This window comes from Podarcis gaigeae (genome assembly GCF_964106915.1).
Source record: "Podarcis gaigeae genome assembly, chromosome: 4".
In the NCBI taxonomy this organism is placed as follows: Eukaryota; Metazoa; Chordata; class Lepidosauria; order Squamata; family Lacertidae; genus Podarcis; species Podarcis gaigeae.
Window position 1 is genome coordinate 95,488,717 of NC_139677.1, and position 129,251 is coordinate 95,617,967.

The 129,251-nt window shown below is 45.2% G+C and overlaps 3 protein-coding genes and 1 long non-coding RNA gene across 5 annotated transcripts; 2 read left to right on the forward strand and 2 right to left on the reverse strand.

Annotated features, from left to right (window-relative positions):
• The first annotated feature begins 43,945 nt into the window (after nt 1-43,945).
• On the forward strand, nt 43,946-57,189 carry CCDC90B (coiled-coil domain containing 90B). The gene is made up of 9 exons (XM_083737408.1): nt 43,946-44,081; nt 46,178-46,297; nt 46,745-46,848; nt 49,454-49,555; nt 52,728-52,769; nt 52,892-52,963; nt 53,074-53,127; nt 54,377-54,491; nt 55,691-57,189. Exons 1-9 carry the CDS (start codon nt 44,009-44,011, stop codon nt 55,744-55,746), a joined length of 738 nt encoding a protein of 245 aa, XP_083593534.1. The 5' UTR covers nt 43,946-44,008; the 3' UTR covers nt 55,747-57,189.
• A 1,339-nt stretch (nt 57,190-58,528) lies between these two features.
• ANKRD42 (ankyrin repeat domain 42) lies at nt 58,529-77,633 on the reverse strand. Its single transcript, XM_083736857.1, has 12 exons — nt 77,488-77,633; nt 75,773-75,939; nt 75,020-75,127; nt 72,961-73,080; nt 71,623-71,758; nt 70,001-70,201; nt 66,696-66,821; nt 65,906-66,011; nt 65,102-65,271; nt 63,438-63,564; nt 60,592-60,739; nt 58,529-59,147 (listed from the first exon to the last, which is right to left on the reverse strand). The coding sequence occupies exons 1-12, from the start codon at nt 77,510-77,512 to the stop codon at nt 58,998-59,000; spliced, it is 1,584 nt and encodes a 527-aa protein (XP_083592983.1). The 5' UTR covers nt 77,513-77,633; the 3' UTR covers nt 58,529-58,997.
• Nucleotides 77,634-81,095: 3,462 nt separating this feature from the next.
• On the reverse strand, nt 81,096-103,016 carry PCF11 (PCF11 cleavage and polyadenylation factor subunit). 2 transcript variants are annotated; one of them, XM_083734892.1, is made up of 16 exons: nt 102,335-103,016; nt 97,704-97,829; nt 95,847-96,035; nt 95,340-95,549; nt 92,812-93,869; nt 92,080-92,272; nt 91,544-91,994; nt 89,590-91,307; nt 87,859-87,967; nt 86,615-86,734; nt 85,589-85,703; nt 84,689-84,872; nt 83,526-83,681; nt 82,889-82,981; nt 82,165-82,200; nt 81,096-81,745 (listed from the first exon to the last, which is right to left on the reverse strand). In XM_083734892.1, exons 1-16 carry the CDS (start codon nt 102,575-102,577, stop codon nt 81,527-81,529), a joined length of 5,220 nt encoding a protein of 1,739 aa, XP_083591018.1. In that variant the 5' UTR covers nt 102,578-103,016; the 3' UTR covers nt 81,096-81,526. The 2 variants fall into 2 exon arrangements, with proteins under 2 accessions (XP_083591018.1, XP_083591017.1); XM_083734891.1 differs by having other exon boundaries at nt 87,844-87,967; nt 102,335-102,997.
• Nucleotides 103,017-103,181: 165 nt separating this feature from the next.
• On the forward strand, nt 103,182-106,405 carry LOC310843921. Its single transcript, XR_014563783.1, has 3 exons — nt 103,182-103,426; nt 105,530-105,611; nt 106,144-106,405. It is a non-coding gene; the product is annotated as an uncharacterized lncRNA (long non-coding RNA).
• Nucleotides 106,406-129,251: the final 22,846 nt, after the last annotated feature.

A 129,251-nucleotide genomic window follows, 5' to 3' on the forward strand; every position in this document is an offset into this window, starting at 1 on the left:
ACACAACTTCTAGAAGACATCTGGAGGCAGCCCTGTATAGAGAAGTTTTTAATGTTTGACATTTTATTATTTTTTATAATTTGCTGGAAGCCGCCCAGAGTGGCTAGGAAAACCCAGCCAGATGGGCGGGGTATTAATTATTATTATTATTATTATTATTATTATTATTATTATTCCTTTTTGGAATTCTTTTTACTGAAATTTTCACAATACAATTAAAATAGCAATCTAATCTACATGAAATAAAGAAAAGAAACTAAAGAAACGTAAACTGGCAAATCTGAGGTCTGCCCACACTTGGCCTAACGGACCTCAGAGTGCTGCTTTGAGGAACAAATTGGTTGAGATCTTTTTCCTGCCCTGAGCTCCTTGAATAAACCTGCTTTAACATCCATTGAATTCTTGAATTCTGACATCTAAACGTCCCATCTAGTTTTTAATATGAAACAAGGAATCTATCAATTTCCACACACATTTCTACTCCTAACTCCATGCTTAAAGGGCATGGTTAACTTCTTCCAGCTCAGCTACAGAGAACCAAGTTTCCAAATAATAATAGTAGAAGCATGATAAAACACGATGGAACGGTCAGTTCTTCTTGGTGTTTTAATGCCAAGTAAGGTCAGTGTGACATTACTGAAATCTAATTAATTCTCCCACTTTTTAAAACAAAACAAAACCAATAACAACTTCCAGTGGCACTCAGAAAGCTCTGAAAAAAATAAACCAAAATAACTCCATTTACACATAGAAAGTCAGAGCTCCTCCTGTCTCGGACAAGTGCCTCTGCTTAGGGTGGAAGCAGGGAATCTGAAAGCAGATGAACATTCACATTCAGCATCCATCCAGACTCTCCTCAGCAAGGCAGAAGTGAAGGTGGAATGGTGGTCCTTTCTTCTTCTGGGTTTTGGGGTAGCTTTCCTCCACACAAACACATGCATTCCATTGAGAACAACGAAAGGGAAATTTGCTATGCCAACTCCAGAGCTTGCAATGATTCGTCCCGAATTTTGGGAGGGTTGTCAGGGGCCTAGAAAGGCTCCCTAATGTTAGGGCTGGCCTGTTTTACACAGCATACCATTGATTTTGTGGAATGTGCTCCAAAGGGCCACTCACTTAGATGGCTTTAAAGGGGTACCTATCTCCCTGGATAAAAGGGACACGGGTGGCACTGTGGGTAAAACCTCAGCGCCTAGGACTTGCCGATCGCATGGTCGGCGGTTCAAATCCTCGCGGCGGGGTGAGCTCCCGTCGTTTGGTCCCAGCTCCTGCCCACCTAGAAGTTCGAAAGCACAAAGTGCCAGTAGATAAATAGGTACCACTTTCTAGCGGGAAAGTAAACGGCGTTCCGTGTGCTGCTCTGGTGCCGGTTCGCCGGAGCAGCTTCGTCACACTGGCCACGTGACCCGGAAGTATCTGCAGACAGCGCTGGCTCCCGGCCTCTAGAGTGAGATGAGCACACAACCCTAGAGTCTGTCAAGACTGGCCCGTACGGGCAGGGGTACCTTTACCTTTACCTATCTCCCTGGATGGTGGTAGCTATATAAAACCTTCAGATTCAGAGACATATTGCCTCTGGGTTCTGGCTACTGAAGAGCAAAAGCACGATGGAATTCTTGCTTTCATGTCCTGTGGTCTTCATAGAATCATAGAGTTGGAAGAGACCACAAGGGCCATCGAGTCCAACCCCCTGCCAAGCAGGAAACACCATCAGCACTCCTGACATATGGTTGTCAAGCCTCTGCTTAAAGACCTCCAAAGAAGGAGACTCCACCACACTCCTTGGCAGCAAATTCCACTGTCGAACAGCTCTTACTGTCAGGAAGTTCTTCCTAATGTTTAGGTGGAATCTTCTTTCTTGTAGTTTGGATCCATTGCTCCGTGTCCGCTTCTCTGGAGCAGCAGAAAACAACCTTTCTCCCTCCTCTATGTGACATCCTTTTATATATTTGAACATGGCTATCATATCACCCCTTAACCTCCTCTTCTCCAGGCTAAACATGCCCAGCTCCCTTAGCCGTTCCTCATAAGGCATCGTTTCCAGGCCTTTGACCATTTTGGTTGCCCTCCTCTGGAGGTATCCAACTGGCCACTGTGAGAAACAGGATGCTGGACTAAGCTAAGCCTATGGATTAATTCGGCAAGAATCCTTTTATACTCTCAACAGTGGAAAAGCGAGATTTGTCATCACACATAATAAGATGCATAGAATTATAGAAGAGTTGGAAGGAACCCCAAGGGTCAAAAACTCCAACACTCCACAATGCAGGACCCACAGCTGATAGACAACCATCCAACCTCTGTTTAAAAACCTTCAGTGAAGGAGAATCCATAGCTCTTGCTGTCAGAAGTTCTTCTTAACATTTATTCAGAACCTTCTTTCTTGCAATTTGAATTCATTGGTTTGGGTCCTACCCTCTGGAGCAGGAGAAAGCAGGCTTGCTCCATCTTCCATGTGACAGCCCTTTAGATATTGTATCTCCTCTCAGTCTTCTCCAGGCTAAACATACCCAACTCCTTCAACCATTCCTCATACGGCTTGGTTTTCAGACTCTTGATCACCTTGGTTGCCCTCCTTTACACACATTCCATCTTTCTTAAATTGTGGAGCTCAGAACTGGACACAGTTCTCCAGGTGTGGTCTGACCAAGGCAGTATAGAATGGAACTGTTATTTCCCTTGATCTGGTCGCTGGACTTCTTTTGATGCACCCTAGAATTGCTTAGCTTTTTTTCCTTTGTTGACTCAAGTTGACTTTGTTGACTGTTGACTCATGTTAAGCTTGTAGTCTACTAAGACCCCCAGATCCTTTTTACATACACTTCTGACAAGCCGGATATCCCACTATATTTCTGCATCTGATTTTTCCTGCTTAAGTGTAAAAAGCAGAGACATCACCTTGCCAACAAAGGTCCGTATAGTTAAAGCTATGGTTTTCCCAGCAGGGATGTATGGAAGAGAGAGCTGAACCATAAAGAAGGCTGATCGCCAAAGAATTGATGCTTTTGAATTCTGGTGCTGGAGGAGATTCTTGAAAGTCCCATGGACTGCAAGAAGATCAAACCTCTCCATTCTGAAGGAAATCAGCCCTGAGTGCTCACTGGAAGGACAGATCCTGAAGCTGAGGCTCCAATACTTTGGCCCCCTCATGAGAAGAGAAGACTCCCTGGAAAAGACCCTGATGTTGGGAAAGATGGAGGGCACAAGGAGAAGGGGACGACAGAGGACGAGATGGTTGGACAGTATTCTCGAAGCTACGAACATGAGTCTGACCAAACTGTGGGAGGCAGTGGAAGACAGGAGTGCCTGGTGTGCTCTGGTCCATGGGGTCATGAAGAGTCGGACACGACTAAACGACTAAACAACAACAAGTGTTCAACCTTACATTTGTTCCTATCAGAATTCATTTTGTTGAACTGATTCATTTCTTTGTTTACAACATTTGTATCCCCACCCCATAAAGTCCTCTGGCTAGTTTACAATAAATAACTGAAACACAAAATAAAGCCTAAAATCATTCAATCAAGGTCTACATAAATACTACTATTGCTAAAAACAGCATTTAATAATAATAATAATAATAATAATAATAATAATAATAGCACTACAATTTCCAGCTCTGCTTCTAAACCATTTTGAATATTGGTGGTTTGTTTTTTTATTTAAAAAACCACTACACAAAAACCCCTGCACAAACAGGGAGAAAAATGTTGTTTGATGTTAAAGGCCAAGTGAAATGCTATTTGACATTTTCATTTTGCTATTTGCCTTCAAGGACTTTCTGCTATATTTGCTGGGGTCTGAGATATTTTCAACCCAAGCCAGACAGGTAGATAGAACACACCATGTAGTCACTGTGATTTCTTTCATACTGGTTAACCCCTGTAAGGTGGAGGGCGTCCTTCCATGTTTGTGCTCCCCACCCCCATCACCATCTTACTTGAGTTCAGTTTTTTGTGAAAAGAAGCAGAAGAATTGAGGCCGTTTCATTGCCAAAGATGCCCAGCACTTGCTACTTTGCTTTCCGATGTATGTATGTGTGTGTTTGTTTGCTTGCTTCCTATCATACCATAGGCTTTTCCTGCATGGAGTAAAAAGGGAGGAGCTTTAACATAAACGCCAGACGTATCCAAGGAAAAAAAGGAGGGGCCAGGTAACAGTGATGGCCCTCATTTTCCATGGCTAAGGAGGTAAATCTGCCCATATCATCTGGCTCTTTGGACTCATATCGTGAATGGCCTGCAGCTGGGAAGAGAACACAAACACACAGGCTAGGTCTGGTGACAAGAGAGGAGGTTTTCAGGACCTCCTGTTCAAATAATAATAATACTTTATGATTTATACCCCGCCCATCTGGCTGGGCTTCCCCAGCCCCTCTGGGCGGCTTCCAACAAAATATTAAAATAGCGTAATACATCAAACATTAAAAGCTTCCCTAAACAGGGCTGCATGAGGGACGTCGGTGGCGCTGTGGGTTAAACCACCGAGCCTTGGGCTTGCCAATCAGAAGATTGACAGTTCGAATCCCCGTGACGGGGTGAGTGCCCATTGTTTGGTCCCAGCTCCTGCCCACCTAGCGGTTCGAAAGCACGCAAAAAGTGCAAGTATATAAATAGGTACCGCTCTGGCAGGAAGGTAAATGCCGTTTCCATGGGCTGCTCTGGTTTCACCAGAAGCAGCTTAGTCATGCTGGCCACATGACCCAGAAAAACTGTCTGCAGACGAACGTCAGCTCCCTCAGCCAGTAAAGCAAGATGAGCGCTGCAACCCCAGAGTCATTCGCAACTGGACTTAATTGCCAGGGGTCCTTCACCTTCAAACAGGGCTGCCTTCAAATACCTTCTAAAAGTCTGGTAGTTGTTGTTCTCTTTAACATCTGATGGGAGGGCGTTCCACAGGGCGGGCGCCACTACTAAGAAAGCCCTCTGCCTGGTTCTGACTTGGCTTCTCGCAGCAAGGGAACCACCAGAAGGCCCTCAGCACTGTACCTCAGTGTCCAGGTAGAACGATGGGGGTGGAGACGTTCCTTCAGATATACTGGACCGAGGCCCAAGCAGTTTTCCTCTGCTGAGGCGAAGCTTAAACAACACACACACTGCTCAGGATTCGCTCCAGGCTACTGCTAAATAATGCTCAAATGTGGGCCAGTCTTTTGTCTTGGATCTATCTTTTATCTTGCAATGACCTCAGTGAGCTGTCTGTGGTCCTGATCACCGGCACCAGAACACCCTGCAGGCTTCAGCCAGGAACAAGAGACCTCCCTGATATTAGCATCCCCTGGAAACTGACCAGTGCAGTCTAGGGCTTCTGGTGTTACCTACACAGCTGCACTGCAAGAGCTCCATCACCCTGAATGCAACGTGAAACGGGGTGCTCAGATTGGCACACATGAAAGACACATTTAAACAATGTTCCCTACTATGAAGGGGCAGCTATAGGTGTCCCCAGATCTGTGCTGGTGCTCAAGGTAGCATTTTAAGCTACAATGGGCACCATTACAAAGCCATTAGAGTAAGCACAATACATTGTTGATTTGGTGTTTACCACAAAGTTCAAAGACCTTCAAGCAACACTCTGAATTCCACATGAAGGTCACTTTTCTGTCTTTCATCCTTAAAATAAAATCACTGGTTTCTTCTCTCACTAGAAGCAGTGCACATTTGTTCATAATCTGTATCAATAGCTCGCAACCTTAAGTGCTTTAAAGGGTGCCTGTTCTGTGGCATTTGCAGATTTGAAGCTGCCTGAAAGGTTATCATCAAGATTGTGGCACTCATAGCAACTGAAGCCATTCTACCTGAATAGCTTTTTCCCCAATGAATCTCTTTAAATAGCAGGGAACTGTTATGAAGCCTGGGTAGCAAAAAGTTTCATATTCAATCTAGAGGCAGGCAGTAGCTCTTGACAATGAAGATGATTACTGGTAAGTGTTGGAGGGAACATGTGGAGTTATCTGGGCCTTGAACACAATTCTTCCATTCCAGCAATTCTCTTGCATATCCATCTGGATACTTTGTCCAGTGATTACAGGTCAAGTTTCATAGATTCATAGAATAATAGCATCAGAAGGGGCACTGTGGTTAATCCTATCCAATTCTCTATTCCAGAGGTCAGCAAACTTTTTCAGCAGGGAACCCGTCCACTGTCCCTCAGACCTTGTGGGGGGCCAGACTATATTTTGAAGAAAAAATATGAATGAATTCATATGCCCCACAAATAACCCAGAGATGCATTTTAAATAAAAGCACACATTCTACTCATGTAAAAACACCAGGCAGGTCCACAAATGACCCACAGATGCATTTTAAATAAAAGGACACATTCTACTAATGTAAAAACATGCTGATTCCCAGACCGTCCGCAGACCGGATTTAGAAGGCAATTGGGCCTTAGTTTGCCTACCCATGCTCTATTCAATGTTGTTGTTGTTTAGTCGTTTAGTCGTGTCCGACTCTTCATGACCCCCTGGACCAGAGCACGCCAGGCACTCCTGTCTTCCACTGCCTCCCACAGTTTGGTCAAACTCATGCTGGTAGCTTCAAGAACACTGTCCAACCATCTCGTCCTCTGTCGTCCCCTTCTCCTTGTGCCCTCCATCTTTCCCAACATCAGGGTCTTTTCCAGGGAGTCTTCTCTTCTCATGAGGTAGCCAAAGTACTGGAGCCTCAGCTTCAGGATCTGTTCTTCCAGTGAGCACTCAGGGCTGATTTCCTTCAGAATGGATCGGTTTGATCTTCTTGCAGTCCCTGGGACTCTCAAGAGTCTCCTCCAGCACCATAATTCAAAAGCATCGATTCTTCGGCGATCAGCCTTCTTTATGGTCCAGCTCTCACTTCCATACATCACTACTGGGAAAACCGTAGCTTTGACTATACGGATCTGCGATACAGGATGCAACTGCAGTCTCCCTAAGAGATGAACATCACACCTCCATTGAAATGCCTCTTGATGCAATCTGTTCCACTGTTGAACAGCTTTTGCCTTTAGGAAGTAGCTCCAAATATTTAGCTGAAATCTGCTTCCCTGCAACTCCTACCCATTGGTCCTAGTCCTGCCCTTCAGATATTTAAAGAGTGCTATCATATCTCCCCCTTAATCTTCTCTTCTCCTGACTAAATGCATCAACCTTTTCAACTTTTCTTCTTCACTTTTCCTCACTGTCCTGGGGATTCAAATCACCCCTTACTCAGAATTTTTTCAATTCCAGAAAGCACAGTGGTTCTCAAGGTTTTTCCACCATGGATCACTTGAGAATTGGTATTGGTGCTGGCAGACAACTTAATGATTTTTCTGCCTGTTGTAACCAATCGCAATATGCTGTGCTCAGTGTAATTGTATTGTTCTTTTTATTTCTTACATTGCATTCCATTGAATTGCATTTCCATGGAATTCAAATTGCAATACAACAAAATGCAATGTAAGAGATAAAAGATGCAATTAAAAACACAACTGAATGAGAACATGCCATGGGTCACCTGAATGAGGCTTGCAGAACACTGGTGGCCCATGAACCACAGTTTAGGAACCCCTGTTCTAAAGCAAGGAAGTAAAATTGATCGAAAATGGTATTGCACCCCTAGTTTGGACTTTGTGTAACTGTCCCGATTTCCCACAAGTGATGCCTCTTAGACTGATACTGGAGATCTGGTAAAGCACAGAAAAGGATGCCCTTCCAGTGGTACACATGCCACCCTCAGCAGAGAGGAAGAGTTGGCAGATTAATGTTCCGTTGCCATGGCAACATGGCCCAGGAAGCCTTTTCAATGAGAAACTGATGTGACTGGCAAGGCAACTGCAGGGAAAGAAATCCATCCCTTTCCTTGTGCACATCACCTCCTGCTTATTTCTCTGCCCAGGTGTTTTTGGCTAGGTGCTGTGACCTGTCTGTTTCCAGATCTTCTCCCATTAATTTATGTTAATCCTAAAAAGGAAATTGCTAGGCTGTCATGCTGCACACTTCTCAGGTGCTAGTTTGAATTCTCAGCAACTATTTATAATAATAAATAATAATAATAATAGAAGCACCATCCAGCTTCTTTTTCCCCATCCCCTTTAAAATTGCTATGCATTACAGATGCTTGTTTCTTCTGTTTGTGGCAATACACTAAGAAAGAGTACCTGATTAGCCAGGCTATTTTGAGGTAGGGCGCAAGGAAAGTATAATGCTTCTTTTTAGTGATGGCCCTATAGCTTTGATCAACTTAAAAGTCCCAAAATGTCCTCATGTTGTGATCCATGAACATAACTGATAAAGATGGGCGAGTAGCATAATGTATCCCCATCTCCCCAGCACTTGGCAGGTGTCAATCACTTATGGGGCTAAAGTAGACAGGTCTGGGGAACCCAATTACACATGTAATTGGACTACAGCTCCCATCATCCCTACCTAACTCCGTCTATCTGCTGGTGCTTCTTTGCCACTACACTTCCCCTGATGACCATAGCTGCTTCCTCCTTCCTGAATTAACCGGAAGGTATCTAGACTATTAGGGATCACATGGTAGATGAAATGATATCACAGTATTGCAGAGTCAGCTAGAGATGGTTTCTTGGGGGCAAGTGTGTGAGAGGACAACCAAGGGCAAACTGAATGAAGAAGTAAACAATATCAGGATCACAGTGCATAGTAACTCAGAGCAGGGCTTTCAGTGGGGCTGCCACCATTTTGTAGGGAAACATCCCTGTTGAGATATGACAGTTGCCTGGTGGTTATAAAGATGTTCTTGCTATGACAAGCTTTCCCAGCTGCGAGGTGGGCAGCAGTAATTAGATCTTGGCAGTTTATTATTACTATTATTATTACTACTACTAATACTATGAGTTATTTTATTTTTTTATTTTATTTTAAAACATAGGCGATTTATTGTATCATTATAAATCACCTTGAAATTTATATTGAAGGCGATTAATTGGTTGGTTGGTTGGTTTGTTGATGGATTATAATAAATTTCACCATGCCCTTTTGGATGAACAATCGCTGCAAAGGGCAGAAACCTTTCAGCATGAAAAACCGCTTAGTCATTTAAGCTCAGCTCTATTTTGTATGTATTAGATTTTGAAATAAAATTGGAAGTGAACTATGGTTGGTTTTATTTCCTACCTGTGCCCAGCTGATTTGTGCTGAGGGTTCACTCCTATACGCAGTTGTAACTAAAATGCAATTAAATACAAATATTTGAAAAGGGTGCTTTCTAAACGGTCAGCTTATAGAAGAGCTTGGTGTGTGTGTGTTTTGCTTCCTCGCACCACGTAGCATATATGTAGTTGTGTGGGGAACGTTTTGTCAATATGTAGGATAGCTCACATAGGAGAATGACTCCTCTTTGGCTATGTGTAGTATAAAACAGAAAACTCTATGCTTCCCTCTTCTCATGCACTTTTCATGCTCTACAGGGAAATGTTTTTTATGCATGGAGTATTATAGCATCAGACAGGAAACTGTAGCCTCTCCAGACAAAAGTTATATTCTATTAACCTCAAATGCACCATGCTGGCAAAGAAACAGCAGCGCAGTCCCTACAAACAGAATATTTCACTGTTATTGTCAAAGATGTACTGGTAACAAAGAATATGGAACCACCTCCAACCAGGTGCTGCCTGGTAGCTCTGCTCCAACATGACCTCTTGAAGTGAGGCACCTAATCATAAGCCTGCATTTTTATCAAAGCTTATATATTGCAATCAAGGCTTGTATTTAAAAATGAGCTTAAAAAAGGATTTTCAAATGTTTCATGCCAGGCAGAAAGAACCTTGGCAAGAGGTTTTTCTCCTAAGACAAGGGGGCCCCATTGATTTATAGTAGAAAAACAATTCTCAAAGTCATAAAAAGGGAGAATTACATATGCTGCCCCAAGGCTGAAAAAACACAATTAAGAATGGGTAAATAGTAAAATAATACCAATGTGCCTCCCAGTAAAATGAGCCAGATCTTCTTTCTAAGGTTGAAAGGCCAAGAGCAGTGAAAAAGGCAACTGGCTTGGCTAGAAGAAAAGAGAGCATTTTTGGGAAATCTTTTAAAGCTGTTTTTTACTGAGTTCCTTTTTACTTTACAAAGGCTTTATTCTTTTAAAAGGCTACCTATGATAAGTGAATGAAATATATTAGCTTAAATATATTGGCTTAAATGTAATTATGCAAAGGATTTAAGGAATGCTAGATTCTTATTTCATATGGTTGTAAGAGTTGTATTTATCCTGAAATTAAGTCAGCCACCAGTCTAGCCCCCCTGCTAGACAGAAGACGCCATCCAAGCATTCTTGATATATAGTTGTCAGGCATTTGTTTAGAAACCTTAAATGAAGGAAATCTTTCAATGTTGATGTGAACTCAAGATCCTTGACATCTGTTGAACATAAAAATGTAAGATTAAACATTTGTTTTAGAAGGCAATAGGGCAAGGAGGGCAAGAGGTGAGCTGGTAATTAAGATTCCATGTAAGATATATTATTACTTATTTGTCACATATATAGCTCTTTGTCTCCCTTATAAGGGCAAGGAAGTGGGTGTATCTTTTGTGGGTGTATCTTTTGTGATTGGTTCTACCAAACAGCCAATAGGAATTTCAACCAGGCTGATTGGACAGAGGCAGCCACAGGAGGAGCAAAGGGGGCTGGATTAAGGGAATATAAGTGCTGGCCAGGATGGCAGGAGGCCAGGCCAGAGCTTGGTAACCATATACCACTGAGCCTCTCATTTATTTGTCTGACAAATAAATTATTATTTTAATTTCTCTATTGCTGCGTTGAATATTTCATTCCAGCTAAGCGTTAACCACAAGCAGGGTGCTACATTTTATGGTGCCACTGTGACTCCGATAAGTGGTCTGCTGGAACGCAGCCCCTTCGCCCTACTGGGCAGGGTACAAGAGAGAGGACAACTGCTTACCCAAAGCGCGCACTGGTAAATTTTTCCAGGGGGAACGCAGAAGACTTGTCTGTCTGATACCCTGCTCATTGGCGGCGACGGACCGGGGGAAACAGGGAACCAACCAAGGGTAAGTGCACAAAGGGATTTTTGGCCCTCCAATTAATTAGGAGGAAGAGAAGTCTTGATCAAACTTCTGCGTCTCAGTAAGGGGAAACTGAGTACGCTAGGTGGTTGGGTACATCAGATGTTGGTCTGGTGGAGGAAAAGGGAAGGATTGGGAGGTAGAGTGTGGTGAAGTATCCAGCGCATTGTATGTGTGAGAAAGTACAGAGCAATCTGTAGCTGACCTGAGTGTGGAGTGGGTAGTACTTCGGTTCCCAGTGAGGCGACTCCATATGGGCAAGGAAACTCACGAAGTGTGTGTGCGAGTGACTGAGTGGATACTTCACAGGGCCATACAATGGGAGTTGGGGGTTCAAAGGGGGAAAAAACACCTCTTGAGTGTATGTTAAATAATTTTAAGAAAGCCTTCTCAGGGGCATATGGAGTCAAAATGACGCCAGAGCGCTTGAGAACGTTATGTGAACTAGAATGGCCAAAACAAAATACTGAATGGCCATCTCAGGGAACCTTTGATATAAATTTAGTAAGCAAACTTTGGTCTAACATCGCCAAAGAAACTGGAGGGTGCCCAGAACAATTTCCATATATAGATTCCTGGCTGAGCACATTAAATAAAAATCCTCCATGGATAAGGGAATGCAAAGTCAAACGATGCAAATTATTGGCTGTAAAAGCTGAAGCTAGGAAAGGAATCTTGCCAAATAAACTCAAACCCATTTTTGAGGGACCAGAGGAAGAGGTGCTTCCACCTCCACCCTATGCTCCACATCGAAGGGAGCTTAATTCAAACACTCCGCCAGCTGTAACCCCAAGGCAAGAAAGTGGAATGAATAATGGGAGTGGAGTCACAGAGCTTGATTCCTTGATAGATTATGATAAATATCTTCAGGAGGCATTGGAGTCCTATAATAAAGCCCAAGCAGAAGTGGTTATTCCACCTGTGACTCCTAATAGACCTGCATCTACAGTCTCCTTTAGTGGAACAACTGATTGCCCACCCCAAACCCCTGTACATCCAAGTCCTAGAGAATTATTACAGAAGTTACAGGGAGACCTTAATCGGTCAGCAAGCAATACAGCCAGGCGTATAAAGCTGCTAAAAGAACGCCTTGGAACAGATACCATCCCCTATGATTTGAGGCCCCTAGAGCAAAGCGAAGAGAAAGATCACGTAGTAGCCCCTCTTAGAAGAGTATTTGATGCACTTGAGGAGCCTGCGCTGGTTAACGGGCAACCCGGACCACGGCCACCTCAAACTTCGACCCTGCAATATATTCCATTCACAACTACAGATTTGATGAATTGGAAAACACACACCCCATCTTTCGCAGAAAAACCTCAGGCTATGATGGACTTGGTGACTTCAATAGTAAATACTCATAGTCCTACTTGGACAGATTGTCGCCAGCTCCTAAATACTCTTTTCACCACTGAGGAAAGGAGAGACATAATTGAAAAGGCACAGATATATTTGCGTGAGCAGGCCAGAGTGGGAAATATTTTTAATATTGACCGTCATCTCCAAGATAACTTTCCCTTGGAAGATCCTAATTGGGATCCAAACAATGGAATTCACCTGGCCAGACTTACCACCTACCGCCAGACACTTGTGCAAGGTATCCGCAGGGCATGCCAGAAGCCCACTAATATGTCTAAAGTCTCAGAAGTAGAACAGAAACCAAATGAGAGTCCAGGAGACTTTTTAGAGAGGCTGCAAGAAGCCTATCGTATATGGACTCCTTTTGACCCTGAAGCCCCTGAAAACAGCAGAATGATTACTGCTACATTTGTGGCCCAGTGCGCTTCTGACATTCGTAAGAAAATTCAGAAATCAGAAGGATGGGAAGGGATGCTGATGAGCCAAATTATGGCCATTGCACGCCGAGTTTATCGGAATAGGGATGAGGCTGAGAAACAAGAGAAGAAGAAGTGGCAGAAGGAAAAGATGGTAATGCTAGCCACAGCAGTGAAGCAAGACCACCGCCCCTTAAATGGAGGGAGAGGGCGAGGAAGGAATCCACCACTGGGAAGGAATCAATGTGCAAATTGCAAGAAGGAGGGTCATTGGAAGCGGGAGTGTCCTGAACCCCTGAGGTTGGAAGAAGTACGCCCAGGCCCAGGCCCAGGCCCAGGCCCAGGCTCCGGCCCAAGAAACCAGGGACGGGGACGGGGAATGATCCGAGATGGAAGATATCAGAGACCAGGACAGGGACGGAATAGAGACAATTTCATTGGACTGGCAGAAGAGGATTTTACTCAAGACTAGGAACGACCGGACTCCATAAAGTTAGGCTTCCAGGAGCCCACGGTCACGATTCAATTAGGGAGCCATTTAATAGACTTTATGATTGATACTGGGGCTGAATACTCAGTACTCCCAGAACTATTGCAGAAAAAGGCATCCAAAAGTGTAATCATTAAAAGTGCCACTGGACAGTCAGCTAAGAGGTCTTTCCTCCAACCTTTGGAATGCCAGATTGGGGGACATCGTTTAACCCATCAGTTTTTGTATATACCTGAGTGTCCAATACCTCTCTTAGGCAGAGATATGCTGTCCAAATTGCAGGCCCAAATCACCTTCACTCCTCGAGGTCCAGAAATGAAACTGCCATCAAAAGCAGCAGGAATAATTACCCTCTCAGTACCCAAGGAACAATCATGGCGCCTAATATCAGCCCTGCAAGTCCAACCCACATTGGATACAGAATTAAACAAGCTCCTCCGAACTCTACAGGTGCCACCAGGAGTATGGGCCGAAAATAGCCCACCAGGAATGGCTAAGAATATAGCTCCAATTGTAGTAACCCTAAAACCTATGGCTACCCCTGTATCTGTAAAGCAATATCCCTTACCCCGGCGAGCAGCAGAGGGCATCCAGAAACATTTGGACCGCCTATTAAAATATGGTCTGCTTAAGCCTTGCCAATCAGAATGGAACACACCCCTTTTGCCTGTTCGAAAACCTGGGACAGATGAATACAGGCCAGTGCAGGACTTGAGGCTCGTAAACCAGGCTATCGAGACCTTGCACCCAAATGTACCAAACCCATATACCTTGTTGAGTTTGATCCCACCAGAAGCAACATTTTTTACTGTATTGGACTTGAAAGATGCATTCTTCTGTTGCCGGCTGGCACGGGTAGATGTGTTACCCATAACACTGTTTCGTGTTCGGTGTGCACCCACAAAAAGACTTAAGTTGTCACCTTTTGAGCTCCTGTATGGGAGACCGCCCTCCTTTCTTCAGGATATTCCAGCTGATCTTAAACAAATAGGAGATCATGTGACACAGGGACAAGTGCAATCTCTCTCCCGTGTTTTTGTTTCTCTTAACAGGTGGGCCCTCGAACGCACGCCGTGCAGTATTGCCGAGCCGATTCATCAGTTCCAGGCTGGCGATAGCGTATGGGTGAAAGAGTGGAAACGTGATCCACTTGCACCAAAGTGGCGTGGACCTTACACCGTCTTGCTCTCTACTCCAACAGCGGTGAAGGTAGCTGAGGTGACCCCCTGGATTCATCACTCTCGTTTGAAGAAGTCTGAAGGCAGTTGGACGTGCAAAGGTGACCCCTCTAATCCTTTAAAACTAACTCTCTCCAAAAACCCCTGTATCTAGCCCTACCGGGAACGGGCTAGGTCACGGGCAACATTTAGACGACCGGCCTGCTGCAGCCACAACCTGGAAGCTGGCTGACCTGCGCACGCCTGAAGCTTGAGGAGCGTCTGAACCAGCGACTGTGAACGGAAAGATTCTCTAATACAATTGATTGACTGCCCCCTTGTGGAACAATTATCAGAGATATTACTCATTGGGGATCCTCGGGATATATGTTTTGGTCTTGGTGGTTCCCCATTTCTGTCACTGGGGGAATTATTGGGGCTAATAATTATTTGCTATCACAATAAGGTAATCTTTTGTGGAAGGAATGCATATACTAGACATCAACATGATTTTATTATTAATCCTGATCCCTTGGGAAGGGGAAGGGTCCTTGAATCTGACCAAATTGGCTAAATATGGATTCAGCCATGACCACAATATGTGGGTAGGTTTAGCTGAAATGGTAGCCAATGTTGCAAATAGGACCAATTGCCTTGTTTGCTCTCTTGGGCCAGATGATTCAGAGGGAGGTATGCCCTTATTACCGATACCATTAGATGCCATTGGTATGGTAAGCGAAATGCCACACCAAACAGAAATACAGAATTTCCCCGGATGGAACTCAACTAAACCATTACGAGTTATACCTGTACAAGGGGAATTCTGTGTACATAAATCATCAGATGCAGCTGATTCTCCCATGATAGGCTCTTCTCATTGTCACTATACTTGGGATTATATTAAGAATAGTCATACCTGGGCACACGGTACTACCTATCGAACTCGGAATACCTTGCCCTGTGCACCTCCTTTTATTCACGCATGGAAAGTGGTGTGGAACATAACTGTGACAGAAAAAGGCAATCTAACATACTGCACTGTGAACTCTCTACCTCTTTTGGTATTTCGCCTTCTGTACTCCACGTACCAAAAACCTCAGACCCGATGGTTGTGGTGGATATGTGGAGAATGGGCATACAAAAAGCTCCCTTCCAAATGGAGTGGGACTTGTTTCTTGGGTTGGGTATTACCACCAATGTGGATTATGCCCACTAGTTCGGCCAGGCGAACACGAAGGAATGCTGATATTTCTCATATAGCAAGAGGAAGTACCCAAAGTTGGAGCGGTACTGATGATTGGCCGCCAGAGCGCATTATAGCCTATTATGATCCTGCCTCCTGGAATCCTGGTGAGCTCATACAAGGGGCACGGGATCCTATTTATAATCTAAACAGAATAATTCGATTGCAAGCAGTAGTGGAACTTGTAACCAATGCAACGGCCCAGAGTTTGAGACTTATTGCACAACAGTTGGATGAAAGTAGAGCCGCCATTTTGCAGCTGAAAATGGGAATGGATTATGTACTTGCCAGGCAGGGAGGCCTATGTGGAGTCTTGAACTTGACAGGGAATGCCTGTTGCTTTAACATTTCAGATAATGGTGAGGCAATCCGTGTGTTGGCCACAAAGATGGAGAATATAGCACATGTCCCAGTACAAACATGGGAAGGATGGGATATGGGATGGCTCACCAATTGGTTACCTAATGTCACAGGACTCAAAGGGATACTATTGTCTTGCTTGTTTTTCTTGACAGTAGTGTAATGGTTTTGTGTATGATGCCATGTATCATTTCATGTTTTAGAAGTACAATTAGCAAGATGGTTTCAAATGAAACTCTACCTCATATCATGGCCCTATACAGAGCTTTACCTCAGGAATATGATGAAGGTCAAGCTATCAAGGACATTTGGGATGAAGGTCCTTGAGCTTGAAAGGGGGGAATGAGGCACCTAATCATAAGCCTGCATTTTTATCAAAGCTTATATATTGCAATCAAGGCTTGTATTTAAAAATGAGCTTAAAAAAGGATTTTCAAATGTTTCATGCCAGGCAGAAAGAACCTTGGCAAGAGGTTTTTCTCCTAAGACAAGGGGGCCCCATTGATTTATAGTAGAAAAACAATTCTCAAAGTCATAAAAAGGGAGAATTACATATGCTGCCCCAAGGCTGAAAAAACACAATTAAGAATGGGTAAATAGTAAAATAATACCAATGTGCCTCCCAGTAAAATGAGCCAGATCTTCTTTCTAAGGTTGAAAGGCCAAGAGCAGTGAAAAAGGCAACTGGCTTGGCTAGAAGAAAAGAGAGCATTTTTGGGAAATCTTTTAAAGCTGTTTTTTACTGAGTTCCTTTTTACTTTACAAAGGCTTTATTCTTTTAAAAGGCTACCTATGATAAGTGAATGAAATATATTAGCTTAAATATATTGGCTTAAATGTAATTATGCAAAGGATTTAAGGAATGCTAGATTCTTATTTCATATGGTTGTAAGAGTTGTATTTATCCTGAAATTAAGTCAGCCACCAGTCTAGCCCCCCTGCTAGACAGAAGACGCCATCCAAGCATTCTTGATATATAGTTGTCAGGCATTTGTTTAGAAACCTTAAATGAAGGAAATCTTTCAATGTTGATGTGAACTCAAGATCCTTGACATCTGTTGAACATAAAAATGTAAGATTAAACATTTGTTTTAGAAGGCAATAGGGCAAGGAGGGCAAGAGGTGAGCTGGTAATTAAGATTCCATGTAAGATATATTATTACTTATTTGTCACATATATAGCTCTTTGTCTCCCTTATAAGGGCAAGGAAGTGGGTGTATCTTTTGTGGGTGTATCTTTTGTGATTGGTTCTACCAAACAGCCAATAGGAATTTCAACCAGGCTGATTGGACAGAGGCAGCCACAGGAGGAGCAAAGGGGGCTGGATTAAGGGAATATAAGTGCTGGCCAGGATGGCAGGAGGCCAGGCCAGAGCTTGGCAACCATATACCACTGAGCCTCTCATTTATTTGTCTGACAAATTATTATTTTAATTTCTCTATTGCTGCGTTGAATATTTCATTCCAGCTAAGCGTTAACCACAAGCAGGGTGCTACAGAAGCACAACTGCCTCATGTACTGCCTCCCATTATGTACTGCCTCCCAGTAAGTTTCTGAGCACAATTCAAAGTATTAGTGCTGACCTTTAAAGCCCTAATCCAGGGGTCGGCAACCTGTGGCCCATGGGCCACAAGCGGCCCCCGGGGGTCATTTAAAAGGCCCACAAGCCCCCCCTGAACCAAGCTGCCCACTAGGTGAGTCCCACAGTGAGGACTCGCTTCCACGGTGCCGAAAATCGGGCCCACGGAGTGATCTCCATGGAAGTAAACTGGCTCAAGCGAGGCAAACCTTGCCAACCCCTGCCCTAAATGGCCTTGGCCTAGTATACATGAAGGAGCATCTCCACACTCATTGTTCAGCCTGGACACTGAGGTCCAGCTCCGAGGGCCTTCTGGTGGTTCCCTCCCTGCGAGAAGCGAGGTTACAGGGAACCAAGCAGAGGACCTTCTTGGTGGTGGCACCCGCCCTGTGGAACGCCCTCCCATCAGATATCAAGGAAATAAACTACTATCTGACTTTTAGAAGACATCTGAAGGCAGCCCTGTTTAGGGAAGTTTTTAATGTTCAATGTTTTATTGTATTTTTAATATTTTGTTGGAAGCGCCCAGAGTGGCTGGAGAAACCCAGCCAGATGGGTGGGGTATAAATTATTATTACTACTACTTGTGCAAAAGAATGCACATCTAATATGTTCCATCCATTTAAATGAATGAGGAAGTCCTTGCTCCCATCCCTCCATCTTTTCCCACACTCATATGGGGGCAAAGTAGCTGGGTTTGAGTTTTGTTTTTGTGCTGAACCTGCTCTTTTGGTGGCCATGGGGAGGGTGTCCTGCATCATCCCACAAAAGGAGAAGATTTCTGTATTAACATATCATGTAGCTATGGTGCCTCCCCCTAAAAAGGGCCATGTGTGTCTGTATTAGAAGTTACTGATATATGAGGAAAGAAATGGGGCTCAGCAACCACGGCTAACTCAGCCCAAAATGGAGGCAAGACTTCCTTGACAGCCAGTTGGCAGTTGCTAGGCAACAGATGTCCCCAATGTCCTCACAGGCAAGACTATGGACCAAAGCAGCAGGATCTTGTTCAGCCCGGAATGAAAAAAAAATGGTCTCATTTCATTTTAAAAACTTTTAAATTGAAAAGTGGGTTACATAGCATTAGAATTTGAAGTGGCCACCTCCTCTCCAACAGCTACAGTGTCCAATGTTTTGCCTTCCTTCAACTGGACCTCGTAAATCTCTTTCTGCAAAACGTACAATCTTCCTCAAAGAAAAAACTCTATTAGAGAGTAACAAAGAGCAGAGACTGTGTATAATCTTCTTCTGTATTTCATTCAGAAATTAAAGAAAAAAGTGAGACATTTAATGGTTTGAGGCAGATTCAATTTAGATTTCCTACCATGATTGAAAAAGTAAGTTAAAAAAAAAGAAAAATAGGAGTCAAATTAATAGGAGTCAAATTAATTATCTCTTGAAATGACATTTTAAAAATACACTTCTGCTATTTGTTCCTGACTACAGGAGCAGTTTATTACAGTCTATGAGGGAGCATTAGAGAGTAACAGTCTATTTGAGAGTATTAGAGAGTATTAAAGCATTCAGACTCTCTATAATTTAGCTTTCTCATCCATAATTTATTTATTTTTTTAAATGAGACTTGTAAAGATTTGGGGTAGGTTCAGATTAGATTATCTACCACGAGGGGGAAATAAGGTGTTTTGATGGTGTTTATGATCGTCTCTTGAAATAACGTTTTATAAATATGCTTGTGCTATTTGTCCATGACTGAAGTAATATTGTCTCCCAGCTGACAACGAAACACCGATCACAGATGTTTTACGGGCAAAGGTGGCGAGGCGTATCTGTGCAAAAGTTCTTTCCTACAAGAACTGAGTGGAGCTGCTTTGATTTCAGCACACAATCTGATTTTCCGGGCCTGTTGTTTCCCCCCAGGAGCTGTGGCCTGGTTTTCTTTCCTTTTTACACTTCGTTTCTTGACCCACAAAGCCTCTAGTGGTCGGTAATGTCACGGAAAGCTGTTTCCCCCCTCCATTCTGCAGTCCTTCGTCAACCTCACTTTACCTCAAGTAACCAAAGTAACTGGGTCGAAAAAACTTTCCACAGAACACTGCAGAGGCTGGCTGTTTTGCTGATGGGTTTATTAACGGGACACGGGTGGCGCTGTGGGTTAAACCACAGAGGCTAGGACTTGCTGATCAGAAGGTTGGCGGTTCGAATCCACGTGACGGGGTGAGCTCCCGTTGCTCAGTCCCTGCTCCTGCCAACCTAGCGTTCGAAAGCACCTCAAAGTGCAAGTAGATAAATAGGTACCACTCTTGCGGGAAGGTAAACAGCGTTTCCGTGCGCTGCTCTGGTTCACCAGAAGCGGCTTAGTCATGCTGGCCACATGTACAGAAGCTGTACACCGGCTCCCTCGGCCAATAAAGCGATATGAGCGCCACAACCCAGAGTCGGCCACGACTGGACCTAATGGTCAGCGGTCCCTTTACCTTTTACCTTATTAACGGTTGGGCCCTATGCAACATTTGGGGGTGTATTTAATTCATTTATTTCTTAAGGTAGATGTGCATGGGGACAAGAAGTCTTGTGGCACCAGTTCTGGCCAAGCTGCGCTGGTTACCAGTTTGTTTCCATGCCCAAACAACGTACAAAATTGCCACACATTGAACATAGATACTAACTACCTGGGGCACCCACAAAATTCCCCATGAAGAGGCTGGGCACCCACAAATTTCAATGGCAGGGCCATGCACACTGCATAGCACCCACAGCCCCGGGCACCCACTGTTGCGCAGCCAAGTTGGCACTCCTGACATTGAGTGGTACTTCAGGTTAAGTACTTAATTCATTCCTGAGGTCTGTACTTAACCTGAAACTGTTCTTAACCTGAAGCAGCACTTTAGCTAATGGGGCCTCCTGCTGCTGCCGCGCTGCCGGAGCACGATTTCTGTTCTCATCCTGAAGCAAAGTTCTTAACCTGAAGCACTATTTCTGGGTTAGCGGAGTCTGTAACCTGAAACGCATGTAACCTGAAGCATATGTAACCCGAGGTACCACTGTATTGACTACACCAGGCATGTCCAAAATCTGTTTTCGGGTCCTAATCCAGCCCGCCGGTCAATGTGATCCAGCCCCTGTGGCAGTATATGTCCTAGCGTAAAATCCTAAAACACGCTGAACAACTTCAATCCTAAAAAAAGCTCATGCATGTTCACTTCATCAAATCTGGCCTTCTTTGAAAAAAGTTTGGGCACCCCGGTACACTGACTGGCAGCAGCTGTCCAGGGTTTCAGAAAAGGAACATTCCCAGCCCTAATTGGAGATGCCCGAGAATTGAACCTGGAACTTTCCGCATGCAAGGCAGGTGCTTTTCCACTAAGCCACTTCACAGTGCTAGTTTGGAAAGTTTAAGCATTATATGGGTCGAGGCCACCTAAGGACCACTTTTCCCCATATGAACCTGCCCAGAACTGGTAGGTTTCCCAAAGACATTGTCTTCCCAGGTTCTGAAAATTGATGTCACAGATGTGTTCCATTAACCTTTTTTAAAAAAAGAATCTGTTATTAATCCAGGTGTCTCACCGTTAGTGGCAAAGAAAATAATCTGGTCAACATGGTACAAAAACCAAAAGGTAAGAAGCAGGAAGAACCATCATCCGTTCTTCTTCATAAATGTACCTACAACTGTTATGAAATCGGTCAAGCTTCGAAAAATACTGTTCAAAAAATATATCTTAATATGCAGATTAAATATGTAAATTAGATGTGAGAATATGAATATATGCCTTGTAAGTATAGATTAAGTAAGTAAGTAGGTAAAGCAAAGATGAAAATGAAATCAGGAATGGTTCTAGTTACAGGTAGGTAGCCGAGTTGGTCTGCAGTAGTCGAAACAAAATAAAAAAAAATCCTTCCAGTAGCACCTTAGAGATCAACTAAGTGCACATGAAAGCTCATACCAATAGCAAACTTAGTCGGTCTCTAAGGTGCTACTGGAAGGAATTTTTTTATTTTGTCAGGAATGGTTGTAAGAGATGAAGATTCTTAGAAATGCAATGAAATAATCAAATTAAAATTTAAGGAAATCGAGCTGTGGTGGAGGGAAGTCACCGGGGTGGGTAAGGTGTCTTGTTTGAGTTTGTAAGGACTATATGTATTATATGTATATTTGTGTTGTTTGTTTTGAGGCGTATTTGTGTTATTTGTACGTATTATTTTTCTCAATAAAATTATAAAAAACAACAACAGTAAAAAAGAAATCGGTCAAGCTTCTTTGCACCCAGAACAGCTTTTGGGTGAATATTCCAGAATTTTCCAGAAGGCCATCTCCATCGCAGTTTGTGCTTTTGCATACATCCTTGGAAAGGCGTGAAATGAAGTCCTTTCCACATGTTCTGATTCTGGAAGATTGAGACATGTAGGCAAGGGAGAGAATCACTTCATTCCTGAACCCTGGTCACCCAACGATCACAATGTCTGAAAAGGTCTCGTGCGTAACTGTATCGAGGGCCTTCTGGAAAATTCCGGAACATGCTCTCCAGAAACCCAAAAAAGAAATGGGCTTGGTTGCTGCGAGGCACCGCCTGGGTATATGAAACATGATTAGCATGTGATAATTTATCATAATTAGGTGAAGGCAAACACAATCCTCACTCCCCGGGGGAAAATTATCTCTCAGATTAGATCTATCTGTTACTTTTATATAGAGCCATTACTGTATCATGGGAGGGGGGGAGCTTAACAAGCTCCAAAAACTGCAGCTCAGAATGGTAAAAGTCGGGACTGAAAGAAAAGTACTGCAGGGTTTACATAGATTAATCAAGCCCTGTGGAATATATTCATCAACCGTGCGGAAAGCTGTTCCAGCCTCATTATTTTTCAGATGTTAACAAAATAAGCTGCTTAGTCCTGTGGTGATCTGCTCGTTAATATGTTCCTCTTTCCTAATGAAATTAAAGTAGATTTCTTTCTCTGGGTGGAACTCACACACAAACACACACACACACACACACACAATGAATTAAGGAAGCATCAACTGGGACCAGAACAACCATGTTTTAGTAAGAAAAAAAGTCATTTGCGGGATGAAACACTTGGGGGCATCAGATATTGATTGTGACCACCCCACCTCTGCATTCCACAAGATAGACAGATGGCTATGTGGCTGAGTTTTAAAAGTTTTTTAAGGAAAAAAAATGTATCCAAAGATTTACAGAAGTTACCAAACACAAAGCAAGGGACAGTCAGGAAAGCAGTCTGTGATAAGACCTGCATCAGTAGCTGGTACTTCTGCAAGGCCAGGGAATAGACTTTTCATCACTGCCTTCCCCAACATTTGCAATGTGTGATTTTAGAGGAAACCTTTGTGTTTCTTCTGCTAGCCATTGGCTATGCAGTGGTACCTCTGGATGCGAACGGGATCCATTCTGGAGCCCCGTTCACATCCTGAAGCGAACATAACCCACGTCATTTTGAGCGTCATTTTGAGCATCTGTGCATGCGCGAATGGCGAAACCCAGAAACTCAATTACTTCCGGATCGCCGCAGAGCGCAACTCGGAAATGCTCAACCCAAAGCTACTTCAACCCGAGGTATGACTGTATACAAAAACTGAACAACAAACACAATTAATACTGACTTAAGTCTTAAGGTAAAGATAAAGGGACCCCTGACCATTAGGTCCAGTCGTGACCAACTCTGGTGTTGCGGCACTCATCTCGCTTTATCGGCCGAGGGAGCTTCCAGGTCATGTGGCCAGCATGACTAAGCCTCTTCTGGCGAACAGAGCAGCGCACGGAAACGCCACTTACCTTCCTGCCGGAGCATTACCTATTTATCTACTTGCACTTTGAAGTGCTTTTGAACTGCTAGGTTGGCAGGAGCAGGGACCGAGCAACTGGAGCTCACCCCGTTGCGGGGATTCGAACTGCCGACCTTCTGATCGGCAAGTCCTAGGCTCTGTGGTTTAACCCGCAGCGCCACCCGCATCCCAAAGACCTTAAGACTGCAGTCTTAAGCAAGTGCTTAACCCTCCCCTTAAAATCAACAGGATTCTTGAAATGCTTAGCTTCAGCCGATTCTTCATATCCTAATACGACCACAATAATTGCAAGATCTAGGCACCATGAGCAAAACTGAAACAGTGGGAGAATAGATCTTGGGGGAACTACAGCTGCAGAGAGAACTGAAAACAATATTTCTTCAAGTCGTTGCAAAATATTTGCTGGAGATAACTGTCAGGAGAATGTTGACATGTTAGCTAAGGGGTCAATGGGTAGAGGCCACATTTAATGGATAGGGAGTTCATTGATCAGACAACGAAGCACAGTTCCTGACTGGGAGGAATCTCTGCCGGAGAAGAGTGGGTGAGACCTTTAGGCTGAAGTCCATGTTTAAAACATCAACGGCTGAGACTAGACAAACAAACCAAGGCAGCTTTCAGCTGCAGGCGTATTTTAAGAGCCGCGGACCCATCACTGGGAACTGACATCTATAAAAGAACTCGCTCCCCATATTCATGTAACTTGAGATGGAAGTTGAGAGTGCAAAAGTTTGCAGTAGATCTCAGCTCAGTGTTCATTGGTATCACTTGAGGTGTGCTCAGATGTAGTCAAGAAATCAAAGATGGACATAAAGCATTTCTTCACACATTGCATATGGTAATTGATTTGTCAGCTTTCACTGCCACAAAATATACCAATGGCCACCAGCCCGGGTGGCTTGAAAAGGGGATTCCACAAATTCACATATATCTGATTATGAACATGTTCACTGTCGCTCTTGAAGAATTATTGAAGCTTGGTGACACAGGACTTCCTGGCTTCCTGTTTCCTGTGTGCCAGGGGATGGATGCCTCTCCCACACCATGGAAATAATCAGAAAATGATGGGGGAATTGCATTTTCTGAATTCCTGTTTGGTTGGAAAAGGGACCTTGCTCTCACCTGTAGTTTGCCTGGCAGTCACTTTCCCATGGATTAAGAGGGCAGGCAACGTACTTGGTGCATGGAGCACTCCAGATACAGCGACACCCCCCCCCAAAAAAAAAAATCCTGTTCCTGGAAGCACAAGCTATCCTGGTAATCAGGTTTTTTAATTGGAGTAAACTACAGTCATGTGCTAGAGATGATGAGATAAGAAACTGCAAAAACAACCCAACCAGACTGATGACTGGGAGCAGCCGCAAAAAGCACATAACACCGGTCTTGAAAGACCTACATTGGCTCCCAGTATGTTTCTGAGCAAAATTCAAAGTGCTGGTGCTGACCTTTAAAGCCCTAGACAGCCTCAGCCCAGTATACCTGAAGGAGCATCTCCACCCCCATCATTCAGCTCCAAGGGCCTTCTGGCGGTTCCCTCACTGCGAGAAGCCAAGCTATAGGGAACCAGGCAGAGGGCCTTCTCAGTAGTGGCACCTGCCTTCCCATCAGATGTCAAAGAGATAAACAACTACCTGATGTTTAAAAGACATCTGAAGGCAGTCCTGTTTAAGGAAGTTCTTAATGATTGATGTTTTAATGTATTTTTATTCTCTGTTGGAAGCCGCCCAGAGTGGCTGGGGAAACCCAGCCAGATGGGCGGGGTACAAAAAAATATTATTGTTAATTGTTAATTGTTAATCGTTAATTGTTAGTTATAGCAGCAGCTACAAGGATTTAAGTAATGCAGTTAAGAGTTCCTCACTTGAAACTTGATAAATTGCCTAATATACCAACACAAATGAAATCATAAGAATGTAGCTGTTATATAAGGGTTTACTATATCTGAATGGAATATAGTGGAAATTAAGATTTTGGAACGCAGAAAAAATGTAGAAGCCATCAAATCTAGCACCCGGTGAGGCCAGTTTGATTAAATCATATAATTTGATGTTGGAGTAATTGGCATTAATAATTTTATTAATTGGGTATAACAGGTATTGTTATAATGAGGCTGCTATTGGAACGGTATTGGAAAATCAATAAAAACATTTTGTTATTAAAGAGGGGGAAAAGACACAGGACTTCCTTTTGCAGAAGCCATACTGATTCTTCCTCAGCCAGGTTTATTTTTTGGTGTCCCTCAGGCCACACCTACTCGTGAGGCCAGTGGCATGTACACAAGAAAGCAACTTCGCCATAAAACTGGCAAGAACAAGTTAAATGGGAATCTAACAGCTTAATGCTAAAGTGAAAAACAACTCCATGTAAGGTACAAGGAGGGTTCTGATATGTAGAGTGGTACCTCGGGTTACATACGCTTCAGGTTACAGACTCCGCTAACCCAGAAATAGTGCTTCAGGCTAAGAACTTTGCTTCAGGATAAGACCAGAAATCATGCTTTGGCGGCGCGGTGGCAGCAGCAGGCCCCATTAGCTAAAGTGGTGCTTCAGGTTAAGAACAGTTTCAGGTTAAGAACGGACCTCCGGAACGAATTAAGTACTTAACCCGAGGTACCACTGTACAGTAAAAATGGATTGAGTAAGTTGTATTGCATCAGCTGTGGTGGGATGAGAGATGAAGTACTGAGGTGGCAGAAGGGGGCTGGGGAGAGGATGAACAGCTATGATGTATGTTTGGCTATATAGTGTGTGTCCCAACAGACATGCGCTTGCAGACTTTGGACTCTGTCCAGGAAAGGCATTACTTAATAAACTCTAACCAATTGAGAATTTGGTGTGGCAGTGAGGCTGAGGGTATGTTCTACCATATGTGGTGGACTTGTAAAAGGGTAAAAGTATTGGGAAATAACTCCAATACTTTGGCCACCTCGTGAGAAGAGAAGACTCCCTGGAAAAGACCCTGATGTTGGGAAAGATGGAGGGCACAAGGAGAAGGGGACGACAGAGGACAAGATGGTTGGACAGTGTTCTCAAAGCTACGAACATGAGTCTGACCAAACTGGGGGAGGCAGTGGAAGACAGGAGTGCCTGGCGTGCTCTGGTCCAGGGGGTCACGAAGAGCCGGACACGACTAAACGACTAAACAACAACAACATGGCATGCAAACTGAACCATGGAAAGAAGGGAAGTCATTGATATTTTAAGGTTGCTTAAATTAATATTCTAAAATGTCAAATAGAAAAACTTAAAATTATACCCCCTCAAAAAAAAGAAATTGGTGTGAGCCTCCATACTTGAACCCCCAAAGGAAAATTTCCCATTCTCTAGGCCACACCCTTCACTCACCTGGATCCCTGCCCACCTCAAGTGCTTTGAATTATGATAATACCTCTTGCTTGCTTATCTGCATGGACCTCTGGCTTTGGTTCAGAGGAATGTAGCCTACTGTGGAAATATAGGAGTCACACCCATTGCCCTGGACACTATTTAGCCTTCAGTGGGATTGCGGCCCACAGAAGGTTATCCAAAAGGAAATGCAGTCCTCAGGCTGAAATATATTCCTCATTCTGCACTATGCCATATCTCCAGAACTTGTGACTTGCTCTCCTCTTGATACTTTTGACAACTGGCTGCCATTCCAGGGGGAAAACATTGGGATGTAAAAGAGTTATTTCAGAAGGAACAGCCGCGGTCTTTGAATTATTGAGGTTAATGGAGGTGCAGCGACTTCTACAGTACTTGGGTCTGGTGTGCTCTTGATTTACCTGACCAAAACAAGGAAACATGAGACTCTCCGGCCTTCAATTATTCAAGCACTGCTCTTAAAATTTAGGTTATGGAGTTGCCAGTCTCCGTGGATCTCAGAGCCCAGGGTCCTTCTCAAGAAATCAGAACAGGAAATGGTCATCAAAGAAACAAAGGGGGTGGTCTAGCCCCTCCTCCATGGCCCACATGGAAGAAGGAAGGGTTGTTGCTTTTTCCCTTGCCTTCTAAGGAAGAGGGGAAACACCCCCCCAACTAAACCCAATGCCCCAAATCACAAAGGGACTTTAAAGTCATTGTCAAGCCCCTAATGCATGCAGAACACTTGGGACCTGGGCTGACAAAAGGCAGCCCATTTTTAAAATGAGACCACCAGCTCTTAACGCAAATCCCATGGCAGATAAGGATGAGCACACTTGCTGTCCTGTGACCACAGCGGCACTTCCCAAAGGTCTGAGCTCTTTTGTCAAAGCTGGATTTTCCACATTAAAAACAAAAAACGATTTCATGGTCATAATTTCTAATTTCACAATGCACCACTGAAGAAGTTCCAGACATTTCATCATTAAGGACAAAACATTTATGAAAGTAGTAATTTTTTCCCCATCTCCTTTTCTTTTAACTAAAGCCGCAGTGCTGTGCGTACTTTGGTAAATTCAACAAGGCCAGTTTGGTCTTTTCCTGACTCCCACCCAAAACCTAGTGACACAGGAAGAGCACATTTTTACAAGCTATGTTCACAAAGGCAAACCGTGCTGCGTACTTGGGTAGCCCCAAAGAGTCAAGGGTTACTCCTGCCCATGGTTTCTTCAACCCTCTCCATTTCCCATCACCACCAATAGGGAGGAGAAGGGATTATGGTAATGCAGGGGTGAGGATCAGGGGTGGAGGAAGGGGGGTGCGGTGAGTGCGGACTGTTAGAATTCCTGCTCCGCGATTGCAGTCATGGGATTTTTGTCTATCACATGACGGTGTGTGAAATATACTCAGAGTCGAGAGTGGATTTCATGCTCTTTATTCAGCTCAAGGTGGTGAGGAGGAATGGAAGTTCCCCCAGAATGTCTGCTTTATATACATTATTTACACAATGGGCCCCATGTGATTGGCTAATTCCGGGATTCTCCTGTAGGCCAATCAGGTTGCGGATTCACTTCCACCTGGAGCTGGATTGGGTGGCTCCTGTGGACCAATCAGACTGCTGCATTCTGAATCCTATTGTTCTAGGACCAACCAGACTGCTGCATTTTGGATCCTATTCAACTCAGTACATAACAGTGTGTGTCCCAGGTGTAACTACTGAGGGGCGGTGACAAAATGCTGGGTGGCACTCACCACGGGGCCTGGGAGAGATGCGGTGGCTTGGGCACACACAGGCTCCCCGCTGCCCAAACTGTCTGCCCACTGCCTCCCCCCCAGCTATAGGGCGGCTGAGTGGGGGAAGACAGGCAGACTCTGGAAGCCCTGTCGTGCACCCCGTGCGTATGGGTGGATTGCCCCGCCCCAGGTGCCCGAGCAGCTTTCTCTGCCGCTGGTGAGGATCCCTGTTCAGCCCAATGGCCACATTCCCTTCTGGGCAACTTTTGAGAGTCACGTGTCAGTGATGGGTGGAGCCAGAGACAAAAGTGGGTGGAGCAAGGAATGTACATGTTGCCTTTGCCCAGTAGGATCATTTTTACCCAGAGAGACTTCCTGTTTTCTATCCTCCATCTAATGAAGCAAGCGGAATAATCGTAGTTCAAGTTTACATTCCTACGCAAGGCAAAAACACTCAAGAAGGGTAAGAAGCAGGGCAGGCTGCGGCTGTAGCTGGTGGGGTAGCAATGGCCTGGGGAAAGTCCCAAGTGCAATATAGAAAGAATTGGCAGGGGATGTGCTTCGCAGAGTAGTTTGCCACCTTCCCCCACCATCCATTAAACAGCTCATCTGGGCCACCTAGCAACATGTCACCTATTGGGGGACACATGAACTGCAGTGTGATGACAGCCTTACATTTTTATGCATATATGAAGATATCTAGTTGCTCAAATCAGTTTAAAAACATGAGGAAACAGAGGAAAATCCAGCCATGTGACTGATTGACAGTAGAGCCAGGACCTGGGACAGACAAAATCAAAGTTCTACAAAGAGGCAGATCCATATAACAATTCATAAAAGATCTAGCATTGGAAGACACAAGATCTACCCACACTGGAGGAATGGCACACGCAGTTGATGGACTACATGGAACTGGCCGAAATGACTGGCAGAATCCGAGACTTGGGAGAAGAAACAATCGAGGAGGACTGGAAAAAATTTAAGGACTATCTGGAAAAACACTATAAGCTGTATGAATGTTTAAAAATGCACCTTTTAGGAAACTCTGGCTTCAGTAAGGTTAAACTAAAGAAATGAAAATTAAGGCACAAGAAGTCTGAGATAGAATAATGAAATAACTTTATTGTGTTTAAATGAAAATGTACATGATTTGGGTTATAACACATTTGAAATTGGGTAACATGATAAAACGAAGGATACAACAAGTAATGAAATAAGGTAACAAATTGCTGATGTTATGTATTACAGAGAATGCAGGGTTGGGAGGATGTGGGGAAGTCCAGTAGATTTGGAAAAAAGAACAAGAAAACTTGTAACCTTTCTACTTTACTCTTATAATATGTTCTTTATTCTTTTTTCTGTATTTTACAAACTCAATAAAAAATATTATTAAAAAAAAAACAATTCATAAAAGATCTAAATTGGGACTACTCCTAGACAGATAGAGCACACATCCCATTATAATGCCCCTTTTCCCCATAGCAATCTGATGAGACCTTCCTCTTAGCTAGGGTTTTTCTTTTTAATGACTTAAGGGAACAAAGGAATCATCCTTTATCGATTGGGCAAGAAGGGTCTTCCCCCCCCCCCAGTAAAGTGAATGGAATTTTAATCAGCCTCATGCTCAGTCATACAGAATCTCATTTATATTCTCTGCAGTGAAAAAAAATTGCTCTGCATTTATAATGCCTAAGTCGTTTGGCATTTTATTTCTGCTAGATTTATGTATAATTATAAAGGATTTTGAATTATGGTGCTGGAGGAGACTCTTGAGAGTCCCAAGGACTGCAAGAAGATCAAACCTCTCCATTCTGAAGGAAATCAGCCCTGAGTGCTCACTGGAAGGAAAGATCCTGAAGCTGAGACTCCAATACTTTGGCCACCTCATGAGAAGAGAAGACTCCCTGGAAAAGACCCTGATGTTGGGAAAGATGGAGGGCACAAGGAGAAGGGGACGACAGAGGACGAGATGGTTGTATAGTGTTCGTGAAGCTACCAGCATGAGTTTGACCAAACTGCGGGAGGCAGTGGAAGACAGGAGTGCCTGGCGTGCTCTGGTCCATGGGGTCACGAAGAGTCGGAAACGACTAAATGACTAAACAACAACAACAAATAAAGGAAGGCTTTACGATCAGGGCTGACTTGTGTTCTCAAATTCTCAGGCCGCTCTATGCTTTTGCACAGGTTACCGTAAGAAGAGATCTGCTGCGTCCATCGAGTCCAGCAGTCAAACAGTTGCCTTTGGGGAGTTCACAAGCATGGAGCATCGGCCCTTTCCCACTGTTGTACCTTAGCAGTGCTACGCAGTGGCATCCCACTTCTGAATGTGCCCTCCGCGTTCTGTTGCAGCTTCCTTTCCTCATCGACAAAACCGACGTCGCTAAATTAAACCAGAAAGCATGTTTTTGACAAAGCTATCAGAAAAACATGCCAGGGAAGCTACAATCTGACACCCATAATCCCAGTGCATTAAGCTCCAACTAACTTGTCAGAATGACAAGATGAAGAGAAGCTGTTCTGTTTTAGAATTGGTTTCAACACTTGCTGTCTGGCAGCGGCTCAAAACGCATATCACCCGTCAAGCTGCTTTATCTCTTTGCTCCCCACTCTCTATTTACATCGTGGAAAGCAACTGCTTGTTTCATTATAGTACGCACACACGCACACATTTATTCAAAGCACTTCTATCCCTCTCTCCTTTCCATTGCATAATAATGCCCAGGGCAGCTTACAGCAAACAAACAAAACAGCATTATGCAGGAAAAAGTAAGTTAACTAAGGGAGCAGCATGAAAAACGTACATTTGTGTGACTGTAAAGGATAGGGATGCGGGTGGCACTGTGGGTAAAACCTCAGCGCCTAGGACTTGCCGATCACATGGTCAGCGGTTCGAATCCCCGCGGCGGGGTGCGCTCCCGCTGCTCGGTCCCAGCGCCTGCCAACCTAGCAGTTCGAAAGCACCCCCGGGTGCAAGTAGATAAATAGGGACCACTTACTAGCGGGAAGGTAAATGGCGTTTCCGTGTGCTGCGCTGGCTCGCCAGTGCAGCTTCGTCATGCTGGCCACGTGACCCGGAAGTGTCTGCGGACAGCGCTGGCTCCCGGCCTATAGAGTGAGATGAGCGCATAACCCTAGAGTCTGTCAAGACTGGCCCGTATGGGCAGGGGTACCTTTACCTTTATGTAAAGGATACAATTCAGCTGAGCCCAGCTTCTCGTGGAAATAAAATTGTTCTCGCATAGCAGAGAAATGCCATTGAGGAGGATGCAAAATGGAATCTCAAAGTCTGGGGGCCACCACAGAGAAGGCCCTTTCCCACCACTTGGATTTCCAATGGTGGAGGGACATATGGAAGATCATCCCACTGTAACCTTAGTGGACAAGAAGACTCACGTGCAAAAGTGGCTTGTAGCTTCAGTGCAATGAAGGAAGAAAGGCAAAGAGCAGGCTCTGGGGTTTGCAACCCTGGTAGCAAGCTAGGCGAAGTACACCAGAGGGGAAAGGCCACCATGTTATAGAAAAAGCCTTACAAACACAGGATCTGGTGATGAAAAGAGTACTCACAGCTTCAGAATAAGAGACTCAGCTGAGGATGTCTGGCACTAAAACAGTCGGGGGATCTGGGGATCCTGGAAACTTTTGCATGCACGGGGAACTTATCACAGCAAGCAACAGGCAGAATGATATGGTTGCTTTCAGCTCCTGTGTTGCAGCTTCTCTCCTCACGCCCCCCCCCCACCCTGTCAAGTTGTCTTAACCCCTCTTGGATTTCTGGGGTGGCACTTAGTTGCCTGTAGAACCCGGTAATCCTTCATTGCTATCTTGAACCGTCTGTTGCACACAGGAAGAAGAGTTTGGATTTGACATCCCACTTTATCACTACCCGAAGGAGTCTCAAAGCGGCTAACATTCTCCTTTCCCTTCCTCCCCCACAACACTCTGTGAGGTGAGTGGGGCTGAGAGACTTCAGAGAAGTGTGACTGGCCCAAGGTCACCCAGCAGCTGCATGTGGAGGAGCAGGGAATTGAACCCGGTTCACCAGATTACGAGTCCACCGCTCCTAACCACTACACCACACTGGAAGGAAGCTTCCTCCTCCTGAGTCAGGCCATTGGTCCATCTAGCTCAGTGTTGTCTACATTGACCGGCAGTGTCTGTCTAGGGTTTTAGGCAGCTGACATTCCCAACCCAATGAGCAGAAGCTGAATGTTGGAAGAACCAAGACAGATAAAAGAATGTATGTCTTCATGCACTGCATGTTTTAACCATGGGACTCACTCCCACAGAAGGCAGTGATGGCTGCCAACCTAAATGGTTTTAAAAGAGGATTAGACAAATCCAGTGATCTCCTCTGCAGTGACCAGAGGAAGGAGGACCGCTGGGTGGAGCGCAGAGAGAAGAAACGCCATGGGGCATCTGCAGCAGCACAACCGGACACCTTCATCTCCCAATTAAGGTGCTCCCAATTAAGGGTTCCACCCACTTCCTCCCTAGTCACCCACTTCACTACCACGTCGTTTTTTAATATATATATATATATATATATATATATATATATTTGCTTTCGTAGATTTTCACGGGTACAGGAATGCAGGTTTTGGTGTCCTCGGGTGTCTTCCCGTGTAAAAGTTGGGGTGTCTAGGCGACGTTTCGACGAGGTCTCACTCGTCATCTTCAGGCTGGTGCTTTCGGCTTCTTGTTCCAGTAACAAGAAGCCGAAAGCACCAGCCTGAAGATGACGAGTGAGACCTCGTCGAAACGTCGCCTAGACACCCCAACTTTTACACGGGAAGACACCCGAGGACACCAAAACCTGCATATATATATATATATATATATATATATATATGCTTTCGTAGATTTTCACGGGTACAGGAATGCAGGTTTTGGTGTCCTCGGGTGTCTTCCCGTGTAAAAGTTGGGGTGTCTAGGCGACGTTTCGACGAGGTCTCACTCGTCATCTTCAGGCTGGTGCTTTCGGCTTCTTGTTACTGGAACAGAGCGGGATCTCAATGTTTGAGTTCCTATAAATACTGTAGAGGGGGTGTGGTGTCTAGCCTCCAATGTTCTGGGCAGAGAGGAAGTTCCCAGGCTAGTGTGCCTTTTCTTCTTTTGTTCCTTAATTACTTGAGAGATACCTTGAGTGATTTCTTGAGTGATATCCTGAGTACCACTTAGGTGGGTCATTAGGTGTGGATTAGTTGCTAAAGTCTTTGTGTCTTGACCTCTTGAACTTTGTGAAGAGTTTTCCTGAGAAGATGGCTGTATTGCACTTAGTTGTGCTTTGGCTTGGCTTCGTGTATAGGGGCGAGCTGTGGTTTTGTGGCTTGTGTCAGCCAGATCTGTGTAGGGATTGCAGGGGGGTGCAGCATCCGGAGGTGCCACCATGGATTGGCTACTGGATGGTGTCGAAGAAAAGGCACACTAGCCTGGGAACTTCCTCTCTGCCCAGAACATTGGAGGCTAGACACCACACCCCCTCTACAGTATTTATAGGAACTCAAACATTGAGATCCCGCTCTGTTCCAGTAACAAGAAGCCGAAAGCACCAGCCTGAAGATGACGAGTGAGACCTCGTCGAAACGTCGCCTAGACACCCCAACTTTTACACGGGAAGACACCCGAGGACACCAAAACCTGCATATATATATATATATATATATTATTTGGGTTTTTAAACATAAATGCAAAAATAAAGAACAGTATAACATATATCATAACATCTTTTCTTAACATCTTTGGACTCCCTCACGCCTCCCGCTCCCATTTGCATCATTGTCAATTCTTGCCAGCAATTTATCATCTTGTTTACACTCTTGTGTCAAATTCATTTAAATATAATCTATAAATTCTCCAATAGGTTTATAATTTTTCCTCAAATTTACTTATCATCTTAATTCCTTCTAATTTAGTGGTGCACAATTATTTATGATCTAGCATCCTTTCTTAACATTCAACCAAATTACAGTGTTTTTTTAAATAAATCTTGAATTTCTTCCAATCTTCTTCGACCCTCTCCTCTCCCAGGTCTCGGATTCTGCCAGTCATCTCAGCTAGTTCCATATAGTCCATCAGTTGCATCTGCCACTCTTCCAGTGTGGGTAGTTCTTGAGTTTTCCAATTCTTAGCGATGAGTATCCTTGCTGCCGTTGTTGCATACATAAAAAATGTTCGGTCCTTCTTTAACACCTTCTGGCCGACAATGCCCAGAAGGAAGGCCTCTGGTTTCTTGGTGAAGGTATATTTAAATACCTTTTTCAGCTTATTATATATCATTTCCCAGAAGGCCTTCACCCTAGGGCAGGTCCACCAGAGGTGAAAGAATGTTCCCTCATTTTCTTTACATTTCCAACATTTATTATCAGACAAATGGTATATCTTGGCAAGTTTAACTGGGGTCATGTACCATCTATATATCATCTTCATTACATTTTCCTTCAAAGCATTACATGCAGTGAAGTTCAACCCAGTGGTCCACAACCTTTCCCAGTCCTCAAACATAATATTATACCCAATGTCCTGTTCCCACTACCACGTCTTGTAAGCTGATCTCACAACCACTGTGCTTTCTGTGCTGCCACCTTATCTGCTCTTCTTGACCTTGGGCTGAGCGGATGAACGCTTTCCAGAGACAGTGAGCCTGTTAACCCTCTCTCTTCCAGTGTTTCTTCTCCTAGCTATTCCCCACCCAGTACTTCCCGCCTTCTGCCTTCTGAACTATGTCCCTCTGCAAACCACTGTTCCAAATCTATACTGTCCTCCTGCTCCTGAGAAGATTCAGGATCCTGATCAGGAGCAGCGGGAGAAGGAGGCTCCCGCCATTCTTCCCTAGTATGGTCCCTGATAATGCTGCAGATTCCACCTAGGGTCTTCTGCATGCCAAGCAGATGCTCTCCCACCAAACTACTGGCCTTCCATACTTCTGACATCCTGAAACAAATGCTTGCTGCTCAGCATGTCACATCCTGCGCCTACCACAACTGCCACCTGCCCTTTGCTTGAGAGACTATTTCATCCTGGTTTGGTGTGGCCTTACTATAAATTAATCGCCATGGCTCCCTTTTGATATTCATGACCTAATCAATGGCAAATGGGCCTTATCAGTAAGATCAGGAGGGACCTCCCAGGCATTAGCCTGGGATGGCTCCTGCAATTCCCGGAGCAAATAGAAGATGACAATTAGATGCGCTTTACAAAGGGGAGATTGAAAATTCCATTAACTCCAAAGCCATTGTGCCGTAACGAGCAAAGGGAATTGGGGCACAGTGGGGGTGGGGGCCAAGCCTCCAGATTATTATTCCATTCAAACTTTCTGGAGAGAGGTTCTTTATACCTTGCACGATCAATAAGCACCGGAGTGAAAAGGGGGGCAAAACACAGCAGCTTCCTTCGAAAATGGTAGTAGGGGGTTGTGTGTTTGCTGCCTTCCTGCCCTCAGACAAGAAAAGTGCAGTGTATAACACCAGTCTCCTGCTACAGAGGCACTCTGTGCATGCTTAACAGGCAGCCTCAACCCATCATAGCTTTCTAGTTCACACATGTTCACAGTGCAAGCCAGATCGGTTCCACCAATGCGATTGGACCACAGTGCTTTTCCTGCTGCCTCAGAACTTCCCCACTGCCTCTTGGGCAGCAGCAACAGCACAGGCAACCAGAAGCCGACCCACCGTGCTGTTATCCTTCTAGGAATTTTGGATCGGAAGATGTGGGAGAGTCCCTCCTGTAGACAAATTGCTCATCAGTGGCAACCACTTCAGACTGCAGGACAAGGGGAGTTGTATGACGGAATACTCATCCGTTGGAGGCGGGGAGTGGAGAATCCTTGCTTATGCTCCCAGTACGTTTCCGAGCACAATTCAGAGTGTTGGTGCTGACCTTTAAAGCCCTAAACGGCCTCGGTCCTGTATACCTGAAGGAGTGTCTCCACCATCATCGCTCAGCCCGGACACTGAGGCTCAGGGCCGAGGGCCTTCTGGCGCTTCCCTCACTGCAAGAAGCCAGGTTACAGGGAACCAGGCAGAGGGCCTTCTCGGTAGTGGCACCCACCCTGTGAAACGCCCTCCAACCAGATGTCAAAGAGAACAACAACTACCAGACTTTTAGAAGACATCTGAAGGCAGCCCTGTTTAGGGAAGATTTTCATGTTTAATAGGTTATTGTATTTTAATATTCTGTTGGAAGCTGCCCAGAGTGGCTGGGGAAACCCAGCCAGATGGGCGGGGTATAAATAAATGATGATGATGATGATGATGATGATGCAGAAACCTAGGGATCTGGGTAAGTGCCAGATCCAGTAGAATTAATCTGAACCTTGAAAGGCAATTAGACCTGAGGGGGGAGTGGGAAAGAGCACCACTTTTCAAATTTCCTCCGTCAGATTCAAGAGAGAAAAAGGTAACCACTCTCACCATTTCTTGGGCTTGTGGCCAAGCAGGCAGTGGGACTGGCACTCCACAAGCTCAAGGAGAATATCTTAGGGGGGTTGTTGCATCCATGGCCACTGAACTGGTGACTCCTATCAAAAAAGCACCCCCAAATACAGTGGTACCTCAGGTTACATACACTTCAGGTTACATACGCTTCAGGTTACAGACTCCACTAACCCAGAAATATTACCTCGGGTTAAGAACTTTGCTTCAGGATGAGAACAGAAATCGTGCTCTGGCAGCACAGCGGCAGCGGGAGGCCCCATTAGCCAAAGTGGTCTTCAGGTTAAGAACAGTTTCAGGTTAAGAACGGACCTCCAGAACAAATTAAGTACTTAACCCGAGGTACCACTGTAGTTAGGAATAGGCTCAGAAGGCTGCTGCAGAACAAAGTCTGGCATAACATTTGCAAATGTTATGGAGGCACGTCACCGCAGACTGCAGGATGGAAGCTCAACTGTTTTGACAAGGATGAGTGGAATCAGACCAAGATCCCCGTAGAATTTTAGGCGCACGTTCTACAAGCCTGTCATTGGCACACACAACATGCAAACAGAAGGTTTTGGCGGGCTTTGCTTTTTGCTGCAATGTGCAAAGGCAAGAGATAGGCTGTGTAAACATGCAATCCTGGCCTGACTTGTCGAGCTGGGTTTTAATTTGCCAAGAACTCTTATGGGATGCTGTTTGCCAAGGAAGAGTAGGCAAGTACTCTATCTGAACGACTTTTAAAAGTCTTCCGTTGTCAAGGACAAGTTATCCCAGCAACGTATAAATCAGGGGCCGCCAATCTTTTTGGGCCAGTGGGCACATGTCGAATTTTGAGAGCGCGCTGGGGGGCCCATTCACAAAATAGCAATGAGGGCAGAAACAACGCAAAATGGTTGCCAGGGGGTGCATAGCACAACTACCCTCAAAAACCTTATGTTTACAATGGAAGTTAGCCATTTCTGACTGGTCCCAATGGTGGAGATCACACAATATTGATTTTACATACACACATATGTAGCACCTCTGCTTGTGGTCAACGCTTAGCTGGAATGAAATATTCAACGCAGCAATAGAGAAATTAAAATAATAATTTATTTGTCAGACAAATAAATGAGAGGCACAGTGGTATATGGTTACCAAGCTCTGGCCTGGCCTCCTGCCATTCTGGCCAGCACTTATATTTCCTTAATCCAGCCCCCTTGCTCCTCCTTTGGCTGCCTCTGTCCAATCAGCCTGGTTGAAATTCCTATTGGCTGTTTGCTAGAACCAATCACAAAAGATACACCCATTTCCTTCTGTCCTTTTATGGGACACAAAGAGCTATATATTCTTCCATCTATAAATGACAAATAAGTAGTAATATATCTTACATGTGTCTCAACAAGGAATCTTAATTAGCAGCTCACCTCTTGCCCTCCTTGCCCTATTGCCTTCCAAAACAGATGGTTAATCTTAAATTTTTATCTTCAAGGATCTTGAGTTCACATCAACATTGAAAGATCTCCTTCATTTGAAGGTTTCTAAACAAAAAGGCCTGACAACTATATATCAGGAGTGCTCGATGGCGTCTCCTGTCTGGCAGGAGGCTGGGCTCATTTGCCCTTCTGGTCTCCTATTGCAATATGACTCTATGAAATAAGAATCTAGCATTTCTTAAATCCTTTGCATAATTACATTTAAGCTATTTTCTGCTATAAATCAGGGGGCCCCCTTGTCTTAGGAGGAAAAATATTGCCAAGGTTCTCTAGTCTTCTGCCTGGCATGAAACATTTGAAAATCTTTAAGCTCATTTTAAGATTCAGGCCCTGATCAAAATATAGAAGCTTTGATAAAAAATGCAGGCTTATGATTAGATGCCTCACATACACTGCTGCTGCAGTCCTCAGTTCCAGGAAAAATATACGAGGAGGTGACCACGCCACACTCACTGAAATCACTTATGTTATGTACTGAGTTGAATAGCATCCGGAATGCAGCAGTCTGATTGGTCCTAGAACAACAGGATCCAGAATGCAGCAGTCTGATTGGTCCCAGAACAACAGGATCCAGAATGCAGCAGTCTGATTGGTCCGCAGGAGCCACCCAATCCAACTCCAGGTGGAAGTGAATCTGCAACCTGATTGGCCTACAGGAGAATCCCAAATTTAGCCAATCACGTGGGGCCCATTGTGTAAATAATGTCTATAAAGCAGACATTTCAGGGGAACTCCCATTCCTCACTGCTATGAGCTGAATAAAGAGCATGAAATCCACACTCGACTCTGAGTATATTTCAACTTAGAAAATACCTGCATGTTTAGCCCCATAGCTTTCTTTCTATGTATGAGGGCAACATGAAGAATACGCCCGCAGGCATGACTTGACCGCCACAGCTCTCTGCCCACTTTTGGTTCGCAGTCACTGTTGTTGACTGGCATACAGCATTCCCTAAGCAGTAATAATTTGGGGGACCTGTGGACTGGGTTCAGCTCCAAAAGTGGACAAGACCATCACATTTCCCTCCAGCCTCTCTCTTTCCTGCCACCCCACTCTCTCTTTTATCTCTCTCTCTCTCTCTCTCTCTCTCTCTCCTGCCACTCACTTCTCCCTTTCTCCTGCCACCCCATCACTTCTGCCACCTGCTTATTCTCTATCCTGCCACCCCTTTCTCCCTCCCTCACCACTGCTGCGCCCCACCCAGTGGCGTAGTGTGGGGGTGCAGGGGGGGCCGGGCGCACCGGGCGCAACATCTGGGGGTTAGGGTTAGGGGGCGCAAATCCATGGGTTAGGGGGCGCAAATTACTTGCCTTGCCCCGGGTGCTGACAACCCACGCTACGCCACTGGCCCCACCTCAGAACTTATCCTACGCTGAGGGATTCATCCCATTCCTGACCTCTGCCCTGTTTCAACTTCCCTCTCTCACATTTCCACACTCTCCTTCCCTGGTTTTTCCCGACAGAACAGAAATATGCCCAGGCCCACTGAGGGCTACAGTTCCTCCGCTTCTGCTTTAAGTCATTGCCGCAGTCCTGTGCTGCCAGCCACAACGGAGCTCAGTGGAGGGAGAAGCCAGACAACCAGCCAGGTCTCGGGGGGGGGGGGGGTTACTTGCCTGGAGGCAGAGTCCATATATATGGTTCAGTCCGGTCCAGTGCTAAGGCCAGGAGTATTTCAGTTCACGTAGTCAGACAATCCGGGGGTCAAGAAAGCCAAGGGTCCAAGGCCACCAGAAACAAGAAGCAGTACCATCTGCTCAGGAACGATGAATGCTGTTTCCAGCAACTTCCTGAGGCTGGAAACCCTTTTTAAGAAAGCTGGAGCCAGCTGCTTCTCATGAGGAGCAAGAAGGCTGATCAGCAGCAGGTGGAGTCAGTTCCTCTTCTGCTCCTTCAGGCTGCTGCTCAGCAGGTGAAGCCGACTCCTGGCCGGCTCATGACAGTCATCCTCTCGCCATGATTGGGAATCAAAAAAGAAGGTAAAACACAGGTTTGAACAGGAAGTTTGAAAAGCACTGTGCTGGTGTGGTGTAGTGGCTAGAGCAGGGGTCAGCAAACTTTTTCAGCAGGGGGCTCGTCACTGTCCCTCAGGCCTTGTGGGGGGGCCAGACTATATTTTTTTTGGGGGGGGGGGGGAATAGAACAAATTCCAATGCTCCACAAATAACCCAGAGATGCATTTTAAATAAAAGCACACATTCTGCTCATGTAAAAACACCAGGCAGGCCCCACAAATAACCGAGAGATGCATTTTAAATAAAAGCACACGTTCTGCTCAAGTAAAAACAAGTTGATTCCCTGACCATCCGTGGGCTGGATTTAGAAGGCGATTGGGCCGCATCCGGCCCCCAGGCCTTAGTTTGCCTACCCATGCATTAGTTAGAGCATTGGACCAAGACCTGGATTCTCACTGAATGAACTAGGGCCCAGCTACTGTCTCTCAGCCTAGCCTACCTCCCAGGGTTGTTGTCAGGATAGAACAGGGATGTGTGGTACCTTGGGCTCCTTGAAAGAAAAGCTGGGATAAAAGTGTAACCAATAATAACAAATGCAGCACATGGATAACAGGAGAGACCGCCAGAAGATAGCGGCATGACCAGGAAATGTTCCAAGCGAGAATGCGCCTCCCTTGCCGTTCGCTCCATTCCAGAGCATCCCTCTCTGTCAGTCTTAATGGCAAATTGTGCCTCTCTCCCCCCCAGGCCCCTGAGATTTGTCAAATTAAATTTTTGAGAGCCGTTTGCGCGAACTTGTAAGGAAATCTATTCTCTGCATTTCAAGCTCATAAATAGTTGACCGGTTTGCAGGAGGGGAGGGGTGGAGGAGTTCTTAATCCTGTTATAATCTATTCAGGCAAAGAAAAATCTGTGAAAGTAACAGCCAGCAAGCTGTTTCTGCAGTATATAGCTTGAGGCTGGGGGTGGGGCCAGGGAAGCGCAGAGATGGCTGCAGCTTGCATTAAAATTCATGGCGTCCCTGGGTTTCCAAGGCCGTTTTAGCAGTGGCGTTAAAGCAGTAGGTAGAGGGAGGTGAAGGAAATCTTCTCTGGCTCCCTGTTCAAAATTTTCTAGCAACTTTTTAGGCCACTCAGAACTCTTCCCATCTGCAAGAAACCAAACAACTGCGGCCATTTTGACGGGGTTAGTTGGATCCTGCAAAAAAAAAGTTGCAGTGGAGCCTGCTCCACTTCCGGGTTCCAGCCAGTCGTAATCTTTTCCAGGATACCCCATTTCACCCCACCCTCTTCTCATTACTTTCCTCTCCCCTCTCCTCTCTCAGCCTTCACTCAGTATTCTATACTCACTGATCATGCTCAGTCCAGCTGTTTTAAGGTTTTCCGTCTGTAATGGTTGTTATTTTATTTATATCCCACCCATCTGGCTGGGTTTCCCTAGCCACTCTGGGCGGCTTACAGCACATAAAAAAACATAGTTATGGGTTGGTTGGTTGGTTGGTTGGTTGGTTGGTGGGGTGTTTGCTTATTCTTCTGTAAAGCTCAGAGTTCCCCCAAACCTGCCTATGAAGAAAGTTTGCAGCGTTTGGGACTTCCTCATTTAGAGAAAATGTTATGTACTGAAGTTCTCACCCTGGGCCAGCAGGGGGATATTGTAGATAGTTTTCACTCAGGTCCACATATGCAAATAAGAAATTGAAAGTGACGTTCAGTGATTGGATAGTTACAGAAAGTTGTTACTGTTGCGTTGTAGTGGAGCTCTATATAAGCAGGCTGGCTGAACCCTTCAGCTCAGTTCTGTTCTGGCCTGTGTATAAACAAGAGTTGTCTGAAGAATCGCTGTGTTGTCTGATATGTTCACCCACAACTTAACAGAAAAGGTGAGCAAGAGATGACATCACAGCAGTTTTAAAAAATTATACATGGCACAGAGGATGTGGCTACAGAATGGGGCTCATCCACCTGAGAAGGTAGCCCATCCTAATCCTCTGCTGCCTTGCAGAATATCTTCAGTAGAAGAAAAGGCTAAGATCTGGAGCGAAGTCCCTAAGACGGTTGGATGATGCTTTGTACCCTTCCTTCCAGCAGCTCCTCCAGCCAAGCTGGTGTCAAACGTCTTGCTCTGGTTTCCTTTGGGTTACAATAGCCAGGCCATCTGGGAAGCCCAGAACCTCCATACACACTTGCCCAGGCTTGCAACCCAGGGAGGCCACTTCTGGTGCTGCTAAGACAGCAAAAACAATGCTGGAAGCAGCAGTTAGGAGTTACCAGTTTCTGCAGCCACAGCAGGTGCTGTGATTCTCCAGTCGTCTCCCTAGTGGCACACTCCATTGTCTCTCAGGAAGGCTGTCAACAACAATCCTTGTGTTGAATAACAGCTCCTACCGAGGTTAGGTGGATACAGGGCAGAGAAGGAAACAGAGCGTTATTCCTATAATTGCAAAAATGGATGGATGGGGAGACAAACCTTTATCCTGAGATACTAGGTTGTGTGCTCCCTCCTGCCCAGTGTCTTGACAAATCTAAAAGGCTAATATTTATTGCATGCATTTGTCAGGTTTTTGCGGTAGACTGCTGCCCTCTGATGGCCACAGGCATAAATTATGACCTTGATCCTCTTTTAAAGCCAACCAAGTTTGTGGACTTTGTGGGAGCAAATTCCAGTTTAGCCATTTGTTTCTATTTGTCTGTCCTGAGTCTTCCAACATTCTGCTTTGCTAGATATCCCTGAGTCCTAGTGTTAGAGAATAGGGAGAAAAACCTTTTCTCTTTCCATGTTCTCCTTGCCAATGCATAACTCCTGTTACGGCACCTCTTACTTCCCTTTTCTAAACAAATGCAGCAACCTTTCCTCCTAAGTGAGTCGCTCTATCTAACTGCACTGGGAAACGAAGGAGGAGTTTGAAAAGGACGTGCTGAAAAGGTTTTCAGCAAATCCAAGAACACTTCTTTTAGTTTAGATTTTTTTAAAAAAAGATGGGAAAAAACGTGTTCTTTGTCATTTTGCAAAATATACTTGCTATATACTTGCACACCCTGATCTTGATTTTTAAAATTTAACTTGCTAGTTTCCAAAGGACTGAAGATTTTCTGAGCACTTAGGGTCAAAAGAAAGTAATTTGAAAGTTGAGACATCCCGAATTTGCTTGACAGAGCCAGGCAGGGGATGATGACAGGTTGTCCTGCCCCCAGCCCAACATAAATCCTGGCTACACCCATGTATAGCTATGGGCGTAGCCAAGGTGGGGGGGGCAGAGGAGGCGGCTGCCCCCCTAAATCAGTAAAAATCAATACAAATTTGGGGTTCTGCCCCCTCTAACAAAAACCCTGGCTATGCCCATGTCCCCAAATGTGACCTTGTTGTTCTACTTTGCTTATTTGTTATGATTCTACGATTGACGGGCACTGCAATAGAAAGTCTGCGGTAAGAAAGAAAGAAAGAAAGAAAGAAAGAAAGAAAGAAAGAAAGAAAGAAAGACAGTGCCCTCGTTCATTGGTTCATTCACTCTGCTCTGCAAGCGGCTTTCCACGCCCCTGGTTTAACCGCGCTGCATACATTTCCCAGAAAACTTTGAGGCAGCAGCAGGAGGAGTTCCCATGTGCCCAGAAAAAACTACATTTCCCAGCAACCCGTTGGGCTCCAGGCCGGAAGTGGGAATCCCCAGTGCGGCTTCTCTTTCCAAGAGTCGTGCGCGGAGACGCTAGGAAGATGCTGGGCTTTAGAGGGCGAGGTGCGAGGCTCCTGGTCCGGTGGAGCAATGGATCCTCGGCACCGCAGAGAGGTATTTGGGAGTAAGACCCAGGGGATCCAGTCGGGCTTGTTTCTGAGTGTTGCCCTGCGTCCTGTTCCCACGATCCGTTTTTCAACAGCGCACCCTCAAGGCGTTGTGTTTTTGAAGTGCTGTCCTAAAAAATAAAAAGGAAAAGAGGCGATAGGAGCACAGGGAGCCGCCTTGCACAGAGTCAGGCCATGTAGTTCAGTGTTGCCTACACTGGCTGGCAGCTGCTCCCCAGGATCTCAGAAAGGGGTCTTCTTCATGCAAAGCAAATGAGCTATGACCCTTCCCCCGAAATACTTTGATTTGGAAACGTGTGTGCCTTGCACATTTGCTTTTATCGTGTTTTAGATGTGGTTTTGTCTTGTATTTTTATGCTGTGAACCACCCCTGAGATCTGCGGTTGAAGGGCGGTTTACTAATTTTTTAAAAAAATAATACTAACTACCCCACCGCTGTTTCCTTCTCCATTTTGCTGTGCTGTGTCTAATATTATATTGTAAGCTGCTTGGGGCAGGGGCTTGGCTGAAGCGCTATGCAGCTGCAGGTCAGCTGACGCCGACCCAGGACTCCCCACATCACTACCATCTTGCTCAGTATTTATCCAGAGGCCGCTACCTCTGGCCCTGACCCCATGAGCCATGACTGCATAGACCAGAGGTCGGCAAACTTTTTCAGCAGGGGGCCGGTCCACTGTCCCTCAGACCTTGTGGGGGGCCGGACTATATTTGGGGGGGAGGGAATGAACAAATTCCTATGCCCCACAAATAACCCAGAGGTGCATTTTAAATAAAAGCACACATGGTACTCATGTAAAAACACCAGGCAGGCCCCACAAATGTCCCAGAGATGCATTTTTTTTAAAAAGGACACATCTACTCATGTAAAAACACGCTGATTCCCAAACCGTCTGCAGGTCGGATTTAGAAGGTGATTGGGCCGGATCTGGCCCCCGGGCCTTAGTTTGCCTATCCGTGGCATAGACCATACTATGCGAGGTGGGCAAATAATCTCCAGTACAAAGCATACTGTAGGGAAGGAGACATAGGCACACCAGTAGAGCAACATCGTTTTATTGCAGAAGGTTCAGTCCCTGGCATCTGCAACTAAGTGTGGCAAAGACACCCGTCTGAAGCCCTACTAGTCAGTGTAGGCAATAGCTGACATCCCTCTTTCTGGAGAGGCACACCTTTGTAGAATTACAGTGACTGCTGTGGCTGTAGGGACCGATATGGAGGAGAGGCAATAGTGTGGTACAGAAGTAAAACTGCTAGCACATTTGCAAAGCTAAGCAGGGTCCAGTATGGTTTCAAATTGGATGGGGAAATGCATGTTAAGATTCCTGCATTGCAGGGGTTGGACTAGAGGACATTGGGGTTCCTTTCCAATTCTGATTCTAGGAATACTGAGCTAAATGGGCCAGTGGCCTGATGTTGCATAAGGCAGGTTCCTGTGTTGCTGCCTCACCCGCTAATTAACTGCTGGAAAATTGTACTACTTCCTGCCCTTAAAAGTTCGGCTGTTTTGAATGCTGAAAGCAAGGTGGCCTCCAATTTGTAGGCAGCTCTCAGAAATTTGGGGAAGTTTGGGTTAAAGTATACTTACTTTTTTTTTTAAGGATGTTGGAATTGATGCTTTGGTGCGTGTGCTTGGAAAATTCCTGGGGCTGAAAAGATTTAAGCTGTCATCTTACAGATGCTGTTTGGGAAGTACCGTATTTTTTGCTCTATAAGACTCACTTTTTCCCTCCTAAAAAGTAAGGGGAAATGTGTGTGCGTCTTATGGAGCGAATGCAGGCTGCGCAGCTATCCCAGAAGCCAGAACAGCAAGAGGGATTGCTGCTTTCACTGCGTAGCGATCCCTCTTGCTGTTCTAGCTTCTGAGATTCAGAATATTTTTTCTTCATCTTTTCCTCCTCCAAAAACTAGGTGTGTCTTGTGGTCTGGTGCGTCTTATAGAGCGAAAAATACGGTAAGTCCTACCGAACACAGTAGGACTTGCTTTCAAGGCAATGCATGTAAGATTGCACCACTGGGGTTTTTTAACGCTCTTAAAGTGTTTGGAAATATAAGCAGAGGTTTAAAACTCCTTGTTCTATTCAGGTTTTGCTGCCACTGCTGCAGTGAAGTCATACGACATGAGAAGAGTCGAAATAACACCACTGGAGCAAAGAAAACTCACTTTTGACACCCATAATCTAGTGCGTGATCTAGAGGCACACGGTGAGCAAAGGGCGTGATCGAACAACAGTGCAAATTGAACAATGCTGCTTGAACCTACAAGGATTACTCAAATCAGTTACCCTGAATGTCTAGCTTTCTGTGTGCAGGGATCTTTTGTGCATGAAGCAGCAATTGGTTTCACCAGCTGCTCCTTTTCTGCAGCCTGAATTGGTACAAACTCCTCAGTAGAAACTGAGCCAAAGGCTCCAGCATGGAAGTCAGGTTTTGCCTCTACCCCAGGTTTATCTGAAGGCAGGAATATTTGATCTAGAGCTGAGATGGGGGAGCCTTTTGCGGCCTGGGGGGACACATTTTCTTCTGGGAAGCCTTCAAGCCAACATGGCCCATGAGAGATGTAGTACATTGCCTAGAGGACCACTGATTCCCCAACATTTCCTTTAGGTAAAGTTCCCCTTTTACATGTTGTGCTTTTATCTACCCTTGCAGGGTTTGGGAAAGAGCAGGCCGAAACCATTGTGGCGACATTAACATCTTTGTCCACTCTCAGCTTGGATACAGTCTACAAAGATATGGTGACCCAGGCTCAGCAGGTGAGAAGAGGTCTTTGCCCCATTCCCTGCCCTGGCACTGAGAAGATGCCAGGGAAGGCTCTGCAGGCAGACCTTGCTAGGGAAAAGGCGTTCTGCAAACAGGGAGCTGCAACAGAGAAGTCCCTCTTCCTTGTCATCATCACTCTCCAAGCCACTTGCAATATATATAGGGACCCCTGACCATTAGGTCCAGTTGTGGCTGACTCTGGGGTTGCGGCGCTCATCTCGCTTTACTAGCCGAGGGAGCCGACGTACAGTTTCCCGGTCATGTGGCCAGCATGACTAAGCCGCTTCTGGCAAACCAGAGCAGTGCACGGAAACACCGTTTACCTTCCCGCCAGAGCGCTACCTATTTATCTACTTGCACTTTGACGTACTTTCAAACTGCTAGGTTGGCAGGAGCAGGGAGCGAGCAACGGGAGCTCACCCTGTCACGGGGATTCGAACCACAGACCTTCTGATCGGCAAGTCCTAGGCTCTGTGGTTTAACCCACAGTGCCACCCACGTCCTTGGATATAGATATAGATATGAATAAAATATAATTTCTGGAAATCTTGCCTTCTTCCCAGTATAATAATAGGGGTTATAAAAGAAACAGGTCAGCATTGTCCCTTTTCCCCCCAGCTTTCGCTGATACATTGGGCACACTTAAAGAAAAGCTTCCTATGATGGTAGAAGGATCTGGAAGTTTCATTTCTGTTTGCAAACGCTTTTCTGTTTGTTTGCAAACTACTCCTAAGTGAACATGCCTTCCTGGGTTCTGACACAGAGCAACAGTTGTGGAGGAAACTTCGCAAGAGCCCCGAGCCAGGAGTGAATTCTAAAATGTTGTTGTTCCACAAGCATGAATTTATTTCTCAACCCAAACTAGGAAGCTCTGTGGCCTGCAAGGTTGCAGTTCCAACAGTTCCGAAGCTTTTACCGGAATTTTTAAAATTTCATGACAGAGAAAGGAATGCTGTGCTCATTTTGGAATTGTTGTCATTTGAGAAGCAAAGGCCCAAAACCAACAGTGAGACCTCTCTGTGCTTTTCCTTTGGGAGGAAAATGGAATATTTGCTAGAATTGAGAAGGCTACATTCACACTATAAAGCTAAAGCGGTCATAGCATTTAAGCTGTCATGGCTTCCTCGAAATAATTATGGGAGCTGTAGTTTGCAAGGATGCTGAGAGTTTTTAGGAGACACCCTGTTCCCTCTCAGAGCTACACTTCCCAGAGCTCCCTGTGAAAAGGAATAGATTGTTAAACTGCTTTGGGAACTGTAGCTCTGAGAGGAATAAGGGTCTGAGGAGAATTTGAGCAGCGAAGGTGGAAAGCTGACAGTGAGGCCTTGCTGTGCTTTTTCTTTTTTATATATAAAACAAAGAAAGTAAGAATACTTGCTTGAATTGACCAGGCTACATTCAAACTCTACATTAAAGCCGTCATGGCGTCCCCAAAATAATTCTGGGAGTTGTAGTTTGCAAGGATACTGAGGGTTGTTAGGAGACACCCTGTTCCCCCTCACAGAGCTACAGTTCCCAGAGCTCCCTGTGAAGAGGGATTGATTGTTAAACCACTCTGGGAATCGTAGATCTGAGAGGAATAGGGGTCTGCTAGCAACTCTCAGCACCCTTAACAAACTACAGCTCCCAGAATTCTCTGGGGGAGGCCATGACTGTTCAAAGTAGTATCATGGTGCTTTACATGTGTGGCGTGACTGACCTAGACTTTCCTTCTCCCTTCAAGTGGAGTGGTGCTGTGTATCATTCTGCGACCTGCCTTTTGACACCCAGTAGTCTAGGCCTGAGGGACGTGGGCGCTGTGGGTTAAACCACAGCGCCTAGGACTTGCCGATCAGAAGGTCGGCAGTTCAAATCCCCGCGACAGGGTGAGCTCCTGTTGCTCGGTCCCTGCTCCTGCCAACCTAGCAGTTCGAAAGCACGTCAAAAGTGCAAGTAGATAAATAGGTACCACTCCGGCGGGAAGGTAAGTGGTGTTTCCATGCACTGCTCTGGTTTGCCAGAAGCGGCTTTGTCATGCTGGCCACTGTATGCTGGATCCCTCAGCAAATAAAGCAAGATGAGTGCCACAACAACACGTCGGCCACGACTGGACCTAATGGTCAGGAGTCCCTTTAACCTTTTAGTCTAGGCCTGAGATTTAAAGTCCTGCTTTTAGTGCATATTTTCAGCGCATAGCTTCCAAACGTCTCCTTGGCAACAACTTTTGAAGGGTTTCCCAGTTTCCGGGGTAATTTCATAGGAATGTGGGAAGCCGCCATGTCCTCAAGTCAGACCAGTGGTCCCTCAAGCTCCATATTGTCTTACAGCAGGGGTAGCCAATGGGATGCCTTCCAGAGGTTGCTGGACTACAACTCACATCATGCTTTTAATGCTCACGGAGGGTGATGGGAGTTGTAGCACAACAAAGCCCTGGCCTCAAACGGAAATGCAGGCTGCCCACCCCCAAAGTTATAAACCGAGTTAATGGGTGATCTTTGCCAAGGAAACTCTGGGCAAAAGATCCCTACTCCTGAATTAAAATTTAATTTTCTACGAAAAGATTTGGAAATGTTTCAAAAAGCCGTGGGGCATCTGTGTGGGTCTCTTTTTTCTATTTAGGAAATAACTCTGCAGCAGTTAATGGCTCATCTCGACTCCATCCGAAAAGACATGGTCATTCTTGAGAAGAGTGAGTTTGCCAACTTGAGAGCAGAGAATGAGGTAATTTCCTCCAATAAACCAATTCACTCTGTCACCCTTCCTTTCTCTTCATTTACTTAAGGCTGCTCATCTGCAAAGAAAATGCAGCAATTGGCCTTGTTATGTATTAGTATTATCATTTGGTTCTTCTGAAGAAATGACAAATAATACGGGAAGCCCACAACTTATATTCTGGGGATCGCGCCTAAAGCCAAAATTGAGTATAGTCAAAACCCAGAGAGTTTCAACCTTTCTGAGTCCATGGCTCCCTTGACCAACTACATTCTCTTTTTTCCCCCCTCTTTTTAAAATAATTTTTTATTGGTTTTTCACCATTTTATATATTTTAACTTTAACCATTTCAAAATTAAAATAAAAGGTTCTTTTGAACCTTCGGTCCTCCTTCCCTCCCTCCATGGGTTCTATATTTAAGATTAAATTTTCTGCATCTTTTACCATTATCCATCTGTAGTATATCCATAGGTTACCATCATGAATACCACGTTACAACTGTCATTACATCCCTGCCCATGATTTTAACTGTTTACAGTGGACTTTTAAATAAAATTAACCCAGTCTTTTAAAAATACTTGATCTTCCTGGTTTCGGATCTTCCCCGTCAGTTTCACCATCTCTGCATACTCCATCAGTTTTGTCTGCCATTCTTCTTTTGTTGCTGCTGCTCCTTTCGTCCATCTCTGGGCCAACTACATTCTTTTTTTGGCGCCCCCTGTGGGGCTCAGGAGCCCAGTAACGTCACCCCTTGCCTGCAGAGCTGGCAGCCTCTCACCCTTTTTCGAACATGCTCCCTTGTGGAGTGTTCCCTCAGCCTCCTCTCCTCTCCCCTCTCCCCTGGGAGTCCTCTGGGCAGCTGCTGCCGCCACCCTGGTCACTGAGCTGCCCTCCCCACTCCAATAATAATAATAATAATAATAATTATTATTATTATTATTATTTATACCCCACCCATCTGGCTGAGTTTCCCTAGCCACTTTGGGCGGCTCCCAATCGAGTGTTAAAAACAATACAGCATTAAATATGAAAAACTTCCCTAAACAGGGCTGCCTTCAGATATCTTTTAAAGATAAGATAGCAGCTTATTTGCTTCACATCACAGGGTGGGCGCCACTACCGAGAAGGCCCTCTGTCTGGTTCCCTGTAACCTCACTTCTCGCAATGAGGGAACCGCCAGAAGGCCCTCGGCGCTGGATCTCAGTGTCCGGGCTGAACGATAGGGGGTGGAGACGCTCCTTCAGGTATACAGGACCGAGGCCTCTTCACCAAAGAGAGGTGCCTTTTCACACTGCCCCACAGGGGCCTGCTGTTGTCCATTCCCAACAGCAAGGGCTGGCAAACGGGCAACCAGCACCCCCTGGCCAGCCCCAGAGGCACCATTCGCATGGACAGCTTGTAGCCAGGGCTGGTGCAACAAACAGCCATGCAGGCCTTTGGGAGGCAGAGACGTGAGAGGGCATCAGAGGAGGGAGGGAGGGAAGGAAAGAGGGACAGAGGCCAGTGTTGCCCGCGGCACCCTAGAGTGCCACGGCACACTGGTTGAAATCCACTGGTCGAAACCCATTAGGTTCAATGGCGGGTGGGATTGCCAAAGTCATTTTTCCAGGAACTCCACCTACTTTCCAACTCTTTTAAATTGCAGTTACAGATAGGTAGCCGTGTGTATGCCACATTGTGTATGCCATCAAATGCCAACAGTGTCCTTCAGCTCTCTATATTGGACAAACAGGCCAGACCTTACTCCAAAGAATAAACGGACATAAATCGGACATCAGGAATCACAAGACAGAGAAACCAGTAGGAGAACACTTCAATCTCCCAGGACATTCTATACAAGATCTCAAAGTAGCTGTTTTACTACAAAGGAATTTCAGAAATAGACTGGAAAGAGAAGCTGCTGAATTGCAACTTATCACCAAACTTAAAACCATGGAGACACCTGGTCTGAACAAAGACCTTGGATTCTTATCTCATTATACATGACAAAGCCATTTTTCACCTTCTCACCCCTTGCTTTTTCCTGTAAGACCTATTGCAGTCGTTAAGAGTTGTCAACAGGCTCATCACAGCTATCTGCCAATCACCCATTCCCACCACCCTTCTGAGTAATACCCCTCCCCACCTTCTCACTATATAGAAGGGTCTGGAAACTTCTATTTCAGTGTATCTGGAGAAGTGTGCATGCACACGAAAGCTCATACCAAGAACTAACTTAGTTGGTCTTTAAGGTGCTACTGGAAGGAAAAAAATTTTCTTTTAAATTGGTTAAGGTTTTGGGGTTTTTTGCCATACACATAAAGCTGAAGGTGCACAAGTTCAATTGGGGATTCCTGTATAGCAAAAGAGGTGGTATAAAATGCAAGCTCTCCTTTTGCAGTGACAATTTCACAGATCCTCTTCTTGGTGAAGGGACTCGTCTTATGCTTTTATGGTGTTCCGGGTTATACCACAGAGCCTAGGGCTTGCCGATCAGAAGGTCAGCGGTTCGAATCCCCACGACGGGGTGAGCTCCCGTTGCTCAGTCCCTGCTCCTGCCAACCTAGCAGTTCGAAAGCACGTCAAAGTGCAAGTAGATAAATAGGTACCGCTTCGGCGGGAAGGTAAACGGTGTTTCCGTGCGCTGCTCTGGTTTGCCAGAGGCGGCTCAGTCATGCTGGCCACATGACCCGGAAGCTGTACACCGGCTCCCTCGGTCAATAAAGCGAGATGAGCACCACAACCCCAGAGTCAGTCACGACTGGACCTAATGGTCAGGGGTCCCTTTACCTTTAATAAGATGCATGGTTCGTCGTTTTCTGGTGTTTTAATCACACCAGTCCATAACAAACGGGGCCCTTTTCTTAATAGATTATCAATTTTGTCTCCCTTCTCTAAATCAGTTTTATCCTTTGGATGCTACCCCATATTCTTACGGTCACAAGAAGCCAGCCATCCTATATATACACTGTCATGGGAGTTAATTCCAATGAATTGGTTATGAGTTTTGCCTTTATGCTTTCATAATTTGATGTCTTCCAGGCAACATGGAAAGTTGTTGCCAAATCTTCACACACACACACACACACACACACACACCATTGCTATAAGCATTTTACTTTTCATTTTTCTTAATTAAGCATCTCCTGACCTGGGTTGTTTTCCTCTCCCTCCCCCCACCCCAATCTTTCTTGATACCCAGAAAATGAAGATTGAATTGGATCAAGTTAAACAGCAGCTAATGGTAAGTGGGCAAGCTTGTGGAGTGGGAGGGAGGATAATATGCAATTTCTGAGACATTCTGGTCCCACGATCGCTCAGGACTTCTTCTTTTTAAGGGTACTTTTTGGTGTCTTTCCTTTTAAGAATGAAACCAGTCATATCCGAGCTGAAAACAAGCTGGACATAAACTTGGAAAGAAGCAGAGTGACCAACATGGTGGGCAATTATTTTCATTATTGCACCCCTTCCTCCTTTCTTGGCTCCAGCTTTTTTGAGAATTGACAATTTCATATATTGTTCCTCTTTTTCTTTTTAAAATGTTCCAGTTCACAGATCAGGAGAAAAAGCTCATGGAAGCCACAACAGAGTTTCATAAAAAGGCAAGTCTTTGAGGTCTTTCTCTCTCTCTCTCTCTCTCTCTCTCTCTCTCTCTCTGTGTGTGTGTGTGTGTGTGTGTGTGTGTATACACACTTAAATTGTGCCTTCCATTGAAAGCTCTCAGGTTTCCAGAGGTCTCCCATCCAGACATTGATCTGAGCCACCTCAGCATAATTCCAGCATCAAAAGCTTGCAGACCATTCGCTGAGCCCTCTAAAAACCAGCCTGTATGTTACCTTGGAGCCAGTGAAGGCTGGACCATTAGGACAAAGAAACCACTACCCCACCCATCTCAGTGTACCCACACCCAGGACCCACTTTCCTGCTTTCTTACTCACATCCAGCCCAGAGGGTGGTCCTCACTGTCAGCTTCCTCCGCCTTAAGTCTCAGTGTTGCCTTTGAAGAACTCAGCAGGGAGGAGGATGTGGGGGGAGACAGAAGTTGCGTACCACCTACTTCCGACCCGACCTCCCTGCCTTACACCAATAATAATAATAATAATAATTTTTATTTATAACCTGCCCTTCCCAGTTCAAAAACCGGGCTCAGGGTGGCTAACAACAAATTTAAAACACTTAATTATAAAAGCAGCATAAAATACAGTATAAAAACATGAATAACAATAAAAATCAAAAATCAAGCATTAGATAATCCCCAGGGCTAGCTGGCTGAATTGGTCCTAACTTAGGCCAGCGAGGAGGCCTGGGGAGAATTAGCTGTGGGGGTCTCAGAGTGGGTGATCTTCATAAAAGGGGAGGGGAAGGGGAATAAAAGATCAGGCTGAATTCAAATTAAAGGCCAGGCGGAATAGCTCTGTCTTACAGGCCCGACGGAAGGAGGTTAAATCCTGAAGGGCCCTAGTCTCATGGGACAGAGCATTCCACCAGGTCGGAGCCATCACTGAAAAGGCCCTGGCCCTGTTGTGGTTACATTTTTGGAGCTCCTGAGAAAACTTTTTATTTTCTGAAAGCAGTTGCAGGGGGGCAGTTTGCACCAGGGCGAGCACAGCCCAAAAGGGAAAAGGCCTGCCATGTTTTGTTTTGTTTTGTTTTGTTTTAATATATTTAAAAGACAGATATGATAAAAGTGGTTTTTTTGCTTGGCCCGAAAAGGATAACAAATGTTGGCACCAGGCGGGTTTCGCAGGGGAAGGAATTGTACAAATGTGGCCAACACTGAAAAGGCTCTGTCTCTCTCTTTCTTTGGCCTTATTTCCAATGAAAAGCATCGCTTGCCTTGTTCCCTTTTAGGATTCGAGCACCAACAGCTCTGTTACGGAAGTCAGCAATAAAATCGATGCCGAGATTGCAGCCCTGAAAACACTCATGGAATCGAACAAGCTAGAAACGATACGTTATTTGGCAGGTATGTGGCTGGGCTGTTGAAAAATCATGTTCCAAAAGAGTAAAAGGTATAAAGCCAGGATGCCTAAAAGCCTTGTCCCACCCTTATGCACCCAGCCCAACACAGTTATTTTCTCAGGAGGCCTATCTTGCATGATGTAGGAAGCGGGCCTTTCTTGTGGTGGCCCCTGCCATTACACCTCAGACAGGCACCTTCTCTGCTGCCTTTTTGGCACCCACTGAAGATCTTTTAGGTGGAGATCTTCATCCCGGTCTCTATTGGGTTTGAAATTGCTTTTAACATACAAAATGTTCTTTTAATTGTTTTTTGTAAATGGAGTTGCTTTTCTTGTTGGTGTTTTTGCAGTGAAAGCACTTAGCTGTGATTCCTGCATTGCAGGGGGTTGGACTAAATGGCCCTTGGGTGTCCCCTCCAGCTCTGCAGTTCCATGATTCTATTATTTTGCTTTCTGGGAAGCCAGCCAGCTACCTGTAGCCACTTGGAGCCTCTGCTTAAATCACTATGGAGGTTTCGAGATTCCTTTTTAAAGTTTTAAGCGGTGTTTACATTCAGTTAATCAATTAATTAATAGGAGATGTTGCGAGGAGTCGGAATATGAACCGTTTACAGTTGAACCTCGGTTTTCAAACGTCTCAGAAGTTTAATGTTTCGGCTTTCTAACGCCGAAAACCCGGAAGTAACTGCTTCGGGTTTTGAACGCTTTTTGGAAGCCGAATGTGCCACACGGCTTCCGTATTGAGCAAATGTTTCCGTATTAAGCAAATGCTTCTGGAAATGCCTGCTTCAATTTTCAAATGTTTTGGAAGTCGAACGGTCTTCCAGAATGGATTACAGTGGTACCTCGGGTTACAAACACTTCTGGTTACAGACTCCACTAACCTGGAAGTAGTACCTCAGGTTAAGAACTTTACCTCAGGATGAGAACAGAAATCACGCAGTGGTGGCAGCAGTGGCAAGCCCCATTAGCTAAAGTGGTACTTCAGGTTAAGAACAGTTTCAGGTTAAGAATGGACCTCTGGAACGAATTAAGTTCTTAACCTGAGGTACCACTGTATGTCAAAAACGGAGGCTCCACTGTAATATTTTGGTGAGTAGCAAAAAACAGCAACTTGTGCGTAGCTTAAAACCCTTTCGAGATGCTTGGCACAAACTTACTCTTTTCTTTTTCTCTGTGTGTGGCTTTTTGTATTTATTTACAGCCTCTGTATTCACTTGTCTTGCCATCGCCCTGGGATTCTACCGATTCTGGAAATGAAAAAGCCAGCCTCCGGGAACAAGGGACAGAACAAGCGCTTTTCTGATTTGAATCGACACCATGCTTGGCTGACACATCTCTGGCAGACTCTTTCAAAGCCTTTTGTGTTGGGTATTGGTTTTTAAACACATAACCAGGGTGGGGGGGAGTGTTTTCTACAGGCACAGCAGTCTGAGCAAAACCTGACCTAGTTTGCATCTCTCAGGGCTGGTTTGGTGCTCCCACATACTCAAAGCCAAAAGATATATGGGTGGGACATTTTTTAAAAAAAAGAAAACCAAAAAAGAAGACGTTTATTCGATGGAGAGATTGCTATGCCCATTGTCATCATTATGTATGTTTTTCTGACACCCTCCCAGGTGGAAGGACTATAGCTCAGCGGTAGAGATTCCGCCTTGCATGCAGAAGATTCCAAGTTCAATCCTTGACAGTTAGGGCTAGAAAAAGCTCCCCTGCCTGTAACTTTGAACAGCCACTGCCGGTCAGTGCGGACAGTATTGGGCTATGGGGCCCAAACAGTCTGACTCAGTAGGTATAGCTTTCTGTGTTTCTATGAGGTGGATCCCGCTAGTTCCTCTTACCCTGAGCAGTAGAGAAATAATCTTACAACCCAATATGATGGGGAACCTACTGTCAGGGGCAGGTCAGCAAAAATATTGGTGTGGTGTGAAGTTAACTCTTCATTCAAAGAAACCAAAACAGCACAGGCCTAGTAATGCTAGCAACTCTTCCCAATAGCAACTCAATGAGGCAGTTCTGAGGACTAAAGGTCCCCACAGCTGCCTATGTCCTCTTCGCTCCTGGGTTTTTCCCCCAAGCAACTGGAAATGGCGTCTGCACACAACAAATCTCCTCTTTTCATTTCTCTGTGTGTTCTGGAGACCAGGGGAGAGGGAATCTGGTCATAGAAGGGGAAAACCCCCTGGATTCTTCAGCAGCCTGCCTCATCTCTGCCTCCTGGCCCCGGTCCTCTCCAACCTCTGCTTCGGCCTCTGAGCCCGGACTGCTCTCTGCCACAGCCTCTTCCTGCTCACTAAAGCCTGTCCCCCTTCAGCTTCCAACATTTGACACTCCCTCCAGGCCTTGCACTGCCTTCCCAAAGCCAAGTAAGCGAGGCGCTGGGCCAGGGGTCGGCAACCTAAGGTCCATGGGCCACAAGCAGCCCATGGGGGTCGTTTAACCGGCCCATGGATCCCTGCCGCCCTCTCGGTCGGCTCCCGTGCACCGCGCTGAACCAGTGCGAAGCAGAGCAGGGACTGCCTTCCATGCCACTGGCTGGCTTCCCATTGGCTCAAGGGCTCTGACAGGCAGCTAGAATCTTCCCACCTCCTTCGCAAAGCCTAGCTTTCAGTTTCTCCTTTTGGATGTCGGAGGAGCGGGCCTGTATAGAGCTTTACTTTTTCTTCTAAATAACGGAAAAATTAAATGCATACTCAACCGCAAGGCATTGGCTATTGCATTTTTTAGCTCTGTAAAACTCTCTCAGGCTGCAGTTCCCCCTACGGAATGCTTGAAACCTTGTTGTGCTTTTGATGTTAAACACCTCAAATTTATTGAGTTTGGGTTTGTGGTGCTCTCAAGAGACCACAGCTGGGATCACTTCCTGGCTAGAATTCTGCCAGCATTGAATGTTTGCATTTTGCAGTTTTTTCCCCAAGTCCTTTTCTGCTGGTATTTGTATTTGAGTGTGGGGTGGTACATCCATAGCTGTAAGTCAAAGGTTGGTGCAATGCAAATAGCAGCTTTGGAGGGGCATATGGGAGCTTCTAGCTGCAGCTCTTGTGTTTTGGGGGAGGAATCCTATTCTTTCCTAATACTGCGGTTGAATTATCATCCTAGGCCACACCAATGCGTACTCAGAAGTGGGCTACACACACACAGCTTTGTGAAAGAGCTTCAGGTGAGGCTGAGATCCATGTAGCCCTCCAGTTCTTGCTGGACTGCAACTCCCCACCCCCACCCCCCATCTGTTGACCATGCTGGCTGGGGCTGATGGGAACTGGAGTCCAGGAACATCTGGAGGGCCACAGGTTCCCCATTCCAATGTAAGGCATGGTATAAGTGTGTGCCTATAGTGCAAGCATGGGCTTGAGTGTGTGCAAGGTGTGGAAGGGAGTCTGATGCTTAGCACCCTTGTCACATTCATTGACTGTTGCTGGACTCCAACTCCCATCAGCACCAGCCAGCATGGCCAATGTTCTGGGAGGATGATGAAGAAGATGATTTTGGATTTGATATCCCGCTTTATCACTACCCAAAGGAGTCTCAAAGCAGCTAACATTCTCCTTTCCCTTCCTCCCCCACAACAAACACTCTGTGAGGTGAGTGGGGCTGAGAGACTTCAGAGAAGTGTGACTAGCCCAAGGTCACCCAGCAGCTGCATGTGGAGGAGCGGGGAAGCGAACCCAGTTCACCAGATTACGAGTCCACCGCTCTTAACCACTACACCACAATGGTTCAAAAGAGCTGCCTGCATTTTGGGGGCTCTCTTGTGGGGGCATAGAGTCTTTGCAGGCTGTTTTGTTGAACTGCAATTCAAACATTTACCGCTGCCAATGTCTGCTTTATTCAGCGATAGGCTAGCATTGATACCAGTTTTCTGGAATTCCAGCAGTTGCAGGATGTGATGGGTACATTTCTTAACAATCTCAGTCTGTTTAGCTGGCTTTATTGTGCATGTTATTACTGTGCATAACACTGAACCGCTTTCTGTGGTTGGGAGCCACTTTAGGAATCTTGGCTGAGAAATAAGGTGGATATTAGATTTTTTTATATACAAATATAAAGAGAGAGAGAGAGAGTTTAATGAAGTGCTAATGTCTCTTAATTAGCAATACATCTCAGTGGGGTCTTCTAATGTAATGGCAACCTGCCTGCTACCACCTGCCTCTAAGGTGGTGGCTGGGGAGACCTGTGCCCCTCCAGTTATTGTTGGACTACAACTTCCATCCCCCCGACTGGGATGTTGTTTGGGGAGGGCAGATGGTGAGTTGGAGTCCAAAACTTGAGGAGGGGCATGGGGGTCTTCATCCCTGCTCTAAGCTTATATGAAAACTGGCATTTGTACCAGATGAATTGATGGAGAAGATATTTTCAGTTCAGTGAAGGAAGTGCGTTTGCTTTGGGTAGCTGAGAGCCTAGATAGAGCACTGTTAACCTGGGCGCTTTCATTCTGGCAGCACCTGCATTTTTCAGCTGAACCCTTTCCCCTCTCATTCCAGCAAGAGGCCGGGAAGACCTTTGCTCTCCTGTTAGTACAGTCTCACAAACACTCCGCTGGAGCTGCAGAAGGGCTTTTTCTTCAATTTCTTTTTCTCCTTTGGGACTTCAGGGGCTGCTCTACTGGTGTCGGGGGTTGCGTTATCACAATCGGAGGGCGCTTTGCTCAGATCACCATCCCCCTGCAGAAACAATGTTGAAAGTGTTAACCCACTGCTATGCTAACTGAAGAGGGGGGAATGGAAGGTCTTAAACAGCAGGAAAGCACAGCGGTTTGCCTAGTTTGCACGTAATACTAAACCATGGTTTACTAAAGCATGGCTTTGCACTACGGGTGAACCTCGCCCAGCAGCTCAGCTTATGGGTAAAGGTAGTTCATTGACCAAGGTTGGCTTATAAGCCTTTGTTAACATTAACTATAGCTTAGCATTACCTGGTAACTTGGACTTCCTCCTTAACTGTGGTTAAGGACCAGGCACCACCCAAAAGCTCCAGAACCACGAGAGAGGAGCAGCAAAAAATTCAAGCCATTCTATGGTTTATTAACTGTGGCTTATTTTCATGGGCGAAGCAGGACAACGTTTGGTATTAAACTAGGGATGTAAACAATAGTGCAATTGAAGCCTCCTTTATGTATGTAGCTTCCAGGGGAGCAATAGCCACTTGCTTCTCTAATATTTCTTTGGTGTGCCGGTTTGTCACATCTGGCGTTGTCAAGTGTGGAAGCACTGCTTGACCTCTGCAGCTTCAGGCTGTGGACCGGGAAGTAATCTGCAAGGGGCTGGGCATGGTGGAACAGATTAAAGGCTCCCTGCACACAGAAAGATAGCACCACTGCCGTATGCCATCAGCTATTGTGAAAGTCCTAGGCAGGGATGGGGAATCTGTAGTCCGGCTACACCCACAGAGTCACAACTCCTGCCATCCCTGGCCTTGCTGGCTGTGGTTGATAAGGCGCGAAGACCAACCACATATTAATGTGACCCACAGGTTCCTCACCCTTCTATCACCCAGGATAAATACAGTGGTACCTCAGTTTTCGGACATCTCCATCTCTTTGCTTTTTGAACACCGAAAACCCAGAAGTAAATGCTTTGGTTTTTTAACATGCCTCGGAAGCCTAACTTCCTAGGCTGCCTCCTGTTTGAGTTTTCCATATTGAGTTTTCAGTTTTCAAACATTTCAGAAGTTGACTGGTCTTCCAGAATGGATTGTGTTGTGGCTCCCAGTATGTTTCCGAGCACAATTCAAAGTGTTGATGCTGACCTTTAAAGCCCTAAATGGCCTCGGTCCTGAGAGACTCAGCCAGATGGGCAGGGTATAAATAATAAATTATTATTATTATTAAAAACTGAGGTACCACTGTAGAGTTGTACCTTGGTTCTCAAACGTAATCTATTCCAGAAGTCCGTTCGACTTCCAAAAACATTGGATAACCAAGGCGCGGCTTCCAATTGGCTGCAGAAGCTTCCTGCACTCATGCAGAAACCACGTCGGACGTTTGGTGCAGGACAGGCGTCAGCTGTCAACGGTCCACTGTTTGAGTGTTTGGGGCTGCAGCATCTGCTTCTGCTGGCCTTGCTTTGCATTATCCGAAGAAATTGTGAGCAACACAAGTAGACTCACTGCTGTGATAGCGGGCGTGGGGATCTGGGGTTTCTCCTGCTGCTCTGTGAGTTTCCCAATCTCTTCCCGGCACTGATCCAGCTCTGCCTCCAGCTTCTCCCGTCGTAGCCGTTCGTACTCCAGCTGCTCCTGCAGATCACCAATGGTCCTGGAATCATAGGATTGTAGCGTTGGAAGGGGCGCCGGGGGGTCATCATAATCCAACCCCTGGCAATGCAGGAATCTCAACTAAATAATCCGTGGCAGGTGGCTACTCAAACTCTGCTTTAAAACTTCCAAGGAAGGAGAAGCTCATTGGGTGACCTTGAACAGATCACCATCTCATAGGTGATTGTCACAGGCTTGTTGTGAGGGTGCAGTGGGGAAGAAGAGAAAAACTATGTATACCAGAAAAAGGTGGTATATAAATGTAATTTTTAAAAACCCTAATAAATAATACTTCCACTCCACCCACTGTGGGGAGCACAGGGGCTGCCAAGGTTTTGCCCGTGGGCACGATGGTGCCCTTGAAGTCTTCCCTGGTGCTCTGAAGTCTCTTAGCTCCACCTCTCTCATTTTCCTCTTGGTCATGAGTTGATGCAGGTGGTTCTCTTTTTCTTGAAAAGTACGTAGAGCTAGAGGAGGAAGTCAGAAGAGTGGTGCTCTTTCCCACTTCCTCTTTCAGCTCTATGGCCTTTTCAAGGCTCAGATTGATCCCGCTGGGTCCTACTTTTACCCAGCTCCATTGGAGAATGGGAGTGTGTTTGTTTGTGCGCATCATTGGTGGTTGATCTATTAGGACAAACAGGGCACTGCCCCACCAGTCTGCCCCATCTGCCTCTTTGCGGCTTACAACCAGTCCGTAGGGTAGCACTGCCTAGAGCAAAGCAAGGAAGAGAAGGAAGGGGACAAAGCCAGAACTGCTTGGCTCAAACTGTCATTGGCACTGACTCCATCTGCAGTTTGGGTTCCCTGCCTTCCGCCTTGCCAGTTCCAATGGGCACCAGCCACCACTGGTGCACAATACATGTGTGCATGCATACATACGTACTCTTTATGACGCTTGGGGTAGGATTCTGATCCAAAGCCAACCAGTGATAAAGGACCAGAGTAGGTGGCACCTACTCACACACTCGTGAATCCAAACATGCCCTGGGAACTAAAAAGGTTGGTGACTCCTGGCATGGTATCAAAAAACCCCAAATGACACCTATAAGCCACTGCCCTGGCTGCAGAAGACATGCAGCAATCTATGTGGCAAAGACCTTTGGCCACACGAACCAAATTGAACCCACTTTTGGTTGTCCAACAAAGCCTTGGCAGCTTATCAAGTGAGTGTTGTGTGTGGCTGGTCTCCTATGCACAACAGCCGGCAGAGGGCAGCAAAGCAACAAAGTTTTAAGCAAGATCTTAAAATTTCTATGGACAAGGGACAGGGCAGACGAATACCTGCAATCTACCAAATGGGGCCTTTCCCGTTCCTCCAACACACACATTCATGCCCAGAGATGCCAACATACTGGTTATTGTTTCTCATTTGTTTTTGAGTTATATATTGTCATTCCTTATGGGGCACTCATCTCGCTTTATTGGCTGAGGGAGCCGGCGTACAGCTTCCAGGTCATGTGACCAGCATGACTAAGCCGCTTCTGGCGAACCAGAGCAGCGCACAGAAACGCCGTTTACCTTCCCGCCGGAGCGGTACCTATTTATCTACTTGCACCTTGACGTGCTTTCGAACTGCTAGGTTGGCAGGAGCAAGGACCGAGCAACGGGAGCTCACCCCGTCATGGGGATTTCAACCACCGACCTACTGATCGGCAAGCCCTAGGCTCTGTGGTTTAACCCACAGCTCCACCGCGTCCATATAAATAGATGGTGGTGAAGCCACACGAGCCATTGATACATGTGCCAACTTGAGTGCTTAATACCCACTCTGCTTTTGTGCAGGAGCACCTTAACTTTGGAACTCCCTGCCTATTGAGATCAAGCAGGCGCCTTCACTATACTATTCTCAGTGCCTACTGAAAACATTCTTGTTTAGACAAGGCTACCCAGGTGCTTAGAAAGTCGAGTTGATTTTAACCAGCTTTAGTATTTTAACTTTTGCATGTTTTAAAATACAGCTGCATTTTTTCCCCTCCTTGATTTTATTGTCTTATATTTGTGTAAATGGCGTGTCTTCAGGTGTCTTCTTTTTTTAAAACGATCAAGAAGTGCATAAATTTTACAGGGTGGGGGAGTTGTTACAGTACCACTGTGGTGATCACACAGGATCCCAGGACGTTTAACAGTCTATTGATCCCTGTGCCACCACTGTGCTCACTTCCCCGCTACCACCAACCATTTACTCTCTGGCACAACACTGAGTCCAGTCAGTTGTTAAAAGTGAACCAAAAAAAACAAGTTTATTTTACAAACATTAACAAGTTTATGGTTTCTCAGATAATATTCCTGTCAGTATCTTAACTTTAGTTTCTTTACTGGCCTATGCCTTCCTAATACCTTCTGACTGATTATCTCAGCTGTTTGACTGACTCCTCTTAACAAATTCTCTCACACCAGACTACCCCAGCCCACCGACTTATCTTCTCTCTCTCTTCTAACTCCAGACTGTCTTCTCAACAACTCTAACTCCCTAAAAAACCTCTGTGCTTAAACCTTATACACAGTTAACTCTGCCCCTTGGGTTCTCATTAGATAATCATTTTATAACTAGTTAACCCTTTCCCTATGAACCCAGTATGATGTCACACACCTAGGAGGGCAAATGCCACAACCACCTTCCCTCAGCACTGTGAACCCCAAGAGTTTCATGAAAACCAGAGTTTCACGAAAAACCACAGGCCGTGTTGCAAAGCTCTTACCTGAGAAGCTGCCTCTCTTTAATCTTGATCTGCCTCTCCTCGGGGGTGATCCCTCCCAGCTGCTTGTAATCGCTGGTGGCGATTTCCAGGAGATTCTTCAGCTCTTCCATTTTCTGATAGGCTCTTTCTGCAAGAGATCACAGAACGTCAGCGGAGCCAGCTGGTCCAGCCGAAACCCCATCTTACCTAGCACTCTGTTCCTACAGCGTGTCCGAGGGGAAACTTCAAGCAACACCTGAGTGCAACAGCGCTCTCCCTCCACCCTTCTCCACAGCTGGTATTTGGAGGCTTTCTGCCTCCAACAGCAGAGGGAGAACTAAAAAGATGTTGAAATATACATTTATTAAGAAACCAGAAGCATTTTTACTTGGCATTGTAGGAGATGATATTAATAGACAGGATTGCAAGTTGTTTTTATATGCAATGACGGCAGCAAGTATATTATTGGCACAAAAACGGAAGCAAGAAGAATTACTGACGAAAGAAGAACAGTGGATCAATTTAATGGACTATGCAGAATTAAGATAAATTAACAGGAAGGATTCGAAACCTGTGGGACCAGAGATTCTTAGAAGACTGGAGTAAATATATGAACTATTTGAAAAGCAATTGTAATGAACAGATCGCGCTAGTAGGACTGCAAGAAGTTCTGTAAGGAGGACTGTTGGAAATATTGCAAGAAAGACTATGAAGAGAATTGCTAGTTAACGATAATTAAGAGTAATAGAGAAATTAAGAAATGCAGAATAAGTGATAAAGAACGGAAAATCATCAGAGGTTGTTGACGGAAGTCTAAAATACTGTATAAGATAATGTTAAATGATTGTTGGAAATGATATGTAAAAAGCCAATAAAAATGTATTTTAAAAAAAACAGCAGAAGGAGAAGTTAGCCACTGCGTCTAGCATCCATTGATAGCCTTCATCCTCTTTTTAAAACCATCCAAGTTGACAGCCATCACTGCTTCTGGTGGGCGCAAATCCACGGCTTAACCGTGTGCTGCGTGAAGGAATTGTTTTGTCTGTCCTGAACCTTCCAACACTGAACTTCATTGGGTGGTCCCAAGTTCTAGTGAATTCTCTCTAGGTATCTGGCCCAAACCAAGAGGCATCGTCCCTGACGCCTATTCACTAGGAAAACCACCTCTGAAAGAGAAGGGTTATTAGGCAATGCAGGGAGAAGGGGGTCTATCAGTGGCTGTTGGCCATGGTGGATATTTGGATCCAGCAAGGCTCTTCCTACACCCTTTGGGTGGGGAGCTCCAGAACTTCCATCTGCGTGCAGCTGTCATGAACTGGCTGGATGCAGAGGAGTGGTGGCAGGCACCAGCTGGGGAACCCCCAGGGGAAGAAGGCTCAGAGCCAGGGAAGGTGGGATGATGATGAGTGATCAGAGGGAGCAGACTGGGAGGAGGAGGTGTCGGAAGCTAAAGGGGCAACAGTGTTTAGTGAGCAGGAAGAGGCTGTGGCAGAGAGCAGCCCAGAAGCGGAGGCAGAAGCAGAGGCTGGAAAGGAGAAGGGCCACAAATCTGGCTACAGGCCCATCAAACATGGCTGCCCACCTGCCAGCTGATGCCGGGCAGGTGTCCACCTGCTGGACTTCCTACCCTTCTGTCCTTAGCCCTTTCTTCCCCCTAAACAGAGAGAGGAGGGCCCACAACTCACCACGACTATCTGCTCGGTCCTGTTTCTTGCTATACACGTCGCTCTTGCTGTCGGTGCTCCCTTCCACGCCATGACTTTCAAAGAACCGTGGGTCGTCGACGTCAATCTCCTCATCAGAGTCGTTCCCCATCTTTTGCCTTAGGTACTCCACAGTGGCCAGCTGGGCAAACCTACGCAGTTCAGATTCCCGTTAGGAGCTCATTGGGGAACGTAAGACAGCAACCGGGGTTTCCGCCACCGATGGCAATTTGTGCTGCCTCCAGTTTAGCGGCAGCTCCCACTTAGAATCACAGAATTGCAGTGATGACCCCAGGGGTCATGTGGTCCAACTCCCTGCAATGCAGGAATCACAGGTGGCCACCCAAACTCTGTTCAAAAACGTCCAACAAAGGAGAGTTCACCACTTGGAGAACATCCTCCCACCAGAGTCGCGCAGTTAATTGATTGGAGGATTGGAGGATCATAAAGGGTTTAGACCCTTGGTTCTTCTGGCTACACAGCACAGCCTACACTGGCTGGCAGTGACTCACATTGCTTTCCCAGCCTTAGCTCAAGATGCCAGGCATGTCGCGTGCTGACAGCTTCTAGGAGCCACAAGTGAGAGCTGAGTGGAGGGTGGGGACCAAAGGTGTACAAGCTCCCCCAGAATATGTCTCCCAGCACAGCTTTGCAAACTGGATCTTCAACGTGGCAGAGTTAAATCAACCCTGGCGCTTTGGCCAGAACTGAAGCCCAGTGGATTTAGTCCAGATTATCCAGGACAAATCCCAAGAGAATCCCCAGCCAAGTGTTATAAACGGACACCTCTTGGCAACGTCTTTCGGCGTCTCTCCAGCGTCGTTGGGAATGTTGCAGTCCGCTTCCCTGTTGATCAGCCACTCCAGGACATGCAAATGACCTTGTCCAGCAGCTACAGAGTGAAAGAGAAGGAAATAAAACATCAAAGGCGGCCATTTCCATTGGGTGCAGCCATGTTCGTCTGCGTGGCAGCAAAGCGACAAAGAATGTTGTGGCACTTAGAATTTGCTGCATTGTAAGCTTTTTAGGGATGCGGGTGGCGCTGTGGGCTAAACCACAGAGCCTAGGGCTTGCCGATCAGAAGGTCGGCGGTTCGAATCCCCACGACGAGGTGAGCTCCCGTTGCTCGGTCCCTGCTCCTGCCAACCTAGCAGTTCAAAAGCATGTCAAAGTGCAAGTAGATAAAAGGTGGCAAGGTAAATGGCATTTCCGTGCGCTGCTCTGGTTCACCAGAAGCGGCTTAGTCATGCTGGCCACATGACCCAGAAGCTGTACGCCGGCTCCCTCAGCCAATAAAGCAAGGTGAGCACCACAACCCCAGAGTCGGCCATGACTGGACCTAATGGTCAGGGGTCCCCTTTACCTTTAAGCTTTTTGTACACCACAAGCCCCTGTCACCAGATGCATGAAGCATTCTCCTATACTGGCAAGCATTTAATACACATGGAAGGATGCGAGCCAGTGGGAATAGAGGGAAATTAAACGCAAGAAGGGCAGAAATGCAGCCACTTTGAAACAGGAGTGAATTATTTCGGTAGGAAGAGAACAGCAATATGAAAACATGATGCTCACTAACCTTTGTGCAAGAGTGTGGATCCCTGATCGTCCCTCTCATTAACAGTGATGATACGGTTTTCCAGCAATGTTCTTAATGTGTCCACGTCCCCTCTGAAAGCAGCATCATGGCCTGGAAATGCTAAATCTATGCAGAGAGACAACAGAAGGAGCTGTAGTAGCCCTCCGAATAGCAGTTTAAGAGCTCCACTAGGTTGGGAAAAGGAGTTCTAGAAAGCCAAACATTTCAACCGAGAGTGATGGAGCCCGGGCAGTCCATGAAAGGCTGGATTTTCTGATCTGTGCAACTTAGGCAAGTTGATCAGTTTGCACTGGGAAGGTGTGATTTAATCATGCCTCCAAGTTGAATATGGCTTAGAATAGCATCTGAATCAATGGCTGCTAGTCACAATTGCTATATTCTACCTCCATCGTTGGGACCGGGTGGCACTGTGGGTTAAACCACGGAGCCTACGACTTGCCGATCAGAAGGTCGGCGGTTCGAATCCCCGCAACGAGGTGAGCTCCCATTGCTCGGTCCCTGCTCCTGCCAGTTCAAAAGCATGTCAAAGTGCAAGTAGATAAATAGGTACCGCTCCGGCGGGAAGGTAAATGGTGTTTCCGTGCACTGCTCTGGTTCACCAGAAGCGGCTTAGTCATGCTGGTCACATGACCTGGAAGCTGTACGCCGGCTCCCTCAGCCAATAAAGCGAGATGAGTGCCACAACCCCAGAGTCAGCCATGACTAGACCTAATGGTGAGGGGTCCCTTTACCTTTACCTTTACCTTTACCTCCATTGTCGGAGGTAGTGTGCCTCTGGATCCCACTTGCCAGAAATCAAAAAGTGGGGAGAGTTCCTGTTGAACTCAGGTCCTGTTTGAAGGCTTTCTTTGGCCCACATTATCAGGTCTTTCTTATGTTCTTAATATTCAATCACCCTCAATGCAAACACACAGCAGTCTCAGAGGAGACTGTATTGCCATATCCCAGCATGAAACCTTGTTGCATACTTCCTCTTATTTTGCAGAACGTAATCAACAGTTTTCACTTCAATTTATTCTCAATTTGCTAATCACTGGGAGTCACTGAAGGACCTTGAAGGCTTGTCCTCCTGTTCAATGGATAAGCAACCCAGCTTGTGTCTTCAAGAGCATCACTCACCCACTTCCAAGTGCATCTTTGAATAGAAACATGCTTCTCCTTTAAACTCCTTTCAAGACAAATTCCGAGCCTAGTATTCAAGCTCAGTCCCATGGAATCACAGCATGGCCGAGCTTATGGGAGAGCCTCCTCATCTCCATGGGTAGAAAGGGCCCTTCTTTCCTGCCACCTCTTGCTGAAGCACCCTTAACAAACTACAATTTTCTGATTTGCCTCAGGTGGCAGAATGTCGTGAACCAGCCCTGGGCTGCACTCAGGGCACTTCTGGTTCTTAAGACCAACTGAGGAAGATGATTCATAACAAGAGCCAACAGTCTCGAGGATCCCTTCTCAGGGCTTTCAGCTAACCCTCTTTTCTCTTCCAAATGCATGGAAGGAATGGTTGATAAAAATTATTAGCGGAGAGGGCCAAGTTAACGTGTTTAAGGGAAAAAATCATTGTTGATATTTATTAAGGATTAGAAACTTCGAATGGACCTTTTACGTGAAAGAGAAGATGAACTTGTGAGACTGAAAAAAGATTGGCTTATAGAAAATAGAATAGTTAATGTGTGGACATTATTTTTAGCTGACAGACAGATAACCAGAAGCCTTTTTATCCTTTCCCCTTTTTTCTTTTCTTTTCTTTTCTTTTCTTTTCTTTTCTTTTCCTTTTTCCTTTTGCCCTCTCTTTGTTCCTGCTCTTTTTTAGATTAGATTTTTAAAGCATTTGTTTTATTTTAGTGTAGTATTTTTAAAAAATACTTTATATTGGGTATTGTACTGATAAGTACAGTTGTACCTTGGTTGTCGAACGGAATCCCTTCTGGAAGTCCGTTCGACTTCCAAAAATGTTTAATAACCAAGGCGTGGCTTCTGATTGGCTGCAGAAGCTTCCTGCACACAATCGGAAGCCTTGCCGGACGTTCAGGTTCCAAAGAACGTTTGCAAACCAGAACACCGACTTCTGGGTTTGTGGCGTTCGGGAGCCAAAACATTCGAGTTGCAAGGCGTTTGGGATCCAAGGTACGACTGTATCAGTAAAATAGGCCTGAAAATAATACAGTGGTACTTCAGGTTACAGACGCTTCAGGTTACAGACTCCACTAACCCAGAAATAGTACCTCAGGTTAAGAACTTTGCTTCAGGATAAGAACAGAAATCGCACGGCAGCAGCGGGAGGCCCCATTAGCTAAAGTGGTACCTCAGGTTAAGAACAGTTTCAGGTTAAGAACAGACCTCCAGAACGAATTAAGTTCTTAACCCAAGGTACCACTGTAATTTTAAAAACCTCATGGTGGACTGGGACCAGAAAAAGAGACTTTTCAGTGTCCATTACCAGATTCTGGAATTCTGGCCCTTGCCCCTTCCTTGATGATCTTCCATCATGGTGTAAGACCTTTCTTCTAGGGAGGCCTTATGTGATTAGTAATTTCAGTGACAGGTTTTTACTGTCACTATTATACGATATATGATATATGATATCTTTATTGTCATTGTCCCATGCAGAACAATGAAATTGAAAAACGACATAAAACTACATAAAACTACTACAAGACTACATAAAACTTCATAAAAACTACATAAAACATTCAAAAACCCCTAAAAACTCTGAAACTCCATTTTAAAATACACTATACTATAGAAACCCCTTATGCTGCGTTTAGACCCAGAATTGCATTTGCGTAGAAACTATTTCTCAGGCGGCTAGTCCTGGCCTTTATAACCCTGGACCTTCTCCCAGAAGGCAGAAGCTGAAAGAGATCCGGGGTGCACACTATCCTGCGCTATCTCTGCCGCTTTCTTATGGCTCCTGGCAGCATAGATTTGATCTAAGGTGGGAAAAGTGCACCCAATTATTCTCTCTGCAGTCTTTACAACCCTGGATAGCATTGGTTTTTTCCCTGGCCATGCAGCTCCCAAACCACACACAGAGATCATAAGTTAATACGCTCTCCACAGTGCAATGGTAAAATGCCATCAACAGGTCCTTTGAGAGATTGTTTTTCCGGAGGATTCTCAGAAAATATAACCTCTGCTGTGCTGTCTTATGACCTTACATATAATGATTATCTAAAGTGTGTGTGTGTGTGTTGGCTGTTAGGGATTGAACCTGGGACCTTCTGCATGCAAGGCAAATGCTCGACCGCTGAGCTATGGCCCATCCCTCGCAACCAGGTACTCACAGTCCCCCTTTTGCAATTCGCCTTTCTGTTTCTCCAGATCGTCAATGTAGCTGACCACGCTGTCCTTGTAGAACCTCTCTGCCAGGTCTCCTGGGGTGTCCCCGTGGTCGTTTCTGGCTTTCAAGGCATGGAGGAGTGTGGGCATCTTGTTCACCAGGAACTTGAAGCAATGCAAGTGACCCTCCATTGCCGCCAGGTGAACTGTGAGGAAGATTGTTTTCACTGTTAATATATTTTTACATAAAAAGACTTCTTTTGTACTGCTTTTCTAGGCAGCGAGGCTTCTCAAGGTGCTTTACAAGTTAAAAACCCGCAGATTTTTTTAATAAAATGCAGTCAACTAAATAGCAGCGTTAAACGTTCTCTTTCAACACACACACACAAAACCACCTCTGTGACAGTTAAAACTACAATTAGCACTGTTACTCGGTGGAAAGTAGAGTGAGGAACATATTGGTGCAGAGTTCTGCAGATTAGATGCAAAAATGCATTTAACTTTATGTGTAGTTTGTCCCACACACTAGCAAGCTAACAATATTCAAACAGAAAACTTCTTCTCCAGCACCTGGATACAATTTATGGGATTTTTCCCAGTGGCAGCAATAACATTCACTTATAAATTTAATGCAGTTATATGGGATGTTAGGGGAAGGAACTAGTACCCCTGGTGGGGGACACGTCATGCTCCTTCTGGGGTAGTTTGTCCACCTTTGGTCCTCACCCTGCACTCAGATCTCACCTGTGGCTCAGATCTCACCTGTGGCTCCTAGATGCGATCAGCATGCAACAATAACCACACCCCAGGAAACGGCTCTGACTGGCCGGCTAAACCAGGTGAAGGTAGCCGATGGGTCTCAAACACTCCGGGAGTTAGGGGCTTCCCATGCATGCAAAGATAGGCTCTGGTGGGTTGAGCTTACTAAAGCAATAGTAGGTTCAATGGTTATGTAGCCAGTTTCAGCACAAGCAGAAATGAGGGGCAGGTGAGGCTCATCAAACTGGGAAGGGAGCCCATCTAGGAGATCCTAAACCTCTGCTGCCTTGTGGGGTATCTTCAGGAAAAGACAAGGCTAAGGATCAAACCCTACACAAATCCGGAGCCAAGTCCCTAAGACAGTTGGTTAGTGCCTTGTACGTCTCCTTCCAGCAACTCCTGCATCCCAGCTGATGCCAAATGTCTGGATCTGCTTTCCTTTGGACCACATCAGCAAGGCCGAAATGGGAGTCTTGTCATCTGGGCAGCCCAGGACCTCCCTACACACTGGCCAGGCTTGTTGCCCCAGAGAGATCACTTCAGTTTGACTTCACCCCCAGAAGTGCACTCCATTGTCTCTGGAGACCGATGGATGCCAACAAGAAGAAAATGAATTGTTGCGGATTGTTGAGAAGAGAAGAAGGAGAAGGAGAAAGATTGTTACCCAAGTGGAATTATGTTGCACAAGTGGAGGGGCAGCATTGGATATGACCCAAATTTTGTAAAAAGTACACATAGAAAGATTGCATTTTCCACCATCACTGACCCAGGTTATTCTCACTATCTGTCTCTCTGTAACAGAAAGATTCCCCTCTTATCATTATTCCCCAGCCCATTACAATGATCATCTTTCCCCCCCTTTCTGTACCTGGGAGATTTCCATTGTTGTCCACATCATCTAAAGTAGCTCCCCATCTAAGAAGAAGCTGGACGCAGCCCAGCCGACCGTGAAAAGCAGCCTTGTGAATCGGCTTCCAATCATACTTGTCAGAAACGTTGACGTCCTGGTTTCAAAGAGGAAAAGCAGATTTGTTAAATCTCCAGATTTTAAGTTGGGGAAGTGGATGTTGGTAGACCTCAAAGAACTGGGCACGGAAGATGCCACCATACCCAGAAGTGGGAAATTTCAGCCTGACATCTAAGCCTCCAGAGGAAGGCCTGCCCCCAAAATGGGGGTCAGGCCACTGCAGACCCCAAACCATTGAGTTTCCCATAATCTTGTAGCAGAGTGGAGCTAGTTACAGCCCATTCCCCCATGAGGTCAGAACATGAGACCATAAAAGAGTCCTGCTAGATCGGACAAAAAGCCCCCTAAAAAAAGGCTTGCTAGATGTGCCTAAAATTACTATGCAAGCCACTAGCCCTCTTCCCATATTGGCCAACCAAATGCCTTCAGGAAGTCCCAAAGCAAGACATCCAGATTTCATGCTGTGATGCCCCCACCCACCCAAAAAAGCGCTCTCGACAAGGCAGCAATCTTAAGCGGCACCCCAAAATGCACATTTTCGGATGCTGTGCTTGAAAAAGCACTTTTTTCCAAGGGGAAACCACAGCGTGAAATCGTGTGAGATCACGGCATCCAAAATGGCCGCCGTTCTCTTGCAAGAAAAAAATGGGAAGATGGCTTCTTGGAAGACTGTGTCCTGAATTTGGCTGTTTAGATGTTAGAGGGTATGTTATTATTAATCACAAAGGAGGAGCAGGATTTTCACCAGGACTGCAAGTTAGGTAAAGCAGGCTTAACCCTTTCTTCCTCTTCACCCCCACCTTCCAAGGTCCCAGCAAAAATTTCCAGCAGCACCTTTTAGCCCCAAGAAGAGATTATTTTCATTGGGGGCACAGTAGCAGGCAGAAGACTTAACTCTTTCCTCTCCTCGAGTGACAATCAGGTCTCCCGTTTGGTGGCTATTAAATTTTTTAAAACAACCATGGCATTTGACGTGGCATGGTTAGCATCATGTTGACTTTGGCCCCCTGCCATAAAGACCAATGAGTGGCCTTTGGCCAGTCATGATCTCTCAGCCTAATCTACCTCACAGGGTTGTTTTGAAGATAACTTGGGGGGAAGAATTGACCTTTTGGAGTGCTTTGAGATCCATTTAGAGGAAGGGCAGGCTAGAAAGGCGATCAATGAGTCAATGGAAATAGAAGCATGTCAATCCTCAGGAGAGGAGTGGGGAAAGGGCAAGGCGAGCGTTTTTCTTACTACTCCGCTCCGCAGAATCGTTTGCAAAGTGTATGACTGCCCGTGGGTCGCTGCCAGATGTGCGGGAGTACAGCCTCGGTCATCTTGAGTTCCAAGATCTACTCCATGAAGAAGAAGGGACTGTGAATACACAAAGCAAAGTTCCTAGTCTCGGATTTGATCCTGAAACACAAATTTCTTAACCTAAATTATAGCATTTAGTAGAGACGCTTTGATGTTATATACAGTAATACCCAAAGAAAACCCTCTTGTGGGCTTCCCATAAGCATCTTATTGGCCACTCCAAGAATGAGTTGCTGGACTAGATGGGCCATTGGCCTGATCCAGCATTTGTTGTTTAGTCATTTAGTCGTGTCCGACTCTTCATGACCCCCTGGACCAGAGCACGCCAGGCACTCCTGTCTTCCACTGCCTCCCGCAGTTTGGTCAAACTCATGCTGGTAACTTCGAGAACACTATCCAACCATCTCGTCCTCTGTCGTCCCCTTCTCCTTGTGCCCTCCATCTTTCCCAACATCAGGGTCTTTTCCAGGGAGTCTTCTCTTCTCATGAGGTGGCCAAAGTATTGGAGCCTCAGCTTCAGGATCTGTCCTTCCAGTGAGCACTCAGGGCTGATTTCCTTAAGAATGGAGAGGTTTAATCTTCTTGAAGTCCATGGGACTCTCAAGAGTCTTCACCAGCACCATAATTCAAAAGCATCCATTCTTCGTCGATCAGCCTTCTTTATGGTCTAGCTCTCACTTCCATACATCACTACTGGGAAAACCATAGCTTTAACTATACGGACCTTTGTTGGCAAGGTGATGTCTCTGCTTTTTAAGATGCTGTCTAGGTTTGTCATTGCTTTTCTCCCAAGGAGCAGGCGTCTTTTAATTTTGTGACTGCTGTCACCATCTTCAGTGATCATGGAGCCCAAGAAAGTAAAATCTCTCACTGCCTCCAGTTCTTCCCCTTCTAGTGCTTCTTATTTTCTTATACTTTGTCCATTTTACAACATAAGATAGCAAGATAGGTAGCTGTATATTTCTTTTCTTTTCTTTTTTGATAACATTTTATTAATTTTCCAAATTCTTCCTCTGGGCCCTGACCTGCTCTCTTGGAGCGCTAGCCGCTGTGGAGTAGGCTTAGGTTGGGCCTGGGCTCAGCCACATGTCCTTGCCCTCCCGGTGCTCTCCTAACTTTTGTCCTCAGTGGCACGGCAAGGTCGGGGCTCCCCTCGTTTTTCTCCTTCCTCTTTCTCTCTCTTCCTTTTCCTCCTCTCCTCCTTCCCCCTGCGTCAGCCCCCGAGCACCACTGGGCAGTCAGCTGGGTGGCCGGGTGCTCTCGCTCCTGGCTCGATTTGGGTCACGGGGGGCAGCGGTTCCCCCAGTTGACGCGGCGGGCGTCCCCAGTTCCCCCTCGGCAGCGGCAGCAGCAGTCTCAGCAGCCTGGAGCCAGCCTGGTAGCGCAGTTGGCTCTGGCTGGCTTCAGGAGCTGCTCACTGCCGTGGCATCCGCCATTTTGCCTCGCCAGAAGTCCCCATATGATGTGTCTTGTGCTGCTGAACCAATCACGCACCATTCATTCCCAACTAATAAATCTACAACACTTAAAATATAAATCATATAAATGAAATGTGGGGACATTCCGGGGACGGATTTTGTCCGGGGACAGATTTGTAAATCCGGGGACTTTCCTCAGGAAACGGGGACGTCTGGTAACCATTAGCTAGGGAGAGTACCAAGGGCCAGATAGACAGACTTGGGGGGCCACATTTGGTCCTGAGATTCCCCACTCCCAATCAAATCCACTTACAAAGCCATCAAATCTAGTGGCCACCACCACATCCATGCGTGAATTGTGTGAAGCCATCCTCTCTTTAATCTGCCTTGAATCTTCTGCTATCCATCGTCACAGCCTTATATTTTGAGAAAGGGAGATGTGTTTCTGTCTATCCACCCACCCAAGACCAAAACCCAAACCCCAGAGCTTACAACAATGGCAAATGTGAAACGAGAAGGGGTTTAATAACCCCCTTGTCTGAATCCAGCCTAAATCATTAGTGAACGAAGACACTTACCTGCATACAGGCATCCTGACCTTTGATGGCAGCAAGGTGAGCCGCTGTCCAGCCTCTGCCTGTCACCGCCATCTTATCAGCTCCATTCCAGAGCAGCCACTGAAAGCACTGCAAGGACAACAGATTTGCAACCCTTGTAAGGGATGCTGGGCATTGCAGCTTTGCAAAGGACTAAACCACAGTGCCCAAAATTCTTTGAGGGAAATAATGTGTTCTGAATGTGCCTTAAAGGGATGCGGGTGGTGCCGTGGTCTAAACCACTGAGCCTCTAGGGCTTGCCAATCAGAAGGTCGGCCATTTGAATCCCCGTGATGAAGTGAGCGCCCATTGCTCTGTCCCAGCTCCTGCCAATCTAGCAGTTCGAAAGCACGCCAGTGCAAGTAGATAAATAGGTACCGCTGCGGCAAATGGCGTTTCTATGCGCTCTGGTTTCCATCACGGTGTCCTGTTGCACCAGAAACGGTTTAGTCATGCTGGCCACATGACCCAGAAAGCTGTCTGTGGACCAACGCCAGCTCCCTCAGCCTAAAAACAAGATGAGCGCCGCAACCCCATAGTCGCCTTTGACTGGACTTAACCGTCCAGGGGTCCTTGACCTTTTACCTTAAAGGCACAATGTGTACACAGACTCAGTCTTTACCCTGGCAAAGCCATAGTTCTCTTTGTTGTTTTCTCAGACATTTAGTAGGGTCAATAGAGACTGCATAATGATATCCCTTCTTCCCTTCACAGCAATCTGGGACAATCTCTTACCTCCAGGCTCCCAGAATGGGCCGCCCAATGCAAGGGTGTAAAATTGTAGACCGGATCCACTTCATTAATGCTCGTTCCACATTTCACCATCTCCTGAAGTTGTTCTACGTTCCCAGCTCTCACTGCATCATGAATGCTCTTGAACCTGAGCTTCTTCTTCGGAGCTTCTGGAGAAGAGCAACAGACCCCCTACTCACTTAGTAGCACAGTTGGGGGGTGGGGGAGAGACAGTAGAATGGGGCAAAATTTAGCGGCGGCCGTTGTCAAGCCATGACGAATGCTCAACTTTCCTTTGACTCAATCCTTCACCAGAATTCATGGAAGTGGGTGGTGGTGACGGATATTGATATTAAGTACTAGTAGTAGTAAGGGACGCGGGTGGCACTGTGGATTAAACCACAGAGCCTAGGGCTTGCCGATCAGAAGGTCGCGGTTCGAATCCCCACGACGGGGTGAGCTCCCGTTGCTCGGTCCCTGCTCCTGCCATTCTAGCAGTTCGAAAGCACGAAGTGCAAGTAGATAAATAGGTACCGCTCCGGCGGGAAGGTAAACAGCGTTTCCGTGCGCTGCTTTGGTTCACCAGAAGTGGCTTAGCCATGCTGGCCACATGGCCTGGAAGCTGTACGCCAGCTCCCTCGGCCAATAAAATGAGATGAGCGCCACAACCCCAGAGTCAGCCATGACTGGAACTAATGGTCAGGGGTCCCTTTACCCTTTTAGCCTAGGCCTGAGATTTAATGTCCTACTTTCAGTGCATAGCTCCAAACGTCTCCTTGGCAACCACTTCTGAAGGATTTCCCAGGGGTCCCTTTACCTTTAGTAGTAGCAGTAGTCGGACCTACAACTAAGGATATAAAATCATAGCATTGTAAAGTTGGAAGGGATCCCAAGGGTTATCTATCCCAACCCCGTGCAATGCAGGAAACTCAGCTAAAGCATCCATGGCAGACGACCATCCAACCTCTGCTTAAAAACCTACAAGGAAGGAGACTCCACCAGCAGAGAGTCCATATCAGTGGTGTGGAATTGCAGTGAAGAGAACAGTATTGTTGTTTTTTGTTTCCTGGATTTTTTTCTTCTGTCTAATGCTAGAGAATTTAAAGGAAAGTGTATGCCCCACTGGGATACACTCTGTACATGCTCAAGGCACACATAGTTTCCTGCTGGAAGGCGCAGGTTCTGGAGATCCATTGGCACACTTTGTCCAATAGCCCATTAAAAAAAAAAACATTATTATTGACTCACATACTTATTTTTTATTTTGTTCATGAATTTATCCACTGCCCATCAGCATCGAGGGGTTCTAGGGTCACTTAACAAAGACAATAAGAAAAGTAAGGAGTGGGTCCAGGGTTTGTCCTTCTCAGCACTGAAATTAATGGACGCGGCTAACTTCAATGGGCCTCCTCTGAGTAGGAAGAACATTGTATACAACCTACCGTAAGGGAGTCAACAAAGCAGTAATTAATAGCATGGTTTGTTTGTTTTAAAGGGGGGGGGAGACATAGTGAACCAATCAATCCATAGAGGGAGAAACGCACTCTGAATATGCTCAGAGGAGCTTGACAGGAGAAGGTGGAATTTTTTTTGGAAACCAAAAGGGGGTAGCCCTCTACAGAGTAGGAAAACAGGAGGAGGAGGAGGAGGAGATATTTTGGGGTTGTTGCCCACCTATACCCACATCCCAAAATATAGGAAGACAAGGCAGGTCTCACCCGCTGGGGTATCCTCATCAGGCATGGTGCTTTGTTCAGGGCAGAGCCCCCCCAACCCTCAGTTATCTCAGCCTCCTTCTTCCTCCTCCCTCTGGCTCCTATGCAGTTGCTGCTGCAGGAGCGTTGCCATGGAGACAGTGTACACTTCCTGCGATGCTCCCTCTGCCTGCTGCCTGGGCTCAGGGGAGCTGTGGTGTGTGTGTGTGTGTGTGTGTGTGTGTGTGTGTGTGTGTGTGTGAAGATGTGGGGAGCGAGAAAGGGAATCAGTTGGCACCAGCTAAGCCTCAGGCAAAGCAAAAGCATAGCTTTCTCTAGTCAAGGGACAGGAAGTCGATTTCCCCCCCTCAACCCCTACAGGGAAAAGCCAAAATGATCACAGGTGGCACAGGTGCATAGCTGTCAACCTTCCCTTTTTTTGTGGGAAATGCCCTTATTCCAGTGCCGTTCCCCGCTGCTATTCCAGATTGTTAGGTATCCCGTAGACTGTCCCCGGGACAGGTGAGGCTGCTGATCCCTTATTTTTTGAGGCTGCTGATCCCTTATTTTCAAATCTGAAAGTTGACAGCTATGCGCAGGTGGGTTGCGGTTTTTTTGCACCTGTGCCAAAATTCAGGGGGCCCTCTGAAGTCGATTAGTTTTGCTTTGTTTCAGTCAGATAATTGTTCTTGCAAATGTTGTCAGCGTCATAAACGTACACTCACACAACTCCTCCCCTATCCTCTATCCGGAAAAATAAGTGGCTTTATCATGGTTCAAAGACACCTTTCAGCCCAGGCCAAAACAAAACGTGCAGTTTTGCTTGCTCTCCTCCCACAGAATTGTTGTTTATATGGTTTTCCCCCCATATTGTCTTTTTCTGCTTATTTTCATTACTTCATTCCCAACTCTGAGATTGAAAACGCTGTTAGTACTGCAAATAACACTCTGTTTTATTTATTCACATCCCCACCTTTCTCTCCCCCCCCCACCCATTTGATTTTCAAAATAAGCCTGTGAGAGTGAGTGCTCTGCCTAGAGTTCATGGCTGATTTGAACCCGGGTCTTGCCAGTCCTAGCCCAACACACTCTTAACTACTACACCCCACAACTGTGTCCTTTTTGGTGTCAGTTGATGGGAGACTTCGAAGGCTAACTCTACTGGGACAGTTTGGGGAGCTTCCCTTAAGTCCAATGCTTCTCTTAAGTCACCTCTAAGACCTTCTTTGGTGTTGAGCTCTGTAGTCGGCACCCCAAACAAGTCCAGCTTTTTAAAATAAATAGGTTCCTAGTCCTTATTGCTGTGATGGGCACCTCCAACACACAAGAGTCAAGACTTGGCAAAAACTTAAACCTGAGAGGGGGTTGCCAGTTGCCCAAGGCCAATGGCAGAACCCCACTTGTAGCATCATAGAATTGTAGAGTTGGAAGGTCATCAGTCCAATCCCCTACAGTGCAGGAATCTTTTGCCCAGTGTAGGACTCGAACTCGCCACCCCAAGATTAAAAATCGCATGCTCTACTGAGCCTGCTTCTTCCCCATGTGTGCTAAGAATATAAAGTGTCATGCATGTATTCTCAACAACTTGGGTCCAAGAAACTTTAAGAGGAGCGCTGTTAGCGGTCTTACAGAGGCCCTACTCGCCTCAGCCGGAAGTCAGGCATTTAGTGTCGCTGGTTCATGCCGTTGGACACTTTCAGCAGAGGTCCAGCTGCCATCCTTTGCTTTTGACTTTCAGGCGCCCCTTAAAGATCTTTTTTATGCCAACAGGACTTTGCAGTTTAGCTGTTTTTGATTAACTAGTCACCTTCATGATTATCTGTAATTTTATTTTTATTTTTATATACCACCTTGATGTTTTCACCGTATAGCAGCATGAAAACACTTTTATATGTAAATAAAAGAAAACCAGGAACCAATTTTGGCTTTTACGAGGGAAGCTTCTGAGCAAGGCATGTTCAGGAAACAGGATTCGGCTGTTTACATTGCAGAATTGTGGCTTGGATGGGAAGAAAAAAACAAAAGCCATTATCGTTCACCCTTGGCAGTGTGGGTCAGCAAGAACTTGTGGGGATCTTGGATAAGAATCTGATTTCAGTGGGTTCCTGTTGAGATTTCCTCCGATCCTCGTGCGATGTGTTTTATCTCGCTTCCAAATTTTCCTTCTGAAGGTTGACAGTCCAGCTGCGTGTGGGGGGAGCATGCCTTTTTTAGCATGGTGTCTGCCCCACTGCCATTTTTATATGCAGTGGAGCCAGAAATGTTTAAAGATCTACTGCTAGATTATTCCAGTACATCTCCTGAGTGAAATGAATTTAACCAGTCTAGAGCACTGCAAGATTTAGTGCAGGGGTAGGCAACCTAAGGCCTGTGAGCCGGATGTGGCCCAATCCCCTTCTCAATCTGGCCCATGGACGGTCCAGGAATCAGTGTGTTTTTTCTTGAGTAGAATGTGCCCTTTTATTTAAAATGCATCTCTGGGTTATGTGTGGGGCCTGCCTGGTCTTTTTACATGAGTAGAATGTGTGTTTTTATTTAAAATGCATCTCTGAGGTATTTGTGGGGCATAGGAATTCATCGTCCCCCCCCAAAAAAAATAGTCCCACCCACCACATGGTCTGAGGGACGGTGGACTGGCCCACAGCTGAAAAAGGTTGCTGACCCCTGATTTAGGGGCTATCTGAAAGGTGCTTTCACAAAGCACTGACTAGCTTTGCCCATTCCTGGGGGTTTTAAACTCTAACTGACAACACAGAACTGAACTATTTGCATAAAGCAGTGGGAATTTAATTTCTTCAGTCACTGGGACAATTCAAAGCTAAGATCTTGCAAAGTAAAAAGCAAGTTATGTGGCTGAAAGTGTACATCCCTCTTTCCTTCAGCAACAATGTACCAATCAAATTCTTCCCTGTGTCCCCTAGGCTACTTCCAAGTTTTTGTTTAATTAAAAAAAAAGAGACAGGAGTTCCTGACCTCCAGGAGCTTTTATATCATGTTGCTAGCCTTGAGGCTTTGAAACTTGGAAGCGTTTCTATGTTCAAAACAATGGAGGTTAAAATACATCCAGTGAATTTGGCACACACCTGTTCACATTCAGTGTGTCGTTATAGGCATACGTTTACAATCTTTCCCAAAGCAACCCATGAAATAAAGAGATTCACAACGGTATATGCTTCATTCTAATTTATTACACGAAATAAATATTAACATCTCATGGCAATTCTTTACTATCTAGACCCAAGTTATAAACCAACAAAAAATGTTAACCATGTTGCAACCGAGCAATCGTACATTAATTTTTTTTCCCCTCTGTAAAATCCAAAGAAAATTGGTTTGGTTTGTACTACGCACTTGTATATTTGATGACTTAAAAAAATTAGAAAATTTTGAATCTGTTTTTTGCTCCCAAGCTGACCCTGGGTTTTGCTGCGAAATCTTGGCACGTGTCCGAAGTCAAGAACGTTATTTTGTTATGTATCCTTCCTAAGCTTTCATTTTAAACATATGGATGTGAATGCAGGTTAAGAAAAGCAATCCAACGTTTGCAGGAACATCCTCTGGAACAGCAGTTTTCTCCTTAACAAACTTTCTTCCAACACCAAGAAAAAAGAAAGAAGAAAACACATCTCCAATTTCCACTGAAAAGTCAATTTAATTAAGCACAAGGCTTACAATGAAGCCCAAGTTCGATTCCATCTAAAACACGTTCGAAACCGAAATACTTTTATTATTATTGGATGGTGTGCATAAACATTACACTCCATAGATAGCAAAAATATCTTTTATTTATAATTTACATTTCCACAAATGAAAAAATCATACAATTTTCCTTACATATACAGTCTATTCCTGTTAAATTTTGTATGTCTTCTACAGAACTTCCACACAATAGACACCTGACACTGTGCAGGCAATAAGAAATTCAAATACAAAAATGTATTTATTAACCAAATAAGCAGCTGGGGCCCTGCCCCAAGTGAACACTTTATTCATATAAAAATTATTTGCCTTCTAGAGTCAGCTAGAACACAGCAGCTCTTCCCTGGAATAGAAAAAAATTAGTTTAAACTGACTCAACCTTTTCAGGCTCTGTTTTAATTTCGGCCAATGTGGGTGAGCTCCCCTCCATACAATCATCAGCAGGTGTATCCTCAGGCTCTTCTTTTACCTTGGGACTGTTACAGGAGTCCTGTACTTCTTGCTTAACAATATTCAACATAATATTTAGCGGGTTCTCTACAGGTGTCTTGCTAGGAGATGGCGTTGAATCAAATGACGAGGTCTGTAAGTAAAAAATAACACCATATATGTTAATTTGCACTACCAAAACATTTCAATGGTAACTTTTAAAATGTGATTTGAAAGTGGCAGGTGTAAAATGTTGCTTCCACAATAGGCATGCTTTTTGCGATGATACATCTAACTCAAGCAAGAAGGCAAAGTTTTTAAAAAGCAACCTAAAGCCATCAAAACCAGATTCATTGTTATTGTTATTTTTAAGTAATATTATTTTGAAGAGCTGGTTTATTATTTGCCATACTTTGGAAATAATGATGCATGTCTGAATATCCTCCTCTTTACATGAATGAATGTGCTTTACAGCACATTTAAAACACAACATTCTATTTTTTTCAATCTATAGACTAACCTAACACATTTAGCAGATCTGATACATAAACCGACCGAAAATAATGCACTTACATTTTGATAATCTTCGTAGCATGAGGGATGGTATATCTGGAGAGAGAAGACAATCAATCTTAATATCTACATACTTTAAAAGGCATAGAAGAATACACTGCAAAGCAAATGCAACTTTCTTTTTCATACAATCACAAATTTCACAAAATTCACTGTACACAAAACTCTATAGTTCTTCTGCACAAACTGAAGTCTTCGGCCTCCATTTGCTAATACAGTGGTACCTCGAGTTATGAACAGTCCTGCTTACAAACGCTTCGGGTTATGAACTCCACAAACCTGGAAGCAGGTGTTCCAGGTTGCGAACTTTGCCCCAGGATACGAATGCAATCCGCTTCCGGGCCACAAGAGGCCTATGTAGGGAATGCACGCCTAGAGTTAAGAACGGATTTCCAGAATGAATTAAGTTTGTAACCTGAGGTACCACTCTATTTTACTGTGTTTGGCACAGCTTGCTTTAAAAGTGCAGTCATTTAACCATTTCTAGAGGGGCAGCTATGTTAGTATGTTGCAGCAAAAGCAAGAGTGTGTCTTGGGCACATGAAAGACTAACAAATTTATTGTGGCATAACCTTAGTGGACTAGTCCATTTAATCGGATGCACAAAAGCTTACGCTTTAATAAACTCATTAAGTCACAAAACAAAAGATTATTTAGCCAAAACCTGGTAATCAAAGTCAATGTTTTTCCTCTGTGATGCCACCAAATATATATTCAACATTACCTTCTCGTCTACTCGAATGGCATTTTTTAGGTGCCACTCCTCCTCTTCCTCATCCCAATATTGCTCAAATTGCTCCTGGCAGATTTCACAGCTCTGAAATGTAGGAAAGCAGTTAAAAGAGCAGTATTTACATAAACAGCGCACTTGTCCTTTTACTCTCAGTTCACCAGAGAAGTTATGACAAGTAAAAGGTAGGTACAGTATAATTGCAACAATTCTGGGTCCTGCTATTAGCAATATATTAAGACTGCGAAATTCTGCTCTTTAAATGTATGAAGTGGTATCAACCCATAGTGGCCATGCTTTTGAAATTACTGCTACAACCAAATTCCTTAAGAGGAATAAATAGGAGTGTTTTAAAAGGGATTCTCAAGAACAGGAGGGGGGAGGGGGAGAGAGAGAATCAGGAAGTTTGGGTGAAATCACATTTAGCTTATAGAGCTTTGCTGTCAACTCATAAACCTGCATCTACAAAGAAAGATTTATCTTCCGCAGTAGATTTTTTAAAATAAAATACACTTGCACGCTTCATATCTTTATCTAGTGCAGAATGTTGGAAATATAGTTAGGAACAAAAGTAAGAATTTCTACAGAGTCAAGCCAGTCTCAAGAAGCAAGTTTACTGAGGACAGCTTACCTCATCTACTCCAGCTGGGCCGGCAGGGACGCTCTGAAACTCCTTCTCCTTAGCAGCTTCTTGTGTTTTCAACACAACTTCTTCATGCACTTTCTCAAAGAACTGGCTCTTTGCACGTTCCTCTAAATCAGCTATTTCTTCGAACTCTATCCAGTCCTAAAGAAAAAAATATTGACAAAGCCAATTTAAGATCCTACGAGTTCAATCTTTTACTCTGCTCATGCAACTTTCCACCATACAGTTCTGCACAAATCTTTAATTATCCTCTCTGGTTCTGTTTCTTAGGATCAGGGTCACAGCATATAGGGCACAGTCTTCCGAATCCTTACTCTTGTAAGACAACAAAAAACCACTAATCCATCACCATTTTAAAAATCCTCAATCCGTTAGAGCTTCTTGAGCAATACGCTAAGCTTGAAGGGTGTGTGCCATTCACCTAGTAACACATCGGTGACAAGCTTTTCATAAATCTTACGTGCAGCACAGATGTCAGAATCCACCCACTCATGTTTGTTTAAGCCAAAGTCTACCAGTAGTACAACACCTGTGCACAATTAATTCAGGCATGCAAGGGAAGAATATTTATCTCTGTATGACTATTTCCTTAGTCACGGGAATCTCAGATTTTCATTTTTTGTTTTGTTTTAATATTTAACCCCTGCGAATGCAAAGAGGTTCCTGAAAACTCATCTGCAAACACGACATTTTAAGAAGCAGACACTGTGACATCTGACCACCAGAGGGCAAACTTGTGACGCTGCTCCCACACTAGCCGATATAGGGAGAAAAGTGTGTGAAGCCAAGCAGGAAGCCACAGAGGCAGAACACAGGCAGCCAACTACTATAAAACAGGAAGTAGGTGCCCTCAAGGATCTAAGAGGGGAAGGCTTATAAAAAGGATTGAAACTACAATCTGCGAGGGATCTGGTGACATTTCGAGGCAGAGGCACTGCCCAAATGGAACTCGGTGCCTCCAGAAAGCTAAGCTTTCAGAAGCAGAGAAGGAATTTAAGATGGCGTTTGAAGGCTCATGCTGTTTTAAGTGCATATTATCTTGGTAGTTTGTTTTACTGTTATGCACCTGAATCGTTTGGAACAGGGCAGGCAATAAATTTAACATTAATTCTCTACCCTGAGGTGAAACAGACTGAGCCGCCACTTACCGTTAAGCTGTAGTACCATCTTCTGTGAGTGACTTTCCGGCTGACATCCTTTTCCGTGCGGTTCTGACGATAATGCCAATCCAAATGGTCTGCATAGACATCTGTCTGTGAAGTTGTGAACCTCATTCCACAAGAGTAACACTGAATGCCAGTATAGAGCCGGTTTATAATGCTATCGTATCGCCTGAAAACAAGTCGGAAACTAGTTAGCAGCTGATTATGGCAATCAGTTTATGGAGAAAAAGTCATGCAAGCTTCAAATAATTCTGTTAAGCAAATACAAGACAAAACAAGTTGGAAGATTGTGAAAAAAATTGTAATTTAACAAGCACCAATCAGTAACTTGCACACCAAGGAACAGGCTCTAGAGCAGGAGGACTATAACTCTGCCGCCTAAGTTACGAAAAAACTTGGGACACCTTTCCCATTCAAGAATTAAGAGGTCTTGTTCATTTAGCTGGGGCGGGGAGCTCATGAAAATAAGGCAGGTTCTGCACGTCCATGAATGAGAAAATAAATGTGTCAGGAGGAAGCCAGCCAGCACTTTCAGTATGTGGAACTGCATTGGGAATCAAGACGCTGCCACACAACTTTAAAAAGGCCCACAATAAACCTTGAAACCTTTTTATCTAGATCAGAGACCTATAAATCCCAAGATACTATCAGTGGTTAATTCTGAATTCTTTAATATGCTTGACATACCAAAGTGATATTTAATACTTATCACACACATAAATATAGCACTCTCACTGTCCTCAAAACAGCAATTACTTGACTTTCCCAGTTAAATTCAAGTTAGATCAACAGTTTGATCTAAAACTGTTAAATGGCTTACTTAAGTCAACATGACATGCCTAGGTACATTCTGTGTTACCCACCCGCCCCAACAAATGTACTTACTGTTTTAGTTCTTCTATAACGAAGTTAGTTAGGTCTGGGACATCTTGATCCTCAGTCTGGTCTTGATCCTCCTCATCCTCCTCTGGAGCTGGTTGGGCAGAAACTTCACTGACTTCTAAACAAATGAAGTACGTTGTCAGTACTGGGCCAAAGCGTGTCCTTTCAAAACTGCATCATTGTCAAATTAAAGCAGGCAGGTCTAAAACACGACAGCACTCCTCTGTCCCTAGTGATTACTGTATTGTTAACAGATGAGGGGGACGTGCAAAGTGCTCCACAGAAAACAGCAATCAGCTGACGTCAGGTGCCAAGCAGGGAGGCCGGGATGAAATGGTCTGGCAGGCCGAACCAGACCCGCAAGTCAGAGGTTCCCCATCCCTGTATTATAGCAAGGTTCAGAGTCTCCACCTCCATCACTCAGCCAGGACACTGAGGCCCAGCTCCGAGAGCCTTCTGGCAGTTCCCACACTGCGAGAAGTGAAGCTACAGGGAATCAGGGAGAGCCTTCTCAGTAGTGGCGCCCACCCTGTGGAATGCCTTCCCATCAGATGTTAAAGAGATGAGTAATTATATAAAATTTAGGAAACATCTGAAGGCAGGAAAGCTTTTCAAGGTTTAATGTTTTACTATGTATTTATATATGCTGGAAGCTGCCCAGAGTGGCTGGCACAACCCAGTCAGATGTGCGGGGTACAAATAAATTATTATTTTTATTAGTAACACACGTGGCAAACTTCTTTCAATTCCTCCAACTTTGTATCTTGACTTTAAAAAACAAAACACAAAAGCTATTCCCAATTATATGCCTTTAAAACAGGATACACTGGATCTATTTCTCAATCTAGCCAGTTCTGAGTAGCAAAGGAGGAGGTCAATACTGCTGATTTTGAACAGCAGCTGCTATTAAACCCATTAACTGTTGCAAGATGCTTAGACAAAACATATCATACATACCAGCTTCTGTCATAACAGCCTTTAACATTTTAACTATTCCTCACAGAACAAAAAGGTAAAAGTTATACTTACGAGCTGAAGTTGAATCAGTCTGTAAAACTTTGAGAATCCCTGTAGAAAGTAGTTTTGAGAACAATTCATTTACATCAAGTTGTCCAAGATGATTATCAGGATAGGAAAGCGGAGCGTTCCCTAAAAATGGGACAAAAAAGGACACTACTTTCAAATAGCTCTAAAACTTAAACAAGATCATATGGTTCACAGTCCAAAACATTTTACGTTCCCTTTCCTTATCTTCACTCTTCCTTTATTCTAAAGCTCATTTTCAATTTCAGTTGCTTCTATCCTGCTCACAGTTCTCTATACAGTGGTACCTCTACCCTGACCGTTAGGTCCAGTCATGGACAACTCTGGGATTGTGGTGCTCATCTCGCTCTAGAGGCTGAGGAGCTGGCGTTTGTCCGCAGACAGCTTCTGGGTCATGTGGCAGTGCATGGAAACGCCATTTACCTTCCCGCCAGAGCAGTACCTATTTATCTACTTGCACTTTTGACGTGCTTTTAAACTGCTAGATGGGCAGGAGCTGGGAACGAGCAACAGGAGCTCACCCCGTCACGGGGATTTGAACCGCCAACCTTCTGATCGGCAAGTCCTAGGCTCAGTGGTTTAGACCAAAGTGCCACCCACGTCAAATTGTTGTTTTATAGCAACAATTAAAAGAGTTCTTTTCTTGCTAAATTATGCTGTTGGAGTGCAGATGAGGATTTTTGCTTACATATCAATTATTTCAAGATATAGCTCATGAGATACAGTAGATCAGTGTTTCCCAACCTTGTGCCTCCAGATGTTTTTGGCCTACAACTCCCATCATCCCTAGCTAGCAAGACCAGTGGTCAGGGATGATGGGAGTTGTAGGCCAAAAACATCTGGAGGCACAAGGTTGGGAAACACTGCAGTAGATAACATTCCCTAACCAAGTGGCAACTGTTCTGCACCTGGTTCCCCCTCAACTCCAAGCATTATTTTGACATGGCTCCAGTTGAGTAACTTTGGGGTTATAGTAAATAGGGAAGTAGCCCTGGCAAATCTGAGGTTTGTTCAGGATTGATGCAAAATCTCCGTTATTTGGCTCTCCAGGTATTGGTGGACTACAGCATTCATTAGCCCCAGCAAGCATGGGCAATGGTCAGGAATGATGAGAGCTGTAGCTCAGGAACATCTGGAATGTCAAAGGTTCTCCACAGCTGCCTCGTTGGTAGCTGATAAACGTTTTAGTAAAAGGACAAAAAACAACAACTCACCCTTTAAATACTGACCTGGTTGATTTTGGACAAAGCTTCCAGGATTTTGTGCATGAGCTGCTAAGAGAGGCTGCCCTGCATTGTACGGTACAGGTTGAGTAGATCCTACCGACATAACAGGAACCTGCCAAGAGGCAAATGCTGTTTTAGTCAGAATATTCAGCTATTTCACTGTTAAATCCCAAATCAATGAATGGTGTTTGGTTTTGCATTCAGTTACAACACAGCACAACTCTATTTTACAGAAGTAAAATATCAATGAAGTGAACAGTATAAAAATAAAACTTAAACATTACCGTATTTTTCGCACCATAGGACGCACCGGACAATAGGATGCACCTTGTTTTAGAGGGGGGAGAACAAGGGGGAAAAAATCTCCCCCTCTCTGCCCAGCGCCCCTTCAGCGAAGCGGCAGGAGGTGCTGCGCAGAGAGGGGGAGGATTTTCCCCCTCTTGTTTTCCGGCTATAAAACAAGGTGCCGTTTAAAGTGCGTTCAGGCGGCTACCTTGGAAGCCTGGAGAGCGAGAGGGGTCGGTGCACAACGACCCCTCTCGCTCTCCAGGCTTCAGGTTCCTTTCAACCTGCTCTTTGGGGCTGGCAGGGGGAAGCCCACCACCAACCCCAAAGAGCAGGTCAGGGAACAGCGTAAAGGCTGCTGCCAGTCGTGCGTCACTTCTCCAGCTGGGAGAGGGTTGCGGGGGGGGGGGCCTGCTTTAGCCCCGCGTGTGTTCTCCCGGCTGGAGAGGTGACACGCGGCTATAGATGCTCCTGCCATGGCCGCGCGTCACCTCTCCAGCCGGGAGAGGGTCACGGGGCTATGGCGTCTTCACTCCATAGGATGCACACACATTTCCCCTTCATTTTTGATGGGGAAAAAGTGCATCCTATAGAGCGAAAAATACGGTAATACTAAAACCAGATTAAATCAACCCACTTTCTGGGACAAAGTGCTCCATCTATATTAATATTACGTATTTCTTTCAAAACTGCTCATTTTATATTTATTTGGTAAATTTTAGTACATCTACTTATTTTTAAAGTTTGATTTGATCTGTATTTTTAATTAAAACTTTGTACTATTTTATGTAAACCATTTAACAGGTTTTTCTATTAAGTGGTATATTCTATTATATACATATATTGTATATGTTATTATATACATATTGTTAAATATGTTAGCAAAATATTGGCTTTCATTGTGCTTCCAAGAAGTACCTCAAATTCCAAGAGCTATACAAGCACGCTGGTGCTTAAGAGTATTGGACTAGGGCATGGGAGACCATGATTCAAATTCCCAGTCTGCTATGAAGATTACTGGGCGACTTAAGTTAAGCTGAGCCTAAGTGTCAGGCAAGAGTTGCTTGTGAGGATAAAATGGCAAGGGGGATTATGTCACCCATAGCTCCTTAGAGGAAACCTAAGATATACATGCAATAATAACTAATTTGACTATCATTATTTGATTTCCCCCCTTACACACACACACACACACACACACACACTCAATAACTTTGGCCAAAAACAACAAAAACCCACCCCCCCCCCGCAAATCCTCCCCAACTTTTGAGTCCACATTTTCACCTTCTAAAATGTGGCAACCCTAACTTAGCCCTACCTGCCATGAACAAATATGAACACACACATATACACGAGACACTCTCCTGTTACTGAGAATGCAGAAAAGAACAAGCGTATGATTATATAAGAACAAGTATATCATCAAATTAAGTCTAGAAAGCCCCTTACCTGCTGAGGCTGCTGAACATTTCCCGTCATACCACTGAAGTTTCCATACTGAAGATTCTTGTCATCATAGTAAGGTCCAGGTGCCCTGTTAATAGTGTTAGGAAAGTTCTGTGCTCCAGAACCAGGTGGCCCATTGAAGTTTGGTCCTTGCGGGTTATCAAATATTTGCTCAGTTCTCTGGAATTGCATTCCTTGTGATGGTGCATTATAGGGTGGCTGATTGGGAGGTTCATTGTAAGGGCCAGTTTGTCCATAAGGTGGTGTTTCGAGTCTTGAGGCAGGATGATTAGCTACATTTTCCATTCTTTGACCTTGATGACCAAGAGGAATATCAAATCGTGTTGCCTGCTGGTGTTTAGGATCTTCAAACCGTTGAGGTATTGGTGCATCAAATCTTGGGGGTATCTGCTGACCCGGAGGACCATCAAACCGAGGTTGTGTCTGCTGAGCAGGGCCCATTTCAAACCTTGGACCAGGTTGCACATGTAATCCATCCAGTCTTTGCATAAGTGATGGCTGACCAGGTTGACCATCAAATCTTGAATGACAGCCATCAAACCTTGGCCCTGTTTGGTTAATAGGTCCTTCAAACCTAAGTCCACCTCCAGCCTGGCCTGAAGGCCCCTCAAACCTGGGACCAATCCCAGACTGACCATGAGGCCCCTCAAATCTGGGACCAACACCTGGTTGACCATGTGGCCCTAAAGGCTGCCCATGTGGCCCCATAGGCTGTCCATGAGGACCTTCAAATCTTGCTGGCTGCCCATGCGGACCCATAGGCTGTCCATGTGGACCTTCAAAGCGCAAATTGCCTCCTGGCTGGCCAAGAGGTCCCATTGGCTGCATATGAGGTCCTTCAAATCGCATGCCAGCCGCTGGCTGACCATGAGGCCCCATAGGTTGGCCATGGGGGCCTTCAAACCTCATTCCACCTCCTGGGGGACCATGAGGGCCCACAGGACGGTCATGAGGCCCTTCAAACCTTATCCCACTTGAAGGTTGGCCATGTGGACCTTCAAACCTCATTCCACCAGAAGGCTGGCCATCAAACCTCATAGTACCTGAAGGCTGATCATGTGGTCCCTCGAACCTGATCCCAGATGACTGACCATGTGGTCCCTCAAACCTAATCCCAGCAGATGGCTGACCATGAGGTCCTTCAAACCTTATCCCACCTGAGGGCTGACCATGGTTCCCTTCAAATCTTATACCACTCATTGACTGGCCTGCGGGCCCCTCAAATCTCAATGCTCCCCCTGGCTGTCCCATAGGATTCTCAAACCGTATAGCAGTCCCTGCACCAACTTGCCCTGAGGGCCCTTCAAACCTCAAGGGACCACCACCCATCTGTGCTGGTCCATCGAACAAAGAACTTTTTCCTCCGGACTGTCCTGGGGGCCCGTCAAACTGAGATGCTGGCTGGCCTAGGGACCCCTCAAACATTAAATTAGTCTGTAGTTGTGGTCCTTCAATTCTAGAACTTGCATTAGCCAGCCCTTCAAAGTGAGTTCCTTGTCCATCTCCACCTGCCCTTGTTCCAGGATGTCTAGGAGAGCCCTCAAAATGAGATCTTTCCTCCATCAGTGAACTAAATCTTTGCTTTCCATCTGAAACCCCAAATCGTGATCCTGCATTCTCAGTAAATTGTTTCTCTGGTTCTTCGTATCTTCCTCTCTTATAATGTTCATTGAACGGAGACCTCCGCTCATCTCGAATACCTTTAAAACAAAACAAAACAGCACTGTTACTGCCTGAAGGCAGTAGTATAGTATAGAAAGCATAGTATACAAAGCAAATCTACAGCACTGTGAGAAGTATTTCCCCAAAATTATCAAACCTGAAAACTCCAGTATATTTTTGCTGCACTTCTGATAACCAAGAAAATATTTAGTTTCTTGATTTTCCCTAACTATAATACAGATAATGGAGGTATTTTCCCCAAAGCTCCTTGTACCTTTGGAGGAGTTGGACTCATCGTGTCTTCTCCGGCTGTCATGAGGTGAATTTTCAGAATATGGTCTGTTACTACCAACAGGGGAATGCCGCCTTGATCTTTCACTGAATTGACTCCCCGATTTGCTTTTTGTTTGTTCACAATCCATTCCAGAAAGAAATGTCTCATTCAAGTGTCTCTCGAGTAAAATATCTTCAGGATCCATCATGTTGAGTCTTGGAAATGTATGCTGAACTTGCGTTCTTTTTAGCTTAGCTTTATGCTCATGATATATTAAATCCGCATCAGACAACAGGGGCTTCTTTTTCGAAATTCCCTTTTCACCTGTGGGACTATCCCACACATTGCACCTGTGTTTTCCTTCCTGATACTGGATAATTTGGCGAATCTGATGGCACAGAACAAGAAACTCATCTTGCGTTATTTCTCCAGATGACAGTTGTTCATTAGCCTGTGACAAGAGAAAAGGTTAGAGTTAAATTTGGAAGGCTGTTAGGAAAGAATATGTGAATCTATAAAACGTTAATACTTGTTACCTTCTTAAGTAACTCTCTCTTGTTTGCCAAGGTCAGTTCTTTCGGAATCTGCAAATTCGCATCCACACTTAATCTATGTTGCTGCTTTGGTGTGCGAGGTGATGTAACTCCTTTACTACTGGTTGCCCAGGTGTCCCTGTGCCTCTGATGAGGTGATTTAGAAAGTCCTTGGTGTTCTTCAGTTGGCTGGGGGCTGAAATCCACAGAAGCAAGAATGTTAACTTGACACAATCTCCCAACATAGTGTGATAAAAACAACTATTTCACTTTTGCTTTAGCATCATAAAGGTAAAGGTACCCCTGCCCGTACGGGCCAGTCGTGACCAACTCTAGGGTTGCGTGCTCATCTCGCTCAAGAGGCCGTGAGCTGGCCCCGTCCAAAGACACTTCCGGGTCACGTGGCCAGCGTGACGAAGCTGCAGCTGGCGAGCCAGCACATGGATACACCGTTTACCTTCCCGCTATAAAGCGGTACCTATTTATCTATTTGCACTTAAGGGTGCTTTCGAACTGTTAGGTGGGCAGAAGCTGGGACCAAAAGACGGGAGCTCGCCCCGCCGTGGGGATTCGAAGCACCGACCATGCAATCAGTAAGTCCTAGGCACTGAGGTTTTACCCACAGCGCCACCTGCGTCCCATTTAGCATCATACCAACACGGTTATTCTTTGGCAGTAACTTCAGATCTATACCTACGATGGCAAATTAAATTTGCCTCATAAATGCCAACTTACTTTTTATTTTCTTGCCAACCAGATTTCCACCTTTTATTTGACTTGGAACTTGACCAGTTCTCCACATTCTCCTTAGGTTCCGAGTTTGCTTTTGAAGAATGCAAGTTCATTCCTTCCTGCGGTCGGTCTTCATGAGTTTTTTTCGGCCTCCTTGAATCTCTCACTTCCTGCTTCCTTTTGTTAGAGCTCCTTTCTTCCCGTATTCCCTGCCCAAAGTCCTCTGCGTGGGATTGCTTTGGTCCCGACACCCGAGACTTTGCAGTTTTAGGTCCAGGGGAGAGGCTTCTGAGCCGTCTTTTGGGTGACCTCCTGTCTCTTCGTTTTGGAGAGTGGGAAGATGGTGACCGAGATCTAGGGGAACGTGACCTTTTCCTGGTACCCGACCTTCCTAGCTTTCCAACCTGTTTCTCTGACTCTTCAGTATTGGGATCTTGCTTTTGGACAATGCCATTAATTATTTTGGTTCTACCACTGACTGGTCTATGCTCTTCTTTGTCTTTTCTCTCCATGCATCTCCTCTTTTCTTTCAGATCATCATCTTTACCATCTGGCTTCTCTAGAAGATGTTTCTTCAATCTTGGATCTCTCTTGCTTATTTCAGATACCCTGGTGTTCTCACTTTCTTGGTTTCTAGTATCTTTAGCATGAAGCAGCTTGTTCTGCAAGGGAGATGGAGACTTCAATTTTGAATCAAATTGATCAAACTCTTTCTTTTGAGATTTCTCATTCTGTTTTTGTCTTTCTTGCTTTGATGTACTTTGTTTTTCAGCCTGTAGTGTTTTGCTGACCTTTGGATCAGCCTGATTGACTGGACTAACTGTAAAATCTTTCCTATGACTTTGATCTTTAGAATGGGAAGAATGTTGACTTGTTCTATTAAGACGAGGATCTCTGTTGGCCGTTTTGACATCATGGAGTGGAGAGAGACGGCTTTTTTCAGGTGGCAGACAAACTTGATGAGGAGCTTTAACTGGCATGTGAGATGGTTGTGGAACATGTGGCTTCACAGATGCTTGACTCAAGCTGGATCCACTTTGCTGACCACTAAGAGAAACCGCCTGAAACAAAAGGTAATAAAAAGAAGCAAGTATTTACAACACTAGCACTTAAAAAACCTTAAGTGTTTCTCTTACCTACTGTACAGCATAAAAATTCAAGAATAGGTTTGAAAGTATGGACTAATTCTTGAGTTCTAATTATATATAAGAATGCACCTACATATTAGAAAAGAGAACTTGCAAGAAAAGGCATATAAGTTACTAGCTTTCTGGATAAGCCTCTCTATTTTAGAATTTTCTTGGAATACTCATGATGTCTGTGAATGTGTCAAAGAGTATACTAATCATTTCCTATCTCAGATTGTAAGGGAATTTTAGGTTCCTTCACTGAAGGTCAATAATTACAAGGTATGTCAATAAACGTTCATTGCCTTATAAGATGATGGAAAATTATGCAGTATTTACAATATACGTATTTTAAAACCATTTTCGTTTTTTGATAAATTATACTTAAAGGGCATAAATGGTATTTCTGTAGCCAACATAAACAGAGTATAGAAACCTCTTGAAGACATTAGAACATGCTCTGCAATCCTGTCTTCAAAACAGGGATGGCAGGGAACATGTGGCCCTCCAGATATTGAGACTACAACTCCTACCATTCCTGAGCATTGGCCATGCTGGCTTGAGGCTGATGAGACTTGGAGTCCAACAACATCTGGAGGGCTGCAGGTTTACACCGCAAGCAAACCATGAAAGATTAACACATCACAAAATATGACACCACACAAATTGATTCCAGAAGAAAACCCTTTGTGGTTACTTGTGAGCTAGTCTATACGTGACACTTGCTAGGGTAATAAATACCTGTGGGGTATCAAACCTCTCCCTTGGTCATGTATTTGATGTCGATGCCTTTCACTTGCATGGAAGAAAACTCACAATGTGATGGTCCCAATCTCAAGCCCTGGGTTCTACTAAACAACAGCCAGGGGTGTGGAATTTGTTATACACGGAAGTGCGATTCACGGACCAAGTGCAACATATAGGTTTTACCATGACACTAGAGGTAGTAAACATTGTGCCCTCAAGGTTGAATGGCTATCTGTCATGGATGCTTTAACTGAGATTCCTGAATTGCAGGGGGTTGGACTAGATGACCCTTGGGTACCTTCCAACCCTTATGATTCCATGAAGGTGTTGCTACACTACAAGTCTCAGCCTCTCTTGCCATTGGCTATGCTGGCTGGGACTGATGTGAATTTTGTGGAGGGTGCTAAACCATGTGTCCAAATTAATGATAACCTCAAAACATGGTAGAAAAACCTATTCCTATTTTTATTAACTTGTTGAGCATATGAAAGAAAGGTTGCAATCTGTATTGCGGCTTGCCCCACAGATCAATCAAATTTAATAGTCTTAACAAAGGCTCCACCAAATAAAGACAACTGAAATGGGCTAGTGACAAACACTGGTCATGTTTTGCTTTGCTTGCCGACATGCTACAGCAATCATTTCTATCCTACTCACCAGCTGTGCTTTAGTCTGCTCTAGTTCCAGTTCTAATTTTTTCTGTTGAAGTTCTAACAACTGTTTTTGTTTTGCTAGTAGCTGTTGTCTTATTAGCTGCTCTTGAGTCAAATTCTTTTGTATTTCAGGAACAACTGGAGTAGAGGACACAGCAGAACAGGACACAGGAGGAGGACAGACTGCAGGGCTAGGTGCAGGTGGTTCCTCAGGCTACCAAGAAAATGGTAAAGAACACGATTCTTATTTGTGGGGCAAAGCAACCAGCAGTTAACTCAAAGCTAAAAATGTTCCATTGTTTTAAAATTCTTCATTTTTGTACATTTAAATTAGAATGCATAAGCAATGTCAGACTTTTAACATAAGTTTAATGCTTTCACCTCATTTATGTTTTGAAAGTACAATCCCTACCAGTCCTTTCTTGTCACCTCAAAGCATGCGAAATTCAAAGGCCTGAACACAAACTCATATAAACATAGTTTAAAGCAGCATTTAGTTGTCGAAACTTACCGATTTATTTAAAAACTTAGGATTCACATGGATGCTAGAAGTATTCACATTAGGGGGTAGCGGTTTAATTGGCCAAGCAGGGTCTACTGAATTCACCCGGACATCAAGGGCATAGAGTTTCTTCAAAGGGAAAATTTCATCCCACGTGGAACGCAATTTAAATAAACTTTTCCTAGTATTTTCATCAACCTAAGAAGAACAGAACAATTCTATGGCTTGTTAAGTTAATAAAACATTTGTTATGCTTCTTTCTACAACTCAAGACCAGATACTGTGTTCTAAAGCTGTACTCCTGCTCATTTGTGTGTACTGAAGTGCCACTGAAATTAGTAGAAATCAGGTGCACACAGCTGAACGATGGACTGTGGGCCTCCATGTAACGGGATGGATTAAGAGATAAGCACACATAACAGAACTAGCAGCAGCCGATTTCCCTAAAATGCTATGGGTTAGGGAATCACGCTGAATGAGGTGGGCTTCACCATATTTCTTCAATCCCCTGTGCACAACCTATCCCATTCAGCAGGGTTCCTTGACCCTCATTGGAGTATTTTCTTGACATAGAATTCAGCTTCTGCCAGTACCGTGATGTACTTGCCCCCAGGTCCAACATACTGTGACTTGCACAGTACCATATACATTTGAAAACAGTAAATCCTCCACATGTGTTATAGACACAGCCATGGTATCTTTTTATTTTTACATTTTATATTATCCTAACTCAACCATCAAGGCAGTTCACAGAACAAGTTCAATATCATAATATGCAGATAATTTTCATTTCCCAATGTTTTCATACTGCATCTACTATTCCTGGTAAAGATATAAACCCAATACAGGCAATTCAGTGACTATTGCATTGATACTACAATCTTATGCACTTACTCCAAAGCAAATCCTGAAGCTGAGATATACTGAGCAAAAATGTCTAAGATTAGGCTGTTAAATAGCTCAATCTTGTCTCAAAATTCTACTAATTTCTCCAGCTAAAGCTCCATACTACCAGTCAGAAAGTATGTATGGCTTAAACAGGCTCACAAGGGTTTCTCTCAATTTTTATTAATATCATTGAGATTTAAGATTAAACAAAACTTGATAAAGGGAGGTAAGCACTAATCCAATTGTTTTGAGCAATTCCAACCCTTTATTAAACAGCACTGGGGAACACTAATTAATTCAAGTGGCATGTTCTTATTTCCTTTAATGATATATGTAAAACTGTTCACATAAAAATTATAAATATGCATTCTGCATTTTTTTATTGTTTTTAAAAAATCACCCCAATCCTCTGGTCAACCCAGTTTGAGAAATCCCAGCCACAAGCAATTGCTCAGAAATTAAAGTGAAACATAAAAAGACTGCAGAAGTGAAAAGGTTGGGAGTCAGATGAAAGGTGCTCATTATCAAAATATAAACTTTCAGAATTCTTGACAGGCAGGTTCCATTTAAGTATCTAATGTTTGCATACACTACTATAAATGAATGAAAACATAACTTATTGTATACTCAAAGCGAAAAGTGTTAAGAGTGTATGCAAACACAACACAAGGTCACTGATTTCTCTGCAAGGCTAAAATATCTTATGCATGAAAAGCTAAAGATCAAACAGTTTTCTAATACAGGCCTTCTCACTCTGGATATGCTCTATACATTTCCAACTATGTACTGCTACACTTTTTTAAAACCTTGTTTTCTTAATATAACTGGAGTGTGAATAGTCTAAATATGAAAGGTCCAACTGCATTCTTTGCACTTAGTACCCAAGAAAACCCAAGACTGAGTGTCAAGTTATTTATTTATACAGCAAAGCAACAAGTTTGAAAACGATTATGAAAGCACATATATATGTATATATACCTTTTCAAACACATTAACAAATGTTGCAACTAGGTTTTTAGTAAACGCAGCAAGATATTCTCTCCCAACATTCTTGACAATGGAGTCCATAAGGTACATAACAGGAAGTTTCTCATTAGAAGGAGCCTGGAGTAATAAGAAGAAAACTTGAGACTTTTAGTTATAACAAAAACATGTTTTCTCTTTTAATTTAGAAGTTACCATTCCCCAACCCACCATATCTTTATTTTGGAACAATTATTATGTAAAAGGTTGTTTTCATAAGCTAACAAGCTCAACACCGCCCACCCCCAAAGAGTTTAGGTCTATTTGGTAGAGTGTTTTTCTTTAAAAGAGGGGGGGATACTCAACCTCTGCAATGGCAGAAAGAACTGGCCCATGTTATGGTTAGGGGTGTCCAAACCAACCACACTATTTAAACACACACTAGCTTCTGCTGGGATCTCTAGAAGAAAGGAAATGGGACAACTTAAAAGATTTGCAAGTCCCATAAAATAAGAGGGGGAATTCCAAGTGCATGGACCAATGGTGAATACCGATGTCTGAGTGCGCCATATTTGGAATAGTTACTTTGCTGCAATCCAGAAAAAATGCTATGTCACCAAGTCTGACCAGTTGAAGCAATTCGACTCAGATGTTCTCAAAGCTATATTCAAACCATCCAACCCGAGCCAAAAAAAGAAGAGTATAAATCCATAATGAAGCTATGGTGTTGAATAGTCGGGATTATAACTGGAACCAAAGACTGGCACGGAAGGCAGTCTTCAAGTCTGGACACTCTTCAATGCCCAAGGAGCCAAGTTGGATTTTTTCGCCATACATAAGACGGGCCCCAAGTCCGTGCAGCGCAAACTGTGTGCCGTTGTGGCTGCATGTCCAAAGAAAATGGAAGCCTTCTCAAGTTCTGTTCAAAATGAATGTTAATGTCTCATCCATATCAGGAAATGGCAGCAAGCTTCCAGAAAGCATCAACGTGTATTTATAAAGACTTGTTGGGAAGGATAATTGCTTATTAACTGTCTTCCGTTTCAACAGGGGTAACTTAATTCCCATTTACCACCCAACAACTCATAAGAAAAAAAGCTAGTATTTCTGCGCAGTTTAACATCTGGCAACTCACAGGGTCTGCAATAACTGTAAAAATTCCATTGTCCAAATGATATTGTCCTTGACTGTCCTTAAAACTAGTATTTTACCCACTAAATTGTGAAGAAATTTGCAGAAAACTCTGGCAACTTATTTTTTAAATTGTGAGAAAACCTGAACCACCCTTGATTTATCTGCACCCTTAAAATGTGTGGCTTTGAGTTTTTTATGCACAAAGATATGCAAACCATTTCATCTGAAATTTGCTTCAAGGGAGATTTATACCAGTAAGTCTTCAGCCAGGTGGTGCCTCTACCAAATTGCATATAGTGACAAAATAATAATGGAGGGAAGTATGCCTTCATATGAAACACAAGACCACCAGACAAGGCATACAGGGAATGTAAGGATTAACTCCCCAACAGCTTGGAAATGAAAACTGGGCTATGTACATAGAGCTCTGATTTTACGCGCTACAATAGGGCTTGGGAAAGCACATGGGACACCTGTATCCTTTTTTAAACCCCGTATGTGTTATCCTCAGACTTCCAAGGACAGCTGGCAAGGAAACAGAGCTGACTTTAAAGTTCTTATTCCCAAAAGTTATGTTCTATTTTCCATCTTTAAATATGAACAGCAAAACTGCTGCACCTGTATAATATGTCATCATATGCTCACACGAGCTGTGAAAACAACATGTGAAGCTATAGTGAAATAAGGCAGCAAGCCTGTAACAGGATCTGGTTTTAGGAATGAGGAAGCAACCCCCACCTTTTAACGAATGGAATGCCACTTTTGCGAACCATACTTCAGTTACCATACTTCCCCATTAGTCTCTAAAAGAAACCGCAGTGGGATGTTGGAGGTCCACCCCTCAAGTAGAGACAAACCCAAGTTAGAGATTATCCAGCAGTTGCAGAAGGCAGGAAGGCAACACAAACCACTAAGAAACTGAAGGTAAATTAACCTCAAGCCTATCTGCAGTGAAACCATGCCCAGAGTTTGCAACAGAATGCTTGCTGCACTCCTTCAAACGTCATAAATGAGTGTTGATAATGTGTGGGTCTGTGTATTTTTGATGGACTTCACCAAAGGTTGAGCCTTCCTCATACCTCCATTGTACCCAGGCCGTAGAATAATTTAACACTTGGAAACAGATTCTGCACTACACCCGGTAAATAAAAAGACAAATACATATTTCATACATTTTATTTACATTTTAGGAATACCAGTCACACATTTCAAAGTCATTTATTTAAAAATGTAATAAAAACCACTCTGGTTTACACTAAATAGAAACTGTCCCCAGACAACACTTTCCTTCAAAAGTGGTTTTCAGAGAACTCAAATCTCTTGTTTCATACTGGCCACTAATGACAGCTAGGCAAATCTAATTAGAAGCACAGGTTGTAGATATCTTTAAATACACTTAAGGGGTATGTAACCACCCTCACCCCACTCTAAGATAACAGTACTGGAATTGATAGTGTGTTACGTAGTTCCAGTCATGAACAGAGAAACTGAAAACATTAAGAATAAGTATGGGAAAATGTCTGGAGAATATGATGGAGTTAACCAACCTACATTTTAAACAGCCTTCCCTATTAGACCTTTAAATTTTACTTTACTTTTAAATCATCTTAAACCCCTGATTAAATTAGCAATTAAAAAGCCCAGTAACCTAGAAGAAGCCAAGGGAGGTGGGAGGGAGAGGAAGATGAGCAATAACTAAGATTATTAACTGGAATTGGGATGTTACTCTATCGCTATTTAAAATAAGGTTTGAAAGCCCCCCCCCCCCGGAAAAGGTGTTATAAAACCTAAACCACATGTAGCCAGCTGACTTCTATCAGAAAATGACTGGATTGGGAGCCTACTCTTTCTTTTTGTATCATATGCCTCACAGGCGCCATGTTGGGATTGTACAGGCAGCTGCGGTTCCTTCAGACAGGGTGGAACACTCGTTTCCCTGCCTTAATGAATGGGCTGCTCTAACAAGGAGTGGATCATACACACAGGCACATGCATCCTTCTAATTTGGTACACTTCTATTACTCAGAGCAATTCAGGAGCACCCCAACATCTTCTATTTCACAGAAAAAAATAAAGAAGGGGGCTTATGTGATATAAAGGAATCCTTGATTGTAATGCCTTATCTCCTTTAGCCTGATTACTGCTAAACGATTAAGAAAAATGACAAAATATTATGGTACAGCTAACTTGAACTAAGATTGAAACACGTTAGTTGTGGAGGCACAAACTGCAGGGCAAAGCACTGCTATTGCTGCACAGTCACTGCCAGGCCGCCATGTTGTACGCCTCGTTTATGCATGCTTGTGAAACCCAACAAACATTTCCTGAATTGCTTGAGGTGGACAGGGAAGGGAATCAGGCCTTACATTCAAATTTGCTGTGCTCTTCCAGATTTCCTTGCACTCTCTGCTACTGCCAATAAACAGCTGGCACTGCCCCCCCCACACACACACCTGACTTCCCGCTACCAGACTGTTTCATTTCCCCATATTCTAAAGAAGGCTATACCTTATGCTTCACTGTCTTTTCACATCCCTATGCCCCCATTTATCAATATTCCTCTTTACGTTCAGCTAATATTTCCTTCTGCTTCAATCCAGCTCCACCTAGATCTTTTCCTACCTCTCTAATGCTGCCTTCCTCAAAACCCATGCCCTATCTTTATTCCCAAAGCTGGGAGGGATTCCCCTTGCCACAATTTCAAAATGCCTAGACTGTCCACTATCTGTTCCTAATCCCAAAGCCACCTTCTTGTTACCCCAAGCACTTCCCTGCAGCTCCCCCCCATCCGACTAGATCAAGAACTCTCCCCACCATAACCCAACCCCCAAGACCTACGGCTGACAAGTTCACCTGCTTTTAGCCTACACTAGCGTGGGTTTCCCCCTCTCCGCCCCGACTTTCTAACATGCAGCTTTTCTATTGGCTTTTTTATTTGTAAAAAATTTCGAGCCGATTTTTTATTTACTGCAGCCTCTTTTCGAAGGAGGTACTTGGGCTAAAGTAAACACCACGGGATCGTCATATGCTCTTAAAATGCGCGTGAGTAAATAAACACCCTCCCGCAAAAAACCAAAAAACCCCAACCCTTCCTCTGACCTTTCCTTTTCTAAGGCATAATAAATAATACTATTAAGGTTGGCTGTACCCCCCAACCGCCAAAGGCCGTTGCCTTCCTTCCCCTCCCGCAACATACCCAACCCCCCTCCCCCACTGCTTTTCCTTCCTAGGCCTGATCCCTAGTATGCCTTCCCCTTCCCATTCTCGCCACTAAACCCAGGGCGGAAAATTCCTGAACTCTTTCCTCTCATACACACGACACACACACACGAGGTCTAGAAAAATAATATGGCGGTGTGTTTGTTTGCGGGATGGGGGGGGTTGGGTTTTTTGCTGAGATCTGGCCCTAGAGCTATGGCAGGAGCCTGGGTAGGTAGGTTAAGTAGCCTGGGTAGGTAGAGGGGGTGGGGGGTAGGTAGAGAGAGCGTATTCGGCGTAGAGTGTATAAAAACCTTGGCGACTTGCGCCTCGATCAGCGAGACGATGTCCTTGGCGTGTTGCACGTTCTCCTCGGCCAGGATGGTCAGCATGTTGATGTGCGGCTTGCTGTTGAAGGTCAGGTCCTCGAGCGAAGACTGGTAGTCGCGGCAGGCGTCTTCCCCGCTGCTGCCGCCGCCGCCGCCCACGGGCCCCTCCGAGGCCGCGCTGGAGCTGCTGCTGGAGCTGCTGCTACTGGAGCCGCCGCCGCCCGACATTATTCTCTCGTCCCCCACACGCCAGAGGCCGCGTGGGGGGAACGGCCGAGCCCCTCCGGAGAAGAGAAAAAGGAAGGGGGGACACAGGCCGACCCCCTCTTTGCTTTTTCTTTCCCCCCCCCTCACACACACACACTAAGCGCCTCTCTCCCGCCCCTGCGGCTGTCGATGTCGCCGGTGCCCGCTGCTACACCCTTGCCGGCCTCTTCTGGCTCATCCTCCGCGCCGCCGCGTCCTCGTCAAGCAGGAAGCTTCGCAGGCCGCCGCCGTTTTCCTCCGCCAAACCGCTTTCCTCCGTCTATTTTTCTCTCAGCCCACCCGCTTCGCCTCACAAACGCACGCACAAAATGGCGGCGGCTCCCGCGGCTCGCGAACGCCTTCTTCCTCCGGCTCCAACCGTTGCGTCATGCGAAAAACTGCGCCGGAGGGGGGCGGGGGCGGGCAAAAGCGCCGGGGAAGCGCCTTTTGTTCGCTGGCCCAGCCGCCATTGGCCGCCGCTGCCTCCCGAGCCTGATCCTGATTGGAGCAGAAGGGACTCTCCCTTCTGATTGGGCCCCGCCTCCCTCGACTCGCCGCTTGATTGAGCGGCGTCCAGGCGAGACGCGATTGGCCCAGCTCTCCAGGCGCGCCGCGGATTCGCTGAGGGCGCGGCGGTCCCGCCTCTCTTTATCTCTTTTGACGTCTGGTTGGGCCTTCCGAATACAGCCCCCGCCTCCTCGTAGTAGTGTGACGTTGGGAATGGTTTGTTCTTCTCCGCCTGGATGTCGGCGGCTTCGCTCTCCCCCTCCCGCTCGGCGTCCCTTAAACTTGTTTGGTCAAAGGCCGCGCAGGAGACCTCGTTTCCTATTGGTCCGTTCGGTTGCTCAACTGTTGCTATGGGAATGAAGGCCTTTTGGGGCCTACCTAAAAGTCACACGGCTACATTCCGCACTACTGTATAGAAAACACCACACTAGGGACCGTTACTGGCATTTGCTGAGGTTTTGTCAATACTGCTTAATATTTTGGATGCCTTTTGTTGATAGCCAATGTAAATTCATTACACATACAAATGCAAAACCAGTGAATTAAAGTAATTTCAAATAGGCCCAAGTAGGCTTTCCATAAAGTCCAAATTATTTCACCGAATATTGATTTCTGAATTAGATTAATGCTGCCATCTTACTGTTGACATTCATAGGTCCTGGTAATGTGATAACTCCCTTGGATACACAAATACATTTCATTTTCCCCTAAGGACAAACGGTTTCGTCTCTCTGGCATGGCATGTGATGAAACCTCCAGGAATACGTCTAGCTAGGCAGACCAATCTTTATTTAAAATTCAACCAAAACAAACTAATGACCTTTCCCAGACACGATGAAAACCCACACGGGACCCATCTTGAAGTTGTGTGGGGAAAAACAGGGTCATTTCTGTTGTGTGGTTAAAGGTGGATGTGCTCCACTTTTTTCAATGCCATACACTCACAGTCCTTAACCATTTATATAATATTTATTTTATAATGTATAATTTACATCGTGCTTTTTTAAAATGGGCAAACAGTTTCACAATCCATATTTACAATCCGTCTTTATCATGCTTCCCCACTTCCTCAGCACTGCAGTTGGGCCACCTCCATTTTTATAATGTGTGTGTTTGATTGTTGTTGTTTAGTCGTTTAGTCGTGTCCGACTCTTCGTGACCCCATGGACCAGAGAACGCCAGGCACCTCTGTCCTCCACTGCCTCCCGCAGTTTGGTTAAACTCATGCTGGTAACCTCGAAAACACTATCCAACCATCTCGTCCTCTGCCGTCCCCTTCTCCTTGTGCCCTCCATCTTTCCCAACATCAGGGTCTTCTCCAGGGAGTCTTCTCTTCTCATGAGGTGGCCAAAGTACTGGAGCCTCAGCTTCACAATCTGTCCTTCCAGTGAGCACTCAGGGTTGATTTCCTTCAGTATGGAGAGGTTTGATCTTCTTGCAGTCCATGGGACTCTCAAGAGTCTCCTCCAGCACCATAATTCAAAAGCATCAATTCTTCGGCGATCAGCCTTCTTTATGGTCCAGCTCTCACTTCCATACATCACTACTGGGAAAACCATAGCTTTAACTATACGAACCTTTGTTGGCAAGGTGATGTCTCTACTTCTCAAGATGCTGTCTAGGCCTGTCATTGCCCTTCTCCCAAGAAGCAGGCGTCTTTTAATTTCGTGGCTGCTGTCACCATCTGCAGTGATCATTGAGCCCAAGAAAGTAAAATCTCTCGCTACCTCCATTTCTTCCCCTTCTATTTGCCAGGAGGTGATGGGACCAGTGTGTTTGATGGAGGACGTCAACTGAAGACCCTTAAGCATTGAAAGTGTGCTTTGTTTGTTTTTAGGGGGTCATATCCAGAACTGCCTCCAAATGTGTAATGTTTATATGTTGTGTTATAATAATTCTAAGGTCTCAAATATATAATAAATATTCATAAATGCACATGTATCTAAATACAGTGGTACCTCAGGTTACATACACTTCAGGTTACAGACGCTTCAGGTTACAGACTCTGCTAACCCAGAAATAGTACCTCGGGTTAAGAACTTTGCTTCAGGATGAGAAAAGAAATCGTGCTCTGGTGGTGCAGCGGCAGCGGGAGGCCCCATTAGCTAAAGTGGTTCTTGCCTAAAGTGGTTTAGGTTAAGAACAGTTTCAGGTTAAGAACAGATTAAGTACTTAACCCGAGGTACCACTGTGCTAACCTTACTGTAGTTGTATTACTAACCTTGCTTTTCACTGGATCCTGCCTCCATCCATTTTCTCTGACCGATCATGGACATAGGGGACTTGGAGTCCCATAGGGAGTTGAGGAGTGAAAGCCAAACCCCAATTTTTACATCAGTTGGTATGTGTGCAGGGCAAACATCTGGCTGGTGGATGGGAGGATGTTGATTTTTATTTTATGTATTTTCCTTCTACTCTTCTTCCCAGAGTGACTCACAAAACTGGAAGATCAAAAACAAGCAATACGACAGCAATATAATAGCAGAACAGTAAACTCAGATACTAAAATGTGAGTCAAGTGCAAAGCGTTTTATTAAAACTGAATCCAAAAATGTGGGCAAACCAAGAGGTCTTCACCAGGAGCTGAAAATATAATGAAGCGAGCACCACACAAACCTCTGTCAGGAGGCATTTCACAAAGGGTCACCACTGATAAGACCCTATCTTGGTTCACCACCCACCTTGCCTCCAAACTGGCCTTAATGTGGTTGTTTATTATATCCAATGTATTTATTCTAGCTGCAGTTTCTTCTCTAACCCACTCCCTTTGTAAATAACCCTGGCCACCATTTTCAAAAGGGGCAGAAAACCTACACCAGACACTACCAGCATTTTATTTATTTAGAAGAATTTATAAACCACTTAAATGTAATTCCTAAGAAGTGTACATAAAGCGATTTGAAACAATGGTCCGTATTCAAAAAATTGGGGAGGGGACACATGTACAGTATATACAACTTGTTGGGAGGCTTTAAAAAAATCATTTTAGCAGGTAGCAGAAACAGCACAATTAACTACTGTCAATAATCTGGGAATTTCAGAACACAGGAACTATGATGCGTGCAAGAGTGCAAGTTCCACACCTTGAAGGAGTTGAGTAAGGTGATCCCTCAGGTAAATTGGTCCTAAGCTACTAAAAGCAACACCTTGAACTTGGCCAGGTAGGAAGTCAGGAGCCAGTGAGGATCATTCAGCAAAGGTGTAACATGCTGGCAGCGTCTCACTCCTGTCCTGTCAGCAATCATGATGCACTGACTACACCTTCTGCAGGAACTACAAGAGAAATCCCACACAGAACGTATTGCAACAGATTTAGGAGGCACACAGGGAGAGGAGAAGAAGGGGAAGTGGAAGTGTGAAGCCACAAATCACCACACTTGCGGAAGCTGTCCTATGCTCTGAAAAGAATGGCATGTCGTTTGGAGTCTCTCTATGTGGCAAGTGGCTAATACGCTGAAAATTATCAATATTGCTGACAAAGCCTAATCCAGGAGCACTCTCAGACTGAGGACCTGCTCTTTCAGAAACAGTGTAACCCCATGCAACGGGCCAACCAGCCTGACGGTTGAATCTGACATTTAACATTGGCGACATGACAGTACAGTGGTACCTCTGGTTAATAACTTAATTCGTTCCGGAGGTCCATTCTTAACCTGAAACTGTTCTTAACCTGAGGTACCTCTTTAGCTAATGGGGCCTTCCGCTGCCGCCACACAATTTCTGTTCTCATCCTGAAGCAAAGTTCTTAACCCGAGGTACTATTTCTGGATTAGCGGAGTCTGTAACCTGAAGAGTCTGTAACCTGAAGCGTCTGTAACCCAAGGTACCACTGTATCGTCTCCTCTGGGCGTGAGGGCATCAGGCTTGTTTGGGGCATGAGACAGGCTGTTTGGCATTCACAAGTCTTAATAGCACAAGGATGGAAGAATGAGGAAATCCCAACCAAAGAACTGTGGCAAGAAAAACTGATGGACTATGTGGAATTGGCGGAATTGACACACAAACTACGTGATAAGGACAACTGTGACTTTAAAGAAGAATGGGACCTTTTGCAAAGTACTTAAAGAAACAACAAAATGAACTGGATTCCTTGGCAGGTTTTGAATAAACATACACAAACTTTTTATTGGTAACATATTGATAGATTAATTAAGGATCTTTACAATTTTATAATATGCAGAGAATAGCATGTGCTGAGAAACCAGAGAGAGGAGCTGAGGGAAGTCTGGGGGGAAGGGAGGGTGGGTCTTTCTTTGCTGAGACACTGCAGAGCAGTGAACTTGGACGTTTGCGGGAGAATGAAGAGGGGGCTCATGGCCCCAAGAGTACATCTACCTGCAAGCATCACCTCTTCCAGGATATGAGCAAGACCCACGTTATGGGTTGGCATCACTTGGCACCTCCAGAGGCCCATGCCTCAGCAAGGAGTCTACTGTGAACCTCAGGTACCCCCTTGTTCTGCTGCTGTTTCTTCTTGCTGTCAGCGCCTATTCACCTTCCCCAAGAAACAGTAACCAAAAGGGGAACTGTTCTCTCCTTCTGGGAGGCTGAATGGATTGGGCACAGGGGAAGAGGCAAAGCAAGTTGGACAGTGGGAATGGTGCAGGATGATGTGGGCCTCTCAGGGTCCATAGATAGATGGGAAGCTCACTTAAGGTCACTTGTTCAAGGACTCTCCCTGCGTGCTCCCCCTGCACCGCCCCTAAAAAATAATTCCTAGAGCATTGACTCAGAGCTATTTGGAACACAGTTTGAAAACCATCATCTCAATGCAAAGGTGAGGAACTTCAGGCCAAGGGGTCAAAATTCACCCTCCGGGCATGTTCCATATGGCTTTCAGGAGACTCCCAAAGGCCACACCCCTTATCTTTCACACAATCCATTAGTGGTTTTGCCTAGATAAGGCGCTGGTGACATTATCCCTCTCAAATTACATCCACATTGGTGACCATCACTGCCTCCCTAAGTTTAACTACATGCTGTGTGCCTATAGTGGACAAATAAAGCTCATAACCCACAAGTACCTCAGTCCCACTCCATAATATGTGTGCAGGTATTCATCAGCTGTCTAAACCAGTGGTCAGCAAACTTTTTTCAGCTGGGGGCCAGTCCACTGTCCCTCAGACCTTGTGGGGGGCTGGACTATATTTTGGGGAGGAAAATGAAGGCATTCCTATGCCCCACAAATAACCCAGAGATGCATTTTAAATAAAAGCACACATTCTACTCATGTAAAAACATGCTGATTCACAGACCGTCTACGGGCCAGATTTAGAAGGCGATTGGTCAGATCCGGCCCCTGGGCCTTAGTTTGCCTACCCATGGTCTAAACCACTGAGCCTAGGGCCTGCCGATCGGAAGGTCGGCAGTTCAAATCCCCACGACGGGGTGAGCTCCTGTTGCTCAGTCCCTGCTCCTGCCAACCTAGCAGTTCGAAAGCACATCAAAGTGCAAGTAGATAGGTACCACTCCGGCATGAAGGTAAACAGCGTTTCCGTGTGTTGCTTTGGTTCGCCAGAAGCGGCTTAGTCATGCTGGCCACATGACCCGGAAAAACTGTCTGTGGACAAATGTCAGCTCCCTTGGCCAGTAAAGCGAGGTGAGCACTGCAACCCCAGAGACGTCTGTGACTGGACTTAACTGTCAGGGGCAGTGGTGTAGCGTGGGGGGTGCAGGGGGGGGCCGGCCGCACCGGGTGCAACATCTGGGGGTTAGGGTTAGGGGGCACAAATCCACGGGTTAGGGGGCGCAAATTACTTGCCTTGTCCCGGGTGCTGACAACCCAAGCTACGCCACTGGTCAGAGGTCCTTTACTTTTTATTCATCAGCTCTCTCTTTCGTCCAGGGCTATTCATCCTGGCTTTTGTCTTAGCCATGTGACTCTTTGGGCAACCTTTTATCCCTAGGCAAGATTCTAGATTGTTATGGAAAACCTATAAATCCAATCACTCCAGATTCCCTGATATCACTCATGCTTTCAGCAGGGATCTGGCCATAAAGAATTCACTGGTTCTGCAGTCCTGTGATCTTTGCTCTGAGATTAAAGGGTTGAAGGAAAGCAAGAGTGATTAGATTAGCTGCCATCCCTACAATATTGAACAAAAGGTGATACACTGTGTTGTAATGTCTGTTTTTAAAGTTAGTGCTATTGAAATTGGTTTGTTTTTTTTCAGCTGAGGATATTCTTTCCAGAGAGACTGCAATGCAACCCCCCTATCAGGTCCTCTTTCATCATGTTAACCACATTTCCTATTCAGGTGCATGTGTTTATTTAAAAATGCACAGTGTGTGTGTGTTCTATAGCTGCCTTCCTCACCCTTGTACCCTCCAGATATTTGGGGCTTCAACTCGTATAACCCAGGATGATGACAACTGCAGTCTAAAACATCTGGATGGCACCAGGCTGCAGCGGAAGACTTTTGGAACCTGAGCCATTTGGAGCTCTTACTCTTTTATTTTATTTTAAATCAGATATGAGCTGCCTGTACAAGTGCACATAAAAATATTTCTGAACTGAGATGTTCGGGGTATTTATTTATTTTTTACAAACACCAGCCCTTTTAGCGCCCGTTGTTTGGGTGCATGTGTGAATCGCTGCAATGCAGCCTTGAAGGGCAGGAATCCAGCGTTCTAATTCAACTGACATTCTCGCTTTCAGCCCTCAGGCTCTTTGTGTCTTGTCTCTAAACAGACACACGCTTCTTGCAGTGTGTGGCTGGTATGCTCCATCTGCCACGATGCTCACAAAGCCATTTACTTTCCAGAAAAGCTAGGTCAGTGCCAACTCTGGGCTTGAGAGAGTCCTTGGCAAAATGCCCTCCCTCTGAGCCCTCTCCTGTCTTGGTGAGTCTCTGCAGCTCCCACAATGCCCTGGAGCAACGCTATGCTAGGGCATTTTGGGAAGTTTAAATAATGGCTCCCAACCTTCCTTTGTTTAAAGTGGGGAGGGGACACAGCAAATGTGAGGAATGGGTCCTGCCAGGGCACTGGGGCCCAGGGGTAGTCCAGGGATGCTGCATGTTGTGTACTGGATAGAATATTGGACCTGAGAGACCAGGGTTCAAATCCCCGCACAGCACCAGATGCCCTTGGGCCAGTCACTGATTCTCCGCCTAACCTACCTCACAAGGTTGTTGTGATGATAAAATGGGAGGGGGAGAAGATGTGAACACCTTGAGCTCCTTAGAGAAAATATGGGATAAGGTAAAGGTAAAGGGACCCCTAGGTCTAGTCGTGACCAACTCTGGGGTTGTGGTGCTTATCTCGCTTTACTGGCCGAGGGAGCCAGCGTACAGCTTCCAGGTCATGTGGCCAGCATGACTAAGCCGCTTCTGGCAAACCAGAGCAGCGCACGGAAACGCCGTTTACCTTCCCGCCGGAGCGGTACCTATTTATCTACTTGCACTTTGACGTGCTTTCGAACTGCTAGGTTGGCAGGAGCAGGGACCGAGCAACGGGAGCTCGCCCCGTTACGGGGATTCAAACCACCGACCTTCCGATCAGCAAGTCCTAGGCTCTGTGGTTTAACCCACAGCGCCACCCGCATCCCTAAAAGATGGGATATGCATATATGGTAATAATAAAGAAATTAGTCTGCCTGCCTGCCTACTGTGACCTTCCCAGACATCCTGCCAATTCTTCCACAGCCATTCTTTGCAAATTCTGGACCCATTCCGCTGCAACTTATAACAGAGCTTGTCGCCGTCAGCCAGCTGTCAAAGGCCACAACCCGCACGAACCTGCTGGTCCTGTTCCTTCTGTTCCTCCCTGCTCACCTGCCCTCTTGCACAGGGCCGGCCACCTGAGGTAAAGGACAAGATGGCACCTCCCTCATTCCATGCACAGAAGCCACTCATGATGGCAGCTGTACCTTACCTCATCTCTCTCTGCGTCACCTACCCATCCCTCAGACCTGTTGCCTCAGGCAGCTCCCTCTCTCTGCCTAATGCAGGCAGGGGGAACTTCAGGACCAGGGGTCAAAGGTGGCTGTTGAGGCCTTTCTGGCTGGCCCTTGGGACTCTCCTCAGGCCAAACCCTCTCTCCCCAGCTCTGCTTTGCACCCTCCTGGAGTGTTTTTGTGTAGTTGGAATGCAGCCTTCAACTTCCTGCTTCCCTGGATGGAGGATACACAACTGTGCAAATCTATACATCCATTGCTCTTAGGGACATAGGAAGCTAGCTCATATCAAGTCCATCTAGTTCAGTGCTGCCTACTCTGACTGGCAGTGCCTCTCCAGGATTTCAGGCAGAAATCTCTCCCAGCCCTAGGTGGAGAGGCCAGGGATTGAACTTGGGACCTTCCGTTTGCAAGGGAGACGTTCTGCCATTGAGCTCAGACCCTCCAAGTGTCCCTATTTCGCAGGGACATCCCTGATTTAGAGAAGCCGTCCTGGTTTCTGATTTGATCCTGGAATGTCCCACTTTTCCTTAGGATGTCTCTATTTTCACTGGAGAAATGCTGGAGGGTATGGAGTTATCCGACCCCCCAAGCCATCTGAAGGCAATGCTGTATAGGGAAAGCTTTTTTTAAAAAATGTTTTATTACATTTTCATATACAGTTGTACCTTGGAAGCTGAACGGAATCTGTTCTGGAAGTCCATTTGACTTCCAAAACATTTGATAACCAAGGCACAGCTTCCAATTGGCTGCAGGAGCTTCCTGCACACAATCGGAAGCCGCGTCAGACATTCGGCTTCCAAAGAACATCTGCAAACCAGAACATGCACCTCCGAGTTTGCGGTGTTCGGGAGCCAAAACATTCGACTCGCAAGGCGTTTGGCTTCCAAGGTATGTTGAAAGCTGCCCAGAGTGGCTGGGGCAACCCAGTAAGATGTGTGGGGTATAAAATAGTAAAATTATCATTATGGAATGGGGCGTCCCTATTTTCATCGGAGAAATGTTTGAGGGTATGTGAGCAGTGTGGCTCTTCCCACTTTTCCTTCTGGCCCTGCCCACCACTGGCAGAATGCTGGCCAGAGGGGAGTGCCTGCCTCAGGCAGAAAAAATGTTCCCCAGCCCTGACTTACTGCCACAGCCGGCCCTATCTTTTCAAATATGTGAACAAGGAGGACAAGGAACAACCTCCTCTGTGCAGTGGTGAGGGACTGGGCCATGTGACGCACATGATCTGGACCCACTCAAAGAGGGCATATTTTTTAGCCCTTCCCCACAAACCCGGAACCTACACGGTGACCCCACTGCCCACACCCTAGAACTTAAAACAGAAAGACTGTTGAGTGTCTCCTGAGATACTTCAAAACAGGTTCTGCCTGTCAGCCAGGAGGACCAAGAAGTTCAAACACAGCTTGACTCTCCCACGTTGCTCAACTTATGCTCAGCGACTGAGCTGTAACACACTCTGCTGACGGAAGGAATCGCTTTTTCCTTCTGGACTTGCTATGGGCTCTAACCAACGTTAGTCCTGTTCAGCGTAGAACGATTGAATAAATAGACCTGACTTAGGTCCATTGATTTCAATGCGCCTACTCAAGAGTAGCCTGTTGTTGTTGTTGTTTAGTCGTTTAGTCGTGTCCGACTCTTCGTGACCCCATGGACCAGAGAACGCCAGGCACCTCTGTCCTCCACTGCCTCCCGCCTAGTTGGATACAACCCTGAGTTTTTAAACAAAATGTACATATCATTGTTTTATACCAAATATAAAGAATGACAGCCTATTATCAAAAATTGGGTGGGGAGAGGGAACTATCTTCATTTCTTACACTCTAAAACGTGAAGTGGGGTTGCGACAGTTGGGACCACCAGTTGGGACTGGTGGGTGGCAGCAATCTTTTATGGGGAATCTGATGTTCATAAACGTAAGTCCACTCAGTGATGTCCAACTTAGACTCAGAAGACCCCTTGAAATCAATGTAACTAAAGACCATTGAATTCAGTCATCTGCTCTGAATAACATTGGATTCCACCAATTTCAGTGGGTCTTCTTTGAGCATGACTTTATTCGACACAAGCCTGATTCCACATTTGTAAGAAATCAATTTCTTAGTGTGACGGCACCTACACATTGAACTCCCTGTCTATTGACAGCAGGCAGGGGCTTTCACTGTACTCTTTTCATCAACTGCTAAAACACTTTTTCTAAGACAAGCTTACACAAATATGTAGAACGTTGATATGTATTTCCATCTATTTTTTGCTTATTGTTGATTTCAATCATGTCTGAATTCTTCAAAGTGCGGTTTATATTTGCTTTTACTGATAATTTTATTGTTTTATTATTTTTGTAAAACGCATCGGCGTGTGTGGTTTTTTTTACAATCAAGCGGTATACAAATTTTATGAAATAAAAACACAATCTTTTTTTAAACACAATCTTTTTTTTTTACTGTTATGATGTGCCACAGTTTTGCAAACCTTTTTGAATTCACTTGGTGGGTAAAGGCAAGTGATATTGAAAGGAGGAAAGAATTGTGAATTGCGCTCTTAATTTCCCCCCCCTTTCAAGTTTCTTTCTCTTTCCTTCCTTCCTTCCTTCCTTCTTTTTAAAGGATTTGGAAGGGTTAGATCACTGGATCCACAAGTCAAAAAATATGCAAAGCCTTTGCTCGTTTTCTCACACACAAACGTTATGTAGTAGCCAAAGCAAAACATTGCTTGTAATTACATTATCTCCTGATGCCATCATCAAATTGCTGAAAAGTTGCCTTTTGTCTCTGATGTACTCATTAATCTAATCATGAGAGCCTGCTCTACCTCTGGCTCGCCTGTCTGAACAAGAAATGTGTAAAGGTTTATTAAACATATTGCACAAATGGTTCCATAAAGCAACATGTCATAGAACAAGCACCTTGAAAACACCTTTTTTTGAACCAGAAGAATGTATGCAGATGGCTAGCATCCAAAACAGTTCAAAGGAAATAAAATGATGTACGTCAGTTTAAAAAGTAGTGATTGCAAGCTGCATGGCGATAGAAATTTGGGACTCTGCTTTGGATTTGTGTAGGGTTTACTACTTAGCCTTTTCTTGAGTCCCCTCAAGGAAAGTGGTGGAGTACAGATATGTGATAATAAAGCTTCATGGGACAAATTATATTACAGAGGTACCTCAGGTTACATACACTTCAGGTTACATACGCTTCAGGTTACAGACTCTGCTAACCCAGCAATAGTACCTCGGGTTAAGAACTTTGCTTCAGGATGAGAACAGAAATCGTGCTCCGGCAATGCAGCGGCATAGGAGGCCCCATTAGCTAAAGTGGTGCTTCAGGTTAAGAACAGTTTCAGGTTAAGAACGGACCTCCAGAACGAATTAAGTACTTAACCCGAGGTACCACTGTATTTACAGAGGGGTGTGTATGTGTGTGTGTGTGTGTGTGAGAGAGAGAGCAGGCTATTGTGGACCACACTTTGTGCAACTGACAATCTTATGCCACAATAAATTTATAAAGTCACAGGTCCTTCATAGCTACAGGTAGGTAGCCGTGTTGGCCTGCCGTAGTCGAAACAAAATAAAATAAATTCCTTCCAGTAGCACCTTAGAGACCAACTAAGTTTGTTATTGGTATGAGCTTTTGTGTTTCTGAAGAAGTGTGCATGCACACGAAAGCTCATACCAATAACAAAATTAGTTAGTCTCTAAGGTGCTTCTGGAAGGAATTTTTTTTACTAGGTCCTTCATAGTTCTCTAGTTCTGACATGATCCATAGCTGCGCCCTCCCATGACTCTTCGCAGTCAGATCTTTGTGCGGAAAAATATCAAACCCTGCTGTCCCTAAGCGAACTCTCAGGAATTCTTACATCTGCATAGTGCAGCTAGGGAAACTCCATTCCATGGGGCATCCCACCGCACCACACAAAGACAACGCCCTAAATCTCCAAGAGCTGTCATTGACGGCCAAGCTTGAAACGAGTTCTGAACTATATAGGCAATTAAAATGCCCAGGCCCAGGAGAAGAGAAAAGAAGCCCAAGGGGAGCATTGTGCAGTGAGCATTGTCTTTCAGGGAACAGAGAGTGCAAGATTCCAAGTCACTGGGCACCACCAAACAGATCTGTGATCTATTGGTTTTGGGTGCTCTGTGCTCCCAGACACTGCAACAATTGTCCTGCTTTTTGCATTTCGTTCTACAAATGTGGCATGCAGTTCTGGACTTCTGTTTTGATTCAGGGAAACGAGTCACTGTGGTTTGGTTGCAGGGTTTTGTTTCTCTTGCAAAGGCAGCCCTGAATCGGGAAGTTTGTAATGTTTGACGTTTTATTATGCTTTCTCTGTTTTGCTGGAAGCCGCCCAGAGCGGCTGGGGAAACCCAGCCAGGTGGGTGGGGTATAAATAAAATAAAATATAGTAAAAGTGCAGAGACATCACCTTGCCAACAAAGGTCTGTATAGTTAAAGCTATGGTTTTCCCAGTAGTGATGTATGGAAGTGAGAGATGGATCATAAAGAAGGCTGATCGCTGAAGAATTGATACTTTTGAATTATGGTGCTGGAGGAGACTCTTGAGAGTCCCATGGACTGCAAGAAGATCAAACCGATCCATTCTGAAGGAAATCAGCCCTGAGTGCTCACTGGAAGGACAGATCCTGAAGCTGAGGCTCCAATACTTTGGCCACCTCATGAGAAGAGAAGACTCCCTGGAAAAGACCCTGATGTTGGGAAAGATGGAGGGCACAAGGAGAAGGGGATGACAGAGGACAAGATGGTTGGACAGTGTTCTCGAAGATACCAGCATGAGGCAGTGGAAGACAGAAGTGCCTGGCGTGTTCTGGTCCATGAGGTCACGAAGAATCGGACATGACTAACCGACTAAACAACAAAAACAGTAACACTATGGTGTGTTGTTGTTGTTTAGCCGTGTCCAACTCTTCGTGAACCAACTAAACAACAACAACCGGCCATAGTATCACTCCCTGAATTAGGAAAATCCACAGTAGGGCAAACCAAAATGTCATCCTACTGTGGCTTTTTCTTTTTTCGAGGGACCAGCTTCTTAAATTAGAAGCATTTACATAGCTGACTCAAGACATGTTGCTGAGATGAAGAACCAGATGTCTACACAATGCCTCCACCCCCATGCAAAATCCTGAAAAACCTGACTGTTGACTCTAAGGCCACATATGTACCACACATTTAAAATGTTCTCATTATCAGTCATGGTTTAACAACCCACCGTTCCTCCCAAGGAACTCTGGGAATTGTAGCTCTGTGAGGGAAATTGGTGCCTCCTAACAACTCTCAGCAGGGATGCAGGTGGCGCTGTGGGTTAAACCACAGAGCATAGGACTTGCCAATCAGGTCGGCGGTTCAAATCCCCGTAGCGGGGAGAGTTCCTGTTGCTCATCCCAGCTCCTGCCAACCTAGCGGTTTGAAAGCATGTCAAGTGCAAGTAGATAAATAGGGACAGCTCTGGCGGGAAGGTAAACGGTTTTTCCGTGTGCTGCTCTGGTTCGCCAGAAGTGGCTTAGTCATGCTGGCCACATGACCCGGAAGCTGTACGCCTGCTCCCTCAGCCAGTATAGCAAGATGAGTGCTGCAACCCCAGAGTTGGCCACAACTGGACCTAACGGTCAGGGGTCCCTTTACCTTTACCTAACAACTCTCAGCACCCTTAACTACAGCTCCTAAGATTTTGAGGGGGAAGCCATGACTGTTAAAATGGTACCATAGTGCTGCAAATATATGGTGCACATGTGCAAACTTCAGTAGTGATGGGACAACCTCTGCCACTGAGCTTGAGATCAGCAGGGAAATATTTTGCCTGAGAGAATCACCTCACTCAAACTATAGGACCAGCCCTAGTAAAAGCTGGCTATTCCTGAAATCTCTATTAGTTCTTTTCTCTTTTATTGAGAAGCATCAAACTAGTGCAAAGGTTTTTAATGCACAATCTGAATTTCAGAATAATGCCAATATTCCTATTCCTATTATTCTGGGGGACCACTTCTGTGTAACACACTTTCAAATCGCAAGGAAACTTTTCAGCATAATCCTTTTGGGTTGGGTAATTAATCCCATCCGTGTTTCTCTCAGGAATTAGAAGCTTCACAAAGAAGCCATCTAAGTGGTGAACCAGAGGCCCAGGTCCCATTTCTCACAAACGTAAGATCTTCTGGGAGTCAGCGTCTGGATTTTGAAAATTATTGTTTACCGAGTGGAGGGATGAGATGAGTCAGATTGGCTAATGGCCCTGGTGCGTATGTTCCTGAGTCAAGCCAGAGAGGGCATGAAGGGAAAAAAATCTTGATAATGCAGACAGTCAAAATGTACCAATTTGGTATTCTGAACTGATCTGGTGAGAAGAAAGATGCAGAATATTAAAACCGAGGATTTTATCCACATTCCATTGCCAAACCTGAAGCAAGATCTAAATGGATTAGCAGACAGGGATCATCGGGGGGGGGGGGGGAGAGAGATCCAGAGTAACAAGGGCTATAATGGTAGAAATGTAGAGTTGGACGGGACCACAAGGGTCATCTAGTCCAACCTCTTGCAATGCTGGAACCCACAACCCTAAGATTAAGAGTTTCATGCTCTACCAACTGAGCTATCCCAGCAGTCAAACTTCCAGTGTGACTTAACTCTGTCTCAGCCTAATCTACCTCCCAAGGTTGTTGTAAGGTCAAAATGGGAAGCATGATGTATGATTCATAAATTCCATGGGGAAAGGATGTCCTTAAGCAGGGATGGGCATCCAGGCACATATAACATTGCTGTCATCACTGCCACACAATAAAGAGGACCACCATTGCATCCCCCAATAGAGCTTTTCTGAGTGGTGGAAGAATTGCCAAAATCTTGCCCAAGTGGGGGTGCTGGAGCCCTCAGAGGCCTGTTGGGACAGTTTTGCAAAGAACTCTGGGAGCAAGGTCACTCACTCTCATTCTGAACTCAATGTCACTATCGGCAAGGATCCTATGGAGATGTCCAGTGCACCACCTAGTCAGATTGTGTAGGATCAGTTTTAGTTATTGAAGTCTGAGGATGCCAATAAGGATCTGGGAAGAGTCCAACTGACCACATCCATATTTGACTCTTGCCCTTTGTGGTTATTAACATCTACTTAGAGGGGACTGACTGGCTAGGCCCAGGGTGTAGATAGTTCATCATTGTGGGAGGGGTGTTAGCCACTGCCCTGCCTAGTTTTGGCACAGAAAAGACCCATGTCACCATAATGAATGACTTCTGTTGGGAGAGGGACATTTGGGAGTGTGTCCCTGCCAGCTTTCCTTGATCTCTCAGCAGCATGTGATACCACTGGGCCTGGTATCTTACTGGATCAGGTTGTTGGGTTGGGAGCAGATGCACAGCGATATATTGGTTCCACTCCTACTTGCAGGGCTGATCCAGTTTAAGGATACTGACAAGCTGGAATGTGTGCAGAGGAGGGCGAGCAAGATGATCAAGGCCTGGAAACAAAGCCTTCTGAGGAACAGTTGAGGGAGTTGGGTATGTTTAGCCTAGATAACAGAAGGTTGAGAGGCGACATGGTAGCCATCTTCAAATATCTAAACGGCTGTCACATGGAAAATAGAACAAGCTTGTTTTCTACTGCTCCAGAGGGTAGGGCCAGAACCAATGGATTCAAATGATGAGATCCAAAGTAAACATCAGGAAGAAATTTCTAACACGAAGAGCTGCTTGCAAGTGGAATGGGCCACCTTGGCAGGTGGTGGGCTTTCCTTCATTGCAGGTTATTTTATATCCCACCTTTTTCTTCAAGTTCAATGTAATGTTCATGGTTCACCTCATTTAACACCCACAACCATGTTAGGTAGGTTAAGCAGAGATTAAGTGATTGGCCAAAGCAGTGAGCTTCATGGCAAGTGGGGATTTGAACCCATATCTTCCATTTGCTAGCCAAACACTTTTAACTTAGGCACATCTAGGCAAAAGGATTATTGTCATTGATCTTATTGGGTTGGATCTGAAGAAAGGCACATGGGACAAGGCCAGCAGAAGTAGATTTCCTTGTTCCCTGCTCTCCAAGGGTTGGGGATCCTACTGAATGGGAATGTAGATCGCTGTCAGAAAAGTAGCCCATCTAGCTCAATACTGTCTCCACCAGATGTAGGGAATCTTTGACCTTACAGAAGTCGGTGAGCTACAAGTCCCATCAAGCATGGCCAATGGCCAGGGATAGTGACAGCTCAAAGTCAACAACATCTGGAGGGCCAAGGGTTCCTCAATCCTTGTGTACACCAGCTGGCACCTGCTGCCCAGGGCTTCAGGAGCAGGAAAGCATTGAACCAAAACCTCTGGCTTTTGAGATTCAACAAGACATTATTCACTGTTGGGCATGTCCTTGTGGTCGTAAGGTCCAGCATCTTGCTAAAGAGCAAAGTTTCTCAGGAAACGTAGTTCCACATTCTGTGCTTTCAACATTCACAGGCCAGAATTTAACTTGATGGGAGGTGTGGTTTGGCAACATTTGTATGGACAAATGTTCCCTCACCCCTGCTGTATGCGATGGTGTAATCAGCAAACACACTTTGTTTTTTTGTGGGGGGAGCCTGTGATAAGAGGTATATCAGCTAATGCAACAGCCTGAGCTTTTGGATTTACACAAATGCATCAAGCCAAGTGGAACTGTGCCTAGTATGTAGAATGTGCAAAGGATAAGATCAGAGAGCTGACATCAAGGTTATGGCAAATGCTATGTTTCTTCTTAAGATGTCCTAGCAGGTGGCTGCTGGGAGAGACGTAATCTCATTTGCAGCACCTCCCGGATGGTTTCCAATTGGCACTGGAAGGAACATGATGATCTGATGCCATCAAGCAGGCAGCAAAGTGGATAGCATGAGTCACAGCAGGTGAGGCCATTGAGAGCAGAACTCAGACAATAGACAAAAACTACACTTTTCATAAATAGCATAGGCTGGGATAAATGAGCACATGCTATTTAACTGGGGTACCACATAGGCAAAGCTAGCAAGAGCAGAAAAAACCCTCTTTCAGTCCTTCATCTACAGGAGGCGAGTGATAATACTGGCCTACTTTACAATGTTGTTGTAAGGGACTGCAGGGACACTGCATGTAGTTTACAGCACTTGGGAATCATGCTAGATAAATGCTGAATATTAAGTCCCAACCATCTCTCCTTCTATCTGCAGGAAAAGCTGGGGGGAAGGCAGAGAAAAGACCCACACCCTACATTCTCTGTCAACCTGCAAGTTTTGGACCACAACTCCTATCAGGCCCATCCAGCTTTGCCATGCTGGAACGGAGATTATGGAAGTTGCAGTCCAAGGCACACAGAACATACAGAAGTATAAAGGGGGGAAACACCTGTATTGCTTTTGCTTCCGTTGGGGCTGTTAGCAGCCACTATATGACCAGCTGAGCTACTCAGGTTAGCTCTTTTGTTCGAAGTGAAGCACAACCTTCCTCCACAATTTATTGCCATCTTTAATCCTTGCTTCCAGCGATTTAGCATTTCTGTAATGACCTGTGGCCTCCAGATGTTGCTGGACTACAAATCCCACAATCCTTGCTTGATAGGGCCACAGCTCCCCTTCCACTTGATTTATAAGGGTGCTTTGATGTTCCAGTCCCCCGTGCAATAACACTACCTGCACAGTTGGGTCTGCATAGAGCGGATGCCATCATCTCTCCTCCACTGCTAGGGCACCTATATCTTGACCCTTACGCAAGCAACATGCGTTTGCCTGACGAACGGGTGGTGACGTATTTGAAAGCATTTGCCGACTTGTGAATAAGTGCACCAGCCTGCTCCTTTGCTCCAAAAACAACAGCCTGGGGTGTGTGACCGTTTTCCTGCCATCAACGCAGAAAACGATCTTCTTGCATTTTTCGATTCAGTGTGCCTGACGTCTCTTTCTCCCCCTACTGGACGGAAAATGGTGCTCAACCTCAGCTCTGCATATGTCCTTTTAACAAGTGCAGATCTAGGTTTCTGCTAAGCAGCTTACGATCCACCGAAGAATTAATGAACTTTCCAAAGTGACAACCTCAGGCCTGCACTGGTGGGAGCTTTGAAAAGCAAGTCAGCTGATTTAGGTTTATCTTGACTTCCCAGTCCTTGTTTTGCCATTTGCACTGCAAGATGCGGTTCCTGGGCCCCCATCAAAGTACCGACTGACTGTGGCCTTTTAGGCTGAAAAGACAAAAGATTAGCATGAGTGTAGTTCTAGCAGCCTATGGAGAAAAGAGTTGGTTACACAGGCTTGTTGTAAGAGAAAAGAGCTCTCTTCCCAGCTGAGTCATGGATTTCTAATTTCCTGTTCAAGTTAATGCCTGTGTGAGTCACTTAAAAATGTATTAAGAAATGCCGTTTCAATTCGACACAGAAGCAAATGCATCTTAGCTGTATAGATAATTGGGTCACGTTTTCCTGATTAACGCTTTGCCTGCTCCCATCAACCGACGCAAAACGCCGTGACACACCCTTTTTCAGTTTTCACCCATCCCAGTTTCCTCGGAAGGTTTTGTCTTTCAACAGCAAATGACCCTAAGGAAAGGGAACAGGCAGGCAAGATTTTTGCCTACGGAGAAACAAAATTGTGAAACAGATGGCACTCCTTTTGAATGGATGCTGCTAGTGCAGCTCTTAAAACACAAAGCCCCACAGGGAAACAGGCCCTAACCCCACCTCTAGGATATATTTACCTATATACACCTGGAATATAAAAGGGACCCCCAACTTGGTGTCAAAGCATCTGATATGCACACAGGAAGGCCCAGGACCACTGCCAGCTTAAAAAGGATCAGGGAGCTGGCAGAGACATTTTTTTTCTTTGTCCGAGGCTCAGGAGAGCTGACACCGGTTTAACAGACAAAATAGCACGATCTGCTGTTAAGGTGCAGCAGATGTGAAATATTTCACACTGGAATGTTGTTAAGCCAGCAAATGCGGGTCACTATTGCATCTGTAGGAGTGCTGGGAGGATCCTTAGGCACGCAAGCTTTCTACAGGGAATTCCAGTTAAATGCTGTTCTCAACTTGCTTGTGATCACTGAACCTCCCTCACTCCACAAACACCAGAACCAAGGACCCCTTCTTGGTTGGATGGTGACATCTAGCATCTGTCCATCCATGGCCCAATCCAAATGTATATGACTACAGTATTACACAAGCATTCAATGGCCCATTTAATTTTTGCACAAAAATGGGGCAAAGGAGCAGGAAGAGGAACGCTCAACCCTTTTGCAGATCCTACTCATAATCCTCCTGCAGCAGCCTTGGGGGGCAGGCAATCTTCTCTCGTACAAACATACAGTGGTACATATGCTTCAGGTTACAGACTCCACTAACCCAGAAATAGTACTTCAGGTTAAGAACTTTGCTTCAGGATGAGAACAGAAATCGGGCAGCAGCGGGAGGCCCCATTAGCTAGTGGTGCATCAGGTTAAGAACAGTTTCAGGTTAAAAACAGACCTCCGGAATGAACTAAGTACTTAACCCGAGGTACCACTGTATTTAGAACATGACTTTGAGGGTAGAGAAGAAAAACATTCCTACAAACAAGCTGGAGCAGCGAAGGCTGGCTCACCAAGCCTGTTAACCAGGCCCGGCCCACTGATGGGGCAGGGTGAGGCACTCACCTCAAGTGGTGGAAGTCCAAAAGAGGGCACCTACCTTGTCTCTGCTGGCAGCTGTTTCCAGTAAGACCTTGCCGAAATCTCGTGAGATTTCATGGAGAGCATGAATTTCATGAGATTTCACTGGAAACTGCTACCACTGAGCAGCCCAGGTATGAGGCACAGCGATGGGGTGGCAGCAACACCTGCCGTCAACTCTTCCAAGGTGCCACAGGATTATGTTTTTTGCTGCAAGAGGCCAACATTCTGGAAACTGCCCATTCGTATTGGTTTTCTATGCAATATATAATGTTATGGTTTACTTGTTCCTGCCATCTCCTCCTAGGCTTTTTCATTCTCTTGCAAAACTGGCAATGTGGAGCTGTGGTTAGAATGTTGGACTAAGACCTCAGAGACCAGAGTTCAAATCCCCTGCTAAGCCAGGAAGTTCGCTGGGAAAGCTTGGGTTGTGAGGGAAGAGCCACGCAAACCTTTTAAGCCCCTTGGAAGAAAAGTGGGATAAAGATGGGGTTAGCAATGTTTAGCCACTTGACTTTGCACTCACACCTGTGATGACAGTCTCTCCGCCTACCATTGGCTCAGTCGTTCCAACACATCTGCCAGCCTTGGGTCAGGAAGAAAACATCAACATCTTGACTGGATGGTCCACAAACACAGGGCCGACCAAAGGCATTTTGGCACCTGAGGCAAAACACCCAATGCCCACCCACCAGGGAAGGGGTGAGTGAATATCTACATCGGGAACAAGGCCGCTGTAGAGGCCACATTCCCAGCCTTCCTTGCAGGTCGGATCTGCTAACCCTATGGATCCTGCCGCCCCAGGCAGCTGCCTTTAACTTGCCCCATGGGTGGGTCAGCCCTTCATGATCATCTTACCAAAACCAGACTCCCTCCTCTGCCAGAGCGTGACATGCTTTTAAAAGCCAATCTGTGTCTTATCCCCATTTTGTTGGGCCCAAACTCCCATTGCTCTCTGAACACTGTCCATGCTTGCAAAGGCCGATTGGAATGAGACTTCTAAACAAGTCGGAAGGCACCAGGTTAGGGGAGACTGCCATGCACTGAAATCAGCAAGGAGCCTTCGAAGGACGTTCCAGATTTCCTCAAGCAAAGGTTACTACTGTATCTGCTTCTACAGCATGAGGATGGCATCAGGCTTTCTAAGAGGACTGTGATAACGAGCATTCAGCATATGGAAAACTGTGGAAAGAAAGCATCATTACTTGATAGTTATCCATGTTTTCTGCACATTAAAATCAAATCCTTCTAGTATGAAATTGTTGAGCATTAAACTAGCCACCAGGTTAAAATCTATTGTGTGTCAAAGAAGGGGAACCTATTGCCCCCCAGACTTCAGAGGGAAGCCAACTCCCATTGGACCAAGCCAGAATGGTCCATCAGCAGGGATGCTGGCAACCGTAGCCAAGTCAAGTCTGCAGGGGCAAAGCCTCTTCACTTCTGCTGTGCATAATGGGTTCAATGAAGCCTCTCTCTCCAGCAGTGTCAAGCCCTTGTAAGCAGATAGGTCAGCAGCAGCACTGAATTGCTCCATTCTAAAAAAAAAAGCAGCATCCGTGGCATGGATAACGCTAAGCAAAAGTACCGGTATTGCTTTGGAAACCTGAAGGAGAGACTGAAAGGAGGTCTACCTGGAAATTAAATTCAACACATATTTGGTTCCAAGGGATAAAATAGTAAAAGGTACATGTAAACGTAGCTTAAGAAAAGAAATCAAAGTCATTTGACTAGGCTGTTTATAAGATGTGGCCACAAAAGCCATTTGAATTGTCTAAAAAAATAGACTCAAGAAAATTGCAACTAGCCACTTCCTTGTACCTGGTAAATAGACCACCTGCATTGTCTTTAGCAGCAGGAACAAAGTCCCACTGTGCAACCAACTGGATTTACTTCTATGTAAGCTTGTTATGATCACTGCATGAAGCTGCAGCTCTTAACTACACCTGGGCTTAATCGATTCCAAGTTGAGAATGAGTTGAAAATATGAAGTGTGCAAAAAAAATTTTCAATCTCCAGTATGTCAACCCCTCTCGAGTTTATATAATCTTGCTGATCCACATACTATGTAGGTGCTTTACACTGTATCGAGAGACCAAAGTGCAACCAGACTCATTTTTACCTGGTTCCTGCTGTTTCCTCTTGTAGAAGAAATTTTAAAAGAAGTCCCGTCTATGGGTCACAGACAATTGCTGTGCAATTGGATCAGCAGTTCACACATACCACTGTGCTCCTGTCCAAGTCAGAGCTTTAGTAATTGAGGCTGGAGGGCCATCTCTCCAAGCTGATGCCCCTATTCTGTGGACAGACCTGAACTCGTGGCCTGCAACTTACTGTGGGCTCAAATTGGTGCAGTCTTCAGTTGCTGATTCCTAGCACAATCCTTCCCCTCTTTATATTTTTTTTGCCTTTCCTCCAAACCCACCCACAGCTGAAATTTACTTTGCAAACTCTTCGGGGGTAAGCATCTGGCTGTTATTTTTTGCAGTCTCCTGTATAGTGCATCACTCTGCAGCAGACCGATGGGACTATTTATAACAATAGCACCATCCCAAAAATGTCGGAACAAAGTAACTCGATTGTACAGGACATGCTTTGCATGCCCGAGGGTCCTGGGTTCATCTCTGGCATCCCCATTTCAAAGATCTCACACTGAAGGGTTTGTAAATACCTCTTAACCTGAGACCCTGGAGAACAACTGGCAGCCAGAGTAAACAATACATAGATCAAGGTTTGACTCTATAGAAGGCAGCAAAAAGCACCTAATTTGTCTGTTAATAACATTTTGGCCAACGTTCAGTGAAACCTTTGTCGGATGCTGCTTTGCAGAAACAAGATCCTGGCAGGGCTTTTCAAAATACTTACTGCCTTTACCTATGAACGGATTTGTTGCTGTGGAGGAGATTCAATTTGACAAGTCTTAAAAACAGGATGTCCTGACACCCATAAGAGAACATCCTGAGCCTACTCAGATTTTAAAGCCTTCAATAAACATTTTCTTCAGGTGCTACAGATCTACCTGCTGTGAAGGGAAAGGGATTGAGGAGGAACGAATAAGGTTTGAGTGAAGTGTTTGCAGAAGGAAGAACTTTGAATAAATTACCTCCACCCTCCCCTCCCAACTAGCCATGATAAAATGAATGCACTGTTGCTTCAATTCTTGCTGGGTCATGAGATAAACAGCACGTCCTCGTCCTTCTAAGACATTGCCCAGAAACGGCAGATAAAGCCCAGATCACAGAAATCTCTAGCATGACCCCATTAAGAGACGAAGAGGCGGCGTAGAAGTCACATTCTCTGCGCTGGCAGCTCCTGAAAGAGAACGCAGAACTGAACATTAAGCACTTTGCATTTCTCATTAGTTGCTCACTTTACAAGGGATGGGGAGACTGTGGCCTACCACCAGCCATCATCCCTGTGGTCCACTCTGGCTGGGGATGATCGGAGCTAGAGTCCAGCAACACCTGGTAGGTCACAGGTTTCCCATCATTGCTTTATGTCAGGGGTCGACAAACCTGCTGCGCCTCGGGCTGGTGTCTCCAGCGCCAATTACGCGGCGGGCAGGAGCGCGTGCCCATATGCGTGCGCACATGCTATTTCTAGCACACTTCAGGGTTGGAGGAGCACCGGAAATAGCTTGTGTGCATGTGCACAGGCCTCCTCTGACCCGGATGTGCACTGGAAATAACGCTTGTGCACGTGCAAATAACACTTGTGCATGCTCACAAGCTATTTCTGGTGCTTCTGACCTGGAAGTGGACAGCCGCGCAGCGCAGGTAAGAGTGGGCGGCAGCTGTGGGAGTTGCCACAGGTCGGATAAATGAGTCCCTTGGGCCTTATCCGGCCCACGGGCCTTAGTTTGGGGACCCCTGCTTTATGCCCTCCCCAAGCCACTCACCTGGAAAGAAACTTTTGCAAGTCGAAACACTCCACTCTGTTCCCCAACAGTGTCTGCCAATGTGTTGCGGCTAAATATTCCTAGATAGGCTGACTAGTAATTTTGGTGGGCTTAAGCTCAGTACACCAACCCAGTGTCAATTCACTACTACGTTTACTCAGAAGTAAGCCTCACTGTCTAAGGGAGCTTTCAGCATAAGGCTGAAACCCCAAGAACATCGATTTAGGAGTAATGTCCCTTGGGACACAGCAGGAATTCCTTTGAGCAGTGCTTTTTTATGGGGGTACACATACCCCTAAACATTTTCTGAATCTAAGTTTGGCCTCAATATTTCAATATGAGTAGGAAAATGAGAGTACCCCTAAACATTTTTTTTTAAGAAAAAAAGCACTGCTTCTGAGTAAACACACATAAGACTGGGCTGCATTTCTGCTTTTAAGTTTAGAACTAGGGTTTCCAGCGTGGCACCTGTGGGCACCAAGCAAAGGCTTTCACCTGGGCACATGCCCCAGACTTCATGCTTTCGTTCTTCTTTTTAAATGTGTCTCCAGGCCTCCTAGAAATAATGTTATGGAGCAAAATGTTCAGCAGCAGGATCAGTGTACAATATGTTTAAAATCAGTGCTGTTTGCATGGACGTAGGCAGGATTCTTGTTGCGGGGGGAGAACTTTTGTTGAGGGGGGTAGAACCGATGTGATCGGTCAGTTAGTTAAGTATTCCTTTTGTTTTACTTGATCCAGGGTGGGGGAGAGTCCCCCCTCCCAGCTACACCCATGGCTGTGTACCTCCACAATTGGGACAGGTAAGACTTCCCATGGAAAGCATAAAATTGTTGTGGGTGGCTGTGTCTCTAATTCTGCATGTCACCACACTCCCTGTGGCAACCATTTCGGGTTATCCTCCACCATCACCTCCCCCTCCCCAATTGCAATAGCAGCTATTTTGTGACTGGTGGGCCTCCAACATTTGAAATATTCCCACTGGTCCAAAAGGAAGGCAACCCCTGGTTTAGAATGACCATAACAAATGTTTATGTGATTAGATCACAAGCCTTCCCCCTGCCCCCATTTACTGGCTCAGCCTGTGTATTAATATAATTTCAAACCCCAAATGTACATTCAGGTGAGACTGCTTGGTGTGAACAAGGAACAGCTAGTCTTTTCTGGTTTGAGGGCCACACTGATGGCCAACCACTTTTCTGAAGGCCACTGGTGAAAGTGGTCAGTGTACACATGCATGGACACAGCACAAACACTAGACACACTCTTACATAAACTGTCACACACAAAATACAGGTGTTGATGTACACACAACCAGCATTTCCAGCCCCCTCCTCACTGCCCAGCACTTTGGAGGGCTATATCTGTGAAAAGTAAAATGCAAACTTTCTGATCTCAGCACTGTGGTGCTTAGCACTAAGATCAGAGATAAAATAGCCCCCTGCCTGCTCTTTATAGAGGCCCTTTCCTAAGATAATGCAGAATGCTTTAGGAATATAAAAGGAATTAAAAAGTGGTCAAGCAGTGAGTTTTTCCTTTCTCTAAAATATACATGTTTGGGCAAATCTGATTTTTCAAACACACACACACACACTTATATTTCACAATACTATATATGAAGAGTGAGTTTAAGAAATCCCTTTTTCCAGGGAACTCTGGGAATTGTAGTTCTGCAAAAGCAAAGCAGTGGCCTAAATGTAGCATTTTGTAGTTCCACAGGAGCGAAAGGAAAGCTAATGGACTCAAACTCTCTGAAGGATACACAGAACGTGGTTAACACCAAAACTGGTAAGAGAACACAGCAGGTAAATGCTTCTGAAGAGGCCCCTGTCCGTTTATTTATCTTCTGTTCAACAGCCCAGTCCTTCTGGTCTTGACAAACACTCACCTGCCCCAGGTAGCATGGCTATTGGTGAGGAATGATGGGAACTGAAGCCCAGCAAGATCTGCAGGGCCAAACATTCCCCATTCCTGCTCTGGAAGAAGTATTCACCAAACAAAAGGGAACTTGTTTAACATCCACACATTGAGCACTTTGACATCTGTCAATGATGCTCCATTTTTAGCCAACAATTCCCACAGAATGAGACCAATATCATAGAATTGTAGACTTGGGAGACCAAGAGTCATATATTTCCTGCAATGTAAGAATATCTTCGGGGCTTGATGGTTAAAGATGTGATTCTGCTGAATGCAAAACGAGGATGACCCTTATCGTTAATTTGTCCTTATACTTTCAGCTACTGCCCTGTTGTGATCTCTGTTTTCACTAGGCTTTTAGAACGCTTTGTAAATAAACTTTTCAGCCACCTGGAATGTTTGTTGTAGAACAAACAAACAGGCAGGATAATAGTGTATGTAGCAGATTAAAACAGGAACGTTGAAACCTCACCATTTTAGGACTATGCAAACTAGCACAATGGAGCTCCATAATATTGCTCTGAAATTCCAACACAATCTAAACTATCATAGGTATGATTTATTTGTTACAGGGATTTCTACCTCACCTTTCAAATAAGATCCCAGAGATCTTGTCAAGAAGGAGAAAATTATTTTTAAAGCTGCTGTCCTATACCCACTTACCTGCAAGTAAGCCCCACTGAACTCAGTGGGACCTTATGAGTAAAGATGTACAGAGTTGCACTGTGGAGGTATATCTTGAGTAGACCACAAAGTGCTTGGAAACAAGGGACATCTGTAGTAGGATATTTTTTTTTGGGG

Coding starts and splice junctions, on each gene's coding strand:
- CCDC90B (XM_083737408.1), top strand. CDS start 44,009: ATGCTGGGCTTTAGAGGGCGAGGTGCGAGGCTCCTGGTCCGGTGGAGC. Junction 46,298..46,744: donor GCGTGATCTAGAGGCACACG/GTGAGCAAAGGG, acceptor CTACCCTTGCAG/GGTTTGGGAAAGAGCAGGCC. Junction 46,849..49,453: donor TGGTGACCCAGGCTCAGCAG/GTGAGAAGAGGT, acceptor TTTTCTATTTAG/GAAATAACTCTGCAGCAGTT.
- PCF11 (XM_083734891.1), bottom strand. CDS start 102,577: ATGTCGGGCGGCGGCGGCTCCAGTAGCAGCAGCTCCAGCAGCAGCTCC. Junction 97,830..102,334: donor TCGAGGCGCAAGTCGCCAAG/GTTTTTATACAC, acceptor TTATTACTCCAG/GCTCCTTCTAATGAGAAACT. Junction 81,746..82,164: donor GCTACGAAGATTATCAAAAT/GTAAGTGCATTA, acceptor TTTTACTTACAG/ACCTCGTCATTTGATTCAAC.
- ANKRD42 (XM_083736857.1), bottom strand. CDS start 77,512: ATGCCTGATGAGGATACCCCAGCGG. Junction 65,272..65,905: donor CCGAAAGACGTTGCCAAGAG/GTGTCCGTTTAT, acceptor TGAACTGCGTAG/GTTTGCCCAGCTGGCCACTG. Junction 63,565..65,101: donor GGACCGAGCAGATAGTCGTG/GTGAGTTGTGGG, acceptor GATCTCTTGCAG/AAAGAGCCTATCAGAAAATG.